The sequence below is a fragment of the Hibiscus syriacus genome, unplaced genomic scaffold (assembly GCF_006381635.1).
Source record: "Hibiscus syriacus cultivar Baekdansim isolate YM2019G1 unplaced genomic scaffold, ASM638163v2 tig00110017_pilon, whole genome shotgun sequence".
NCBI classification, from domain to species: Eukaryota; Viridiplantae; Streptophyta; class Magnoliopsida; order Malvales; family Malvaceae; genus Hibiscus; species Hibiscus syriacus.
In genome coordinates this window covers 203,837-348,015 of record NW_024062565.1, presented here as the reverse complement: position 1 = coordinate 348,015, position 144,179 = coordinate 203,837, and the positions used below count along the sequence as shown (strand labels likewise).

At 35.5% G+C, this 144,179-nt stretch overlaps 12 protein-coding genes, 1 non-coding gene and 7 pseudogenes across 18 annotated transcripts in view; 9 read left to right on the top strand and 11 right to left on the bottom strand.

Moving 5' to 3' along the window:
- LOC120212839 overlaps positions 1–7,056 on the bottom strand; it is an 8,836-nt gene extending 1,780 nt beyond the window's left edge. Inside the window, exons 1-7 of one of the 4 annotated variants that reach the window (XM_039211025.1) lie at positions 7,046–7,056; positions 1,698–1,774; positions 1,139–1,243; positions 922–1,038; positions 479–719; positions 223–380; positions 1–142 (exon numbers count right to left, since the gene is read on the bottom strand). The exon at positions 1–142 is cut by the window's left edge and continues 220 nt beyond it. In XM_039211025.1, coding sequence (XP_039066956.1) covers positions 1–142; positions 223–380; positions 479–719; positions 922–1,038; positions 1,139–1,243; positions 1,698–1,757 — 823 coding nt within the window. In that variant the 5' untranslated portion in view covers positions 1,758–1,774; positions 7,046–7,056. The other 3 variants (XM_039211024.1, XM_039211027.1, XM_039211023.1) reach the window with 3 other exon arrangements.
- An 8,343-nt stretch (positions 7,057–15,399) lies between these two features.
- On the bottom strand, positions 15,400–20,086 carry LOC120212837 (annotated as a pseudogene).
- A 5,927-nt stretch (positions 20,087–26,013) lies between these two features.
- On the bottom strand, positions 26,014–30,149 carry LOC120212836 (polyadenylate-binding protein RBP47-like). The gene is made up of 6 exons (XM_039211022.1): positions 29,568–30,149; positions 28,138–28,618; positions 27,092–27,150; positions 26,881–27,011; positions 26,669–26,765; positions 26,014–26,511 (listed from the first exon to the last, which is right to left on the bottom strand). Exons 1-6 carry the CDS (start codon positions 29,937–29,939, stop codon positions 26,350–26,352), a joined length of 1,302 nt encoding a protein of 433 aa, XP_039066953.1. The 5' UTR covers positions 29,940–30,149; the 3' UTR covers positions 26,014–26,349.
- Positions 30,150–32,635: 2,486 nt separating this feature from the next.
- LOC120212943 lies at positions 32,636–34,417 on the bottom strand (annotated as a pseudogene).
- A 2,310-nt stretch (positions 34,418–36,727) lies between these two features.
- LOC120212838 lies at positions 36,728–38,498 on the bottom strand (annotated as a pseudogene).
- A 4,162-nt stretch (positions 38,499–42,660) lies between these two features.
- LOC120212942 lies at positions 42,661–45,326 on the top strand. The gene is made up of 7 exons (XM_039211120.1): positions 42,661–43,087; positions 43,229–44,123; positions 44,172–44,268; positions 44,367–44,888; positions 44,937–45,011; positions 45,136–45,139; positions 45,244–45,326. The coding sequence occupies exons 1-7, from the start codon at positions 42,661–42,663 to the stop codon at positions 45,324–45,326; spliced, it is 2,103 nt and encodes a 700-aa protein (XP_039067051.1).
- Positions 45,327–53,823: 8,497 nt separating this feature from the next.
- On the top strand, positions 53,824–56,379 carry LOC120212835 (annotated as a pseudogene).
- Positions 56,380–56,844: 465 nt separating this feature from the next.
- On the bottom strand, positions 56,845–57,965 carry LOC120212834 (probable carboxylesterase 2). The gene has a single exon (XM_039211021.1). The coding sequence runs from the start codon at positions 57,858–57,860 to the stop codon at positions 56,889–56,891; it is 972 nt and encodes a 323-aa protein (XP_039066952.1). The 5' UTR covers positions 57,861–57,965; the 3' UTR covers positions 56,845–56,888.
- A 3,912-nt stretch (positions 57,966–61,877) lies between these two features.
- LOC120212941 lies at positions 61,878–63,707 on the top strand (annotated as a pseudogene).
- Positions 63,708–63,818: 111 nt separating this feature from the next.
- On the top strand, positions 63,819–65,350 carry LOC120212940 (BRI1 kinase inhibitor 1-like). Its single transcript, XM_039211119.1, has 2 exons — positions 63,819–63,869; positions 64,351–65,350. Exons 1-2 carry the CDS (start codon positions 63,819–63,821, stop codon positions 65,203–65,205), a joined length of 906 nt encoding a protein of 301 aa, XP_039067050.1. The 3' UTR covers positions 65,206–65,350.
- A 2,047-nt stretch (positions 65,351–67,397) lies between these two features.
- On the top strand, positions 67,398–75,472 carry LOC120212833 (phosphatidate phosphatase PAH2-like). Of its 2 annotated transcripts, none has more exons than XM_039211018.1 (11): positions 67,398–69,059; positions 69,275–70,073; positions 70,291–70,871; positions 71,007–71,080; positions 71,936–72,020; positions 72,209–72,295; positions 72,461–72,533; positions 73,280–73,323; positions 73,707–73,835; positions 73,928–74,482; positions 75,125–75,472. In XM_039211018.1, the coding sequence occupies exons 1-10, from the start codon at positions 67,755–67,757 to the stop codon at positions 74,132–74,134; spliced, it is 3,384 nt and encodes a 1,127-aa protein (XP_039066949.1). In that variant the 5' UTR covers positions 67,398–67,754; the 3' UTR covers positions 74,135–74,482; positions 75,125–75,472. The 2 variants fall into 2 exon arrangements, with proteins under 2 accessions (XP_039066949.1, XP_039066950.1); XM_039211019.1 differs by having other exon boundaries at positions 74,749–75,472.
- A 653-nt stretch (positions 75,473–76,125) lies between these two features.
- Positions 76,126–79,104, top strand: LOC120212832 (annotated as a pseudogene).
- Positions 77,176–77,248, bottom strand: TRNAR-CCU. Its single transcript has one exon. It is a non-coding gene; the product is annotated as a tRNA-Arg (tRNA).
- Positions 79,105–81,470: 2,366 nt separating the features above from the next.
- On the top strand, positions 81,471–85,967 carry LOC120212831 (protein WEAK CHLOROPLAST MOVEMENT UNDER BLUE LIGHT 1-like). Its single transcript, XM_039211017.1, has 3 exons — positions 81,471–81,764; positions 82,942–83,762; positions 83,920–85,967. Exons 2-3 carry the CDS (start codon positions 82,962–82,964, stop codon positions 85,783–85,785), a joined length of 2,667 nt encoding a protein of 888 aa, XP_039066948.1. The 5' UTR covers positions 81,471–81,764; positions 82,942–82,961; the 3' UTR covers positions 85,786–85,967.
- Positions 85,968–86,770: 803 nt separating this feature from the next.
- On the bottom strand, positions 86,771–89,619 carry LOC120212830 (protein CYPRO4-like). The gene is made up of 2 exons (XM_039211016.1): positions 87,803–89,619; positions 86,771–87,335 (listed from the first exon to the last, which is right to left on the bottom strand). The coding sequence occupies exons 1-2, from the start codon at positions 89,435–89,437 to the stop codon at positions 87,054–87,056; spliced, it is 1,917 nt and encodes a 638-aa protein (XP_039066947.1). The 5' UTR covers positions 89,438–89,619; the 3' UTR covers positions 86,771–87,053.
- A 733-nt stretch (positions 89,620–90,352) lies between these two features.
- Positions 90,353–95,742, bottom strand: LOC120212939 (annotated as a pseudogene).
- A 17,351-nt stretch (positions 95,743–113,093) lies between these two features.
- On the bottom strand, positions 113,094–114,863 carry LOC120212791 (non-specific lipid-transfer protein-like 1). The gene is made up of 4 exons (XM_039210977.1): positions 114,628–114,863; positions 114,470–114,530; positions 113,596–113,698; positions 113,094–113,479 (listed from the first exon to the last, which is right to left on the bottom strand). Exons 1-4 carry the CDS (start codon positions 114,751–114,753, stop codon positions 113,398–113,400), a joined length of 372 nt encoding a protein of 123 aa, XP_039066908.1. The 5' UTR covers positions 114,754–114,863; the 3' UTR covers positions 113,094–113,397.
- Positions 114,864–115,952: 1,089 nt separating this feature from the next.
- LOC120212829 (thioredoxin-like 4, chloroplastic) lies at positions 115,953–117,340 on the top strand. The gene is made up of 3 exons (XM_039211015.1): positions 115,953–116,577; positions 116,722–116,775; positions 117,068–117,340. Exons 1-3 carry the CDS (start codon positions 116,101–116,103, stop codon positions 117,185–117,187), a joined length of 651 nt encoding a protein of 216 aa, XP_039066946.1. The 5' UTR covers positions 115,953–116,100; the 3' UTR covers positions 117,188–117,340.
- Positions 117,341–133,893: 16,553 nt separating this feature from the next.
- Positions 133,894–137,479, top strand: LOC120212828. 2 transcript variants are annotated; one of them, XM_039211014.1, is made up of 7 exons: positions 133,894–134,096; positions 134,309–134,432; positions 134,602–134,691; positions 134,776–135,441; positions 135,991–136,354; positions 136,588–136,669; positions 136,816–137,479. In XM_039211014.1, the coding sequence occupies exons 1-7, from the start codon at positions 133,902–133,904 to the stop codon at positions 137,017–137,019; spliced, it is 1,725 nt and encodes a 574-aa protein (XP_039066945.1). In that variant the 5' UTR covers positions 133,894–133,901; the 3' UTR covers positions 137,020–137,479. The 2 variants fall into 2 exon arrangements, with proteins under 2 accessions (XP_039066945.1, XP_039066943.1); XM_039211012.1 differs by having other exon boundaries at positions 135,985–136,354.
- Positions 137,480–141,173: 3,694 nt separating this feature from the next.
- Positions 141,174–142,023, bottom strand: LOC120212808 (transcription factor HEC2-like). The gene has a single exon (XM_039210988.1). The coding sequence runs from the start codon at positions 141,903–141,905 to the stop codon at positions 141,174–141,176; it is 732 nt and encodes a 243-aa protein (XP_039066919.1). The 5' UTR covers positions 141,906–142,023.
- Between the last annotated feature and the right edge of the window lie 2,156 nt (positions 142,024–144,179).

Sequence of the window (144,179 nt, the reverse complement as noted above, 5' to 3'; positions counted from 1 at the left end):
TCATTCTTAAGAATATGGTGGACAAGCATTTCACAAGTTCCTCAGAAACTTTACTCGCGCCATTGTTTGCCAGTGGCCTTTCATCTGAAGTGCTAAGATTTCGCACTTCTGCACTATCCTGGTCTCTCACTCTACATTCTAGCTGAACATGTAAAACAAGTCAATACTCATTTAACTGCAAATAAGTCTATTATAACTGATGGAAACGGCATTGGTTCATGCCTGCAATTTTTTAGGATCAAAACGTTTCTCTGCAGGTTTTGAATCAATCAAAGGTCTCTTCACAGGTGTTCTCACTAATTGGCTTTTACCCACCAAGGATCCCTTATTGCTCTTTGTGGAATTAGTACAGGATAGGTTCTCCTTTCCTCTTCCATCATCTAAAAAAATAAAAAGTTTTGCATCCCTATTTCACTTCAAATAAATGTTTCAAATGTTAATGGCATGACAAGAGTGTTTAAAATACCAAAAACCTTGCCTGAAAGAGATCGCATATGACTCGCCATGGTTGTATTTCTAGTTAAAGTTCTTGGTTGCGGACGTTTAGGACTATTATCCAGGCAAGGCACACTTAAATCAACTGAACTCTCCATGTTCCCTTTTGACGAAGATGTATAGACAGCTTCATGATACAAGTCTTGTCTATAGTGAACGACTTGTTCTTCAAGCCGGACAATCTCCTCCTCCAGCACTGCCACTTCTGCTAAAAGCTCCAATGTCTGCAAAAGCAGAACCCGACATTAAAATTCCTGTTTGACAATATCCAAATGCACAATTCGTTCACTTCCTCTGCTTCTAAAGTTCTTTAACCACAATGGACATGACCCCAACACCAATACCGAATCCATAATCTTTAAAAAGAGACCAAAAAAAAAAAAACAAACAAAACCCAAGGTGTCAATGAGATGATGAGTTACTAACAGGAGGAGGGAGATATGGAGGAAGACGAGGTAAAGCTCCCAAAGGTCGGTTAAAAGCTCTCTCCAGAGCTTTGTGAATGTTCTCTTCCTGTCTAAGCTTCTTCTTAAGTTTATCAACCTGAAGAAAACATTGGAGTTCCAATACAATCAATAACTACAGTAAATCGTTGTAAGAAATCCAAAAAACTTGAAGAAACTCTGGTAAAACAAGGTCATACATCTTGCTGTAAGGCCTTTTTTCTTTCTTTGCTGGAGTCTCGTGGGTTCTTCATTGCCTTTGTTGCAACAATAGGTGGCTTGCTCCCCTGCATTTCAGCCTTCTCCTTCAAAATGAAAAAAAAAGTTGCAAACAGTTAGCGTTATCAAGCATATAAGCTTAATAAAAGGTTGGAAGAATCAAAGAACAAGGGATAAATTTTGGAACCACGTAGTTGCTCAATAGCGATTGAAGCCAACCCACAATTGTCTGGAAAAATTCCAGGGAATCTCAAATCCAATGGAATAATACAGAAGCCTTCTTTCATTAAAGATTTAAACTTTTAAAACCCGCATTGGATTCCAATCAAGGAAGCTTGCTTTTCAAAAACTATCCAGGGGATTAGAGGCTCTTTCTTGAAATTGAAGATAATTAAGGAATGATCACATTCCTTTATACATACTACAGTCCAAAGTCCAAACCGTCTTTCAAAACAAATTAATATTAAAATAATCAGTAATCCAGGGACCCCAGTTCTCGGCCATTGATTAAAGTTGTTAAATACTGTGATCAGTAATTACTTTTTCATGCTTCCCAGGAACTTTCTTAGCTTGAACAGACGTCCCTACTCTGGTATTCATCTAGTCCAACACCAAATCTGCAAAAACTCATTTCAGAAACTTCAACAAATATCATATAAACAACAATAACAATCAGTAAGCAGATTTAAATCTTCACCCAGAAAACAAAAAGTAGAGTAATCAATCAGATTCAGACCTTTCAACAACATAAAAGAAGAAGTAAGAAGTTCAACTTTCCATAACAAAAAAGACAAACTTGAATGCCTCCGTCCAAACAAGTAAAGACTAAATGACAAGGCTTTCATATATTTTAAAACGAAGCAGACACCCGAACAAGAGTTCTAACGAGAGCCCGTGGGGGGGGGGGGGGGCAGAATAACTACGTTTGCAGCAGTGTCTTGGCTTGGCTTGGCTGGAATATAAATTTAAAGCAAAGGAAGAGTATTATAAGTAGTGGCAGGTGATGTGGAAAAAGATGAGAAAGATGGAGGTTATTTGCAAAAGGCAAAAAAGATAGAGCTGTGCATAAACTCCACGCACGAACACTCCATTGCTCGTGTGTGTCATCATGAATCAACGTGCATCTTCTCTCTTTTTTCCCCCACTTCACTAAATTACTAATACATTCTTCAATCCCCTTTTAACCTGTAAAACCATGTTCACACAGTTTTTATAGATTACAGAAACTGCATGATCTTCTTCTCTCTGTTTTGGGTCATTTGCCTTATTGGGGTTGACCCTATCCCTTTCTTTAAAGAGAAGAAATCACGAAACAAAAGGGGAAAACAAGCTGAAATTGGAATTTGATTTTCTGGGTTAGGAAAAGCAGAAAAAGCGGGGAATTTTAATATTAATTTGGAAGTAAATATTTGTTGTTTCCTTGTATTAATAATCTGCAAAGCAATGGAGTGGTTTTTGTAGGCAAAAGCTGCACACGTCGCATGCATGACAACTAAACTTCTGGAACATGAATTGGCTCTACTTAATTAATATACATATGATATGTTACACTTCACTTTCCCATTCTTATTGCTTTTATCTAATCTGCTGAACCTCACTTTTAATTTTAAATTATTTTGGAATAATAATATTTTCTGGCTTTTTATTGATTAATATTACATTTCTATTCACCAATATTAGATAATATTTTAATGAACGTAATTGTAAAAATATTATTTATTTTATTATTTTAAAAGATTTAATTTAAATTTATGTACATATAAATTACATTATTCGAACCTGAATTATTATAAAGATAATTAATTCTTTTAATCACAAGGATTATTCTAAGAGTTTATTTTTGTTTAATTGATTGTAAAAATATCTAAGGCTATAATCATTAAAAACTTTGATGTGGAGTCGACTGATATCAAACACATAAAATTTAGAAGAAAAAAAATTATTTAGTGTAATATTATTATTTTCTTCCAAAATTTTGTTTCTGAAAACTATAATCCTAATTCCCACCACCTTCTGTTAGGTATCTATTTATTTAGTACGAATCAAGCGACATTCGTAGTAAAAGAATTATTGTTATTCCTTGAGAATTTGGACTTGAACATCATAAATATTAGAAGTGTAAAGTCCAACATTAAAGGGTCGATAGTTATCTTTAAATAAATATTATCTTGAACTTATCTAGATTAATAAAAGAATATTTATTTATATCTTTCCTTAAATATGATGAAGGATAAAATATACCGCTTAAATGTTTAATTACTTTATTGCGGTCGTTGGTGTTTAAACTTGTGACCTTTAGGAACAACAACGATTCTTTTAACTACTGAGATTAACCAAAATGAAAAGAAAAACAAACGACATTTTGTAAATTGAGGATTTTCAAGAATAAAAAATAATAATTTAATGAGGCACATATAATTCTTCTTAAGTATGTTTTTCCTTCTTAATCATATCATCCTTAAAAAACAAGAAGAAGAAAATTCTCTCCTATTTGTGTCTTCAAATCTTGTTTCGGTTCGACACAACTCTCTACAAAGGGTTTGCCTCATCTGTATTTTTTGCTTCAACAATTATTTTAGTATTTTTTTTAAATAAATAGTATTCATAAAAAATATATATCTTATTTTGGTTTTTAAAATTTAAAAACATATTAATTAATTTTTTACTAATAAAATTTATTGTTAATCTTTATTATAATGATATAATAATTAGCATACTGACGTAATTATTAATAATATTAATATGATGTTCATAGTAAACAATATTATGACTAAAGAATTTAATACTTTTATTTAATTTTGAAGTACAAATTTAAAATTAAGAAACTTTTTTTAATACTTTATACTTTAGGAAATTATTGCCTAATAAACTCCACCCAATTTTCAATGACAATTTTACTTAAAAATCACCTAAAAATTAAATAACATCGATTTGGCACCGTTTATCGAATATGTACCAAAATAACACTTTTTCTGACAGATTGATGGGGAGACACGTTGTGTGAAACGCGTCTTATTGAGGTGGAGGAAAGACGCGTTGCAGGGGGCGCACTTTCCTTGGATTTATGTTGATATAGTGCCACAGTAGAAGGCACGTTTTAAGGGACGAGCCTTTGAAAGCACATCACATGTCACACGCTTTTTAGATAGTGGTTTAGGAGTCCCCCCGTGATTTAGAGTTTTTTTATGTTAGAATGGTTTAAGGTTTTTAGATAGTGGTTTAGGGTTTTTATTTGCTTGAGTGGTTTAGGGTTTTTATTTGCTTGAGTGGTTTAGGGTTTTATTGTTTAAATGGTTTATGGTTTAGTGTAAATTAAAATCTTAATCACAAGAAAGCTTAAACCGAAAATAATGAATCATAAACATTAAATGGAAAAATAGAAAAATCCACATCTTATAAAAGAAAAGAAAATAACATAAATTGAAAGTACAAAAAAATAAAATTACATAAATTGAAATATTAGAAAATACAATTACATAAGTAATGGTCACCGGTTAAGTGATGTTAAAAGAGATTGATTTTTTCATATTGTGACCTATGTTTCTACAATGAACACATCTTTTGCTTTCTTTTGATGTTTCTCGAATATTCATATCACAAATGAATTCGAGTGGATTTTGGACAACCTGACTCCTTTAATAACAACAGATCTGATATAATTGTAAGCTAAGTCTGAATCTCATTTGGGTATTTTTCATTATCTACGAGGGGAAACTCAAATTCATATGCCTCGAATACGAGATCAACATAACTTTTATAGTCCAAATGAGAATGTGATTAAGCTGTTATGACATGGAAGTATGAATACTTTAGAGCTTGAAAAAACCCAAAATTACAACACCTTTCTTGTAGATTAACTCTGAAAGAGTTAGATTCAATCCCTTGAAGAGATCATGGTATTTCTGTGACATGAAATAATTCACGGGTGAGAGAAAAATTTGTTATCAACATTTCATTTGATGTTGCAACTTTTTTCTGTAGATCTGCTACTAATCTTGGGTGATAAACATGGTCGTTTTGCATCCAAGTAAGAGCTTGTCCCCCCGATCTTGGCAAAAAGCTGACCCAAACGAAAGTAAGTCATTTTAACCAAAGCAGTTACAGGTAAATGACTCGCCTCCTTTAAGGTTGAATTGATAACCTCAGTCAAGTTATGGTTGTCATATGACCATATCGATATCCACCATCGTATGTATTTATCCACATTTCTTTTTTGATGACTCTGATGTAATTTTATCCATGCTCATTTTTTACTTACAACTCTTGAAGCATAAACTTAAACCTTTGAGGTAAGAGTTCATAACCTAAGTCATATGTACTAAGTAGTGTAAATAGAAATAAATAAAATGAAAATAATTGAGAAATGAAATTGAAAAAAGTAACATACTCATCCATATAAGTAATTGGTGATTATTATTCTTCTTATATTTTTCGTACTAGTTTGCAACAATATGTCAGATACAATAACGATGTTGGATATGTGGCAGTTTCCACATTGGACCAAAAGTGTTCATTGTTGCTTTGATCCCAGCTCCTCGATCTAAAATGATGTAAATGTGTTCCCTCATGACAATATGTAACCGTAAATTTTTTAGGAAAAAAGTACAAGCATGTTTATCTTCTCCTTTAACAAAGGCAAAATCAATGGGAAGGATGTTGCGATTACCATCTTGGACAACTGCTAATAATAAAATTTGTTTGTATTTTCCATACAAAAATGTACTATCAATTTGGACCACCGGTTTGCAGTATTTCACCGTATTAATGCACTTTGAGTAAGTCCAAAAAACACGTTAGAATTGGCATTGATCTCGAAGCACTCGATCTTTCTCATATGCATGTTTAGTTTCAAACTCAACAATAGTCCAAAGATTCAATCTTTGCATTACTTTAAACCAACTGGGTAGCTCATTGTAAGATGAATCACACTCGTCGTGTAATTTTATAATGACATTCTATTTTGCATTTTATGTTTTTCTGTAGGAGACAGTATACCCATATTGAGATTGTATAGCAGAAATGAGCACTACAATAGCTATGTGAGAGCTTGATTTGACCATGAGCTTGATGAATTGACAAATAATGTTGGAGTCCCAACTCAATGTGTCGACTACTTCAAAATCAGTGAGGTGATGCAACCACATACAATGAACTTGATTGCGAGATTTGTTGGGCATCAATATCCCTCTTATGATTCGTAATATGTATGTTCGAATAAATGTTTTTGCCCCATCATCATAATATTTTTCGTTCAACTCTTGAAAATTGGATTTCAGCCATGATAACGATATTTGGCCACCATTGAAGTCAGTCGGGAAGCTCCATGATACTTCATTCATAAAGAATGCCAATCACTATCTGTCATGCCATAAATAATAGTTCCATCTATTAGAATACCCAAATGCATTGAAAAATCCTCCATGGTAATGGTACACTCTCTACATGGAAGATGAAATGAGTGTGTCTCTAGTTTCCGCCTCTCGATTAGTGTAGAAATAAGGGTGAGTTCAAGTTTACAGCCTCCCATAATTTTGGCTATGTAACCGAATCTAGTCTTAGATAAATACATCAAGATACAGAACATTGTGTTCATCTTAGTGTTAAGAATAAACACTTCTAATATACGATTATTTCTCTAATTAATAAATATTATACGAATTAAAATTTAAAATAATACTAAACAATTTAAATTAATAAGATATTCAGAAAAAATAACACAATTTAATATTGTTACCCTATCAAAAAAATGACTTGAGATATGATTTGCACCCAATCGTAGCATCCAACTTTTTATTTTATAACTACAAAAAAGAAAAAATAAATAGTAATTACAAATAATTAATAAAAATGTTTAATAAATATAATAAAAAATAAAATAAAATTTATACCTTCAAAATATTTTGAAAGCACCTACTTAAAAAATTAAAAAAAAAAGATGAGCGAAAGATTTTTGGTGTGTGATGTGTTTGAAGAAGAGAAAGGGTTTATATAGGTAGAGGGGGAGGGGTTTAGGCGGGAATCATGAATAGGAGTAAAGGGTGGGAGAGATGTGGGAGAGGTGGGAGGGACGGAAGGCACACCCCTTACAATAAGTTTTCCCATGTGACGTGAAAATTCCGTAAAGGCATGCCTCCTAAAACACGCATTCCCACGTGGTGCTAAATTAGGCGAAAAACGCGTCCCTACAATGTGTCTTATTATCAACTCAGGAAGACCCGTTTCACACAACACGCCTCCCCCTATTTTGTCAAAAAGGATGTTAATTTGATACATATTTGAGTAAGGATGTTCAAAATATAAAATTACCATTTTCAATTTGAAGTGAGGTAGTAGTGTGGTATAAAGATGGTTATTTTACCCATACATCTGCTTGTTACTACGCTTATTATACGCTACAAATGTTAGGGACGAAACTACTCGCATATGTCACTTAAAATAAGTTGACATCTATTCACAACATATACATATTCTATAAGCATAATTGTTTGAATATAGATCGATTAAAATAGATAAAACGTTATTTTTTATTACTAAGATTTATTTAATGAATTTTGTTTTGCTCTCTAAATATTTATTATGTATTCGAATATATTGTATAAAAATTTGATGTGCATACATCATATTGAAATTCATATTCATATTAACACTGACGAATACCATAAACTCGAAATCAGAGGACCTTGTCCCCCCACTGAAACATCTGCCTTATTGCCTTTATATTCAAGTCATGTCACATTTTGTACACATTGTATTGTGTACCCTGTCACTAAAGCTGTCATCTTCCTTTTCTTTAATCAACATCCCTTTTTCTTTTACTGACTCTAACTTCATTCTAATATGTTTTCCTCAGCTAAAAACCATCGCTTAGTCCAATAAAAACAACAATCATCGCTCTAACAAGCCCTGGATATAAAAGAAGAAGTACATTTGTGAATGGTAATGAACCATAATCTTCAATGCACATTGATCACCTATTATCTATGGAAGCTGTGAGATCATCAGTTCATGTTCATCCATGGGTTTCTGCAGTTTTAAGTGAGGGAAGTGAGGCCAAAATAGCAAAACGGACAAGCCATGGATTTTATGCAGTGGTACAAAGATCCTGATAAAAGGGGGAAAAGCAGTTACATGCTAAAAGCTAATCTCTTTAATAAGTGGCATGAATCAAAACCCACTTTGGCTTGGAGCTCCGAGTCAGCTCACCATGATTACTTTTGCCACTGTCCCAGCTTTGGTTTTCAGTAATTTCATCATCTGAAGTTGTAATCACCAATCACGAATCTGCATTAGAGAATCATGGGGCTTAAGTGCTTAATGATGATAATTTGATGTTAAAAGAAAGTGATTCATTGTGCAATCAGAAGTGAGGAACGAGCTGGTATGATTTTCACTCTGATTAAAAAAAACAACAATACTCACTTATGTCCCATTAGGCCCTCACATAAAATTGGGAAAGTTAGCTAAATCCAGCTGGCCTATCTGATCACTATCTTTCCTTTAATGGTTGTCTTCTGATCAAAGGACAAGAAATCTTTGGCTTAAAAAATCCATGCCTAGCTACAAGCGCATTATGTGTTAACATGGATGCAAAGGCTTTTACACTTGGATCCAGTCTTTTCGATCTCAAAGGGAAGGTGAGACTCTTTTCTCCATTAATGGTGGTCCTAGGAGAAAGAAAGAAAAGATAACAAAATAAAGGAGAAAGTTTCACCATAGATGAAATCAAAGAAGAAACTGAGATGAACCCTTTATCATTTCATAAAATATTGGTTAGCATCTGCATTTTCCAAATTCTTTGAGGGTATCTTGGATGATATTGCTTAATATTGAAACATTGGATGTAAGCTTCCCATTGAATACAAAAGAGACAAGCACTTTCTAGGATGTTTTGTTTTGGAGTTCATTGATGTTTGCATTTAGAAAACAAATGATCAAGTTGTAATTGCATCATCAACTAAGGCAAAGATTGGAGGTTCAAAAGCTAAAGCTAAGTCTTTCCCTTTGCAAAAACTTTTTAGTTTTGGAGGCTTGTGACGAAGCCTCTCTTTCAGCGGCAGATGATGTAGGAATGCTTGTAGCTTTGATTGATGAGAATGGGCACACTAAATCCATCAACTGTTTTTCTAGCCTTTCTTTAGAAAAAAAGATAACATCCCCATATGCTTACTGATTTCCAACCTACACTCTAGGGTTTGTTTGTTTCATGAAAAACATATTCTAGAAAATAAATTTCATAAAATAAATTAATTTTTTTTTTTGAAAATCATTTTACGATGTTTGGATGATGTTGTGTAACTCATTTTCCATTATTGGTAGATTTTTTAAAAAATTCTTTATTATAAACACCAAATACAATGAATAATATTATTTATTAATATAATAATAATATTTTTAATATTAGAATAATTTATTTAATATTATTTATGTCAATATTATTATTAAAATATTATACATGCGATTTTATAAATAAAAATATTACGATTATTATATTTTATTAAAATAAAATTATTAAAATTATATTAACTATTTATTAAAATGAGAATAATATATTATTAATTATATTTATTATTTATTAAAATAATAATATTATTAAAATATTAAAACAAGAATATTATATTATATTTTAAAGAGTATATATTAAATATTCAACAATTCAATAATATTTTTTTATAAAATTTAAAAATAATATTTATTTTATTAATAATTTATTATATATTATTAAAATAAAAATATTATATTATATATTATAATAATATAATTATAACAATAAAATATTATATTATATTATTAAAATTACCAATAAATATAATTTAATAATTAATATTTTTATTAAAATGATATTAAAATAATATATTAATATTAAATATATAAAATAATAATTTTTGAGTATTTATTCTTTAAATTGAAAAGTTCATAAAATGACTTACGAAAAATCAAATGATAAGTCATTTTCCAAAAAATGTAAAGGAAATTTAGTTAACCAGAAAAATAAATTACATTAATCATGTGTTTTCGTTAATCAAATACTAAAAATGAGAAAAATATTTTTAAAAAAATAATTACAATGAAACAAATAGACCATTAGTTTGCATAATCATGAATGTACAAGGGCTTTACGATTGGGTTTTGCCTATTTAGAGTTGTGATGAAACGTGGCCCATTTAGAGTTAAAGGCTACATATGGAATTATAAATTAGCTGACTCTATTTTCATATGTAATGGGGGTAAAGGGAGGTAGGATAGTAAGATGCCCCAACGTCAGGTTGAGAACAGTTTCCGTGAAATACCTCCGTTATGAATTGTCCTCAGTGAGACTCGATATAACGATTACAAGACGATTACAAGGTTAAAATCCTTACGCTAATTAAACCTTATCTTCTTAGAAACTCTCTAACTGAAATAGGTTTCCGTATTACAGGTGCACCAATCAATCTAAAAAGAGTTGTAGTTCTAGTTTGAAACGAGTTGTTTCTGTAATACGATGCAGGATGATTTTGGGTTCACAAATTTTGTGATTATCACTCAAGTTGCCGCTGGAAAATTATACGCCCTGCGAGTCTATCATAGTCTCTGCTCCATCATGCAATTCTTCGGTTCCTATTCTCTTGTATCTCAGAGTTCCACCGTCTTCAGTTCCTGTTCTCCTTGCATACCTTGACACAGTGTTCCCAATAATTAATGGAAACCGAATCTGGGGTGGCTCCACAGCACGTGTTAGTCAGCAGCTGAAAACCAACCTTTCATGCATGAATCCGATATGATACCCACTAACGGAAACCAGAATCAAAATTAAGCGCTTTCTTTCTAATCATGTTTAATTAAGTAATTGATGTGATTACATACAGGGATGGTGCCTGTACCTGTAACATGCTTCACATATATCCCATAAACAATTTAGAAAAGTTTAATGACCATGGCAAAAGTAGACATGTCAAGAAAAATGGGATATAGTTCTACAGCAATACATTGCACTCCTCGGTTTCAGGAAATATTGAACAAAATAATTCTAGGGACCAATTATGCAATTAGCATTTACCCGGGGGGTCGTGATAGGTGTTGAAAAACGCGTTCATCCGCTGCTCAAATTGCAGCCATTCTATGAGGTTAAGTAGTAGAATACAGGAGGATAGAAGGATATCTCCAGATCCAAAAGTGGATTATAATTCATCCCTAACTGGCAGTATCAAAGTCGGCCCCTATAGACTGCCACTTGCCAACAGAATAGAAAATAGACTCTTTCAAATATAAAATCATTGTTTTCCATATATGCGTATATACTTAAGTACCACTAGAAGTTGGCATAAGCTCTTCAGTTACATTATCAGTGATGAAGGTTACTGTAATGTGGTTGCTGCTGCTATTGCCTCACTGCTTACCTGGTTACCCCATTTCATCATGCATGGGAAACCAGATTGAGAATCTCAACAGGTTGATTGCTTCTCGCAGATCCTGGAACACCCCTCGGCCTGAGTTGTGTGCTTGGCTAGATGATCTAGGAAATATTGACCACTCTCCGGTGTATGTGGGATCTCAAAAAGGATTGATGCAAGCCGACAAGATCGACAAAATGCCAGGTCAGCCTGAAGTGGTGGATTTTAATCAGTATGCGGGCTATGTAGCAGTAGATCCGGTGGCTGATCGAGCATTGTTCTATTATTTTGTGGAATCACCGGTGAATTCTCTGAATAAGCCTCTCCTTTTATGGCTAAATGGAGGTTATTTAATTGATCAATTTCATCTAAACCATCGATTCTACATCCACAGATATAGTTTGCATGGTTATAGAAAATATCATATTAAATCGTACCTGAATATGTCATTGAATCTCTTGTTTACTGTATCACATGGTGCTCATATTTTCATACACACAAATCAATCCATGACTGATTATTTCAGGATAGTAGTCATGTCTTCCATTAGTACGAAACAACAATGATCCCATCCGACTATTTTCAAACCCACTAGCGAAACCTACTAATAATTGTCGTTATCCTTGACAACTGTCGTTTCGATGTCAAAATAATTTTCTTCTTCTCGGATAATAAATAAAGAAAAATTCGTAGCGTAAAGAAGTAGGGTCGAATCCACGGGAACTTAAAAAATTCTTAATTTATGTTTGATTGGTCTATGTCAGGCGTGAAAGATAGTAAAATAGGGGGGTTTGGTAGAATGAGATTTAAGTAGTAATAAAAACGATTAAATAAATAAAAGCAATTAAAGTAAAAAAATAAGAGAATAAAGGTTGTGAATAAATACGGTAAAAATAGCCTTAAGCCTTGCTTTGACTCAATTTCCTTTAGATCGTCGAATAAGATTTTCTCTTCGAGATTCACGTCGGTTACTTTGTCTACGAGGGCTATCCTCGTAACTCTATCTTGTATACCGAATACCCAAGGCAATCTTTGATTTTGGCTTCGGGAATTGATTCTATCAACATCTATTGTCGTAGATCAATTACTGTTTAAGTTCGTGGCGACCGACTCGGATTGTTGCTTCTATAACCGTCAATTCCAATCTCAAATCCCTCTTGGCGAAGCTATCTCGCCAAGTGTGTTCCCAGGAAGTCGAATTGCTTTCTATAAGCCGAATTTTCCTCCCACACGTTTAATCGCAACAACCTCTTGACCAAAGTCAATATTTGATTTTGAAAACTGTTTTGATTTTGAAAAAGAATAAACACAGAGATTGAGAGAGATTTCTGAAGATATTAGGGATATGTTTCAATTCTCCCGTTGGAATTGAGTCATCGCGACAGCTCTAGGCTTATGAAAAGTTTAGCTAAACATAACAAAAGTCATACTTAGCATATTAAAAACAAGTTTGAAAATAAAGAAAAATAAAAGAACTTGAAAAGGAAAAAAAGAAAACTTTTATAAAAACTAGAGAGAAAAGAAGAATGTATTCCGAATGATGAGTTTAGGCTTACCTCAAGTGGGTATTTATAGCCTCTCAAAACCTAAAGGATAAGCAAAGAAAATAATTAAATAATACAAAAAATAATTGTTTTTAAATTTAAATTCAAACTTAAACTAGTCTCATAATGCAACTCTACTCGTCAATCTTCCAGAAGGCGTGCGGATGAAGTCTTCTAGAAACCGTCGCTGACTGGACCTTTTAGAAACTGTCACGTCAGACCGCGTCGTGCCCAGAGTCGTACCCATGTCTCCAGCCATGACCAAATAATAAAAAAATACAGAATTCGCTCGTTTTATCACTAATTCTGGAAAGGAAGGACTTGCACGAAAATAGTCATAACACAACCATATCAACAGCAATAACTCCACAAAATCAAATAAATAACAAACAAAGATTAACGATTCTAAACACTCAACCATCCTCAAGCTTAATCATGAAAAAATACCACTAACACACATAATTAAGTGGGCTCCCACCACTATTTGATTATATATCCTTATCAAGTTCTTGGATGGTCTGTTGGTATTTGTACCCAGACGGCTTCATTGAATAAATACTTATCTAACTGTCAAAAACTTAAAAATAATAATAATAATTCAAAGAGTGGCACGTGCTTCATTCTTCAGCAGAAACTCGGTAAGACTTGCCCTTGGACTGTGAGTTTAGAAAAGAATCTGTACATCTATCTATGGAATTGGTCAAATTTGGAACAGCAAAAATGTAGATGATCTGTTGATAATATTCTTTCCAGCTGAAGCCTAAACCTTTTTTTAGTTTATACTTTACAAAATAAAGAAAATATATCCGATATAAATTAATCACTCAATAAATCAAATACATAATAATTATGAAAGATACTCTTAAAATATTAGTCCGGGACAACTTAAATACACATTCGTGTTTAACACAGTTACAAGTGGATATAAGTATCATCATCAATCTGCTGGCCAGGCAAAATCTAATTTATAGCATTATAGAGTTCAGACATTAATTAAGGAAACGGTTGAATTGCTGTACAGGTCCAGGATGGTCGTCTTTCGGATATGGAGCCATGCAAGAGCTTGAGCCTTTCAGAGTAAATAGTGATGGGAAAACGCTATACAGAAATGAATATGCGTGGAACAATGGTACATGAAATCTCTTTTTAGGTTTGATATCGTTACAATCTCAAATTCTCCTAGATATTTTACCGAAACATCCTCCAAAATTTGCAGTTGCAAACGTGTTAATAATATTTTCTGATAAGATGCATATGCTTTTAAAAAAAATTAAATCCTGCTGCTGGCAGTGGCGACACGGATGGCCGAGTTCCAGTGACATCCTCTAGGTATGCCATCAAGACCCTACAGCTTCCAGTAGAGACTGGTTGGCGGCCATGGTACTTTGAGAGTGAGGTAATAGCAACTTCTCCTGCCATTCGATTAGTCCAAAGCCAAAACCTTATAATTTTATGCATATTCCATGTCTGATGGTGGCAGGGTGGAGGATATGTCGTTGGCTACAAGGGTGTGATTTTCACCACAGTTCGGGGAGCTGGGCACATGGTTCCAAGCTACCAACCAGAAAGAGCACTTACCATGATCACATCTTTCCTGCAGTGGAAACTGCCACCGTCTTAAAAGAACCCTCAAGGTATGTACTTTAGCATAGGAATCATCTTATTCTGAAATTCCAGAAATTTATTGCAAAGCTGACAAGATTTCTCTAAATAATTTGATGTAAGAGAAGGCATATTGATAAAATGGACTCTAAAGAAATGTATGGAAGTATTGTTATGTTTGTATCACATGATGAGTGTCAAAGCCTCTCTATTGCCACTTGATAAATTTGAAGGAATTCGTCCCTCACAAGCCCAAACTCAGTATTGATCTTATCAGGACATCAAATTTGCAATAAGCGAAGGTTTGACGATTAAAATATTTCAGTATAAACATGGACGTTGCAATTTTAGACAAGGTTTTTAGGTTAAAGAGATTTTTTTTTATTATCACAAAAGAAAGTACAAAAAATGCCATGCAGCATAAAAGGCACGGCACAACGTCTGATAATGTAAATTGAATAGCCTCCGACTGACATTGAAAAGCCGAGCTGCAGCCTCCAAATGGATATCGACCTTCAAAATGCTAAATTTCTACAAGTTCCAACCCTTTAACTTGGTAAACCTGATGGCCTGTGCTTCACAGAACTAAAAATACTTGCAGTTCTCTATCTGCTTCACTCTGCGTCGAAGCTTCCACAGGGACCTAATAGAACAACTCATTTATTCTATGACAAAGTACGAGATTACTTCCAGGAACAACTAGAGAAAAGAGGCAAAAATGGATACCTTAATATATTTTGATCCTAAAAACTGTCATGAGCTCTTAAGGCTTCAAGGATGCTACCAACCCAGCTGGTAATCCACGTAAATCCAAGAATCCGTTTCTTTAATTTATTCAGAACCAAAACGCTTCCAATTTGATAAGTAATAATGATTAAAAAGGTTCATTAAACAGAGAAAAAAGTGAACATAATAGAAGAAACTGGAAAGATCGTTTTTGCCAAGTCAAGGAGGCTCAGCTCAAAGAGAATTTTGCTCAATACTAAAAAGAATACATGTTTTTCTGGCAGAGTCAAGGCTATTGAAGCAAAAAAAAAACTGGCTCCTTCAACGTAATTGGAATTCAAACTCAACCTACTGTCACCTAAGGCTACCCATACAAATTAGCTGCAGTAAACACTAATACTGAAACATCATGAAGAAAATTTTGACAGAGAGGGGGAGGGGGGTTACCTATCAAGTCCAGGCTGCATTGGGAAATACACATTTCTCAATCCTAATCTTTTTCCAGCAGAAGCAGTTGTCTCCCCAATACAGGCAACAGCATTGCTCCAAGAATCAGGTTCTGAAATAAGATTGACCCAGGCTCTGCAGCAATAGAGGTGCACAAACTAAGTTTACAGTAAACAAGTATTGTCCTGACAAAGGACGGCAAACCAGGCAGCCGGAGTAGGCACAAGTCATCCATATTAAAGGGTGTCAATCCAGCTATCATGATAGTTCCAATTATATGAAGCAACAAGTCTATGGGATGGATAATGCACTCTATAACAGATTAACAAATGTAAAAACATTTCAAGACAGTCTACAGGTGCTGGGAAAAGGATCAACTCCATACCGAAGTGCAGAAGGTGAAGCAACAGAAACAACTGGGGCAGACAGGGCCTTCTCCAAGACAACTTGGTCAACATGATCAACAGGTACCTGAAAGGAATGAGTGAACATCAAGAACTAATAGAGCATGGTCAACTGGAAGTCGTAAACTGTCCTCGATTACAAGCTACTATCTTGAATCAGGAAAAAATCTTGCATCCCCAAGAAGCAAGGATAACAAACTTATCATATTCTTTTTGTTTTTAGTTAATAATTTATCTGCACGCCACATTCCCTAACACCATCATGGGATGTATTTCTGATATAATTAATTCTTCTAAATATCTCAAGCACCCGTGGAGTTACCCAGTCCTTATAAAATGAATTTTTGGATTACGCTGATGTGTTGATCTCAACATTACAATGAATGGTTACTTTGCAGGCATTATTAAGTTTCTATGTAAGCTAAATGAACAAAGTAATTCAACTTCAGATGAGGCAGATAAGGAGAAAAAATGTAAAACATATGGACAGGAAACTGAAACTAAAAAGTACCAATACAAAGATACTCACAGTTGTGTATGTATTTAGCCTAACAACCTGAAATCCACGATGAGACAAGCCTTCTTCTGCAATAGATATCCAAAACCAGGGCTCAGGATACGTTCTCACTAATTAAACTCAAGCAAGATACTGAATACAGTAAACGTAAGAAAAAGTTCAACAAGGGGAAAAAGCAAAATAATAGTTTCATGTAATTAATACCCAAAAAGTAGGGAAGAACAAATGCAGAAAGAAAAACTGGACTTTTGAGGTTGCTAAATGTTTATCGTAAAGGATGCCACCACAACTTGATGTGCATTAATTAATAAATAATAGATTTCTTTGTTACGTGGGGGTTGTGGCTTTAAACCAATTCAACCTAGGGGAACTTTTTCAAACTTAGAACTCTTTGTTTTCCCTCCAGCCTCGAGGTAATGTTTCATTATCCCTTTTCCTTTTTAGTTTTAGAAATGGTTTAACAGATTAAACTTGAGGCTCTCATTTTCAATGAAAAGCATGACTACTCATTATGACATGCCCTAATCACAAGTGATTCTTACATCTATAAAATCAAATCAACTGCATCTAATTAATTTGCTTATATGTTCATGTTATTTTCTAGAAATCCTCTATTAAGATGTTAATGCATTAGAGAGAGAGAAGGTATTCCCAAAGAACAAATCAAAAAAGTTCTCAAAATCAGCAAGGGCCAAAATAAGCCCCAAAAAGATAAAGAAAATGAAATCAGAAAACTACAACAATTATCATACCAATCTCATTGCTAGCCTTAACTGAAGCCGGATATAAGACAGTGCACCTATTATTGCCATCCTTTGGAAGCTCAGAAGCCAAAACTTTGCCTGTTGCTGATGAGTGGAATTTTAAAAGATGATAGAGTGCAATTAGCATCATGATTTCAATTGTACAATACATGTCAGTCACACAAAAGAAGGGGTAGATAATGTTCTTGCAGCACCAACAAGCTAATGTAGGAGAAATATCTCACAGAGTGAGGAGCAACTATAGACATTAAGATCTACTCTAAACTAAAAATGATATAAACTCGTAACTGCATTGAAACAAATAGAACAAAAACAATCATGTCATGTTTTTTATTTATTAGTTAGAAGAATCCATGCAAAGTAACCGTAACACTATTTTTCCTCGAAATACATTCATTAACATATAAAAAGGCCCAGGAGCAAACACTAACAAAGATGAAAAATAGAGTTATGTGGAGAAATATCAGTACCTTTTGATGGTACAAACGCAACATCAAGAGATTGCTTCAGATTCTTAAAAATACTTGCTGTACCAGCTCCAACGACTCCTATCCTAACACTTGGGGTTCCCGCTGCCCTAAAGAAACAAATTAAACCCATGCATCCAAGTTACAGGCACAGTTAAGTAAATGCAAATCAGAAGAAAAAAAATGCAATTACAGCCATAAAAAAATATCCTTTACACACACCCACAAATTTTTAACTTTAAGGCATTGCTAATAAAAGTATGAATTACAAGGCTAAGATAACTAGTACACATTAGAAAGAAGGAAGAGTAATACAGAAGAAACTTGAGAGACATAAAGCAAACACATGATTCTTCATTTAAGCACTAAGATTCCTTATGCCCATCAAGAAATGCACATAAAAGTAGATAGTTTCTTGCTTGCAAGCTCTAACCCTTACTACCATGCCTCAACAAAGACCGAACCAGCTTCAGGTGAAGTTATGACAATCCAGTCAAAGGTAGTTTCTGCTGCCACATTAAAAGAATATGTATTATAAAACAATACAATAAGAAATGACTTGGACCAACTTTTCTTAGGAGCATTGATTATAATTATATTATTCTTGGCGATAAACATATAACCATTCCCAAGATATTCCACCATTTGACAAGTGAAGAAGTAGTACAATCAAGCTGAGAAATCTCAAATATCATGGTCTTTGTTTATGGGCCAACAAGCTTGACAAGCAACAGCTTAGCAGACAATGAATTTAAACTTGTTTATTATATCTAGCAAGTAGAAAAGGAGATCATCATCCTAACTGACTAGACTTAAATTTCCAGAAAGAGAATGTCGAATGTAAATTCACTGAAAATCCATCCATTGTACTAACTAGGCACAACTATCAATATTAAGCATGAAGTTCTCAAACTAACCATTTAAAACAGAAGCAAGACTATCCAAGTCAGGTCCTTGTGTATGCTGAATAAGGGGAAGCTCCAAGCAATTGATCCCATGTTCAGCCTGTAATATAGTTAAATCGTATGTTGAATACATATATAATAAATGTTGAGCTGAATATATAGCAGCATGTCCATTCAGTGTTTATTGTCCTTAAGACAGATAGCTACATCCTTTATGCCTAATAAACATGTTTAAGGACTATTATATGCAACAGCTGTCAGTGGGGCCCAAGAATCAGCAGTACAATTCAACATCAGGAGACAGAACAGTCAATAATCAATGTTAAAAGGGAACGGACGAGGCGCCATAAAACATAAATTGGAGTAAGAAATTTCATTAATAATGGTCAAGTAAAATCAACTAGACATTAAAAAAATGAAATCTAAGCCAAAATAAAAATTATATCCTAAAGTTTTTCAAAATTCATTCATTTCAAACGAACCCCGAACCTAAATATATCTTGTCACCAACGATTTTAAAGTTAACTGTCTTTTTAATACAGCTAGACCCAACGAAATACTAACGGCATGTGCTCTAGATTCTTTAATCTTTATTTGTTTTAAGCCTTCTTTTTCTTTGGTACGATCAAGACTCGAAGTTCAAGAAGTAAATTAAAAGGAAAAGAAAATATATAAGGAAAAAACGTTAAAAAAAGACTTAGGCGCAATCAATTAAAATGACCTAGATGTTGCTTTAGTTTCAGCATTTAATCAAACAGATGATAAACGATCCTAAATTCAAAATGCAGTGAACGATTGATGATATATGGTAAAAGTTAAACTTTTTTTCTTTCTTTCAAGTTCCAAATAAGAAATGAGAAAAACTCTAATGAGCTTAATAAAATAATCAGAAGCATTAAATAGGGGGGAAATCAAAGAAGAAAGTGCTAGTATAAACCAGAGCGTCAACGAGCTTGGCGTTTTTGCCTCGTTCTCTAGTGACGACAACTTTCGGATTTGAAGGAGCGTGCTGAATCACTGGAGAAGTAGACGTAGACGAAGTCGAAGAAGCACCGATTCTGATACGAGAGAAAGAGATTCGCCTGTGAAGTTGCAGAGAAGCAGAAGAAGGCGGACATGGCGGGGGGAGACGTGAGAGTGAGGAAGGAGAAAACGACGCCATGGAATGGACTAAAGGGGCCAGTCGTTGCCGAGATAACAGCCTACTAAAACCCCCTAATTATTTTCACGTATTTAAATAATACCGTCGTTGATGAGATTTGGTTCGTCGCTTCACCACTGGGCTACGAGAGTGGCAACGTCGCTGAACCTCCCATCATCATTTGTTGTAATGTTGGTGTGATTATCGACGCTCGTCTCATGGATATGTTTGCCAGACGGAACAACATATAATTCAGCGTCTTTGAAACCCAAATTATTTTTATTAGTTATTTATTTTATTAATAATGCTTCGGCTCAAAATTTTATTTGTATTTATTTATTTAAAATTTTTTATATTACTAATCTATATGTGTTTACTTTTAAAAATATTTTTAGAAAGATCCACCATTAATAATTATAATTAAGATTTTATTTGTACCTTATGCAATATCAATGTAAAATATAGTAATGTAATTTGCACCATATAAATATGATAAACAGAATAAATAAATATACTTATATGGATTCAAATCGGATTAGAGATTTATATTAAAAATAGTTTAATTTGTTTATATTATACAGATTTGAACATGAATCAATTTTTAAATTAAAATTATTTATTTTGATTTTTATTCATTTTACATAATATTTGTAGTATAAAAATAAAATTGCATTTTAATCGTTTTAAATTTTCAAATATTTTATTTTTAAAAAATATTTTCAAAAAGTTTAACCAACTATACCTTTTTTAATATTTTCTATTTTTTTAAAAAAAATAAATGACATTTATTTGTTAAAACCAACTAAAGCCTTAATGTCTCATTTTCTCCTTTAAAAACCTGTCTTTATGTTGAAATAAATAACCAAGAAAGTATTCTAACATCCAAACAGAAAACAAAGAAAAGGAATGAAACTTATTTATTCATGTGGAAAATAACTTACAAACTTTCAAGAACCAATAGTCTTGTCCGTCTAACTCAGTTGGTAGAGCACAAGGGTCTTAACCTTGTAGTTGTGAGATTGAATCTCACTGAAGGCAGTTCATAACGGAGATTTTTCACGAAAGCTACTCTCAACCTGACGTTGGGGGCAGTCTACTACCATATCATCCCCTTATCCCATTATATATGGGAATAGGGTCAACTATATAATTTCAGGAACCAATACACGCACGTGCAGTCTATTGGTAGATGCTTTGACCTTTGGGGGACTACAAATAAGGTTTCCTTCACATTTTTCATACCTTTCTTCATTTTCCATTTTTATTTTCTTCTTTCCTCCACCGACTACGGAGGTTTGAATCCGCTAGGGCGTGCAGTGACCATTTCGGGTTCAAGCTTTCTACAGTGTTGTTAAGTTTGAATTATTTTGATTTTGTTTGGTTTCGAACATAAGATGTTCGATGAAATGCTTATTTTATGATTTTTTTTCTTGAAACGATATTTTTATGCGATGAAACTTCATTTGATATTTTTAAAAATAGAAATATCTTTATGTATGTTAATATTAGTTATTTTTAGAAATGGAAATCATTAATATTGGATGCTACTTATATGCAACATCATTATTCACGAAAGTGTGTTTAAGCATATAGAGATGTATCTACTGATCTGTCATTGCTTTGTTAACTATTTGACCAATGAAATTAGTGAAAATTGATTTTTATTGGTTAAGTGTTTATTTAATCTTTGAAGGGGGATTAATGTGTTAATCATTTCATGTTGTATAACCGTATTATCTCAACATAATCATACTGTCAACTGCAAAATGACAACATCATTTACTGGACTAGTGGTCTATTTGCTCTCATGTTTGCTACTGCTATAAACCTTTGCTATAAACCTATCATTATTTCATTCCAAAATTATCTTTTGTAAAGAATCAACAATTCTAAGTTGTAATTCTTTGCTCTATATGAGTTCGACATTTGAAACTCTTGTAGTTTTCAATTTATTACTTGATATACGAATACATGCACTTCTGTTCAATGCTGTAACAATTTCGTACCATCATCAGGCAGAAAGTAATGAAATCCCTTGTGCTGCGAGCTATATCCCAAGAAGGTGCAAGCTTGGGAATGAAACATCAATTTATGTTTCTGAAACGGTCGAAGGTGGGGAAAACATCTACAATCGAATATCCTCATCAACTTGTTATCTGGTTTCTTGTCAAAGAGTTTCTCAAACGAAGTCAGATCACCGAGCACCCTCTTTAGTAACCTATTTATAAGATACACAATGATGGTTACATCATAAGACCAAAATCGTAAAGGACGAGATGCTTGAGCTAACAATACCAATGCTAACTCAATCAAATGTCTATGCTTGTGTTCCATCACCCCATTTTGCTAAGAGGTGTGTAGACATGTTACACGATGTACACTCCAACCTTAATCAACTCCGTCGACAATGACATGACTCACCTCCCCAATCGCTTTGCATAGCTTTGATCAACATCCCAAACTACATCTTAACCATTTGTTGAAACAAATGAACTGCAACAATTGCTTGTGATTTATCTTTAAGCAAATACAACCATGTATGCCTGGTAGATGCATCGATAAAGGACACGTAATAAAAAAAATATGTTTGAGGACACGTCCGAGGGACCCCATAAATCGGTGAACACGAGTTTAAACAAAGTATCAGAAATAGTTTGAGAATTTTGAAATTGTAATTTGTGACCCTTTCTCATGCAACAAGCATTTCATATATTATTCATATTTGTTGAAATGCCATAGCTCATAGGGACTAAGCAAAGCTATATCTGCATTTACTTCTTCTTTGTTGGAGTCACGTTGCATGTCAAAAATTTAAAGACCGTCCGTCTGATTGCCACAAACCAGCACATCACTCGTGTCCTTATCACTAACTAAGTAATCCTCGGCATAAAACTCAACAACGACCTGATTATCCCTAACAAGCTTAGAAATTGATAACAAATTCTTTGTTATTTTAGGCACATGCAAAAGATCATCCAAGAACAACGCTTGGGAAGAAGAAGATGCAACTATCGATTTGCCTATCATATTAACTCCTAATGACTATTCGTTACCAACAACCAAATTACATGAGCCATTAAACTCAACCAGATGCAAGATGTGCGTGGCACCGGAGTTCACCTCCCAGCGTTCTCTCGAGGCAGAAGCAACGTGTGCATGTGGTAGAGAGCTGGTTGAATCATCACTACTATTGGTAGTACAACATGGGCACCTTGTATCATTATAGGCCATATGATGAGCAGTTCCAGACTGTTTCTTAGACTGAGAACGATCAGCACTTATACTCACGCCAGGGAAGTCTTGATCAAGCCGGTACCAACACCGGTTGATAGAATGACCATTCTTTCCACATAGGTGACACTAAACCATGCACGACCTCCATGACCTCTTCCACTGGTTCTACCACACGATTTTGATGAGTGTCGGTGATGCTTATACTCATTTGAAGTGCGAGAATCAGAGGTGACCTTACCTTGTACGAGGTTTGCACTGATCGACAATCCCTCAAACTGGGATTCGAACCCAGCAATTTGCGTTTCAGCGTCCACTAGAATAGAACAAATCTTGTCAAAGGAGAGAGATTCACCTGAGGCGGTTATAACAGTCATGAACGGTTGATAGTCCCTCGACAACCCTTTCAAGACGCTAACAACATGTTCAACTTGAGCCACCGAATTGCCGCAAGACGCCTGATAATCGCACACCTCTTTAATATGAGTGAGATAAACCCGCATATTGTCATCGCCCTTCTTCAATGACTGTAGCTTGTAATGTAAATTCATCACCGCTGTGGTCGACCTGTTAGCAAAGAAACGAAGAACTGTCGACCAAACATCGGTAGTTATTCAGCACCCACAAACTGAGCCAGTAAGGAGGCACTGATAGTCAATAACAACCAAGACGCAAGGGTTCTATCTTGGGCAACGAAATCCTCATGCTTCATTTGGAACCAATTCACCATTTTCATTTACAACAGTTTCCGAAGGTGCTTGCTTCGTCCTAGTCAGCAATCGCTCAAGACGGTTACTACGAACTGCGAACAACACTTGTTGTTTTCACAAGAGAAAATTTGACTCGTCGAGCACGACGTTAACCTTCTTATTCGTGAACATTTTCAACGATCTTGGAGAAAGACTTACTTGGCACAGCTTGAAGAAGACCCAAACAGGCCGTCAAGGCTTAGCAACAACCAACCCACACAGCTCGAGAACCTTCAGCCAATAATACCATGTTGAAATAACGAAGAAAGTATTCTAACAGAAAACAAAGAAAGGAATGAAATTTCTTTATTCACGTGGAAAATAACTTGCCAACTTTCAAGAATCAATACACACTCAATGACCTCATGCAGTTGACAATTAACCATGCCAACTAGTCTAACAGCCTAACTGCACAATTAACCACTTAATTTTTCTCATACAAAACTGAACATTACACGTGATTACTAACAACTATATTCAACACTTTAGATATGAAATTTGTGAATCATTTGTGAATTTCATTATTTCAATTCTGATTACAAAACTCATTTTAAAATGTAATTTTTTTAAGTATATAGTCTAAAGAAACTCACATTACATACTTTTTTAAATTTGTTTTTAATATTATTATTTCTATATTTGTAATTATTTTATAAAATTTTAATATTGAAAATTCCTTTCAAAAATATTGATCCAAACAATATAATTGCAATTGCTAGTATTTTGAATTGATGAATTTATAAGATCAGTATTCTTAAATCTCTAAAACTTTAATTTCCCCCCCCCCCTCTAAACGCACATATTATAAATAAACCCCCCTTGTTTGTTTGTTTTCCTTGTTATAATTATAATAAAAAATATGAAACATATTTTAGAAAAAACAAAATTATTTAGAAACGCTTTTTCTTAATATATTAGCTTTACGTTTCTGTTAACCAATCCTCTTTTGTTTTAGTTATATTTCAGATATAGAAAGGAAACTACATTTTGTTAACCCTTGTTGTTTCAATAATTATTTTAAAAGTTAATATTTTTTTTCATGAATCAAATTATCTCGGTGGTTAAAGGAACAATAATTTTTCTTAGAGGTATTGGGTTCGAGCACTAATAATTGCATACAAGTTATTGAATGTTCATTGTCAAATGATTTTATGGCATGTTTCCGTTTGATTGGTCGTTTTCCTTATATGATCATTGTATAATTTTATATGACTAATTTTTATGTTAATAGTTCCAAAAAAAATATTTTAATCATTTGTTTAGTTTATGAAGTTTATTATAATTTTAAATATTTTCTCAATTTAATAAAACTAACTAGCCACCCTATCTGCATAAAGAAAATTACATTAAGAAAAAGGATGTTCAATTATATGTTCCATCATGTAATGATGACCACAAGGTAATCATTTCCCATACAGTTGTAATTTAAGAAATATTACATAATTTTTATATTACTCGATAGTTGAACATAAATCAAATGTAGAGACTATGCTGAACTATGAACGTTCAATTAGAAGTGTAATTTAAGTTCTGCACCTTTATTTAGTTAACGCAGCTATTCCAAATCTTTTCACTACACTGTTAACCAGCATTTCAAATCGCAGTCGCCTTTTTAGTCATTTCGGGTTTATCGTGATTATGGCCGTTGTGGGCGTTATTACGACTGTCGCAGGCGCCATTACGACTGCCTTTTTAGTCATTTCGGGTTTATCGTGATTGTGACCATTGTGGGCGCTATTACGACTGTCGCAGGCGCCATTACGACTGCCACAAGCGCTATTGGGCGCCATTGCGAGTATAGCGAGTAACTTGAACGGTGGTAACACCGCTATTTTGCAGATGCTATCACATTTTCAGACCGTAATTTGAAACCTTGATGTTAACTTAGCGTTTGAAAAACAGAAAGATTGTCTTCACCAAACAGTCAAGATTAAATGGTAGAATAAAGATTTTCAGTCTGCAAGATATGGCAACAGTCTATAAGAAAACTGAAACGCAATCCAAGTTCAACAACACAGTCATATTTATTAAACTCAGGCTAACCTTACAGTCGGACTGATCGACCGGTAGCCATAGTTGGCATTTATTCATGAAGCACGCCACAGCCAAGTTGTATACCAAGTTTCCCTTTTTAAGTCGTAGAAAATCAAACAAATAATGAATCCAAACCCTAAAATATCCTACTTAAGGGGTCAAAATTCAGTTCCACTCCACGTCTGAACGGATTTATATAAGAATTCTACACAACCAAGAGACCTACGCCTCTCTAGCGTGAGTTGTCTGCTTAACAGAGCTACTTCTCTTTCTGCTGTTGCTATTGCTATTTCAGTTCACTTGCTGCTGGTAACTGCCATAGAATGGATACGCCCCATATGCTTCTGCATAAATGCCCGGGTTGTGAGGTGATAGCAAAGCATATCCATAACCATCATACGCAGCTCCTCCATAGTAAGCTCCGCCCCACTGGTTACCATAATCCGCTTTAAACTGCATTATCCCAGAATAATAATAAGATCAAATAGAGGTGATTTACTCAAAGTAATAGATAACAGGATGTCTTAAGATCGTCCATTTCTGCAAATCATGTAGTGGCAGCTTTCTTAATGCTGCAATAAACAATGACTGTAGATAAAAAAACAGATACCTGCTTATTTGCTGGATTGTGGCCCCAAGAGAGTCGCACTGTTTGCTTCCCAATTATAGTCCCATTCAACTTCTGCAATGCCTCCTCAGCATTGTTCCTGTTTAGACTCCAGGTGTTAATAAAAGGTAGTGACTCAATAGTATCCAACTTACACCTCTAACATAGCACAAACGGTAAATTAATGGCAAAGCTAATATAACTACAAATTGTACCTGCTGGCAAATTGTACAAACCCACATCCTTTTCCAACAGGTATTTTAACAGAGACTATTTCACCATACTGGGAGAAAGGTTGCCTGAGATCTTCCTCAGTCACATTAGGGTCAAGCCCTCCAACAAATATCTAAAATAAGTTTCGATTAGTCAAGGGGCACAAATGATCATAACCCTAAGAACTAAAGCTGAAAGAAATTAAGAACTCACGGTTGTATTTGAAGAATCTCCATCAGATTGGGTTGAAGCACCATTTGACGCATAGCCACCTTCCAAGAAGGCATGAACAAAAGGAAGCAAATATGAAGTGAAATCCTAAAAGCTTTAAAACATAACAAGAAGAAATAGATGGGACAAGATTGAACAACAGCAAACTCCAAATTAATTGTGTAAGGATGTAGTTATAATACTAGGTAAATAAGCATCTGCATTTTTGCAACGTTCTCAACACTGACATTCCTGTACAATGCCAACTACACAATAACCACATTTACAGACGCCAATTTAAAGATTTACTCCAAAAAGAAAAAGTGAGCAAGAAGGTCACAGTTCCAATTAACTTAATCGCAACCACAATCCTTTGGTGGTTTCTATTTGACAAAATAATGTAGATAAAATAAACGTTATACACTTCTTCAAATCAGCAGTATATAGTAACAGTTTCATCATAATACTAGTTCTTACCACAAGCAATAGATGAACCTCAGTATCTTCTAATAATTCCTATGTTAATTTGTTGCTGACAAGAAATTGGAAATCACCCATTTTGAAACAATTTACATGTTGTATGGAAAAAGGACAGTGATTATAAACAGAAAACTTTAAAAAGCCCCCTCAAAAGAAGCTAAACTTAGTAGCTCGACAGAAAGGGGAAAATGGAATTTGTCCCCAAACAGAAAACTAGCATTTCATTTCCCAACCAACCTACTATTTCACACCAACACATTCTAATAACCAGAAAAGAGGAAGTCAAACAACAAGAAGAGAACCAGAACTGACATTGTAAACTGTCTGAGAAGGAATCAGATTTCCTCATAGCAAAAACTAAGTCAATGCAGGTGGGCAAGATTGAACTTAACTTTTGCATCAAGAATTGCAGAGGATCCTCAAAGAGGGGGAAAATCATTCAGAAGCATATACAAGTGACAAAACAAAAGGGTGGCACATGTAAGCACTTTAGCAATAAATTTTAATCTTTAAACAAAGTTTTAATAAATTAAAATACCAATGCCGGTATAAATTAAGTAATCAAATACCTTGTGAAGAATACTGTTGCTGATACCCAGAGGATTTCCTAGGAGTTGCAGCACCAATACGCATAGGCCTGCTTGAACAATATACACCATTCATTTCAGTCATGGCATTAGACCTCTCTGTATCATCCCCAAACCTCACAAAGCCATAACCTTTAGATCGACCAGTATTAGCATCGATAACGACTTTTGCTACTTTGACAGAAGGATATTTACTAACAAAAGTTTCATGCAATAGTCTATCAGTAACATCTGCAGCTAAATCTCCTACAAAAATGGAAAGATCAGGACCATTCTCAGAGCGCTTGTCTCCTGTGCTAAAAGTTGCCCAGTTCAGACGGAAAGGTTGATCCATATTAGGCATCAAAATGACACTATAGTTTTGGAGAACTTTCTCTGCTGTAGCATGAGAAAAAAATTCCACAAATCCATATCCTTCTGATAGACCAGTCTGCTTATTGCGGATGACCTTGATGGATGAAATCTGCTCAAATAAATTCCAACTGTCAATTTAAGTTTGGCAAACAACTCAGGCCTTAAAAACAAAATCCAATATTTCTTTAACTTTGTTTTCATACAAGTTTCTCTGCCTTCTTGGTTTGAACTTAAGCAGTCTCGCTATCACAATGTGCTAACCTCACATTTAAGGCAAATGTAACAAATTTCTTGCATAAATGATACATCTAATTTAGGTCAAACAATCGGAAAAGATCATTTAAATTTATCTTCAATTTAACCTCAGCCTTCATAAAATTCCAAACCATTAAAAATAATGACTTCTCCAAATAGCCTTTTGACATTCCAGGCTATATGTTCATACTTCAAAACCAAATTCCAAACTTATTCCAGGCTCTACTCAAATATGCTCCTTACCTTTTCATTACTCTTTTAAAATGCCTTAAATAGCCAAATAAGGCATTGATCTCATCCTCTCATCCAATTTACTAGTTCATGCACATCTCATTCGTGGTATTTGATTAGCAATCAAGTATAAAACCAAATAGCTACATGTGCCAACCACAAAACAGGCAGTGAATGCCTTAATCATAGAGAAAATCCTATCTTTTCCTAACTAAGACATGACGTACTCGTTAAGATTGCCATTTAAAGAAATATTTTCCATCCGACAGTGATTTTATTAATTATCAATGGAGATGCATTTAATTTGAAAATATATCCATTAAACAGTACTATACAAGTGTCCCAATAGTACTCCTACGTGTATAAGCATGGATTAAAGAAGACAACCGATCATTAATAAATAATTCAAACTGATTAAATCAATATCAGATAGCGTCGTGACTGCAGAAACCACGACAATGACAATATACAGTGCAATAACCGATGTCATTGAAAAGAAAATGAAACAAAGAAGAGTTCAGTATGAATAATATCAAATTAAAATAAATATATTTAAGAGAGATTTTGTTTACCTCGCCGGAAGAAGCAAAACAAGTATGAAGGTAGTTTTCGTCCATCCAATGATGCAAATCACCAACCCAAATGGTTTTGTTCTCTCCGCCACCGTTGGATCCTTGCTGCTGCTGCTGCGCCTGTTGCGCGTTTCCATGGTGGTGCTGGAACTGATGGTTACGAGGGTGATATGGCATGTAGTGCTGAGGTGGAGGTGGCGGCGAAACGAAATGGGGCGGTTGCATCATCTGATGCTGCATTACCATAGCTGTCGCCGGATACTGCATCGCCAACCACTGCGGATGTGATTGTGGCGGTTGTTGTTGGCGTTGGTTGTGTTCTTGCGAAGGTTGCGCCGGCGCTTGCGAATCGGAACCACTATTTTGCTGCATCCTTATCTCTTTATTACTATCTCCTCTTTTTGAAACAGGAAAATGATTGAATAAATAAGATTCCAATGCTTATTTAAATTGAATCTGGGTTTTTTCTAAATATTTTCAGGGAAACAAAGAGAATAGAAGAGAAAGAGGAAGTACGGCTAGGGTCTAACCAGAGGATTTAACGAAGGGTTATTGGAAACAGGAAACGCGGTTGTAGTTTTAATTGTTGGACGGGACACGTTATACTTTGATGGGTCGATCACAACCGTTTATATTGACCAAACGAGGTAGAATTTCTATGTGACTCGATTTAGAGTCTACTCTCCTGTTAGACTTCGGATGATAATGAGTTAACTATATCATGCGTCCAAAATTTATGATTATCATTTCAAATTAGTCCCGAAACTTATAATTATTCTAATTTCATACCTAAACCATGACTATCGTAATAAATTAGTCCTCAAAGCTTTAAAATTTTCATTTTCATCCTCAAACTATGACATTCATTCTAAGTTGGTCCCCAAACTTTAAATATTTCAATTTCATCTCAAACTATACCTATATACTAATCACATCTTTTGTTAATAAAATCATTAGGCCAAGTTATATTATTATCATTAGCAATATTTTTAGTATTTAACTTTTATAATAAATAAATGGGGCAGGATCCGATTACATGATGTGAACTCTTTTAGTTTTACACAGATTTAGGACCGTTAGATGAGTGAAAATAGATGACACATATTAATAATAGAATATGTGAAGATATTCACTTGGAAAAAAAACAATGATTCAATTTAAGTCATCTATTTTCACTCATCCAGTGGTCCTAAATCTGTGTAAAACTAAAAAGTTTTATATTATGTAAGTAGATCTTAACCCTAAATAAATGTGTATATATATAGGACATGATCCAATTAAATTGTATAAACTCTTTTAGTTTTACGTCTTTTTAGAAAAATAAGAATTCACTGAAAAAGATAAATAATTAATCTCAGCTTTTGATTTCATTCGATCTAATAATCTTAAAAATTGTGTAAAACTATTAGTAGAAGTTATTCCCCATATATTTCCTTTGAATGTGTGTCTTTACTTTTTTAAACTTTTTTATAAATGAAAATAATTATGAAAAAGTAAAGAACTTATTAAACTGATATTAATTGTTATATATTTTTTTATTAATTTTTATAATTTATTTCATACAAATAAAATAATTATCATCTGCTAGATCTGATAAAATAGACCCGGATTTAAAAGTTTATTTCTGTCCATTCAAAATTAAATTATTTTAAAGTGAAAAATTTTGAACTAGTCATAATTTAAAAATTCTAAAAAGCATATAATAAAAAAAATTAAAATTTAACAAAATTAAAATTAAAAGAATCTGAAATGAAAAATCCTAAGACGATAACAATATTTTAAAATTTGATTAATAAAAAAAATGGTTATCCCTTGTTCTTATATGTAATGGAATAAGGGGAGGTAAGATAGTAGGTTGCCTCCAACACCAGGTTAAGAGCAGCTTCCGTATAAGATATTCAAATTATTAAATGCCCTCCGTGAAACTCGATCCCACGACCTCAAGATTAAGAACCTTGTATTCTACCAACTGAGCTGGATAATACAACAACAACAACAATACACAATTCCCATATGCAATGGGGTAATAGGAAGGTAGGGAAGTAGGCTGCCCCCAACGCCAGGTTGAGAAAAGCTTCCGTGGAAGACCTCCGACGGTCAGAAAATTAAAAATATAGATAAAATGCAATGCATGTATAAATAAATACATAAATACATAATTGAACAGTATTCATATGCAGTCATTAATATCATTAATATCATATGTGCGTCTGTAATGGGCAATAATCCCTACAAATAAATTCATGCGAAAAAATCTCTGCATATAGACAAAAACGTAAGACCCAACTAAACTTAAAAATGAAAGAGAATGATCCATATAAATCAAAATTAGAGACGAGATGGAAATGTCACGTGGCAGCCTATAAATATATCCAGCAAGGCAAGGCATTTACTGTTCAGCTCGGCTTTTCTTCTCCAATCCCTTTATTTTTTCAGTTCAGTTAATCCATGGCAAAAAAATAACATCATTTTCGCACTTGCCTTTCTCTTTGCTTTGTTAATATTAGCTCATGGAATCAGATTTAAGGATGGAGTTGGGATTTCCAACTTTTACTCGGGAAAACAGGGACCCTGGTGAGTAGGCATGATAAGATGAAATATAGCCATGGAGCGGATCGTGATCCTCTTGCTGCCGCTTCCAAATCCGATACCAACGATTTCCGTCCCACAAGCCCCGGCCACAGTCCGAGCATCGGTCATTCAACCCCACCTAATGGCCATAGTTAGCAAGCTAGATTGCTCGATTCTAGATCACATGTATCGTGTATGTTATATAATTATTGTTTATCTACTGCTAACTGGCATTGTGGGTTTCTCTTTATGAATATTGTTCCTCTGGTTTTCTGCTTCCGGACCGTTGATTACTTGTATTATGTGGAATATTTCATAACTAGGTTCAAGTCCTTTGTCCTCCTTACCTACAACACTCACATGTAAGTAATTACCAAAAATAAAAACCCAATTCTTTTTCTTTTCGAAAACATTTTTTATGAACAAATGATGGTAAAGAAAGTATTTAAAATGATTTATTATCTTTATTGTGTTGATAAAATGAGTGTGTATTTGACCTATTCTATATGGCTTATCTCCAAGTTGCAAAGAGATCCAAGTGGTGATCTCATGTCACGAAGCCGCTTCTCCTTGGATAACACCTGAGCAAATCTGCAAGTAAAAAAAATCAAATTAGCATCATATATATAATTTACTCCATCTATTATGAATGGTATATTATTAACATAAGATCGAACTCAAAGAATATGATATAATACCTGACAAGCATCTCCTCATTTGTACCCCGATTAATGGGCTCAAATTTACCAGTCTCCAAATTCACCCTGGAAACTGGTTTTTTCAGCAGATTTTCCCCAACTTTTACAAGCTCCTCCAAGTTTTCTTTTGTAGCAATGTCCACACTCCACAGATGCCACTGTTCCACAAAGTGTATCATCCTGCAGTCATTTGATGCTTTAGGTTAAGCATAAATCTCACTTAACCTCATTTCCAAAAATTAAAAAAATGGATCTCTCTCTCTCTCTCTATAAATGCATACCTGAATACGGAGACAACTTTTTTCGGATTTAAGTCTTGGAAAACAGTAGCATTGCGAAAGTCGACCATGTCACTGCTGGCTTGCATGAAAACATCAATCAGCGGAGTGGAATGTTCACAAGTAAGCCATCCCAAGAGACCCATTTTGCTGCCGTTTGAGCAGGGTACTTCTCTTCACATTTCTGGGAACCGGTACCCAAGGACAAAACCAGGAATCGGGTATAGTCGTCCGGCTTTATAGGGAAGAAATTTGGATTCCCACGAGTTATTTCTTTGGTTACTTCATTGATGGCTACCAAGGTCTGCGAGTATTAATGGATTAATTTAAAAATATATGATCAAAGTTTATGTCACCACCAATTAATTGATAAAAACATATAGATATATATACGTACGAGATTATTAGCGGCAACTCCACCATCAATAAGATGGAATTCGTGAGCTTTGCCAGTGGAATCCTTGGTTTCAAACTGATGGGCAGGAAGATAAGTTGGCGCAGCAAACGTTCCAATGCATATATCGGAAAGCAAAGCATTTTTGCAAGGGTTGTTCTTTACCTACAATACGATATAAAAATGCAATCCAGGTAAATAATCTTACATCAAAAAGTTGGCAAAGGAGACTATATTAAAATTTGTAATAAGAGGGTATTGGTGAGTATATGAACCTCATAGGAGGAGAAGATTTTTGGTCGGAGCTGTTTGATGTCAAACGTCGGGATCACAACATTTGTCAATGTTTGATGCAATCTGGTTTCACCCAACTTTTCTCTCACGATGTTGTGAAGATATTCACCATCATATTTCGGACCAGTTAGAGATTTGAGCAAATTTGCAGCCTGGGCAAATGGGGTGCTGTTATGTAACAAAAGGATATATAATGTCAGACTGCCACCGTATTCTTAATATATATGGACGTCTATTTTTATCCACAACTATCAGCTTACCTATCTTGGGGAAAGATTTTTTGTCAGTGTTGGAGATAGAAATCGTTGATGTCTTTGGCTGCAAAAAGAGGGCGATTCTCGTTGTTGGGATCTGGGGTTGTTAACATGGCAGTGACGAGGCCACCGGTACTAGTCCCTGTAACCACACCAAAATAATCCCGCCAGTCTCTTCCTCACCATCCAGCTTCTGAAGCTCCGACTCTAAAAAGGCAAGAATAGTTCCGGTTATAAGCCCCCTAATTCCAACTCCATCGATACTGAGAACAGTGATCAAGTTCCCATAGGTGGGAGCTTGAAGGGGTGATTTGGGGCTCGCAACATCAAAATTGTCTTGTGGGAGACTTCCCATTACGCTGAGTGACTGAGAATGGTTGGGGGTTTGAGGGTCTTTGATTTAGCAGTTGACCTCCGTAAGATCAGTAAGATGCCTTAATTTGTTGGTTTGTTTGATGCTTTGGAGGAGTGCATGTCATGGGTATTTATAGACTTCCAGTTAGATCTCTCATATGTGACATTGAAGCATTCAACCTGGAAAGCAAAACCCAGTGTGTAACGATCGACTTTCTTGGATACATCTGCGAAGCTTGGTCGACTGAAACCCCAAATCTATGTTGTTTGCGACATGCATCGTAAAACTACAACTTTAAGAAAATCTAACTGTCGTAGATTAGATTTCTTCTCAAAATGGAAATGCTTTGCCCTATATTTGAAACTTCAACACGTGAAACGTGACCATATAGTATAGGACTAAATATCCAGTGGTTCAGACTCCAGATTGGAAAGTCTTTCATTAAATTATCAACAGGTGTACCACTGTCCATTTGTTATTAGCTTTGCGGTTCAAAGAACCAGTAAACGAATTAAATTACTGAGGAATTTCACTGAGTGAGGAAGTCGTCCACGTTGACTATACTTTTCAAAGGCGACCATTCTACTTCACTGGCCAATGATCAGTTCTGCCAAAGTAAATCATGGTATTCTTGAACAATATTTTGAAGTATTTACAAGGAAAATTATTTGGTTCAGTGAAATTGAAGAAAAAAGCTTCAAGAATTGTAACGTGTTTTTAGATGATTTTGAAAAATTAAAATCAAATGTAAATAGACACATGTCATTCATTTAAATGGTGATTACATGATATTGGATAATACTATTAATATTAGTAGTAAGAGTAAATTACATGTTTAGTCTCCAACTATTATTATTGTTCCATTTTTGTTACCAAACTATTTTTTTCAAAAGTATATGTCTAACGTTATGTTTTGGGTTCATTTTGGTCATCAACCATTGGGAAATTAACATAATTATGGACGTTACATTTTTAATTATTTTTCAACGATGACATTACATTATCTTATGGTGACACATCAACATTACCATTGATTTGTGACCAAAAATGAAACCAACACTAAATGTTAAGTATGATTTTGTAAATAAAATATTTGGGTGACCAAAATGAAATAAAAGTGATAATTGAGTATTGAACGTGTAATTTACCTTGATATTAATAATAATAAGGCTTATAGAAAAAATAAGTTCTCAAACTAAGCATTCGTTTTTGCTTTAAGTACCTAAATTATTTTTTGGACAAACTAAGCCCTTAAACTATATTATATTTAATCATTTTAAGTCCTATTATTTTTTAGTTAGAAAATATTTTTCGACCAATAAGATGTTAACACGTGATATAAAATTAGGTACTTGTTTTGAACAAAAAAATAGTTTAGGTGTTTAAAGCAAAAAGTGTCATAGTTTAGGGACTTATTTTGATAAAAATAATAATTTAAGTACTTAAAGTGATTACTTATGATTACATATAATAGTTTAAGAACTTAGTTTGACCAAAATATAATTTAAATACTTAAAGCAAAATGATGGTATAGTTTGAGTATTTTTTTTAGTTTAAGCCGAATAATAATAATAATAATAATAATTCGTATTGTATTTATGATTGCATAAAGAAGGCAAAAACTCTTACACCAATTTATAAAATGCGCATTTTTCATTTTCCTTTATCGAAAGCTTTCCATTAGGTGATCTGATGCAGGGGATTCGAGACAGATGATGCTGAGCTGTCAGATTGCATTTTGATGGCTCTGAGATACCATGAATTGGCAGATCAGCGCAAAGGCGGAAATTGATTGTGACATGTTCCTCATTGGGGTCGTTTTGAGTATGTTTCAGTCTTTTGGCCATAACTTTGGCTACAGGTGTCAGAATCGCACATAAGACCCCAATCTGGAAAGCTCTTTTCGATGCGCACGCTCTCTATATGAGCTACGCTACATGTGGCCTTTTTTTCAACCTCAAATTCTGCCGTTTTCCCCTCCGAATCACTAGATTTAGATATTTTTTACTATTTATGGTAATATTTCAATTACAAATTAGGAAGTCAATTTAAATCCGATTTAAGCCGGATTTTTTTGGAGATTGCTTATTTAATTTTTGAATTTCAATTTAGAGTGATTTTCGAAATTTTGCTATTTTTGGCAAAATTCGAATAAAGACGATTTTTGGCTATAACAGTCCGGCTTGTGGACTGATTTTGGCATTATTTGATTTGATAATATTTTATTGAACCCTAGAGACTTTTTTCCTCTGGATTTTTTTGGGCGAATTTTCTCTTGTGAATCATCTGTTGGAGCACTTGCAGGATAATCACTATTCTGTCTGGCGTCATGATCTCTCGTCGCGCAGCCGCTTCTCCTTGGAAAGAACTTGTGCTACTCTGTAGAATTATTTAAAGCCAACATATATATATGTCGATGATTGCACGTTAATTAAGATTAAAACAATTCCGACTAACAGACAGTCAAAATGTTGCATACCTGATGAGAGCATCTTCATTTGTTAACTCACCAGTCGGTTCAAATTGGCCATTCTCCAAATTCACGGTGGAAACAGGCTTTTTAAGCAATTCTTCTCCGGCTTTTACAAGATTCTCCAGGTTTTTCCTTGGTGGCAATATCCATAGATAACATTTGCTGCGAGAGTGTATCGTCCTGCATGATTTTGGGCTCTGACTTTGAATCATATACATACATATGTTGTTTTGTTTAGTGATAATTTTATTATGCAAACCTGAATTCGAAGATAACTCTTTTCAGATTGAAGTGCTTGGAAAACAGTGGCAATGTGAAAGTCGATCATGTCGCTGCTTGCATCTGTGAAAATATCCACCAATGGAGTAGAGTGCTCGCCGGTCAACCATCCCAAAACACCCCATTTAGCTGCTACTCTAGCGTCGTACTTGTCTTCGTATTTTGGTGAACCAGTTACCAAAGATACAACCAGGAACCGGGTGTAATCAGTGGGCTTTATAGGGAAACAATCAGTATTTCCACGAAGGATTTCTTTGGTCACTTCGTTTATGGCAACCAATGTCTGAAAGAGTAACGAGATTCAGATTTTCACCAGAATAGTTCTGATAACCCTAAATCCCCATCATATCAATGTGCACTTACCGGGTTATTAGCAGCAACTCCTCCATCAATAAGATGGAATTCTTTTGTTTTACCAGTGGAATCTTGAGTTTGAAAATGATGGGCGGGAAGGTAAGTTGGAGCTGCAGAAGTTCCAATGCAAATATCCGATAATAGAGCATCTGTGGAAGGATCCATCTTTACCTACGTGATGGAAATTTCATAAATTCCAAAGAGTTCAAAACGGCATTAGACCAAAAAAAATAAATCATTTTTCATGTATTCTTGCACCTCATAGCTGGAGAAAATTCTAGGCTGGAGTCGCTTGATGTCAAAAGTTGGGATCACAACATTTGTTAGGGTCTGGTGCCATCTAGTTTCTCCCAGCTTTTCCCTCAAAATACCATGCAGATATTTACCGTCATATTTTGGTCCCATTAGAGATTTTACCATACTTGAAGCTGGTTCAAAGTGACAACTGAACGGAAAATCATCTTTATAACTGATTGAGAAATGATTTATATTCATATTTAACTTATTCTAGCTTGTTACTCTGACATTACCACGTATCTTGTGGAAATATTTTAGGACAGTGTTCAAGGTAGAAATCCTTGATATCTTTGGCAGCAAAAAGAGGGCGGTTCCCTTCTTTGGGGTTTGGGGTAGTCAGCATGGCGGTCACGAGGCCACCCGTACTAGTCCCGGAAATGACGTCAAAATAATCAGCCAATCTCGCTTGCTCACCATCCAGCTTCTGTGTATATATATACCCCAAAACCTCAATTCATTCATGAAAACAAAGCAAAACATATATAAAATATCAAAATTTGAAGCTACCTGAAGCTGAAATTCTAAAAAGGCAAGTATAGTTCCGGGAATAAGCCCTCTGATGCCCCCGCCATCAATGCTAAGAACGGTAATCAAATTCCCATATGTGGGAGGTTGAAGGGGTGATCTTGGACTATCCGTGCAGAGATTGTAATGAGGAATAATATGTGTCGGAATTCCTTCCATCGAGGAAGATACTGACTTGCACACGTTTCTTTTAGGGTAAAGCAAAGGGACCTGATATTTATTTAGGGCATTGTCAGGGGTTTGAAACTTTCAACTGCATTACTCTCTGCAGCCTCAAGTCAATTACTTGTTCCAACCTCCATTCGTGATGGTGTTTCCCTTGTGAATTCATCTAATGGTAATTAGAAATTCTAACACTACTATAATCTCAGGCCAATAGGCTTCAACAGAATAAAGGAGACTTGTAGGTAACTAGGCATGCACAATCTAGTAGATTCAATTACTTCAACAATCATATGAGCAAACTTGTGAAACTAATGATGAATAAATTAGCTCACATTTGGTGAAGACAGACGGGATCAAGTCTTCAATGCTGATTAATCTTCATACGTACGTCAATCAACATAAATTTGCCAATAATTAGCGGCCACCAAATTGTTTGTCTTAAACAAGTAATTAGTGACCTCTAACTTAACTATAAATATGGCTAATTTTAGTGGCCAAAAAATATCTATTATTATTTTATTTTCTAGTATGTGTATAAACATATGACAAAGTCTAAGAGTGGATAAACATAAAAATAAAAAGATAAATAATGTAGTCGAATAATCTTTTCAACGACTTATATAAAATTCAGTTTAAATTAATTAATTTGAACTCACAAATACTTGTGCTTCACTGAGAGCTTACTTCATCATAGCAAACTTAAATTTTTTTTTTGGGTACAATAAAGTTTAGGTCAAGAGTGACTCTCACAGTCCAGGTCAGTGCATACCTAAAATCCAATAAGATTTATATAGGAATTTATAAATTGTCCATCAAAAGTGTCAATGGTATTATTTGAACTTAACCTTACAAATTCAAGTTCTTTAATCCCAACTATTTATATCAACACTAGTTTGGCATAGCAAAATTAATTAACAATAAACAATTCCAGTTCTACACCAAATTAAGCTGCAACAAATATATATATATATATATATATCTTAACTGTACGTGAAAACGATGCCTCGTTTTTAATTGTTTTTTCCACCTACGATAAGAGTCATAACTTAATGTAATGGTTTGGTTATTTGGTTTTGCAACCGATCTTATTATTTTGGCACCAAAACCTTTTTCCGGTAGGTATTTAATTACTTGTCAACGATCTTCGTCAATTTATATTATCATTTAAAATATAATATACTCCTCATTATCAGAGATGAACTCGAGATTTTATGTTAATGTGATTTTTTAAAATTTTTGAAGAAATAAACTTAAAAATTCTAGGAAGACGCGAAAATAGATTGTCAACAAAAAAAATACAAAGAAAAATCTAAAATATATGATAATTTTAAAATTTTAAAAGATGATTGTTTCCACCCGTCTCTCTCAATTCATTCATATTTATTATTGTAGACAAAATTAGATAACAAAACAAAAGTATGACAGTTAGATATATATAATAATTATAAAAGATCGAAATCTAATTGTTAACTTAAAATTTAAAAACTCAGATTAGAATTTAATTTGTTTAGTTTTAAATTTTATAAATATCTAGAAAGTATTTAAACAAAAATAATAAAAATATAAGAAACAACTGAACCAAATTTTTTAAAAAAAGAGACGAAGCTTAATTTACATAGTTTTAACACTTTTATAAAGATTAAGATGTAGTTTAACTTAAAGATTGGACGACCCGTCCCACATTAATTGTGGATTCTTCCTTGCTCATTATGACTTGGGAAATAAATTTAAGATAAAATAATAATATGAATATAATATAATATAAAATTATATTTGGAAGGCGCACGTTAACGGTTTTCTCTGGGTGTACGTTAGCAGGGCTAACGAAAACTGAGTTTTCCGGTGCGTTCTTGACGGTTTTCACTAGATTTCCGATCGTTTTCTTCTCGTTTTGTTGTTTCTTTGGTTCTTAGCTTAGGATGGATTCTGGTTTGATGGATTGGCGGAAGCTCTTCGGGAGCACTGCTGAGCTGACCTTGGAGTTTTCCCCCCAAATTGTTCGAGAAGGGTCTCCGGTTCCTTCGGTTCATCCGCCTTCGGAGGTTCTTGAGGCGGGTATCTCGGAGTGGAAATTGTCTTTGGTTGGACAATTTCTTGGGCTAGGTCCTCCGTTAGCCTCTGTGAAGCGTATTGTGGAAATTTTATGGAAGGCGGGTCTCACGGGTTCGGGTGTGCAGGTCAGTTTTGCAGGTAGGAATTTGTTTGTTTTTTCGTTCTGCTCTGAATTTGCTCGTGACTGGGTTTTAGATAATGGGCCATGGCATATTCAGAATAAGTCTTTGATTTTGAGGAGATGGGAACCTAGTATGAAGCATTTAGAGTTTGATCTCTCTCGTATCCCCGTATGGGTTCAGCTTTACAACGTTCCCTTGGAGCTTTACTCACGTACTGGATTAAGCTATATTGCCAATGCGTTGGGTGTGACTTTGTCTATGGACTCGGTGACTACTTCCAGGACTAGATTGGAATATGCAAAGGTTTGCATTGAAATTGGAGTGAGAGATTCCATCCCAAAATTTGTAGATGTTGTGTTACAGGATGGACTTGCTGTCTCGATTAGGGTTGTGGTTCCCTGGGTTCCTCCTTGCTGTCAGAGATGTAATGTTTTTGGGCATAGTGAGAAGGTTTGTCCTGATGTGCACATGCCCCAACCTGCTGTGATTCAGGTATGGAGGAAGAAAGGGGATGTAAATTGTCCTGTTCCTGCTCCTGTTGATAGTGCAAAGGTCTTGCAGGTAGATAATGAACTTTCTGGAAAAAGGTTGGAGAATTGTGGGGAGGACAATTGTTCTCAAATTCCTATTGTTGGTGGAATTGAGGCTTTGCAGGAGCTTTGTCAACCTGCTGGAGAAGGACTGGATAATTGGGTGAATTCTCAGGTTGATGAGTTGGTTGTGGACCTGGTCAATGAAGCAAATGTTGTCAATAAGGGGTTTGCTCAGCATGCAGTTGATTTTCCTCCTTTGCAAGCTTCTTCTCAGAAAAAGAAGGTCAAGAATAAAGCTAAAAAGCAATTTGCTAGCTCTTATAATTGTTTTGAGGTTTTGATGGCAGCTGCTGGTTTAGAAGGAGGTAGGAAGCCTCGTGCGGCTTCCATGGGTGTTACTGCGCTCCTAAATGAAATGAAGCATAAAAAGAAAGATCTTGTTGATAAGTCAGTGGGTTCTGTTGTTGGAACAGTAGCTGAAACTGTTGGGGGGAGGCCAACCATGCTTAATGATTATATGTTTTTGGAATATTAGGGGCTTTAATAACCCCCTAAAGCAAAAACAAGTTTTTGCTAGAATGCCCAAGCTCAAAGTAGAAATTATCTGCCTTATGGAAACCCGTGTGAGGTCTGTTAATGTGTGCAAGTTGGTTGAGTGTTATTCTTCAGACTGGAATTGTTTTACAAATCATGAGTACTCTGAAAATGGTAGGCTGTGGATTTTCTGGAGAAAAGCTCTTACCTTATCAGTCTTGAAAGTCTTTGACCAATCTTTGTCTTTTGTTGGTGAGATTGGTGGCCATAGATGTGTCCTAACTGCAGTATATGGAAGCAACAGTGGTTCTGATAGGCTTCACCTCTGGAGGCAGTTGGAAGAGGTGGAAAGTTTAGTTGGGGAGGCTTCATGGCTTATAGGAGGTGACTTCAACATTTTCATCAATGCTGAAGAAAGCTCTGACTTTGAGAGCCTTGGGCCTTATGTCACTGCTAAAATAGAAGCTTGTAGGAGCTGTATGTCATCCTTGGGGCTTTTTGACCATCCTTATGTGGGTCCTCTCTATACATGGTCAAATAAGCAAGCAGGGAGTTTTTTGGCTCGTAAATTGGATCGAGCTCTTATTAATGCTCGGTGGCTTGAAGATTTCCCAAATTCTTTTGTTGAGTTTTTAGCTCAGAGGGTCTCTGATCATTGTCCTACTATGATTTCTTTTTTCAAGGATAACCAGGCTGACAGGCCCAAACCTTTTAAGTGTTTCAATTGCTGGGCTAATCATGGAGATTTTAAGAGTGTTGTTAAAGAGTCTTGGCAGCTAGACGTGTCTGGCTTCCCTATGTTCTGCCTTTTTGCTAAGCTTAAAAGGCTTAAGTTGAGACTTAGGCAGTTTAACAGGAGCCAATTTTGATGACATTTCAAGTAGGGTAAAGGCCAAAAGAGCCCAGCTTGAGCAGATGCAACTTGCTAATCTTTCCCAAGCTGGTTGTCACTTAGATGATGAGAAGATTCTCTTTAATGGGCTTCAGGAGCTTGAAGTGGATGAAGCCTCTTTTTATAAGCAAAAAGCTAAAGTCCATTGGTTGAAAGAGGGAGACAGAAATACAAAATTTTTTCACTCTACTGTAGTGAGGAAAAGAAAGAGTAACATTGTTAGATTGCTCTACGCTGAAGATGGTTCTCGGTTGGACTCATTTGATGCTATGTCTGTTGAGATGTTGAGATTTTACACTGAACTGCTTGGTTTTGAGGATGTTGGTGTTCAAAGCTACGGTGTTGATCTCCTAAAGAGTCTGTTGGGATATGAGCTTCCTTGTGATGCTGCTGCTTTATTGGTCAAGGAGGTCTCTAATAAAGAAATTAAAGCTTCTCTGTTCAGGCAAGGTAATGAAAAAAGCCCTGGTCCAGATGGATATACATCATATTTTTTTAAGACGGCTTGGGATATTATCCATGAAGATTTTCTGGCTGCTATTAGAGATTTTATTCAGACATGAACTCTACTTCCTGCCTTCAATGCTACAGCAATTGCCTTGGTGCCTAAGACTCTAAATGATGGTATAGCTAAAGACTTTCGTCCTATATCCTGTTGCTTGGTTGTTTATAAAACTATCACTGGAATCATTGTTGCTCGGTTAGCTTGCTACTTCCCTGGTATGATTTTGCCAAACCAGTCAGCTTTTATTAAAGGGCGTAGTATTGTTGATAATACGCTCTTGGCTCAAGAGATTGTTAGGGGCTACTCCCGCAGTTCCCTTTCCCCAAGGTGCACTCTAAAAATTGATTTAAGGAAGGAATTTGATTCTGTGTCTTGGGACTTCTTGATGAATGTTCTTGCTTCCTTAGGGCTCCCAGGAAGGTTTAGAGATTGGATCACTGCATGTGTCACTGGTGCTAGATATTCTGTAGCATTTAATGGTAGTTTAGTGGGTTTCTTTAAAGGGAAGAGGGGAATTAGGCAGGGTGATCCTCTGTCCCCTTATCTCTTTGTTCTTATTATGAATGTGTTGTCCCATTTGTTAAACGTTGCTGCCAAGGAAGGGTTAACTCGGTTTCATCCTAAATGTAAGCGTGTTCCTCTCACTCATCTCAGCTTTGCTGACGATTTATTAATTTTTTGCCATGTTGCTGAGGATTCTATTTTGGGTGTTGTTGGTGTTCTGGAGGTCTTTTATAAGATGTCTGGGCTACAGTTAAATGCTGGGAAATCTGAGCTGTTTTCTTGTGATGTGCATGAGGATGTTTTAAGAAGAGTGCAGGTTACTACTGGTTTTAAATTGGGTACACTTCCTGTTAGGTACCTTGGTGTGGCATTAGTTACCAGAAAGCTTACTGCTAAGGACTGTCTTCCTTTGGTTGATAAGATCAGAAGTAAGCTGGCTTTGTGGTCTAAGCTGAAGCTAAGTTATGGTGGCAGACTGTAGCTCATTCAATCTGTTTTATTCAGTATTTCCAATTACTGGTGTAGGCAAATGATTTTGCCTAGTAAAGTCATTAGGCAGGTTGAGCAACTCTGTATGCGGTTCTTCTGGAAGGGGGATGATGTTCCTGCCAAGGGGGCTAGAGTCAGCTGGAAGCAAATGTGTTGGTTGAAGCCTGAAGGTGGCTTGGGTCTAAAAAGTCTGGGCTGCTGGAATAAAGTTTGTTGTTTTTTACTGATTAGAAATATCCTTGCAAATACTGGGTGGACTGGGTTAATGAATATGCCCTGAAGGGGGCCACTTTCTGGGAGGCTGGTTACAAACCTCAACTCAGCTGGACCTTGAGGAAGTTGCTTAAGCTACAAATAGAGGCTGCTGGTTTGTTTGGCAATGTAGTTGACTGGAATTTGGTTAAAAACTATTGGGTGTGGGAGAAGTTGAGAGACAAGAAGGAGAAGGTTAGTTGGGAACACTTGATATGGTTCCCTCTCCATATCCCTAGAATGTCTATTGTAGCTTGGATGGTTTTTTTGAACCGTCTGCCTACTAAGGATAGGCTTATTCATATGGGGATTGAGCTAGATGGGCGTTGTGAGCTCTGTAGTGACGGGGTTGAGAGAAGGGATCATTTGTTTAATGATTGCACCTTTGTTGTTGGACTCTGGAGTAAAATTCTGCAGACTTGCAGAATTCACTATAGGGGGTTGTGCTGGAATGATACTTTGTCCTGGGCTGCTACCAACTTTAAGGGAAAATCCTTGCTAGTCTGCATTTTAAAGCTAGCTTGGATTAGTCTTCTGTATTTTGTCTAGGAAGAACGCAATCTCAGGCACTTTAGAGGCTGTTCTCGGGTGCTTGATGAGGTCTTTGATGCTATAAAACGGACAGTTAGTGTTAAGTTGCATGGTTGTAGCATCAACAAAGCTGATAGGGTTAATTCATAGCTTTGCCTCGACTGGTGCATTGACTAGCTTGTTGTTTGCTTCTGTTTCGTTGGTCTCTCGTCTGCAGGCACGTGAGATGCTCCTAAAGCGGTGGCTACTTACGGGTTGCTCCTTAATTTTGCTTGCAGTTAATTGTTGCTTTTTTTTTAGTGTTTCTTTGAGTTGTTTTACCTAGGCAATTGTGGGGAGTGTTGTTTATTTGCTGTTGGTGGGCTGTTTCCTACTGTTGTATCTGTTATTTGCTCTTTCTTTGGGTAATAAAAATCAAATTATCAAAAAAAAATTATATTAAAACATATATAAAAGATATATAAAAATGATGTAACTTTATATATTTCAAATAAAAAATATGAACACTTCTAAAATATATGTATTCATTTATAATTTAAGAGGGGATTTTATTTTTTGTTTTTGTTTTTTTTGGTTACAAAGGTTGGCTACATCAGTAGCAAAGGTTCCTTCTTCTCCACTTATCCATATCTAGATGCAGAAGTCGGTGAATATTAGCTGGCGGGTCGGCAAAGTCGATTCTTTCAGTCGATGCTCTGCATCCAAGGTGAGTTATCGCATTTGCAGAACTATTAGCATCCCAGATAATGTGCTTGGTCTTTACAGTCCAATGCCGGTGGAGAAGATACCGAACTCTCCGCATTAAGGTGGGTTCAAACGAAGAGGCCGGCGATGACAGTATACAAGTCGCTTCTTTATTATCCGTTTCCACCTCGATCCTCCTAAAGCCTCTATCCCAGGCAACTGTAAGACCATCAGCCAGGGACCAGATTTCGGCATGAAGGAGAACAACGCCCCAAACTTAATAGGAACAAGATCCATGATCTTATACATAAACTGACATATTTTAGACCAGAGAGTATTGGTATTCATAAGGAACGTATAGCCCAACTTTATCAAGAAGGCTTCATTCTGATGGTTGAGGGGACGGATACCAAGACCCCCATGGTTGTTGGCATGACAACAATCATCCCATTTAACAAGAGTTGGTTTGTTAGATTCATTGGTTCCCCCCAAATGAATCTACGAGCAAGCATTTCAACTTGTTCGTAAACACTCTTAGAGATAACCACCGTTTGCATGAAATAATTCAGAATAGACAAAAGGACGGACTTGGCTAGTGTCACCCGACCAGCTAGGGATAAAGACCAGGTTGTCCAATTGCTAAGCTTACCTCGGACCTTTTTGATGATAAACTGGAAGATGTTTTTGGTGACTCTGCTATGGAAAAGGGGCATGCCCAGATACTTCCCAAGGTTAGGCAAACGTTGAAACCCTAAGGTGACACAAATATTCGCGGCTTTAGCCTCATTAACATTCGAAGAAAAAAAGATGATGGTCTTACTAGAGTTCACCTTATGGCCAGATAAACGACTGAATTGGTCTAGGGTAGCGCGCACAAGGTTTGCTTGATTAGTAATGGCCTGAAAAAGGATTAAGAGGTCATCTACAAAAAATAGATGGGATAGAAGAAAGAATCATGAGCTCCCACAGGCCAAGAGTCAGAGCGTAGTGAATGCTATGGCCTAATCTTTCCATGCAAAGTACAAACAAATAGGGAGAGAGCGAACACCCTTGGCAAATACCCCGGGTATGCTTAAACTCTTCTGAAAGAGAGTCATTCCAGAGGATTTGCAGGTTGAAAGAGGAGACAGAGTTTATTATAATGTTGTGAATGCGGGTAGGGCAGCCCCGATCCATTAAAGAGTATGAGAGGAAGTCCCAAGCCACCCAATCACAGGCCTTCTCCAAATCTACCATAATGGCCATCTATTGAGTTTTTCTTTTTTTGGTCATCACAGAATGAACCACTTCTTGGGTGATGAGAATGTTGTCTGTGATGCTTTGATCTACTATAAAATTGGCTTGATTTGGGGTAATGACCTTCAAGAATATGGGTTTGAAATGATTCACGATGATTTTCATAACCAATTTATAGAGAATCGTGCAAAGACTAATGGGGCAAAAGTCCGTGAAAGACTTGAGGACTTGGTCTTGGGGATTAGAACAAGAAGGGCTTTGTTGATGTCCGGTTTGATAGGATTGCCATCAAAGATGCCTTTGACCCAATCACAGACAGAGGGACCAAAAGTGTTCCATTGATTCTAAAAGAACAAGGTGTTCATACCATCAGGTCTCGGGGCTTTGAGTGGATTTATGTCGAAAAGCACCTGACGGATTTCCTCACTAGTGACAATAGCGTCAAGACGGCTAATGACCGAGTCAGAGAGGTAGGGGAAGGCTTGCCTAATCGAGAAAGTATCGGGTCTGTAGTCGTGCATATATTCGGAGAAAACTTTAGGAAATTTAATACCACCACTCCCTTGGCAGTTCCAAACAAAAAGATTGAGGTCCATGGTGCGAGGAAAATAAGGAATATCAACAACGTTGACTGACAATGGTTGCATCTGCATTAGTGTTCTCACTTTGATTGACGAAATCTTGCTCTTGGATCAAGCTCGCCACGGCTTCCATAGCTCCTTTTACCATCATTCGATTGTTGTTTCGAGTCTTGTATTTTAAGCCCTTATTACGAATCACGTAAGGGGTAGCACAGTTTCTTGGGATATTATTCTTCCTCCGGCTCTCTTGATTATTAGGACCGATAGAGGAGTGGGTTTGGGGACCATCCTTAAAGCTTATAACCGTATGAGAGTTAGGATTAAGAGATGAAGAGATCTTTTGACCATTAGCCCCAGTCGAGTTATCGAAATCGGGTTAGTCTTCGAGGTAAACTGTTCCCCATTTAAGCCGATCGTGTTAACTGAGTTGGAGTACGGTAAATGAGAAGGTGTAGTAAGACTAGGAATGGGAGCAGATATGTTTTTCGTGCTTGGATCAGGAACAAATTTAAAGGTCACGTTTTGTGTGGGGGCACGCTGGGCAGACTCGTTCACCTTGGACATGTTTTGCGTGGTTTCATGATGCATGTGAGTGGTCGTAAGATTCATAGAAGTAGCCAATGACACGCTGACAGCTTCCCCATTCCCACGCTGCTTGTTACGTGGAAGGGAGGGACCCATGTGTTGGATGCTGGTAGTGGAGCAAAACAAAATAGGATTAGGGGGAATAAAAATAGTGTTGAGCCCCGCAAAATCAACTTCGTTGATTTGTAATCCCACGTGAAGACCGTTACCATTAAAATGGGGCAAGCCTTGGATCGTGGAAATCAATTGCTCTGAATTAAGAGTTGACGATAAATTAGGCGTAGGATTTGAGGCCGCTCCCGATTTGGAAACAACTTTTTAGTGAGGATTCGCATTAATTTCTTTACCAATTCCATCCCAGATATAGGGGGGCTTTCCCTTTTTTTGTTGAATTCCCGGTAATTGAGGAGTGCCTGGGTTTGATCGGAGTGGGTGCCTTCGTACCAGCCTGACTTTTCGTATTTCCAGTTATTGTTCTTCTGCGGTGTCTTTCGACAACCATTCATGGCCCATAAGGGCCATTTTCCAACTGATCGGGATTATCATTAGAGGGATTGAGGATGTTTTTTGGCATATTAGAGTCATGATTTTTAGGCGAAGGTAAGAGTGTCTCTATGGGTATAGCCTCATTCTGACCGATTATCGGGGGGGAATTAAAGAAAGTGCATGCGTCTTTTAAATGACTGAACCTACCATAGGAGAAGTAAACCAAAGGAAGGTTTCCGTACTCCAAACCTTGAATTTTATCACCAACCATAACCTTTTGAAATCAGGGGTTGTGTAAGATCAATATAAACAGTAACCCTCGCAAACCAACGTCGGTTATATGTATCTTTCCGGAAGTCGACTTTCGCGACCCTGCCAATAAGCATACCAATTCTAAAAATAATTTTACTGTTGAACATAAATTCAGGAAAACCTGGAAGGTGGATCCATGCCATAAAAGTGGTGGGATACGAATGAGAAGTATTGAAATTTCGCGACCAAGGCTGCACGGTAAGGTATTGGACGTAAATGATCCAAGGTCCTTCCGCCAACACTTTCTCGTAGTCGGTATCGATTTGGAACCTAGTGAGGAAATAGTCGTTCTCCAAATCCATAAGTGTGAATGGTTTCCAAAGAGCGTGTGTAATATCCCAAATTTTTGTTAGTGACCAAAAAATAAATTTTGAAAACTTAACAATTAAAGTAAAAAGTTGGAAAAGTTTAGGGACCAAAAAAGTAATTTTTAAAATTTAGGTATTTTGACCCGTAAATGAATAGTTAAATCTCAAGAATGACATTTCTTGGGAATCATAATCTTAATTAGAAATTATGTTAAAAGCTATAAAATAATAAAGTCCGAAAGAAAATCGGATAATCATATCGAACCGAAATTTTATGAAAATTTGAATGATAATAGATAAAGGTTGAAAATATTATTTACAAAGTTTAGAATAGTGAAATTTAATGTGCATCATTAGAATTGTAGTCGATTTTACATATTTATCTGAAATTGGAAAATCTAGTAACAAAATTACAGTTTTTGAAAATTTGCAAGGACAAAGGTGAAAAGTAGATTTTTATTTGTTCATCTTTGACTTTAGAATATTAAAATGGAATATATTCTAATGGCAAGTTGAAATTATCATATTTTATTAAGGGTAAAATGATAATTTCACATTAATAGAATTTTAAATTCATTTATATTAGATTAAACCAAATGCATTATGTTTTAATTGAAGAAAAAAATAGAAAATTTTATTAAGGGTAAACGTGAACCGTCATGGATGTTAAGGTAAGAATTTTCAAGTTCATTTTTAAGCTTATTTGATTGATTTTTGGATTAAGCTATTAGATAGAGAATTAATCCCCTTGAAATTCTCTATCATTTGATATAAATATTACATGGAGATCATGTTTATATGATGAGTTTTGAAATTAGGATTTATGTAGGATTTGATGAAAGATTTTTATGTTTTTAATTTTGGAGATTAATTCTAAAGCTAGTATGATGATTAAAACTACTTGAAATTTAGTGAAATCCCATTTGGCCATGATCTAAGGTTTTGAAAAAATTGTGATTTGGTTAAATTATGTTATGGTTTTGATTGTAGAAGCCTTGAAATGTTGTTTAGAGTTGGAATCCATGCTTGAATCAAGTGAAAATCAAGAACCCTAACCAGTATGATATTCGACCCTATGAATTAATTGGGGAAATTGTGAAAATTTTTCCTAGGCTTAGAAATGATGTTTGAAAGGTTCTACAAGCTTTAGAAAGTTAATTGGGCCATTTTGTAATTTTATGAAAGTTAGGGGACCTATTTAGTAATTATGGAAAATTATGTGGTTTATGTGAAAATGTTAGAAATATGATGTACTAGGCTGGAATTGAAAGTTAGAATATTGAATTTGATGTTAGAATGTGAAATTTCACTACTTTGGAAAGTTGGCAAAGTTTGAGTACTAAATGGAAAATATTGAGAAAGTTAGTGACTTAAGTGGTAATAGTGGATTTATTGAGGTATTGGGCTGAAAATTAGATGCTGGAAATTTAATTAAATTGTTTGAAACTTGAATTGAAGCAAAAAGGCAAAGGACTATTTGGAATAAAATGGAAAGTTGATATGAATTCTAAAAGAATTCATAAATGGTAGTCAAAATGGAAAGTTGAAGAATGTTATGTGAATTTGGATAAAAAGGGATTTATAGGTCAATTTGAAGTATTAAGGTCAACATTGATGATGTGATATGAAATTCGTATAGAATGAGCATCGAAATGTTTTAGGAATTTATTTTCTATTGTGTGTCTATGTTAGTAAGATTCTAACATATGGTTTGAAATGTATATGTTTTGTAAATGGTATTCTTTTAGATTATGATTTAAATCAAGATCAAACAATTTTAAAGCTAAAGAGAAGTTTAAGGACATAATTTGAAGTGCTAGTAAGGTTTACAAGCTAAGACACCAGGTGAGTGCAAATTTAATTTGTATTTATGTTATCAAGAAAACATTGGCTTACGATGAGTCAGTGACGGAGTTGCTATGGTTAGAAGTGACTTCAAATGTTGTTGTGACTTTGTTATTTATGTATATATGTGCATTTGGTAAGCTAATAGAATTAGTAAACAAGTTGAAAATGCAAATTGGTGAAATCTGCCTAGATTTGTGATCAGAATAGTAAGTTTAGAAAATCACCAAAAATTATATAGAAATTATTAGTGGATGATTTTTGTACCAATGGAGTTTTATATGAGACTAGTTTTGTCTAAAATAAACGGCTATTGATTTCAATGAGTATACAAAAATATATGAATTTTTTAATCGAGGATAGGTAAGAAAACAGGACAGCATATTCTGCTCAAAACAACTTCTATAAGTTAACTTTGAAAATTCACTATAAATTGTACAAATTGAAGTAGAATAATTTCCTTTTATGGTTACATTCATATTCAAGTCTAGTTTCCATTGGTATAAGTGGAATAATTTTTAAGTGTGTATATTAATAAAAATAATATTTCTTTGAAGGTAGTGCAAAATGTCAGAATATGAAATTGTGATAAATTTCATGATAGAAGTGAATCGAAAACAAAGAATCAAGCTTAAAGCTTAGTGAGACTTATATCTTGACTTTTATATGAAGTATTGATGTCGTTGTAGTTTATTTATTTAATTATTATGATCGATGATGACTTACGATAAGTCAATCTCATTTTATTTTCAAGTATGATTTATAACTTTTAATTATGGATGATTTCTATAATATTTTCAATAAGTTTATGAGTGATTTAGGGTATGAACTGCTAAAGTACGATTTTTTATGATGATTAATTTTTAAGGTTTATGATTTTCAAACATTGATTAATTAATGATTTTCGTGATACATTTGACATGTCATTAAGTTGAGTACTTTTCAGTTAAATTATAGTACATTCGTGTACATTATGTTCTGCGCCGTTAGTGCTCATGTTATGAAGTGCATTATATGTTTTAGTTAAGATTGACACTGTGATGTGCCCTGTGCGCACGTTATGTTCTACTCACGTACCTTGTGCTCTTATAAATATGCATTGGGCTATGAAAGTAAATATGAAAGTTAAGAAAAGTATTTGAAAGGAAAGAATATGAAGTGAAAATGAAAGTTTTGAATTATAAACGAATGAAAAAGAAATATGAAATAGTTGTTATATTTGATGTTGATTTACGTGATTTTGATAAAATCATGAGTTGGTGGTTTTCAAATTTTCTGAAGAGGAAATTGATTTATATAGTTCGGTTTGAAAGTTTCAATGTTTTTTTTTATTAAATTACATTTCTTTTTATGTCATAAAATATTTTATTTCATTTTATATTTTAACTTACTTTAGTTGTATAATTATCTCACTAAGTTTTACTTAGCGCGTGATGATGAAAAAGTACATGAAGTGAGGAGTTTTCTAAGCATATTTTGGAAATCAAACCTACTGACAGTACCAGTAAAACATCATATCTTTGACTTATTAGTATCATGTACATTATATACGGTGGATTGCTTTATCGAATTTATTTTAAAATGGCATGTAATAGTAATTTAGGACTATTTTAATTTTGACTATTTTAGTTATAATCGTATTTATGAATGAATAGTATAAATGTTAAGTTTTAAGTGGTTTTTAAATCAACTAATATTTAGGCATTTTTATATAGTTATGAAACAACACTGAATTGTTTAATTGTTGCGTAAAATTAAATTTGTTTGAATGATAAATTATTATTTTATGAATATATACGCTTAATAAAACATGTTTAAATTTGATAAAGAAATGTTTTACGATGAAACAAAATTTTTAAGTAATTAAGTTTAAGAAATGTTATGAGATTTTAATATAACATATTTAACTCATAATTGTAAACATATACGAGTTATGGATGTTATATCGAACGCTTTATTCGTGATGGCGTGAAGGCCGATATTACGATCCAAGAGTTTCAAAACCACCGTCTTCGCCATGCTAGCCTCCATTAATTTATAGGCTCGTTCTGAAAATTGTATAGAGTGCATACCATTCCGTGTGCCAATAATGAGATTCTCCTCCAACAGATGAACTCTTCCTCCACTGTTTCTTACCCATCGACTATCTTTCCATCTCGGTTAGCGTTTCCGGTGAGAATTGAGGCGTAGGAAGTATGAGGAGTCTTTGCCGGTGTATCGATCTCCATTGCTGGATCTTCATTATTGCCCGGATCAGGCGGTCTGGTTTGCATTCCCATGGTGTCAGTGGCAGACTCAGAAAAGTCATTGGGATCGAAATTTGAGAGAGAGTCCAAGATAAAACTTTTTGAGGGGATTTTATTTCTAAAGTAAACTCAAATCAATAGTTTTATTTATATTTTTAATTTTATATATTCTTTTATCGAACACATTTAATTGTACTTATTTCGTCTATTAATTAATATTGACCATTCTAATATTAACATGATATTTCATGTGTGAATGATAATGTGAAAAAGAAAGTGAATTGATTTATTTAGTCTAATTTAAGGTTATAATTGATTTTTAACTAAATTGAAGGTATAATTATTTTTGATTGAAAGTTTAATTACTTATTTAATCTGATCCCTCTAATATCACCTCCATCAATGCCGAGGATGGTGATGATTTCAGAGGAGGTGGGAAGTTGCTCTTCCATAACTTGAGGAAGAGGATTGTATTGTTAAGCCGAAGCTTATTTTAGCCAGTTTCATTGGATCATAGGATATTTTCAATGGAAGCCCATGTTTTTTTATTTTGGGCCATTTAAGTTCTCCATTTATACAAGACTAAACCGAAATTATGAGTTCGGTATAAATACGTATATCAAGCCTTTACAGGGACGAGGATTTCGTCTGTCTTGCCGCCAAAGAAAAGTTTTCCAAAAACTCCGATCAGACCATGTCAGGCATGGTCCGCATGGAGAGATTGCAGAGGATGTACGCCGGTGCTGGAGGAGCTTTGGGTCATCCGCCACCAGATTCCCCAACCCTCGATTCTTCAGAGTTGGTCTATATCTCCTCTCTCGCCCTTCTCAAAATGCTCAAGCACGGTATTCTTCTTTCTAATCTTCTCAGCCTCTGCTTGTATGGAGTTCTAAGCTAAATAGGGTTTCGTCTTTTTCTTAAAAGTATGCTGTTTTTTCCTGCAGTTTTTGTTTTTTATTAAGTAAAAAATAATTTTCCGATTCACGTGCTTGTCTATGAGAACCGTGAGCTCTTTCGATTTCTTGTTTAGGGTTAAAAATTTTAGCCTTTGCAGGGGATTGTTGTAATTATGTTTCTTTATTTGGTTGATTTGAACATATTATAGGGAGAGCCGGAGTCCCCATGGAAGTTATGGGTTTGATGTTGGGAGAGTTTGTTGATGAGTACACTGTCCGTGTCGTGGATGTCTTTGCAATGCCACAGAGCGGTACTGGTGTTAGTGTCGAAGCCGTGGATCATGTTTTTCAAACAAATATGCTTGACATGCTCAAACAGACAGGAAGGCGTTGTCTATACTCTTGTCTCTAGTTTCGTTGATGCTAACTTATACTAGTTGTTGGGAATAGCTCAAAATTTGAGGAGATGGTATTTATTTGACAAGATTAGATGGTATTGTACTCCATGATCACATGCTATTATTTCTCTAGATTGGTTGCTGACATTTTTACTTCTTGTTACAGGCCAGAGATGGTGGTGGGGTGTACCATTCACATCCAGGATTTGGCTGTTGGCTTTCTGGTGTGGACATAAACACACAGCAGGTTGTGATTAACATTTTCTCATTCTGCTGCATCATACAAATGCTAGTCAACTTCTGTGTTACTGTTGCTTAGAAGAATTTACTGTTTTTCAAATGTCTCGTTAGTGTTAATACTTTACTTCTATATTTAAATTCCTTTACTTTTCAGTCCTATTTTTATTTTGGTTTCAGAGGAGGGGGGTGTTCAAGGGTAAAGGATTGCTTGTCAACTCTGTCCTTAAATCATTTTGGGCACTGCACTGTATTTATTGTTATTCATTGCTTTGTAACCCCTACCTTTCCCAGAAAAAATGCATATATGCCATTATCGTTGATGCTTATTAGTAATCATGACAGAGACTTGGTGTCTGCCTAGTATCATTCTTTGTACAATGTGTCAAAAATATGTGAGTATATGACAGCTTATAAGTATCATAATTGCTCGAAACATAAGTTTAGGTCGCTGAATATTTTTCTGGTACGTATACAAGGTCTGAAAAGTTTTGATGTGAGCTTTCTTTTTGCCTATCACATACCATTTGCTGTATGTTTCACACGTTGACCTTTTCTAGTAAAGACCATTTCAATGGGTTATTTATAGATATACATTTCCTTAACTATTTTGATCAATGAAAGGTGGTCTAGCTGTTGCTAACATCTGCCGCTGCTATCACAGTTTTGAAGCTTTGAATCAAAGGGCTGTTGCAGTGGTGGTGGATCCAATTCAGAGTGTTAAAGGGAAGGTGGTGATTGATGCATTTCGTTTGATCAACCCACAAACCATGATGCTTGGCCAAGAACCGCGTCAAACAACATCTAATCTGGGGCATCTTAATAAGGCATCTATCCAAGTGAGTGCAAACGGATGCTGTATGAGTTTTTCCTAATAGCTTCTTGGACATGGGAACTGATCTCATCGTATTATCTTTCATTGCCAGGCATTGATCCATGGTCTAAATAGACACTATTATTCTATAGCCATTAACTACAGAAAGAATGAACTTGAGGAAAAGATGCTATTGAATCTTCATAAGAAGTGGACTGATGGACTGGCACTTAGGCGTTTTGATACCCATTCGAAAACCAATGAACAGACTGTTCAGGTGAGTGAATGTTTTATGCAGACTTTATGGTGTTGAACCATTGGTTTTGTATCGACTTTATGTTGACCCTCATTGATATGAATTACTTGAAGACCATTACTTGAAGTTGCGTTTAGAATGTTTGCTCAAAAAGTTCAAATGCAACTCCTAACGAATGACTAATTGCCGGTTATAATGAAAAATGGTCTTACAGAAGGCAAAGTAATGATGGTGGTTAGTTTTGACTTATGCAGGAAATGTCGAATTTAGCTATGAAATACAACAGGGCAGTGCAAGAGGAAGATGAATTACCCCCTGAGAAGCTGGCAATCGTGAATGTTGGGCGACAAGATGCCAAGAAGCACTTAGAGGAACATGTCTCAAACTTGATTTCCTCGAACATAGTTCAAACTTTGGGAACTATGCTTGACACAGTCGTGTTCTAGATTCTTAGCAACAGTATTATCTTTTCAAGTTCTGTAATTGCATCTCTATATTGATATCATATACCGTCGGTCAAGTGCACTGTTTATGTATTTTTCTGAAAATTTAAAGCGACTATCTACCTGTCATTAAATATTTTTTTTATGATTTTATCCCTCTTTTGTCCCTCCCTCCCTTTGTGTACGTGGAAGAGAGTGGATATCGTTTCAGCTAGTTGGACTTGCATTTTAGCAATTGTTTGAGGTTCTCCGTTTGCATTTTAGCATGTTCAATTGATCATGCTCATATTCAGTGTTTTGACTTGAGGTCTCATCATTCCCTCGAATATTTGGTTGAGAAGTTTTTGCTCAGAATGGCGTTGAAATGAACTGTCATAAAAGAAATATGCAATCTTAAAGAGTGCCTGGTTCCCACGTAGCATGTCATCATGATTGGTTGATGATCCTTCACGCCTAATAAATGAAATTCGGAAACTCTTTTGTAAAAGTAAAAACAAAAGTATAATCATGCCATGGCCCATATAGCAGGAAATGATCAAACGACGCATGCAGAAGTGCATCAATCCAAGACTAATGAAAAGGAAATGCAAACATTCTTTTAACTTAGTTTACTACCAAACAAACAAATATAGGTTTGACATTTTCATTCAACAGGATCTTTCCCGTGGTTAATGAAAGAGGCTAAGCGTTTGATCAAGCTCTTGGCCTTGTCACATTCAGGATTAAAGATATGGAAGACGTGATCCTCACCTTGTGTCTCCATAATCTCTGCCTTGCCCTTCCATCCAGATTTCACCAGCTCATCATGATATAGCATCCCTCTATCCTTCAGTGTATCCTTCTCTGCAACAATAACAAGGATCCTATCACATGCCAAGCCTCCAAGATCAGGGGATCCATCCACAAACGGATTAATAAGCGGATCATCACACCCTTTGTCAGAGGGACAAACGTACAACCACCACTTATCCACTAAATCTTTCCTCAACCGGTCACTCAGCTCTGATCCAATTGGGTTGGTTCCCCAAAAGTAAGGATGGATCATTCCAATACCAACAATCTTCAACTTGTGACCCAAATTCGACTCCTTGATCCGTAAAGCCAAGTGATGTGCAATGTTCGCACCAGCACTATCACCAGCCAAAAACACGTTTTCGAACTTGGCATAGTCCTTGATCCAAGCCTCCTGGTTGCCTTCTTCGTCCTTATGAGAAGCCACCCACTCAAGTGCAGACCATGAATCTTCATATGCAGTAGGAAGAGGATGCTCCGGGACTAACCTGTACCCAACCGAAACAGCAACGACGTTAGCCTCAGCAACGAGCTTGTTGAGGCTGTTGTGATAGTTTGGAAAAGCGGGTGATGCAACGCAAAAGGCTCCACCATGAAAATAAATTACAAGGGGTAGCTTTTGATGTTCAGTAGCCAAGTTGGGCCGGAAAATCCTAGCCGAGACACTGGTTTCGGGTACGATGACGATGTCTTTTGATAAAACGTTGGTTTCAGGATCAAGTCCTGGGGGAACTACTTCAACTCCGGCGACTCTCTCCAGGGTTCCATCTTTGTATACTTTAAGGTAGGGAAACAAATCGAGAGCAACTTCTTTGGAATCCATGTCTTTTGTGAGATTAAGAAAGGTAAACTGTAAAGACAAGGGTAAAGCAACTAAGGCAGACAAGGGAAAGACGGAAGAAAAATGCTTAAAATGAAACAGGGGCGATTTGCACCAGCTACAGATATCTGCCCTTTTTAACAAGACTTATGATACCCTTGTCTTAAAGAGAGATTACGGAAGTTCCACATCATTGATTGTATACACCGTTATTATATAAAATCCATCAACAACCACCAAGATTTTAATTGCCTTTGACTTCAAGTTTTTCTATCTGGACATTCAAGATTCAATTGTCTACTTTCATCTGTCACAGGATTTTGTTACTTTTACCCATTAAACGAATCATGTGTCATTGTTTTCACCATTAGTTTTTGCAACTTTCAACCAAGCCACCCCACATATATGGCATGTAATATATCGGTCACAGTATTCAGAAGTTAGATATGTCGCGTGTATATATATATATAATCATATCACAAACATGTTTACAGATAACAATATAACATAACTCGTTAAATATATCGAATAGGTCAAGGGGACACACCTATAAAAGAAAAATGCATATCGGTCAGGCCTTACGTTTCCCACTTTAGTAGTACTAGGTCATGCGGAATGGGAACCTAAAACAATACTAGTCTATGAACACATAATACATAATTCTAAACGGTAAAATACTATAAAGTCACTAAATAATACTTATGCGTATCTCGAGACGAACGGGCATAATCGAATTGAGCTGAGCGAGAACGGTCAGGGTCAACTGGTGAATGATGCTGAGAAGCGTGATCACCTTCGGAAATCAATATCAAAAAGTGAGTCCAAAATTCCGCAATTTACTTAATTCAATCTTGACTTTAAGCAATAAACGATGCAAAACAGGGCTTTCATGTCATAATTTGGTCAAAACGGACTATGGAAATGAACTCAAGACATTGAAAAATATAAAAATATATGATTTCATAAAAAGTCAATGATCAAAATTTAATGGTTAATGGTCAAAAGGAAACGGTCAACGGGTAGGGTTAACGACCCATTCAGTTCGGTCCAAGGGGTGATCGGTTTAGCTGGTCCAAACTGTCGGACGAATCCTATGTGCGCACGGCTACGCATGGAAGCGCATGGGGGACTTTACGATGGCCGAAAAAATACCAAAATTTATAGAAAAATAATTCCAACTAAGGGGAATCATTTACCGGGCCAGTTTGCGAAAAAGATCGATAGAGATGGGGTTTTTAGTGAATTCTGAATATTCAAAACTTCACCGATTGCAAACGGAAATGGTGAACAGAAATCCAAGGACACCGAATGAACGAGGTCGACGAGACGAATGCAATGATACTAAAGGTCTCGAACACCTCCTCTCGATTAGCAATGAATCGAAGAAAAACAAAAAATGTTTTGTTGAGAGAAAATAAATAGAGAACATACTAAAGTGCCTATTTATTTTTTTTTCAAAATACCAAATGGTAACCGTGAATGCAAGTTTTGGGTATTCAAACCCCAATATTTATGGGTTAATTACAACCCAAAGCCCCATATTTTTAAAGAGTTCCCAAATAGACTAATAAACTTACCAACACTTCAATTTAACCCAATTTTTGGTGTGTTACAGCTTTGCTTCACTTTTGTTGTGTATTTTTAAAATAAATTAGCTTATATTATATGTAATAAGTAAATAATTATATGATATTTAAACTACGTTAAAGTTAATTAAACTTCAATACTTAATAAATTATGAATGTTTGCGCTCCTAATTAAATTAAAAAGTTGCTTGGGGTTAACATACTTGATTTGTAGGAACAAAGTTTGCTTCTTTCAACTATTGTGAAAGTTGCTTGTGGATGAGGAATCGTTGTGAGTTGCAAGGGTTAAAGCGTATATTATTAACAGTGTTGATGTGTAGGGTTAAAGCGGTAGTGATTGTACATCGAAGAACTTTTAGGGTCCATGCATCAATTATTTTAAGCTACAAAATCAAGAATTTTTATTTTTCTCAAGGAATGAAGTTGGTGACAACATTTTGAATTTCAGGTTATTATTTGATTAGAACCTTAATAGTTTTTTTCTATTTCGTACTTAAACTATTAATAATTTCATATTTATAAGTAATTATCTGTTTAAATATACTTATATTTGGAACTTTGTATACATTATAATGATAATAATATCAATTAAATTAAAATTCAATCATAACGACATAAAATTAAAATAAACATCATCATAATTATTTACTCATGTTTTAAAAAATAATATTTAACACATTAACAATGTATAATTATATATATTAAGTGAATTAGATATTAATAAATTTATTATAAAATTATTTTAATAGTACATGAAATTGTATATTATCTATAAATCAAATAATAATTATTATTTTATATTGAGTGATAGATAACGAAATAAATGAGTGTCGGGCCGCCTCCAATAGGCGTCGAAAGTCAACTTCTTTATAAATGACCTCTTAAATTAACCTTTCGGTCTCATGAGGGAAGATTTTTTTTTTTTTAAATCTTAGTATTTATATATATTTTTATTACATGTCATTCTTATGTTAATCAATATTATTTGTAGGTCAGTAAATTAGATTTTAATTTTAAATTTTATTCCCACATATCATATGGGCCTCTCAGAAGTTTTATCTATCAAAAGTATTGATTATGTGCAATGGTTGATTGGAAGTCTATGCTTTTATGAAATATAGACTAGTAGTAGATTCTCATAGATGGAGACACGACGACAACAACAACAAAACCCAATCCTTTGTTGGAGAAAAATACTATAAAGTGGTTTGATCCAAAACTTACGTTGGAATATAATGACTTTCAGCAGAGGCGTCTTGAAAATTTTCGAGACCTTGAGCGAAAATAAAAAATGAGCCTTAATAGAAGTAAATTATATTCCAATACTCTAAACAATTAATTTAATATCGTAGGAAAATGATTAAACTTTTTCGAATATTAATTTCATTGTTTTGTTAAGAAAACACCTTAAATACGACTAAGAGAATAAAAAATCGAATGTGGGTATGAATTATGGTATTGTGTTTGATTCTTAATAATAAATTAAGAAATAAAGAATAACATATTATGTTATCGTTAGATTGAGATTGGAGAAATTAAATAAATATATTTGGTAAAATGAAAAATAACATTTGTAAAAAAGACAAATATAATTAGATTTAATTCAAAACTAAATGAATTAACTAGAGAGATGGAGAAATGGATGAGAAATTGAGGATTTTATGAAATTGGAAAAAAATTAGAGGCCTTAATCATAAAAGTATATATCGATATTGAAAAAAATAGGGGTCTCAATTATAAAGATATAATTGAGATTAAAAAAACTTAGGGACCTCAATTAGAAAGGTAGAGTGTGATTGAAAAAACTTAAGGGCTTTAATTATAAAGTTAAAAAAGAGGGATTAAAAAATTATAAGCTTCAATTATAAAGGTAGAATTTGAGATTGAAAAAAAAAATTAGAGACCTCAGTTGTAAAGGAAGAAAAGGTAGAAATTGAGATTTAAAAAACCTAATTGCCTCGATTATAAAGTTAAAAAGAGGAATTAAAAATTTAGGGGCCTTAATTATAAAAGTAAAAAAATGATTGAAAAAATAGAGATTTCAATAATAAAGATAAAAAGTGAGATTGAATAATATTAGTACCTCAATTATAAAGATAAAAAAAAAGATTTAAAAATTAAGGATCTAATTATAAAAATAAAAAAATGAGATCTTAATTATAAAGATAAAAAATAATATTTAAAAAAGTGAGAACTTAATTATAAAAATAATATATACAGTAATTGATATGTACTTTTGTAGTCTCTGTACATTCGTACATATTCATGTAATTTTTCATATTGATTTAAATTTGCAATAGAACAAATTATTTTATTTAAATTTTAATATTTTTATAAATTTGTGTCGGATTATTTTCTTATTTGTGTCATGTTTGTTTAGTTATTAGTTAAAATATGTTTTCAAAAAAATAGCTGTCATTTTTTTTTCATATATATGGGGTAAGGAGAGGTAAGATACTAAGCTACCCTCAATACCAAGTTGAGAGTAGTTTTCGTAAGAAACTTTCGAATTATGAAATGTTTTCCGTGGAACTCAATCCCACGACCTCAAAGTTAAAAACCTTGTGCTCTACCAACTGAGCTGGATGATCATTTCTTTTAAAATATGTTTACAAGGATTTTGCAAATCTTTTTACTATTTTAAATTTAAGAATTGATAAAGTGCAAGAATTTTATTTTTATGATTATAGAATCGAGTCTCAAAATAAATAATTCATAATTTTAACTGTCGGAAATATTACATGAGTTATTCTTCTGACGTTGGGTAACCTGCTATGATTATATCCTACGTGCCCTGCCCCATATGGAATAGGTCAGCTAAATTTTTTTTAAAGTACGAAGATACTCGTAACTGGCGGATCGGCATATCTAGGAGGAAGACTGTGCCACGCTTTGCTGAACCGCGGCTACAACATCAGAGCCTTGGTCCGGCGCACCAGTGACCTCTCTGGACTTCCTTCATCTTCACCCGCCAATGAACTTGCATACGGCGACGTCACAGACTACCCATCCCTTTTAGATGCCTGCTCCGGCTGCGACGTCATCTTCCACGCCGCTGCACTCGTCGAACCCTGGCTTCCAGATCCTTCCAGATTCGTCTCTGTATGCCAAATCAAATTGCATTTGCCCACTTAATAATTCCTTCTTTTTACATATGTACTGAAATGCTGCCATCAAATTGTTCGATGAAAGGTCAACGTTGGGGGTCTGAAGAACCTGCTGCAAGCAGCTAAGGAGACAAATACAATTAAGAGAATCATATACACGTCGTCCTTCTTCGCTATTGGTCCTACAGATGGATATATCGCCGATGAGAATCAGGTAAAGAAATAAACAGTTAATCACCCAGATTATTCAACGAGGAAAATAAATTTTGTTTCTGATTTTCTAAACTCTAATTGACAGACTCATCCAGAAATTCTTCTGCACGGAGTATGAGAAATCAAAGGCCACCGCGGACAAGATTGCTTTGCAATCTATAGCTGAGGGGATGCCAATTATTCCAGTATATCCCGGTGTAATTTATGGTCCTGGCAAGCTTACCGCCGGCAATGTTGTTGCTCAATTAGTAAGATTTTTTTCTTCTTCAAATTTTGTATTTTTTATAACTTGCGGTAGTTCTATTAATTGATGACATTGAATGGTACATTATTCAGATAATTGAACTATTTAATTGGCGATTACCTGGTTACATAGGCCGTGGAAATGATGGGTTTTCTTTCAGTCATGTGGATGATGTAGTGGAGGGTCATATTGCAGCCATGGAAAAGGGTCGACCTGGGGAAAGATATTTACTTACAGGAGAAAATGCATCATTCAGGCATGTTTTCGATGTAGCTGCCATTATCACTGGAACTGCTACGCCTAAATTCAACATCCCTTTAGGATTGATTGAAGTTTATGGATGGATTTCTGTTCTTTTTGCCCGAATTACAGGAAAGCTTCCTCTCATTAGTCCCCCGGTATGATCTCCTCAATGGCTTCCGTCCATTAATATATTAGAACATTTAAACCCGTTGGAATTTGTTATGATGTTCCCTACAAACATCATAATGTTTTGTCTCGGCTCTTCATTTTCATAGCTTTGCTTAACCATTTGATAAAGAACTCTGTTTTCTATGTCGTGCAGACTGTGCATGTTTTAAGGCATCAATGGGCATATACTTGCAACAAGGCCAAGATGGAGTTGGATTACAGACCTAGAAGCTTGAAAGATGGACCAGAAGAAATGCTCCCCTGGTTGAAGAGCCTGTGAGTGATATAAATACTAAACTTGATCTCACTCACTGGGTCAGTGAGAAGTATTCAATTAAATGAGGAGTGGAAACCGTGTTGTTAGTCTTGTAGAACTTTCTGTTTGAAGCATTAGCTGGTAATGGCGGTTATTGGACATTGGTTCACTTCTTTCTTGATGCTTGTTGTAAATGTATGATGTCTAAGCTTATGGATTTGTCAAATAAAGTCGATGGTTCAATCTCTTGTTATTGGTAAGTTTTTGCTGGTTTGTCTATCAATATAATCAATGGATTGTTTCCTCTATATTGCATATGTATCAGTTGTTGGATTTGACAAGGACCCCCCAACCCTTTCTATGCTTAATCTCCAAAATATTTCAATCTCACCCCATCTTCAAAGTGCCACCGCCACCACCCTTTCTATCTTATTGAATAATGCATAAAAGTAACCAAAATATGTACCATTTACAAACACACACACACACTCTCTCTCCATATTCCCCATCCCCTCTCCCTCTCTCAGCAGGGGAAAAAAATCATTTTATTTCAGATACTGAATCAGATATTGTGGAGTTAGCTTAACTACAATCATGGATGGTTATCAGCAACAAAAAAACTAGGAAGGAAGTTGCAGAAATAAAACAAGAAGGGGCAGCAGCACCAACATATTAGCAATCCCCAGCTTCACCTCCTTCAGCATCTTCATTCCCTTCTCATGAATTCTCCTTCACAGTCGTATCTCTCCATTCTTCCTCCAACACTATCCCGGGTAAAACCAAAACCCCGCCTTCAATGGCTATCGATTTGTCACCAGCAGATGACATTTTCTTTCATGGTCATTTGCTCCCTCTCCACCTCCTTTCTCACCTCCAGGTGTCTCCACGTTGCTCTACGAATTCATTGGATGGATGCAACGTTCCTGTTAGAGATTTATTTGATGAATCCAAACCTGATAAACTCAGCAGCACCAATTATAAAAGCAAAAGCGACAGCAATATCAGAAGCAGAAACAAGAACCATGGGAATGCCAAAGTTGGTAACTTTCATCAAAGCCACGACGTTGAAGCCAAAGGAAGGCCCAAGTCCAAGTCTTTCTCCTTACCCCGTATAACAAGGTGGCACCACCACAAAGGGCGTGGCGTCAGGGAAACAGAAGAAAAAGAGAAGCACAAGACAAAGATGAGATTCGACTTGAGACATGTTTTGAAGAGGTACGTGAGGCTGGTTCGGCCGTTGTTGCTCTTCAGAGGAAGGAGATTGAACCGCCATCCCCATAGGCAATCTCACTCATTTTCAGGCCATTTCAGTTCGAGAAGCAAAGACAAAGAGTTGAGAGCAAGGAGAGATTGCTGTTCAGCGCCGGCTTCGATGAGGATATCGCCTACGAACAGTGGTCTTCTTGTTGCAACCACGGGCTACTCTTCTTCAACCAGTTACAGCACCATGGAAGAGTTGCAGGCTGCAATTCAAGCTGCGATTGCCCATTGCAAGAATTCCATTAAAGGGGAAGACAAATTTAACTGCTAGGCCCAGTTTCGATTTTGTTCTTTTCATATTTATTAACTTCAATAGGTTATTTTACCTTCTTTTCCTTTTTACTGCATATATATAATTATATTTTCCTGTGTATAAAATGGTACATTTTATAAAGGAGTATGCAATTAGTTTGAAGATAAAAGTGATGATTGCTTTGATAAATTTCAACATCTTAAACTGAAGACTGATCCTTTCTTTGCCTTACACGATTAGTTGGTTGCATTAAATTAATAATTAAATTTCAGAATGTCAAATATGAGAAGGCATTTATGATGTATTTTTGAATATTCTTAATATTGGTTAGTAGAGCATTTAATAATTCATACTCCCTGGCCCCTGATGAATTCTAACTGTGTGATTATTGGTATCCTCTGCTTGTTCCTACTGAAATGCTAAATCATGGTTAACCTCTTCATTTTCAGTAAAAAGAGCAACGCATCATCATCAAGCCTGCCCTTTTTTTCTCAACTGTTCATTTTGCTTGAAAAAAGTTTCTTTATTTAGAATTTTCCCATGAATCAAGCCCCCTCAGAAAAAGGAAAAGTTTGAATCTACTGTAAGTAGGAGGGAGTAAAGCTGAATAGAAGAGCACAGACCATGGGGGGTCTCAAAAAGAGCTTTGGGATACTCATGATGACTTGACAGCTTGAGAAATTTGTGTAAAAGCATCAAGCACACAACTAATTGCATCTGCTTTCAAGTTGAACAATGTACTTGGGAGTAATATCAAAGACATGATCCATTTGAGTGACACTGATTAAAGATTCAAAACCCAAGACCATAATAATGAGGATGATGATAGGTTGTAATGATGGCAGCGATTTTCATAGTTTCCCTGCCTTCTTTTTCTCTTTTCCAGGGCCATTTTTAAGTTTAAATTTGTGTCCACCAGGTGATAAATTTCCCATCATCACGACAAAGTTACAGAGTCTACAAAGGCAGAAGATCTTCCAGCCTCATACTACTTTTTGAAGTCTGCGTGCATGAGTTTATATACACAAGCTTGCATCGCTGAAGCAAGTTCAAACTAATATTTTATTGGCCGAGTTTTTAGATATGGAATGATTATATCAGAAACCATGGAATTGACCCATCTGGGAATTCCCTTTTCTAAAACAGCATGAACAATAAAGAAGCCCCACAAAAAGGTGATGCCTGCAGCTGCAGGGCTCAAGGAAGAAAAAACCGTGATTAGAATTTTAAGGCACATCCAGCATTGAAAATAATGTGCATTTTTCTGTTCTGCAGGGCACGAACAGTGAACATAAAACATTGAGAAAATAGTAGCAGAGATGCAGAATTCATTGAACGCGAAAGATGAGAACAAATAAGAGCAAAGGACCACCTGATTGAGTGGTATACTTTCCCCGTCAAATTATAAGGTAAGGGAAAGAGCCATTGAGAGATTGTTGTGGACTGGTCATATGATGTGTCCGTTTCATTGGACCAACAGGAAAATTTCATACCTTGGAAAATCTTGTAAAATCAAATGTTAGACATGATTTTAATTTGACTGAAAAATCATTATTCTTGATATTTTCCTTCTTTCTACAAAAACCCAATCCGGATTAGTCGAATTCCTCGTCATCCACCTACGCGCATATATCTTCTTCTTCAAGATGAGACATTTCAATTTTTTATCCATCATTAATACGAATCTTAGTGGTGTTAAGATTTAGCTCAATTGATTTGTACATACAGTCCCTTTTGTATAACATAAATATCAATGTTACTTGGGATTTTGTTATGAGCATCCATGGTAAAATTGCTTTGATAATGGGGTGCAGAAGATTATTTATGTAAGGCGAGGAAAAAATTATTTGTTCAACAGGGTGTTTATTATATTACTTTGTAAAAATTGTTAGGATTATACAATGATTTCTGAAAAACATTTGGATGATACAATAAACATTTGTTAAGATTATTTAATTTTAAATTTACTATCAAATTTTTAAAATATATTTTATATTTATTTTAAAAATTATGTTCATTTATTTAATATTCATAAACAATTAAAAATTATTATTTTTTAAATGACGCAGCATCTTCTGGATACGAATATGCTTTTGATTCATGTCAACTACCGTTCTCGTTTTGGCGGTTTGGGTTTTTCCTTTTCTTTTGTAGGTTTGGTTGCTCACGTCTCTTTTTTACTTGCGTTTAGTTTACAGCTGAGGAACACACAGAAGAACACGAGAGACAGCGACTGTTTCTTTTTTCTGTTGTATATGTAGACACGAACACATATTTATCTTGTTTGGTTTGACTATTTATTTTATTGTTTGTTTCTTTAATTTCGAGTTCCTTTGCATTGAACAATTCCCAGATTGATACTTTTTGTCTATGTTTGGCTTTCTTCATCTACAACGACGAGGTTTTCTCTTTTGATTGATTGGAGTTCTTTAATTGTGTATTGAAATTTGAGACTCTTTTATATGGGATTTTTGGAAAATTAAAAGCTTTACACTTTTTCAGCAGATTATGCTTGAAATTTCAAGTGTTTGAGATCTGGGCGGTCTTAGAAATTCAAAGAAAAGAGTATGTACGCGGTGGGCAGGCTAGGTAGCTATATCTCCCGCGGTGTGTATTCCGTCTCTGGTCCATTTCATCCTTTTGGCGGCGCAGTGGATATAATTGTAGTGGAGCAACCCGATGGGAGCTTCAAATCATCGCCTTGGTATGTTCGGTTCGGTAAATTTCAAGGGGTTTTAAAAACAAGGGAGAAGGAAAAGTCGGTAAGCATCTCTGTAAATGGCATCGAGGCGAATTTCAACATGTTTCTTGATCATAAGGGTGAAGCATATTTTCTCAGGGAGATAGATGTTGAAGAAAGGGAACCTGATGCTGTATCATTTCCTTTGTCTTCTGGGGATGAGACAGATGAACCGCCGTCTGGTAATAGAAAGCCAATGAAGTCCAAGAGTTGCAATTATGATGTTGATGAGTCTAATTCAGTGGCTCAAGTTGATATGAGTAATGGGAAACTTGTGGCTAGGACCAGTTCGCGGCGGCCAGGAATATTTGGGTTTGTTTCTGGACAGAGGTCAATAAAGGAGGATAGTTACCAGGAGGGTGCTGGTGTTACTGGTGTAATGAGATCAGATTCATTGGAGCGTGCTGAGCTTGCTGCTGAGCTGCTGGAGGTGAAGTGGTCTACCAATCTTGCTTCCAATAGATCAAAGAATGATGCTTGGCGTTTTTCTTCTACAAACGATGCATTAGACAATAAAGGTTCTGGAATGGGGATGCAGAATGATGAAGAAAACCTGTTTCAGACTTATGTACGTGATAAGGAGGAAAACAGTGTTGATTGCCAGACATTACAAGACAAAACTGATTACTGCAACAAGCAAAAGGTCAGCTGTTCTTCTGGCTTTGAGAAACTAGAGTGTTCTGTTGAGGAAGCTAACGGACAAGTGTCTTGTGTAAGCGCCGAGCAACAAATTGTTGAAACCTCCTCGTTAGGTGAAGGTTTTGGGGAAGACAAAAGCAAACTAATAGCCAATATATCAGTAGTTATGGATGATAATAGTATCAGGAATTTGGATCATGATGAGAATGCGACTGGTGTTGTCTCAGGGTCAGGGATGAGTGGTCCTGATACACAAAGTGAATATAAGTTTGAATCATGTATTGACAAGCAGTTTGATGAACTGGCTGGTAATGAGAATGTTTCAGACAGTCTTCAGGCTTTTGTTAACGGCAAAATGTCAGAGAGCTCAGAAATGACATTGGATGGTTCCAGTGAGCAAACTCTTGAAACACTGTGCCTTTCTGACATAGGAAATGGTAAAGCACTTGTTCATGCTGAAACACTGCTTACAACAACTGAGCCAGTGCCAGAGGTGAGCTCTCATAAAAAATGTTCTGTCTAGTTGCAGAGACATTTTAAACAAATTATTATTTTTAAGGATATTAATAATGCATTACTCTTTTAAAGACAACAAAACTGCTCTCCACTACTATAGAAATGATATTGAAACTAAGTTTTTCTTCAAATAGAATTCTTGTGATACTTCATAAATCTTGCTGTACTGATGTACTAGGTGGTTTTCATCAGGTTACAGTTCCCAATTCAGCTGAAGATATGGAGTTAGGTTCTACAGGGACATTAACCATGTCAGAATCTTACTTGGTTGGTGCTGACCCTGTAATTGGTTTGGAAGAATTTAAGTCATGTAGCATTCACATTAATGCCCCCATTAGTGATTTAGGTGATCATGTTGAAAATGGGAAAAATATCAGGGATGTTGTTGATCCTTCTGTGGAGTCTGTTGATGATTCTGAGAACTTTTATGGTGATAGTGACCCAAAGAGAAGTGTTCCATCATCAGAGAGTTCAGAGGATGAGCAATTCCTTTTCACTGACCTTGATGCATTCAAACTCCACAAAACAAATTGTGTAAATAAAGATCTTCCCTCCATTTGTACTGAAAATGAAGAAGTAAATGGTTTATGTAATGTGAATAAGGAGTCTTGTTTAAATCCCGACAAATTTGTTCAGGAGAATCCATCAACCAATCTGGAAATCTCTTTTGAAAAAACAAGGATAGTCTCTAATCCCATTAGTATTTCTAGAAATCATAGTGTAGCTGGTGAGAAGAATGAGTGGCAGGTGGAATCACTTCCTAATATATGGTCTCCTCTTGCCTTGTTTGATGTAAACAATCATCATCCTCTAAGCCGTTCTCTAGATTCAAATTCTGAAACCATGAAGTGGGCATCAATCAAGAAAGATGACTCAAGCTGTATAAGGTCAGTTGCGGATAAAGAACAGCCACTAGCACATGAAAAGTCTAGTTGTGAGGAGAGTGAGACTTCAGGGAAGTTGAAAAATACTCTTTACAATCCTGCTGTCGGTAAGAGAACTTGGTTATCTTTTTATCTTCTTTTTCCTTTCATTATAAATAAGAGAACTTGGTTATTGTGATGTGATGGATAAATCCATGGATTGTGCTAAAGTACAATCGACTTACTATTTTTTATGATTTTATTAAATGTAGAAAAATATTCCCTCTTTCTGGTGCTTTTTAAGCTGTAAACTGTAGAAAGTGACATGAATTGTGCTTTGCGCAGAGATGTCTCTTTGCAAACACTTTCTACACGAAGGGATGGGCGCTGAAGCTGCCTGTCAAGCATTTGATGCTGAAAAACTGGATAGCAAGAAATTTATTTCTTTAAGTCCCGCTATTGTGAAGAATGATAGGCTTGTTGTTCGAATTGGTGATTACTACTTTCCATGGGATGCAGCAGCCCCTATTCTTTTAGGGATGGTTACTTTTGGAAGTGAAAAAGTATTTGAACCCAAAGGGATGATACCTGTTGACAAAGCGGAAAAATCCATCGAAGGGGATCCATCAAAAGCCATAGCCTCTCGTAGTGGAAGCTGGAGGCTTTGGCCCTTTTCTATGAGAAGATCAAGATCCAGGAAGGCTGTGCTGCTGGCTCCAGCTGACACCAGAGGTTCGGATGTTGAGAATGCCGTAGATGGTAGTGCTGCTAGTGGCAATTATATAAATATGCTTAAACCCAAACAGGTGAAGAAGGTGATCAGGGCAATCACTCCAACATCTGAACAACTGGCATCATTGAATTTAAAGGAAGGAAGGAATCATATAACCTTCACATTTTCAACCAATATGCTTGGGAAGCAGCAGGTTTTTTCTTTTTGTCTAAATCCTTACTTGAAGTTAAATGTTCATTCTGAAATATTATTTACTCTTTTGTTGTTAAGGTCATTTCTGATTTTTCGGTTGTAGTCTGGATGTGACTCAAAATCATGTACCAAACAGGTTGATGCCAGAATACATTTGTGGAAATGGAACACTCGTATTGTAATCTCAGATGTTGATGGGACAATTACAAGGTAAGGATGTTTCTGAGTTTTGCTGATTCGGAGCACCTTGTTATGCCACTTTATGGTTTAGATTGAGTACAGGTTAAATTTCAAGTGTATCTCATTAAGTTGATAATTAATCGCCAGTTTTAGATGACAGCCACATCTCACCAATGATATTCACCACAAGCTTCATGTTATAATGGGCATAACACCAAGTTGGGAATTAATTTTACTGGCTTTGTGAGGTGTTGCTCGGCCTTGGTACCTAAGCTTGTTTGCAGTTGATTTAGGTTGGCAATCTCTGTCCCAATTGAGTCATTCCATCGATGGGCTGCATGATAAACACGCTTACGCTATAGAAAGAAGAAAACAATCTGTTTATTAGGGTGAAATAGAGAAAAACAATTTGATAAAACAATATTCAGATTTCTGATTTCGATGGCCTAAGAAATTACCCATGGTTTATACTTCCAGCTGTCCAAATGTTTTTATTTCAGTCACCGGAAATGTACTTGCTAGGAGTTTGAGCTTTGATTGCTGGCATTTTTTCCCCTTAGTTCTATGTTTCATTCAATGTTTTTTTTCATCACAGTATGCAGCTTTAGCATTAACCATTGGATAACCCTATGTTTTTTCTTCAAATCTTCTCTTGAGCTCAAAATTAACGTTTTTCCTTTTCTCAAAGTGAATTGTTTTTGTTTTCATGGCTCTTGGCCCACAAGATATTGGAGACAGCTAAAATCACATAACCCTGATTGTTCCGTGTATTTTTGCTGTAGATTTCTGTTATAATCTGGTTCTTTCTTAATTTCTTAATTGCTGCTGACTGAGGTTTCCTTTCCAGTCATTTCCGGCTCCCCTAATTCTATTTTATCAATACAGATCAGATGTTCTAGGTCAGTTCATGCCTTTGGTTGGGGTAGATTGGTCGCAGAGTGGTGTTGCACATTTATTTTCAGCTATTAAGGTTGGGTAATCTTACATGTTAAATTTTCAGCTCATGATACTTTATTCCTTCTCGTGTTTACAACCAGAAAAAACCTCTGGTTTGTAAACCAATGTATAAAGAAAAAGCGTTCTAGATTTGACAGAGACTCAGAATATGAATAACACTATTAATATCTCCGATACATAAATTCTTCTTCTGTGTTGCAGGAAAATGGGTACCAGTTGCTTTTTCTTAGTGCCCGTGCGATATCCCAGGCATATATCACTAGAAAATTTTTAGTCAACCTTAAGCAGGTGAACTATGCTAGTTTAATGCTTTTCTTATATTGAACAGTAAAATGATAGTCAATAAGTTAAAACAAATTCATGTTTTTATTTGTTGTTTTTGTTCGGATAGCATACTACCATTGCTCAAGAAAATGTGGAACTGTTTACTGAACATTTTATTAATGCCTGTAGGATGGTAAGGTTTTACCAGATGGGCCAATTGTTATTTCCCCTGATGGGCTTTTTCCATCCCTATATAGAGAAGGTAATTGTTTACATTTCCGGGACTTAACTAAACTGTTTTCTGGGGTTGATTTCATGTGTGAGATATGTGACTGCTAGGCTTGCTTTTCTTATTCGACATATACCATTTTAATGTCTATTATTGTTTGGGTTTTGTTGCATGCGTTATGCCTTCATAGTCCAATTAGGACATCAATTATTTTAATACATTAAATTAAAAATTTGTGTGGCATGCGACTCTATGAGCTTCTAAATTGCCAATTCTCTGTAGGATAAGGCAAATGCCTCCTTTTATATTAACTTGTATGAAATCCATGAGACATGGTGCATTATCGTGAAGCATTAAATCCCATTATGTTAAACCCCTAAGGATTTTTCTTCAATAACTAAGATGAGTAATCATAGCTGTACCTTTAAAATTGATGCATGAGACATGCAATTACAATTTACAACCCAAAATCAAAGTTTTAGTTGTATTGACACTTTGAACTGATATAAATATGAAAGCTTGTTCTATTTTATTTTGTTTCTGTTTTCTCTTATGTGCCTTCTGATTAGGAAATTAAAAACTTCCTATGCTTGATCACTTTGAAAATTAAATTGAAGGTTAAGATGTTATTGTTTCTGGTTTGGAGAATGTGCTTTTAAGCCATCAACCATATTAGAGTTTTCTGTATATATTTCTTCTTATCTGTTTCTTTGTCTCTTACCCCAAAAGGTATCTCTAATCCACATTATTAATTCTTAAATATCCTATATATTTCTCAGTCATTAGAAGAGCTCCCCATGAGTTCAAGATCGCTTGCTTAGAGGTTAGTTCTCTGTGCTAACATATTTGCTTCTAATATGTTGAATTTATCTGATATATTATTTTTACTGTTAAATTAGTTTCTGTTACTTCTAGCATTTCAAGTTTTTATATACATCCAAATGGTTTATAAATCAAATCAGTAGGATTGGTTGCATGCAAGTCTCAGAGCAATTTACATTGTTTAGAGGGATGTCCTACTTTATTGAATTTCTCAACATAATTAGATTTGAATCATCGAGTTATGTAACAAATTTATATAATTACAACTCTTGAACTTCATTCCTTATGATTTAAATTGGTCTTAATATTATGCATGTGAATTTTTTTTCTTAAAATTCATTATAACTTAAAATCTCAGTTTCTTTTCAATCTTTCGACTTATAGGATATCAAAGCATTGTTTCCACCTGATTGCAATCCATTCTATGCTGGTTTTGGGAATAGAGATACTGATGAAATCAGCTATCTTAGGGTTGGAATCCCAAAAGGGAAAATCTTCATTATCAATCCAAAGGTAATCTAAGGATTTCATGCTTAAAGAATGGTTACCAAATGCTTCCAATGTTACTGCACCAAACTTCTCTTCTAACGGTTTCATGTTTGCAGGGTGAGGTAGCTATGAACCACTGTGTTGACAAATCTTATAGTTCCCTTCATGATCTTGTTCATGCCATGTTTCCGCCCATGGCCTCCGCGGAGCAGGTTTTGTTACCTTTTCTTTTTCCATTGATAACCCACAACATGGAGTTTGTTTCCCAATCAGAGCCTTTTGTGGATATGTCTGTTGGTAAACATGGTTGTGATGGTGACTAGGCTGAGTTTTCGTACACTTATTTTTGTGAAGAGAAACCCGATTGTTCCCTGCTTTCTTTTAGATTTTCCATCCTTCACTTAGGTGACATCTATCATGCCAGAGTAGCATCTTACTGAGAATATATTGTCTAAACTCTCAATCTTTTAGTTTAATTTAATTCATTTTAGGGTGTTTCATTTTATTTATTTTGTTCTGCATCTTAATTTACTTCTATTAGTTGCAGGAGGATTTTAATTCGTGGAATTTCTGGAAACTGCCACCTCCTTTGATTGATATATGAAGATGTCTTGAGCATTCGGATACCAAGATAGATGTACAATGTCTGCCATCTTTTTGGTGCTGTACAGGTAAATTTTGATGTTAGTTTCAAATATTTGTTAAAAACTCGAGATGGATCGCTGGGTAGTCATCTGAAATGAATCGTGTTAATTAGCATTCTAGTATCTACTTGGAACTTGAGTAGCAGAACTTGAGTACCAGTTTATTAGACATATAGTAGTTGAGGCAGAGACCTTGCATCTCCTTGCCTGCGCTTTCCAAGATCCATCTAGCTAGCACCGTTGAAGTTTCAAGTGTATCTATTTTTCTGACTTTCTAACGTGAGATTGCGCAGGAAACTACAGGTTTATGTGTGACCCACGGCCATTGGCTAGAACTTCCACCATGTCTTTAAAAGGCAGAACTGGCCGACTCTCGTTGTCCGAAGTGATTTAACTTGCATACATAGAAAGGGTTGATTCATCTCAGTTTTATTTGGGTTCAGAATTATTTGATGTATAATTCTGTATAGCGAATCCATGTGATTGAGGTGGACAAATTGTTAAAAAGTGTTAACTTTTGTTAAAAATTTTCAAGGGGAGAAGAGGCAGACTCATATTAGAATCTAATTTGATTTAAAAAAAAATATAGAATCTGCAATCTTTTATCTTATGTTCGGGAGCGGATAGAAAGAATGGTTTTTTGGATTACTAACTCGTTCGAATCAACAGATGGATGAACATATCATACAAGAAGAAAGGAGCAAAGGGATGTGGACTCAAATCAAACACTTCACAGAAACAAAATCCTAACATTCAAGTGTTGCTCTGCAAACTACGCAAGGTTTTTGATCTCGCTGTCATCGATAAAGCCGTTGCCATTGGCATCCACAGATTGAACTCCCTGCTTGCTCTTCCTGTTAGCAAACCATCCTCCCGAGACTCTTATGGCATTGGCAAGCTCGTCTTTGCTCATCCTTCCATCGTTATCTTCATCAAATCCCTTTAAACATGTAGTGAATTCATTAACAGTCATCACTCGCTTACCGTCAATGGATTAGTTACGAGTTTTAATCGCCATTTCCGATAATCAAAATATTCTTGTCTGCTCCTCTCCTGACACAATTGCTTCTCAGTTTACAAGTGCTTGAAGGCTTCTCATATTTATACACCCGTGTGGTGCTTTAAGTCTTTGCAAGTAAATAAAACATGGAAATTAATCGGGTTAGCATAATTAAAACATGCAGACGCGTAATCAAGGCTTTAAGAAGCATAAAGGAATAGTCTTTTGTCTGCATGATTTTGGAAAGCACACGTTTGGTTTACGTGGAAATTTGAAGAAAAAATCAGATAACTTTTATTAAAAATAAATAAATATAAACTTTAAAAAAAATTACCAAATTCGAAGATAACTTATATATTAGGCCTTATGGAAAAAGAATTGGTGTACAAGTTTGTAGTTCAGTGTAATGGGGAAGGATATGTTGGGAAGATAGGGGAATTGCCACCAACAGCATTGGATTGGGACTGAGATAGAAGTAAACTCTAAGCTTCGTTAATAAGGGAACGACAGATGGAGGTTTTTAAATGGCCCGACTTCTTTTGTGTTTTACTCTAAAAATTACGTATTTTAATTTATTGAACTATAAAAGAAGCTGTTATAAAAATTAACTATAACAAGTATACATACATCTATATATATATATATATATTGAGGTTGCATTGAGGTAGGACACCTTAGCTTAAGGATGGGTGAGTTGGGGTTTGGCCTTCAAAAGATCATAAAAGCAGCCCCCTCAAAGGCATTGGTTATCAGAATCAACCTGGCTTTTCTTGCTTTATTTCTGCTTATCTATGCATCTCTTCTCTTTCGCCTGTCTTCTTCACTCTATTTCCAGAATGCAGCATCGGTTGTCAGATGCTCTTTACGTGAGTGCCATCACAAGGTAAGGTGAGCTTACTCAAATTCAATATTTGCTTTCCATGTTTGATTTTGTTTTATCATTTTATCTTCTGATGTCTGATGGGCATGCGGTTGTTGTAGGTGGAGAAAGGGGTGAAGATGAAGGCGGTCCTGGAATAAACTGAAGCCGTTAAACCGGAGATCAAGAGAAGCTTGACAATGTTAGAGGTGCCGAGTTTCGTTGATGAGATTGGAGGAGGTATTAAGATTGGGATGTTGAACTTCGAGGATGTGGATTATAGTGAATGGGAAAAACATGGAGAGACAGTCCCGATCCATTCGAGCGAGTCTCGGAGCTTTTCGAATGGCCGGACTTGTTTCCCGAATGGATTGATGAAGAGGAAGAGATCGACGGGCCAATGTGCCCTGAGTTGCCGATGCCGGACTTCAGCCAATACGATGACATGCACTTGATAGTGGCGAGACTGCCCTGCAAGTATCCTGTAGACGGTTGGGGCAGGGACGTGTTCAGGCTGCAGGTTCACCTGATAGCGGCAAATCTGGCGGTTAAAAAGGGGAAAAGAGATTGGAATATGAGGACCAGGGTGGTGTTCCTGAGTAAGTGCAGGCCGATGTTGGAGGTGTTTCGATGCAATGATTTGGTGAAACAGGAAGGTGAGTGGTGGTACTACGAACCCCTAATAGCAAGATTAGAACAAAAGGTTTCTTTGCCAATTGGTTCCTGCAATCTGGCCCTGCCATTATGGGGACGAGGTATGCGTATCATTTTAATTCCTACTTTCATTGCATTACTCAAGGAATGGAAAACATTTAACGTTAGTTAAGAAACGAAGCAAAGATGGGGTAAAATATAAACATACGCGCCAGATAGGGGTCGAACCTATGACTTTCTGCTTAGGAAACAGACGCTCTATCCACTGAGCTACAGGCGCTTAATGAAGGCATGGTTATTTCACATTTTTTTATCCAAACTAACAAGTTACTAATCAACAACTCTGAAAATTTCTTCATCACTTAACTGAGCTTTCTGAAAGTAGCTGAAGATCAAAATTAGGTAAATGTAAAGGAAATAATGAAAGAAAAAATAGTGATAAAGATGAGGAAATATTATAAAAGAGTAGCTAGCTTTATTGATGTTAAATGATGACCAACCTCCAAGTAAATTGATTTTGCTTGCTGACAAAGTCTAAGATGTAGTTGTTATGCTTTTGTTGTCTTTGGCTCCACTGCTTCAGCCACAAATAAATCATATGTTCTACTAATTTTTTCATTAGTTATGACCTAAGAATCGATTTAGTCAACTAAAAAGTCGATGGGGGCCTCTCCCAACTTTCGCATTTAATTCCCACTGTTGATGTCAACTCTCATATCTCATCATTCAATTTCCTTCACATGCATTTACTCTTTAGTTCAACGTTCCACATCAAAACTCAGTCAGAATTCAATATGTCATCATATTTTTTCTTTGTTTGCAAGCAATGTTACTCACCTTTACTTGCAGCAATAATTTTTATCAGCACTAATTAGTCCAGTTTGGTGATTGTTAAGCACCCAAAAGTGATTGAAATTCCATTAATGCTTAATAACAGGAAGAAAATGAATTAAACATTTCAGGAAACGATGAAGTGTTTGATGTCTCTGAAATCCAACAGGCAACAAGTGCCCCCAAGCGTGAAGCCTATGCCACGGTCCTCCATTCTTCCGAATCATACGTTTGCGGAGCCATAACACTAGCTCAAAGTCTCCCAAAATCCGGCACCAACCGCGACCTCGTCCTTCTCCTAGACCGGTCCATCACCGAGCCGAAGTGTGAAGCCCTCAAGGCGGCCGGGTGGCAACTCCGCTTCATCAAGAGAATCCGAAACCCTCGAGCCGAAAAAGACTCCTACAACGAATACAACTACAGCAAGTTCCTGTTGTGGCAGATGACGGATTACGACAAGGTCATATTCATTGATGCAGACATCCTTGTCTTGAAAAACCTTGATCTCCTTTTCCATTTCCCTCAAATGACTGCCACGGGAAACGACATATGGATTTTCAATTCGGGTATTATGGTGATCGAGCCATCAAATTGCACGTTCAAACTTTTAATGAACAAACGTAAGGAAATATTCTCATACAACGGAGGGGACCAAGGTTTTCTAAATGAAGTGTTCGTTTGGTGGCATCGTTTACCGAGGAGAGTGAACTTTCTCAATAACTTTTGGGCCAACAGCACCGTTGAAACTGGTCTAAAGAGCCAGCTTTTCTCAGTCGAGCCACCCAAAGTTTACTCGATCCATTACTTGGGAATTGGGATTGAAGCCTTGGCATTGTTACAGGGATTATGACTGCAACTGGGACATTGGGGATCAACGTGTTTACGCCAGCGATGTGGCACAACTAAGATGGTGGAAGTTCCATGACGCCATGGATGCCAAGTTGCAGCAGCAATGAGGGTTGACGAAGCAAAGAAAGAATGACTTGGACTGGGATAGAAAAATGGCTGCAAAGGAAGGATTCCAAGATGAGCATTGGAAGATAAATATTACAGATCCAAGGCAATATAATTTGATGGATTAGAATTTGTTATTCTTACTTTTTTTTCTTTTCTCATCATCAATCTTTTTGTTTACTTCATTTTGTAGAAACACCTTCTTGAGCTGTTTTCCCAGATAATTTATGCCTTCATTGCTACACGGGATATCATTTGTATGATCACACATTGATTAAACATTACTCTCTACAATATTCGCAGCACATAATTTACTTGATGCTTCTTATTCCCCAGCAAATTTGCATTTGCCTTAATTATATGCATAAATATTTAAATTACACGTCAATTTTCATTCGAAGTACAACGTAATATATAGACTATAATTCTGTGTAATTATATACATTAATTTTTTATTGAATTTAATTTTTATAAATTATTAAAGTTTGTGGGGCTGGAATTAGGATTTTCAAAAAAAAAATCATAAAAGATGCTTAATCTGGACCGTTAGATTATATTTTGATCTGATGGGCTTAGTATGAATTACATGTTGGATCTGTTCTAGAATTGATCCCAATGTACCTACAAAAATAAAGAATAATAATTACTATATAATAAATATAATCTAATATAATATATGGTATACAATAATACTATGTAATATATAATATACGTATGACACATAAGAAATATTATCATAGTGTATAACATAATTATAATTTATAATATATATAATATATATAAATAATACTACGTAATAGTAATAATAATAAATAATAATGTTAAATAATAAATAATAAGAAATGTTAATATAATAATATAATATACTAATACTATATAATATAATATAAATATATATTAAATCTAGATAAAAATATGTGTCTACAACTGTTCCTCTTTGTCCATTATCTTGTAACGAGAATAAGACAAAAACGAAAAGGACACAAATTTTCGTTCAAAATCTTATCAAAATGTCTTAAATCTTAGAGCTACAAATTCTTCTCATAGGAACTTCTCACTCCCTTGCAAAAGTTGATATGCATTTCTTTCTTCTATCGATCTCAAAAGAATAGGTAAGCTCTTTGCATTATGAATTTGCTATTGAAAGTGTCGGTCCACCTCCTTCTGTGATAGATTTGAACAAAATTTGGAACAAGTTATTCTCATTATGAACTTTTCTCTCTCCGTGAATGATTTTTTCTCATTATGAACTCCTCACTGAAAATGTTGATTCACTTCCTTCTGTAGTAGATTTTGAATAAAAGGTCGAGTAAATTTTTCTCATTATGAGTTTCTCATTAAAGTAATTCTGTGTAATTATAAATTATTTAATTTGTGCCTAATAATTATTTATATTAATGTATATTATAAATAATATTAATATCAAAGAGAGACGAAAGATCATGTTAATTGTTGATAAAATAATGTTATGATATTTTATATATTAATTTTGTATCTTACTTTTAAAATTCATTTAAGTTAAGACTTTCATTGAAACTTGAATTATATAAATTAATTTTAAGTTAAATTTCACTTAAACGGTACAACTAAGGATGACAAACGGGTGGGTCGGGTGTAGATATCCCTTTTCCATCCCCATACCCATCTAATATTTTCAAATTCACCACCTTCCTACCACTCATGATGGGTAAAAATTTTTAAATTCACACTCGCTCACGCGGGTACATTCTCAAATCCATCCCCACACCCACTACCCAACTGGAGACGTACTCGGCTATACCCGCCTTACAACAACCTTAAGTTATACATAAGCAACAAACATAAAACAAACGCGTCCATTAAGAAACATAATAAAATAAATCAAAGTTATCTGAGTTTAGTGTTAACATAGATCTTAAAGTACATAAAATACATAATTAAAGCCTAGAAACATAAATGACAAACACATAATATTTTTGTTATTTGGCACACATAAATGACAAACTCTAAAATTATACCTAAATTTATAATGATCCAAAATTTAATGAGTATTTAGTGGGTGGACTAATGTGGGGCAGGAGGATGCGAGGGAGTAAGGTCTCAAACCCACTACCCGCGACGAGTACCATTTTCTAAATCCACATCTACCCACACTAAAATTATACCTATCTCCACCCTAATCAAAACAAATATAGTACAAAATCTATAAAATTGTATCTGCTTGCCATCCCCTGGTACAACACTTACATAAAATAAAAATAATTAAATGTGAGAAAACTGATATTAAAAAGATTAGAAAAATAAAGGCCACATGAAGCGCAAGATTTCAAGGTAGGGCCCATCTTCCCTTTTCTTCTTTCTTTCTTTCTATCTTTTTTTTAATGTTTTTTACTGCCACTTACAGCAAAGAAGTTTCTTTAGGACACATCGACCGACGCAATCATCTCCAAACTCTCACGTAAATCTCGGTCGTTCCCACTTACCCAAACCCCCAAACAGGGGAAAAAGCCCTTTTAAGCTAATACCATAATCTCGATCCGTTTTATTCCGATCCAACGGTCTTAGTTATATCTCCAACGTTAGACTTTAAGGGGTTTTCCGTCATTCTCTCTCTCTCCGTTGTCATATCTTCGTCACCGTTCCTTTTCCGTTTGAATTGAGTTGAGTTGAGTTGAGTTGAGCTGAGCTGAGTTGTGGTCCAAATTTTACGGTCATCTCTTTTCGAAAAATAAAATATCACCTCATTTATGACAAAATTTAAAACAAAAATATACAGTTCAACTAAAATTGAAACAAAATATATCCCTGAAGAGTGAAGAGAGCAAGTAAACTGCTATCTAGTGTACATGAAGAGGCGACGATAGATTGGCTGGCACGTGGCCTTCCCTCGGCCTTTTTCCCCTAAGCTTAGCTGTGAAATTTCCTCATTCATTTCTATTAATTAATGATTTGTTTCCCTTTAATTTTCAGAATTCATTAATTATCATCGCACTTTTCTACTCCCGTTAGTCTTTTGTTCCTGGGAAATCCGGGTAAGTTCCTTTCCTTTCCTTTTTAGGATGAAATTTATTGATTAGCTTTCCATTAATCTCTGTCAAATCGATGCTTTAATTATGAATTAAGCAGCTGATCTTTTATTTTTGTAACTTTTGCGGCGGAAATGAAGCTCTGAGTATTTTGAAATTGCTGGTGTTTGAATTGGTTGGATTTATCATCACGTCGTTGACATAAGTTTTCAAGCTTATCATCACGTCGTTGACATAAGTTTTCAAGCTTACTTTCTTGATTTATTTTCCATTCTTTTTGCTAGCGGAACTTCTTAATTGATATATTAACTTCTTTAGCCTGCCGCGAGCTTTCCTTTTTTTTTTTTTTTTTTTGCTGAAATTTTAGCAATTAGATTCAATATTAAAGATTTTATAGACAAAAATCGGTCTCCTTGTCTCAAAGTATTGTTATGGTTATCTTTCTATGGTTAAGAAGCAATATATATTTTTTGAAAACACTAGTAAAGATCTTCAATCATGATTAACTTAAGTAGTTTATTTTCTCATAAAAAAGAAATCGGATTGAAATATGCTTCTAATCTATGAATTGGACCGGCTTTGATGTATCTAGTTTAAGTTTATTTGCAGATTACATTGCTAGTCTGTATCATGACCGTCTAATTGTGGGTCTAAACTTAGCGTCCATGATTAATAGGGTTCTGTATTAGAGGTATATAGAGATTTGATATGAAAATTGGAACGGGGCTTTTGCATGAATTTAAATTTGATGAGATGTTCAACATCTGCTGCATTAACGTCCCTTGATATTGGTGGTTCATTCCTCGGTGTGATTAGCTGTTGTTGATATGTTTGCTGATCGAGTCTTAAATTAAACATCTGTGCCTGATAAGAGATTGGATATCTATACTGTACATGAGCTAGCTTAAACATAGAGGGAAAAAAGTTTGAGAGGACAAACTGTTCCTGTTTTCCAGGCTCCAACTGATTTCTTTGGTCAAAACTTGTCAACTTAAATTGAGGATCTATGAGAAATGTAGTTGCAGACATTGATCTGTTTTGCTGAAATTTATTCTATATGTTGAACAAATAATTGCTGATTTTCATGTCAGCTGTTATGTCTGGAATTAGATGGATTAGGCAGTAGTTTCTTGTGAATTTATTTTTCCTGTGTCTTGAATGGTTTCTGGTTACTTGATTTCAGACAGCTTGTCATTTTCAAATATGGAGAATGTAAATGCAGAAGAGATGTCAGAATCTGCTTCATTGCCTGTAGATATGGACCATAATTCTGGTGAAGGTCAAACAATTTCGATTAGTAATGGGAGAAAACAACCTGAAAGTCATTTGCCAATAATGGAAAGTTCTGAATCAGACTCTTTAAAAAATGCTTCTGATGACCAAATTAGAGGACAAGAAGACTGTAGAAAAGATGGTGCAGGTTCAACTTCATCAGTTAAAATAGATCAAACTGAGACAGATCATCAAGGTAGACAGATGGAAAATTCTAGGACTGGGAGAATGCAGGACAGTTCTGATGAGCAGCCATCTCAAAATACTGGTTCCCCTGGTGTTGCACATATCGAGGACATAGCTGTTCCTCCTGCTTCCAATCTAAAAGTTGGAGATTCTGAAAATGACCATGCCACACCTGCCGGAGCTTCTCTTGGATTTATGCACGGTGTTTCTGATAGACAGCAATCTCAGGAAGCCAATTCTATTGTCAGTTCTGTTAATAATGAGAGTAGCGTTCTTTCATCCTCGACCAAAGTCAATGACTCTAAGGCAGGAGATCCTAGAAATGAGGATCATGTAGCCAAACTGAATGATCTTACTCAACCTCATCAAAAGATTATCAGTTCTACTGCCGAATCCCCAAAATCTATTAGCCCTACACACAAAAAGCAAGTTGATTTAAATAAAGGACTCATTGATACAGCAGCGCCTTTCGAATCTGTTAAAGAAGCTGTTTCCATGTTTGGGGGAATTGTTGATTGGAAAGCTCATAGAATGCAAACTTTGGAGGTAGTATAGTAACTATAGTTTTGTCATGTATTGGGAACATCATTCATCTTGAAATTCTGTTGTCTTTATCAACTATTAATGATCACCATAATTTTTTCTTTTCTGTCTATACTTTGTTCATCTCCACTAAAACTTAAAATTTATTTTTGTGCTATAGAGACGCAAGCTTGTGGAGCAAGAGTTTGTGAAAGTCCAGGAGGAAATGCCTGAATATAAGAAACGATCAGAAGACGCTGAAGAGGGAAAAATGAAAGTATTAAAGGAGCTCGACAGCACAAAGAGACTAATAGAAGAGCTCAAGCTAAACCTGGAGAGAGCACAAACTGAAGAGAATCAGGCAAAACAAGACTCTGAACTTGCTAAGCTCAGGGTGGAGGAGATGGAACAAGGGATTGCTGATGAGGCTAGTGTTGCGGCAAAGGCACAGCTTGAGGTTGCTAAAGCCAGGCATGCAGCTGCAGTTTCGGAACTTAAAACTGTTAAAGAAGAGTTAGAAGCATCAAAAAAGGAATATGCTTCTTTGATGAATGAGAAAGATATCGCTGTTAAGAAAGCTGAAGAGGCTGTTTCTGCTTCAAAAGAGGTTGAGAAGACGGTGGAAGAATTGACTATTGAATTGATTGCCACAAAGGAGTCCTTAGAGTCTGCACATGCTGCCCATTTGGAGGCAGAAGAGAGAAGGATTGGAGCAGCCATGGCCAGAGACCAAGATACGCACCATTGGGAGAAGGAACTGAAACAGGTTGAAGAGGAGCTCCAGAAACTCAATCAGCAAATTCATTCAGCAAAGGATCTGAAATCAAAGCTAGACTCCGCTTCAGCACTGCTACTTGATCTGAAAGCTGAATTAGCTGCTTATATGGAATCTAAACTTGAGGAAACTGGTGGACACCGCAATAACGATTCACAGGAATCAGAGAAAAGAACTCACACTGATGTACAAGCTGTCATTGCTTCATTGAAGAAGGAACTTGAAGACGTGAAGGTCGATATAGGAAAAGCAATTGTAGAAGTTGATTGTTTGAAGGTGGCTGCTATTTCATTAAAATCAGAGCTTGACAAGGAAAAGTCTGCGCTTGCCAACATTAAGCAGAGAGAAGGCATGGCTTTGATTGCTGTTGCTTCTCTGGAAGCTGAGCTGGACAAGACTCGGTCAGAAATAGCAGTAGTCCAGATGAAGGAAAAAGAGGCCAGAGAAGAAATGGTGGAGCTGCCCAAACAACTGCAGCAGGCAGCACAAGTGGCTGATGAGGCCAAGTCACTTGCTGAAATGGCTTGTGAAGAGCTGCGCAAAGCAAAGGAAGAAGCAGCGCAAGCAAAGGCTGGAGCAAGTACCATGCAGAGCCGATTACTTGCAGCTCAAAAGGAGATAGAGGCTGCCAAGGCTTCAGAGAAGTTAGCATTAGCTGCAATCAAAGCGTTGCAAGAGAGTGAATCAGCTAAAAGCACCAATGATGTTGATTCACTAGCTGGTGTAACGCTTTCCTTAGAGGAGTACTATGAACTCAGTAAATTAGCAAACGAGGCAGAGGAACAGGCCAACATGAGGGTGGCATCTGCCATTTCGCAAATTGAGATAGCTAAGCAGTCTGAGTCAAGAAGCTTGGAAAAGCTAGAAGAAGTAACTCGAGAGATGGCCGAAAGAAAGGAAGCACTAAAAATTGCAATGGAGAAGGCTGAGAAGGCCAAGGAAGGGAAGTTAGGTATTGAGCAGGAGTTGAGAAGGTGGAGGGCTGAACATGAGCAGCGGCGAAAGGATACTGAATTGAGTCATGGAGAAAAAGCTCCAAGGGCAAGTACTGAGGGAAAGAAAGAAATGAAGAACTTCGAACCTGTACAGGCTGCTCCTCTCAACACTGTAGCAAGCCCAAAGGCATATGATCATGGGCATAACACAGAAACTGAATCATCCCCAGAACCGAAGGTTGTAAAGAAAAGGAAAAAGTCTTTGTTCCTCAAGGTTTTAATGTTTTTGTCCAGGAAGAAGTTAAGTTCATCCAAGTCCCACATAAGTCATCAATGAAGTGTTGTGTGATCTTTTGTTGTGATTTTACCTCCCTTTTTCCTTGTTTATCAGTGTCCATAAATATTTTATAAGATTTGACAGATTTTTACTCGTTTGAGTGTAAATTCTAGTGAGTTATTTGATGTATGATAAAGTTGAGAACATATTTTGCATACTGGAAGAAGTTGAATGGTTAAGGGACCTGGATTCTGGAGTAAGACATAAAGATGGTTCTTATATGCTTTGAGAAGCTTGGACGTCAACTCTTGTAAAACTGATGTTTCTTTTGATGACGGGATTTGGTTTGTTATTCGCATTATCTTTATTTAAGTGTTGAGGGATCTATTGAATCCCTATTTCTCGGTTAGAACCTCTAACAATAGGAAGGTTATATGTATTCTTAGGATATTTGTTTGTCGTTTTAGTTTCAATCTCGACCAAAAACAAGGCCCCGTGAGTTAGTTAACTGAGGAGCATAATCCTGCGATCATGTCTAGCTTGCTGCGGCTTACCTCATGTTCTGAGCCTCAGTTGTACGGTTCACCTCAGTTGATTTGGACCGACCATGGTGAACTAAACCCAGCAGCTCGATATACAAGTCACAATAAGTTAAACAAGATCTATGTACAGTATTTTCCTCATTCGAGGCACGCGCGAAACCCTTCTTAAAATCAAGAGATAAAATATTGAAACTAAAATGACGCACAAATGCTCAAGAACACAATACATTTTCAATTATTAGAAGAGAAACCCCTAAACAATAAGGAATTTCTATTACTTCAAAAACTAAATCTGAATCAGATCAATAAAGAAATTAAATAATTGATTTATCTAGAGTTTTTGTTCAGAGATCAATTCTTTTACAATGCCAACTAAGAGATTTGATATCAATATTTTTTGCTATTTCACTTGAAAGTGCCCCCATATGTATGTCCAAACATTATATGCTTCAATCAGAACAGACCATTCAAAATAGAAAGCAGATCGATTCAATCACATTAAAGCATAACAAAGTCTTCCTAGCTGCCAATAGCTTTTGAGTTAGAAAGCAGTGGCTGCCTTTTATTTAGAACTAAAACACGGCGATGAGTAAAAATAAAAATACTAGGATCACATATAAGAAGCTTAAACCAAACAAGGGTTTGCAGAAAAACTTTCAAAGACACCTAATCTAATAAGGAAAAATAAAGTTGAGAAGCTCTGTAAATTGCAGCAGTGACTTGCCCAGCAATGTTTGGAAAATGATCAAATAGAGTAAAGCGAAACAGTTGTATCTGAGAATGTCATCATCGCTTGCTGGATATGCTGAACGAGCTGACTTTCAAGGAAGTGGCAATAACCAGTGGAGCTTCGGGAGAATCAGTGACGGCAAACTTGTCATGCATGAAACGACTATCAACAATTGAGTCATCCTTAATGACTATCTTATAACAGTAGCAACTCTTGAGACCCTCTTGATTATGGTAGCATTCATGAGATCCATTCTTCACTTGTTGGAAGTTCCATATTACACTAAACTTGCCTACTGTTGCAACTAGATGGCGTTCCTGCTTCCCATTCTCTGTGACCTATGAAATGCAGTTACACACATGGTCAAAGCATTTTATTCATGGATCTAAGAATATCACAGAAATAGCAGTTTCTGAATCTTAAAAAAGGGCAAGTCTTAATCTCAGTCAGTCATCTATTAAACAACAACGGAGTCTTTCCATTCTCTTTCTTCACTCATCTTATTTCAGCCAATCATATCAGTTTTCGGATCCTAAACCTAGAAAATGCTAGTCTTCATGATTATGCAACCAATGCATCGATAAATAATGCAACGTAAAGGAACCATATTTTCTTGGCAACAAAATATAAAATCAAGGGATGTAAAATATTTCCACTAGTAAAAAGCAACATTCCTGCCTACTAAGTTCTTCATTCCAAATTAAATGGTTGGTCATATCTACAAGGAGAACATTAATATGAAGTTCATCAGCTAAAAGCACATGCTAGAGAATTGAATCTAAGTGAGAGGTAATGTATACTTTACCCATGAAAATTGAGCATTACGGAACTTGTTATTAACCCCAGCTAAATGTGAATCCAGAGGAGTGAGCTTTAACAACCTTGGGGCAGCAATCCTATTCCCCATACGCCCACTAAAACCTGTCTTTGTCTTGCCATCCTTGTCAGTGAAAAGGGTGCAAATAAGAATCAAATAGGTATCAGTTGTGCCCAATATCCACTTTCCATCAAAGGTAACATCAACATGAGTGATAGGCGACCCAAGGCCTGGAAACGCTGTCTTTGCCTGTCTCATAGAATTGGTTGAGTACAAACGGATCTTCCCATCAAGAGACCCAACAACAATAGAGCCATCACCAGTGGTTGCAAAGCACTGGAAGTTAGTCCCTCTTGAAAACTGATGCCCTTGAGCCCAGTTCAAAACAGGGGTGCTAGTAGCCAGATTCTGAACTATCCCATTCCGGTCTCGCATATCCCACCTGCAGAGCCTATTATCATCCAATCCTAAGAATGTGGCTCCTGATGGGTCCAACTGAGCTCCCTTACTATCATTTATAATATCTCTCATTGTAATATCAGTTCCATCTTTCCCGAACTTCCACTCCGTGACTATCTTCCCAGTCTCGATATCCAGCTGATGAAGCCCAGTTGTGTGAGGCTTCCCTTCAGTCGTTGGACTCATGAGCAGCATATTCGTCTCAGCTTTCATAAGAAGAGCTCTCTTCGGTGTTGAATGCACCAGCTTTGAAGCACTCTTCTGATTCCCATGGTCAAAATTTACGTAAACACCTTTACCGTGAATCCCGTGAGCAAAATTCTTAACAACTTGAATACCTGAATCACCCACCAAAAAACTATTATCCAATGCCCCCAGAGCCAAGCTTTGAATCCCTCCGTTTGCCGCCTCCTCAATCTCCTCCCTGAGATTCTGATTTGCCCTCACTGGTTGAGGGCTGTTGAACGAAACATCCTCAGCATCTTCCCAAATAGAATCATCAGCTGCTTCAGGCTTGGCCCATCCAATAAAATCTTTTCCGTAAACCTTAACTTTGTTAGCATCATTTGACTCGATCCCATAAGTATTCTCAAACAAACAGTCATTAAACTTGCTAATGAAGTTCCTATACTCTTCATCGCTAAAAAACTTCATAGCCCAAACCCCCTTGGTAACGAAATCAACCCTACGTTGATCTCCAAAACTCTTAAGCTGCATTTCCACCCCGACCTTCACTTTAATTTTGTTAGCAACCTTCAGAACCCACCAAGCTTCCCTGTTTTCCTCTTCGTTTTCACTCTCTTCATCATCTTCCTCTCCATCCTGACAGTTGATTTTCGATGTCTTGATGAAAGAGAAAGAGGTGAGCTTCTCGGAAGTGACCCATTTGGCTTTAGGGGTGTTACCGCCGATGTGGAGGTACAACTTAACGGCGTTTGTAAGAGATGGATTTTGGGGGTTGGCCGATCCGTATTTGAGCTTGAGGGCTTTGAGCTTAGTCTCCACTTCGTCGATAGAGGACGGCGTTTTGGGTCTTCGATCTGAAGATCTTTCCGGGGTCTCGTCTTTGGAATCTTGGTACTCTTCTTCTTCTCCGTTTTCTTCTTCATACTCCTCCTCGTCTGAGTCTGAAATCAGATCGTCGCGACTGTGGGCTCCTCCCATTGCTATTGAAAGAGAACTGAACTGTGAATTTAGAAAATGGCTCTCTTTTTGGGGGGGATCGAAGCGGAAGGGGAAATGGTATATGCAAAGAGCGCCAAGTTTCGAAATTTGAAATTGGGAGAATGCCGGTTTTTACTTTTTAGGTCTTTCGGCTTTTCCACATTTATTAGGGTTTGGAGTTTTGAAAATGAGTTACTCGGCGGGGTATTTTACGGTTGACCGTTAGTTGCGGTGGCGGATCTCTTAATCTGAATTTATATTTATAGGTTTAATTTAATTTTACCAATATCGCTTTATTGATCGTATAGATTTGATATTTTTTAATATTTAAATACTATTATATATATATATATATATATATATATATATATATATATATATATATATATATATATGATCATAGATATTTATTTTACTAACAATATTCATACAAACAGAAATCTAACCCGTAATAGCCTTTTACGGTGCGTTTGGTTCACGAAATATAAGATTACCAATGAGAATGTAAGATTACCAGGGAATAATATTATTGGGAATGTTATATTTTGTGTTTGGTTGGTTTAGCGGGAATGTAAGATTACCGTGTTTGGTTAAAATTTTAATTATAGATTTTTTTTTGTAAATCTAAAATAGTTTAAGGATAAATTTGTAATTTAACCTTCGTATAATTTTTATTATTCAATGACAAAAGAATGATATTTTTGAAAAAAAAAAATTAAGGGCATTTTGGTCCAAAACGCCAGTAATCCAACAATACCTAAGGAAATGGAGGTAATGACATTCCCGGTAATATACCCCAAAAAATGTACTATTAGTAATCTTACATTACCGGAAATGAGATTCCCGGATAACCAAACGGGGGAATGTGGATTCCTTTTAGTACATGAAATTCAACCTGGAAATGTGTGGACTGTCTCATTTGTTTACCCACACGGCATAGTCATTCCCTGAGGTAGCAAGCTGATAGTTGGAAGGTACAAGGTTACCCGAGGTCCATCTTTGGGCCAATTTTGCTAATGATTTTGTCATCAATTGCATCCACATGAAGATCAGAATAAGAGGCTAAAATATTCACTTTGCTTGTTTCACTGATTCCATTGTTCTTCCTTATTGCTGACAGTTTAGTAATCTCGTCCTTTAATCCCCAATCAACTAAGTGACCATAGAACTGCACATCACAAACTCAACCATTCATTAGGATGCTTGACAGCACAAGTATAGTAAGTTGTACAAAGGGGGCAGAGAATGAAGAAAGGATTACAGATGAGAGAAATTATGATGGATGACTTTATCGGATATAAGCATAGCCCTGCATGACTTTATCGGATGGGAAAGGCCAAAGCCTCTGAGTGGAGCCTGTGTCATGATTATCAATGAAAGTCACTGCATTTTGAGGCAAAATTCCAATCATTCCAGGAAACTTCCCATTTGAATTCTTCAACCTCCATAACTCCTCTTGCATTGCAGCATTTAGAACCCCTTTCGTGGTGAAATCAATGTTGAAATTATTAAAATAGTTTTTAAGTTTGGTAACCAACTTTAAAAAAAATGGTTTTCAAAGTTTGGTAAATGTTTCTTTGAAAATGGTTTTCAAAGTTTGGTAAATATTTCTTTGAAAAATGTTTTTCAAAGTTTGGTAAAGTTTGGTAGATTTTTGTTGAAAATAGGAATGGTAAATTCACTTTAATCATTGCACTGTAGGGTATTTTTAAAGATTAGTCCCTAAGTTTCAACTATAAATACCTTAGCTCATTTAGCTTCAAAACCATCCCAAAAATCATTTTTTTCTCCCAATACTAGAGAGTTTTCTTGTGAGTAGTGAGTGTTTTGTAAACACCAGCAAATTTTCTCTCTTAGCAAAAGATCTACAGCAGTCCGGAGACGTAAGCACAATTGGCTGAACTCCATTATCAATTTCGGGTATTATTTTTCCGCTTTTATTTCGCATTCTCACTAATCTGGTTATAGGAAAATTACTCGTACTCGGTTTATTTCCTAACAACTGGCATCAGAGCTTTTGGTTGTGAATTTTGTCAATTTTTTGCGAGGTTACTATTTATTATTATTCACGTGAATAGTAAAAAAATTGTCGGCGATACGAGTTTATCGACGGAGGTGTTCTAATACACGGTGGTTCGCAAGAATTGTCAGAAACGATCCAAACGAAACCAGATTCGAGTGGGAGCGATGGCTACAGACGAAGGGAATGTGAAAATTGAAAAGTTCGATGGTGCATACTTTGGCTTTTGAAAGATGCAGATCGAAGATTTTTTGTACCAGAAAAATCTATATCAATCTCTCTCAGGAAAGCAACCAGAGGGCATGAAGAATGAAGACTGGGCTCTTTTCGACAGACAAGCCCTCGGAGTTATCCGACTGACGTTATCCCGCATTGTTGCTTTCAACATAGCAAAGGAAAAAACCACAGTAGGTCTTATGGCGGCTCTCTCCAATATGTATGAGAAGTCATCAGCCTCAAACAAAGTGCACTTGATGAGGCGATTATTCAATTTGCGGATGACGGAAGGGGCATCGATGGCACAACACCTAAATGAACTCAACACAATCACAACCCAGTTGAGTTCAGTGGAAATTGAATTCGATGATGAAGTTCGAGCTTTAATTCTCTTATCATCTCTACCAGACAGTTGGAATGCTACTGTTACAGCAGTTAGCAGCTCGTCGGGAAATAGTAAATTGAAATTCGACGATGTTCGGGATCTGGTACTGAGCGAAGAAATTCGACGGAGAGAATCGGGTGAAGCATTAACCTCCTCAGCCTTGTACACGGAGTCCAGAGGGAGAACTTCAGGAAGAAATTCAAATCGTGGCAGATCCAAATCCAGAACGGGAAAATCAAGAACGGGAAAGAAAGATTTTACATGTTATAACTGCGGCAAGAAGGGTCACTTTAAAAGAGATTGCCGAGCACCGAAGAAAAATATCGGTGCACAGAAATCTGCCAACGTGATAGAGGAGACAGGTGATGCCATGATTCTAAGCGTCAACAGTCCGATTGAATCATGGATTTTGGATTCAGGGGCATCTTTTCACTCTACCCCATGCCAAGAAATCATGGAGAACTATGTCAGTGGTGATTTTGGGAAGGTTCATCTAGCTGATGATGAAACCTTGAAGATCGTCGGAAAAGGAGACATCCGACTAAAGTTGCCAAACCAGACTACCTGGAAGCTGACAGGAGTGAGACATATTCCTGGCCTCAAAAGAAATTTGATTTCTGTAGGACAACTTGATGGAGAAAGATATATCACAACTTTTTCAGGCTGTGAATGGAAGATCACCAAAGGAGCACTCGTCATTGCTCGTGGTAAGAAGACTGGTACTCTCTATGTAACCTCAAATTTAGAGAATATCATTGCTGCAGCAAATGCTGATGGAAAATCAAACTTATGGCACCAAAGGCTTGGCCATATGAGCGAGAAAGGGATGAAGATACTTTTGTCAAAAGGAAAGCTACCGGATCTAAAGAATGTAGATGTCGGACTATGCGAGGATTGTATCTTTGGCAAACAAAAGAAAGTCAGCTTTGCAAAGATTGGTAAGACACCCAAGGCTGAAAAGTTAGAGTTGGTTCATACTGATGTATGGGGACCATCTCCAGTTCCATTTCTTGCAGGCTCATTATATTATGTCACCTTCATCGATGATTCTACAAGGAAGGTGTGTGTTTATTTGCTGAAGAAGAAATCAGAAGTCTTTGATACCTTCAGAAAATGGAAGGCCATGGTGGAAAATGAAACTAGTCTGAAAGTCAAGCGGTTGAGGTCTGATAATGGTGGAAAATGAAACTAGTCTTAGATTGGTAAGATCATTGTTGCTACATCAAGATGTTCGACAATAGCTTCATTATTTTATTGTTGTACGTTGATGACATGCTCGTTGCAGGATCAGACATGCAAGAGATTATAAACTTGAAGCAAAAATTGTCGAAGCAGTTTGCTATGAAGGATTTGGGTGCTGCAAAGCATATTCTTGGGATGAGGATCAAGAGAGACACAAAGTCGGGGACTTTAATATTATCACAGGCTGAGTACATCAACAAAGTACTCTCCAGGTTCAACGTGCAAGATGCTAAACCAGTAAGTACACCTTTAGGTGTTCATTTCAGACTCTCCAAATAACAATCACCAAAGACGGAGGAAGAATGTGCACAAATGGTGAAGGTGTCGTATGCCTCAACAATTGAAAGTCTGATGTATGCCATGGTTTGTACCAGACCAGATATTGCTCAAGCAGTGGGAGTTGTTAGCAGGTACATTAATAATCCGGGCAAGGTACACTGGGAAGCAGTCAAATGGATCCTCAGATATCTGTGGGGTACCACAAACAAAGCACTTTGTTTCAAAGGTGGAGATACGATACTGACAGGCTATATAGATGCTGACTTAGCCGAAAATGTTGACATCAGAAGGAGCACTACATGGTATGTCTATACTCTAGGAGGAACCGTTGTGAGTTGGGTTTCTCAACTATAGAAGATAGTTGCTCTCTCCACAACTGAAGCAGAATATATCGTTGTTACGGAAGCCAGCAAGGAGATGGTTTGGCTCCAAAGATTCTTGGAAGAGTTAGGCAAGAAACAAGAAAACAATGTCTTGTATTGCGACAGTCAAAGTGCTATACATCTAGCAAAGAATCTGTATTTTCATTCCTGGACAAAGCACATACAATTGCGATATCATTTTATCCGGTCTCTTCTGGAAGATGGGATTTTGAAACTTGAAAAGATCAGTGGAGCTCAAAATCCGGCAGACATGTTGACAAAGACGGTGACTACAGACAAACTGAAGTTGTGTTCAACTTCAGTTGGCATGCTAGAGTAACAAGACTAGAAAAGCTATTGCATTGATCGAGGTGTGAAGACAGATTAAAATCAGTCTTCAAGTGGGAGATTGTTGAAAGTATTAAAATGTTTTCAAGTTTGGTAACCAACTTTGAAAAAATGGTTTTCAAAGTTTGGTAAATGTTTATTTGAAAATGGTTTTCAAAGTTTGGTAAATGTTTCTTTGAAAAATGTTTTTCAAAGTTTGGTAGATGTTTGTTGAAAATAGGAATGGGTAAATTCACTTTAGTCATTGCACTGTATGGTAGTTTCAAAGATTAGTCTCTAAGTTTCAACTATAAATACCCTAGCTCATTTAGCTTCAAAACCATCCCAAAAATCATTTCTTTCTCCCAATACTAGAGAGTTTTCTTGTGAGTAGTGAGTGTTTTGTAAACACCTGTAAATTTTCTCTCTTAGTAAAAGATCTACAGCAGTCTGGAGACGTAAGCACAATTGGCTGAACTCCGTTATCAATTTCGGGTATTATTTTTCCGCTTTTATTTCGCATTCTCACTAATCTGGTTATAGGGAAATTACTCGTACTAGGTTTATTTCCTAACAATCAAATGCTTTGACAACCCCACCAGCAGCTTCAACCCAGTCATTTAATGCTCCGCGATGTGCATCTTGACTTAATAGTTTCAACTCAGCTGTTCTATTGTTTATCACTATGTCAGCTAAACATTTGGTTCCCTTTTGATGGAATGCTTGAATTAGTTTCAACTCAGCCTGAGATCCATGCTTTGATGCATCCAGATCATATAGCCTTCCTGGAAGATATCCTGGATTTCAGAAACATGGAAAAATATTTGTTACTTGCTTCCTTAATACCCATTGAAAGTAATAAAAAAAAAGTAGGGAGGTGAGAAACTGGAGAGAGCAAACTAAACAAACAGAGATGATTCATCAACTGATATTTCTTTTTCATGGTAATTTAGGTAAACTGTAAAATGTCTTTCATAACGATAGTACTAATAGAATCGTAACCGGCATCGGTCCATCAGAACAAGCAATGCCTTAATACACTTGAAATACCTTGGGGTCCAACTGACTGGGAAGGTGGAGGAAGCCAAACATGTGTAACTCCGGCATTGGCAATATCAGGGATGAAGTTCTTGAGAGAGTTATACCATCCTCCAGCCTTGTTACATGACTCCCAGTTGAACCCCTGCATATCATCAAAGTTATCAGCAACAATTAGTTGAGAGTTCCGCATAATATTTGCACATGCATGTATCATGTGAACTGTTTCAGTGTAGTATAATAGTGGGCTGTACCGATATCTGCTGTATGAACTCAGTAATAAAATTGCCTTAGCAGATATGTGTTTGTACAAGGGGGAAAAGCGAGATGAATAATTGAGTGCAAGCTTTACCTGAAATAGCAAGTTTGAAGATGACAGAGCTGGAAAGATATAGAGGAAAAGAGAAAGAAAACAAAGCCAACTTAGACAAGTCATCCAGGTTCCTTTAGGCTTGAGACGAGCTTGGTGAATGGGGTGATATGTTGCGGGCTTTATATAGGCATCAATGCCTGTTTCGAGATTCACCATAAACATACGGGTTCATACATTGTGAACAATGAAACCAAGAAACTCGAATAAAAAAATCTCTGGAAACATATCTGTTTCTTATCTTCTTCAATCTGGATTCACAAATAAGTCATCCTTATTAATAATTGCCACGGACATTCTTATCCTCTTATTTGATTCAGGAAATAACAGCCAAAGATGTTGAACTTTGCTGAGAATAGTCAGGGGGAAGTGTTTACACTAAAACACTTGAAGATACTCATTTTTTCATTTAAATATTATTATTATTATTATTATTATTATTATTATTATTATAATTATTATTATTATAATTATAATTACTAATTTTATTATTTATTACTAATATTATTATTAATTATTATTACAAACGGGCCAAATCCGGCCCAACCCAAAAGCCCAAATATATAACCCTAAACCCATTTAGGGTTTGTATCTAGCTCCCAGCCGCCGCTTCCAGAAGGCTCAAGCTGCCTCTCCAGCTTCCAGACGCTGCTGCCGACGCCTCCACTGCCAGATGGTCCAACCAGTCGCTGCCGACGCTGCTTTTGCCACGCCACCTCACCGCCGTAAATTCCAGAACACCAGATGGCAGCCCAAATCGAGCTCCATGGTGAGTCACCAGCATAGCTATGGTGACTCACCTAGACATCCCTCTCAGGACCGGTCCAAACAGAACCTCGTGGTGGCTATAAAAGCCACCATACCTGCGAAAGAACAGACAGCCACGGAGAGACACGGCAGAGAACGACAACAAAAAAAAAGAAAAAAGAAAAAAATAATAACAACCCTCAGCAGCAAACAAAACAGAAAGAAAGAAAAGAGAAAGAACTTACCGAGGAAACCACAAGGTAACCGGAGACGCTACGTACCGAGGAAACATTCGAAATACCCAAAGGTATTTCTCTAGATCTGCTCCGATCCAGAGCTTTTTAGGGCAAACCAAGGCCAGATTCGGCCTTGGGAGGTTCGGGTCTTTATTTTAGGTCTTTAGGAAAAATCCGGCCACCGCGTGTGGTAGCCGGCGGTGGAGACCAACACCGGAGTACGGTGTCCGGCGACGGCCGGAAACTCTCTCGGTTAGAGAGAGGCGAGAGAGTTTTATAAACTCTCTCGGTTAGAGAGAGACGAAGAACAGAGAATGAGGGATGCTGGCCCTACGGGCCAGCCATTTGATCATATATACCCCTCCCAAACGACGCCGTTTTGGGCAGGGGTATATCTGTAATTTCGCACACGGGTCAAACCTCTCGCATAGTCATCCTAGATTTGTAAATTTCTATTTTTGTCACTAAAATCAATTCTTATATGTTTTAATTAAGTCTCGTAATTTTATTTTATTTCATTTTAGTCATAGCCTGTATGTTTAAATATTTAGGATAAATAATATATTCAGTCCCTTAATTTTAATAAATAATATTTTAATACTGAGTTTATATTTTTAATTTATTTTAATCTGATATTCGAATTTTAAATAAGTTTATTTTAGTCACTAAATAAATAAAATAAAGAAATAGCATGTTTAATCCCTAATATTTTGATTAATTATGAATTAGATTTTTTAATTTTACTTTTACTATATTTTAGTCACTAATTCTAAATGTTTTCATCTATTTATTATTTTTAAATATATCATTTAATTGTATTTTTATTGTTTATTTGTCTATATATTTAAATACTTTTATTATTATATAGTTATAAATATATATAATAATTATTTATATATATTTAATAAATTATTTTGATATTTTTTTTTAAAATATCGAAGAAAAGGACAGTCTCAATACAACTGGATGTCCTATTCTGGTATTTTAAATTAAACAATAGTATTTAAATTAATATTTATCAATATCAAAGGAAAGAGCTATCTTAAGTTCTTTTCTGATGTTTTTAAATAAATAAATATTATTTATATAATTTTGAAATAATAGGATTATAAATTAAATATATTTTTGAATTTTTAAAATTTTAATACTAGAGACAATTTATAATTAAAAAGTACCAATTTTGGGCGTTGTAGGGGTGCTAATCCTTCCCTAAACGTAACCGACCACGAATCCCTTTTTATTATTAAAAAGAACGAATTTTTGGTTATAAACGCAGATCAGCTCATTTTTTAATTGGTGTTTTCTTAAAACTCTTTTAAAAGATAATTTTTAGGTATTCGACCTACCTAACCCAAAAGGACGATGGCGACTCCCAAATTATTTTCAAAACCATTTATTCACATCAATTTCCCCGCTAAATAAATATTTCGTGCCCGGACGAAAAACGGTTACGACAGCTTGGCGACTCCGCTGGGGACCGGTCAATCTTTTAAAATCAATTATAAATTGTCTCTATTAATTATAAATTAAAAATTCATATATTTAATTTTTAATTCTTTCTTTTCAAAATTTTTATATATACTTATTATTTTCATAGTATTTATATATTTTCTTATTAATATTTCATTTTATTTGCAAATATTTTATTTCATTATTTATTTTTTCTGTTAGAGGTTTGAACATTTCTCCTCACACACAACACTTGCATTGCATAACATAAAGCTCTATAATTGAGTTTGTCCCTTTTAAGTGGGAGTGAAAGCGACGTCTTCGTGAGAATTTATTCTCCGTGTCAGACCTAGCAAGTAACTTTCGGGGTTCATATGCTCTATGTCTTCGTGAGAATTTATTCTCCGTATCAGGTATAGAGAAATGTATCCCCTCGAATTGAACTCGATCCGCTTAAGTCTATAATGGACTAGGATTGAGGGTTGACAGCCCAAGGGGGCATCAACAAGGACAGTTCGAGTACCTTTATTCTTAGATCTGAAACCTTGCATATAATAAACCCTAGCACTTCACCTGATCTAAGACAATATTGAACCTCTGTCCGTAAGTGTACACAAAGGATAAATAAGTTCTAGCTTTTAATTTATTCATTATTTTTTCTTTTTTCTGAATAAATGCCTGCGAACTAGAAATCATACAGTTAGGTTAATTTTTCCAAACAAAGCATGGAACTAGAAAGCATGAGGTTAGGATTTATACTTTGATAAATATGATCTTTTCTTTCCATTAATTGGTACTAACCAATTTTTTTTTCACTTATCATTTTTTTCATACATATTGTTTGCTTTAAACTTGTTTATATTTTATTTCTTTTGTTTGCATTACATGATCATGGCATAACCAAAAGGTGTTTACTGGAAAGACTGTTCATCATATTGGAAAGAAATCGTAAATAGACAAAAAGTTTTATGATCAAACAAAATATGATGCGGCCAAAGAAAGACATCCTGAGGAAACTCCGAGGATAGAAGCAAGAAAAGCACACAGAGATCCTGTTATATTAATACCAAAAGTATTACACAAAGATCCTACCAGATTGATACCAAAAGCAGTCTATGGTAAGAGCATCAATCAGGGCATTCAGATTAGTGGAGGTTTTTATGAAGCTCAAGCATGTTATTTGAAGGACTTGAACGACCAAAACAAGAAATTGAGCACAGAAATGAAAACTATGCATGAAGATTTTCAGAAAATCAGTCAAGCTTTTCAAAATACTGGCCTGGGAAGTACCCCACAAGAGTGGATCACAGGGGTCACCAAGCTGAAAAAGAACTGCAACATATATGAAGATCTTGTTCAAGAACTTCTTGGACAGAAAGGATCTCTTACAAGGGAAAATGAGCAACTCCGAGAAATAACACAGAAGATGAAAGAGAATGTCATGGAAGAAGTTGCAGTCCAGACAAATAATATGGTTCTTAAATGATAAATTTAGCTGACTTTACAAGGAGATGAAGCAGACTGAAGACTCAACTTTTGAGCATAAATGGAAACTAACTGGGCTTTGGAGAAGTTAGAAGTGAAAGATATCACTATATGTAAAGTTTTGTTTGATGTACCGAAACTTTTGTGTTCAATGAAATCTGTTCTAAGATAATCACTCTTGAGTAAACACCTTTTCATACATGCATTTGCATTTTGCATCTTTGCATTTTTCATTGTGCATTTATACTTTTATATTTGTTTTTGTACTATACAATTTGCATTTTTATTGTTACATTCACATATTTACATTTGAATTTGCATTTGCATTTTACGTTTGTATTTACATTTTCATTTTTACATAATTACATTTGGTTTTAAACTATTTTACATACATTTAAACATGAAAACATGAGAGTAATTCGTGGAGAATTCCATGATAGAATTTCTGAAATCAAAGTGGAACTAACTTGGTCTTCCTAAACAAGGATAAGAACCATGAATGAGATTTTAGCAAGGGTTGGTAGAATTGAGAAACTACAAGAGCAACTTATCAAGACTCAACAAGAGATGATTGATCAAGTAAAAAATCCCATAATGATTCAAAAGAGCAAATGACAAAACTGATGGACCTGATAAATGTTGTACTCCATGGAGAGAAACCCTTAAAGGATCCCACTGTGAAGGCTATGAATAAGGTTTTGAATGATAATGATGAGTTCGATGTGATAGTGTCTGATGATCAAGAACCTATTAAAGAGCATGGTAATTCAATACAGATTCAAGATTTGGTCTCAAGGGGCAATCTAAGGAGTCTGGTGAACACTACCCCAGTTATAGCTGAAATGAGCATTCAGAACCCCCTCGATAACATGAGAGCATTCATTCGTTCAGAACGATCAAAGAAAGTGATAGCCTCGCGAGCGAGAAAAACTCTAAAGGTGTTTCAAGAATCTATCTCAGACCTGTACCCTCATTTTGTTAAAGCTCAATACATTACACCAAGATTGGTGAAGGTGTCACCAAGGCCTTATGCTCATTGCTATGATCAAAATAGCTTCTGTAATTTTCACTTGGGAGTATCTGGACATTCAACAGGGAATTATTGGTCACTGTTAAAGGAAATAGAGACGTTCGTCGATAAGGGAGTCTTGACACAAGAAATGATCAAGAAATGGGGAGCAAATAAGGATAAAATCCTGGGCCAAGTACATACCCAACAATAGAGGAGTGATGAGTCATGATAAATAAATAAGTAGAAGTGTTATCTACCACTATAGTACTTTTCTATTTTCAGCATCTTGTTTGAACTTGTTTTTTTGTTTCTTTCTCCGCCTTTTGTGCAAAAAAATAAATTGTGTTGCTTTTATGGTTATGAACAAAGAATCAAGTTTTAATCTTGAGATTATTGAGTATCAAGTAGATTAAATATTCTTTTAAATTTGCAAGAGTTATAGATCTATTGGCAAGTGATAAAATTATATCTTCCATATCCCATCCAACACCAATTACTCGACCTTTACCAAAACCAAATCCTGACACTACATTTATCTGAGACTCTGAAGAAATGTCTCTACCTGTTTTTGAGACACAAACTCTAGATGTTTACCTTCTCGGGTAGAGTCGATTGATTGATGATACTACCTTCCACCATATACATTACTTTATAAGTCACACATTTGTCCTTCCAAATACAAAACCATCATAAACCAAAAGACCTCAAAAGAACCAAACTTTCAACTATTCGTGAATTTTACTGCAAGAAGAGACGAGATGAGGCATCATGGACCAACTCATTGATGATAATTTCGAGTGATTAGGGCATACTCAAAGAAGAAGGGGAAAGTGATTGATTGAAATAAATATATCATGCATTAATTACATTTTTTCATGTAAATAAAGTTAATCTTGAATATTCATCCCCCTGTGGACACCTCTTTTTACAAAGGTTTCTGTGTATGAGATGATGAACGGCATTGTTTCATTTATCCTTTAATATATATATATATATATATATATATATATATATATATATCCTTTGTTGTCCCCATTTGAGCCTGAATAATTTTTCTTCTAATTCAATCCTAACCAAGGATCACCCTCTACATTGGGGGGCAAGGTAAAGGATATTGGCTCACAAGAATAAAGATTGTCAATACAGTTTTATTACGAAGACAAGTTTCCATGAAGTCATGAAAGTTTTGAACTACAAAGTATGTCAAATACAGAGTGCTTGAAGATCAATCCAATCAAGAATAATGGAAAACCTTCAAAATACAAAAGGAAAAGGAGGTGCTCAAAGCAATTGAAGTATTATACTCATCCAGCAAAGAAAGAAGAAAAAAAAAAGAAAAAAAAAGAAGGAAAATTGAATCAAGATGGGTGATTTATTGAGCCTCAAGTTACAAAGTTGATCAAGTACAAACAAGAAGAGCAAGAAATGCTGAAGATATGAGAAATTGGAAATGAATTCAAAATTTGGCAGTCTTGAGGGATCCAATTGATGGAAAAATCCCCAACAAAGCAGATCCAAGTTAAGCAAGGCAAGATTGATGGCATCAGAATGAATTGATCCTTGGTTTGATTACCCTTAAACACTTATTTGGGCCTTTTTATCCCTTTCTTTCGTAACCATAAGCCATGGCCTACGTTACGTACCTGAAAAGTCCATTTTAATCATACATGGATTTCTAAGTAAAAGATGATATCTTTAGAATTCATTCCGTCTTCCAAGATTGATTTTTATTTGCAAAAATTAGTTTTTAAAATCTTTAATGCATGATATGAAAAATGATAAAGGTGGGTTCAAGATATAAATTTTTAAATAACATCTTGAAACCAAAGGAGGATTCGAGTTGAAAACCTGAAAAGGCGGCTCGAATATTGAATGGTGCAACAACGACATAAGAGACGATCTTAAGCTCTTAATAAAGCACCACACATCTCAAAAACGTTCCTGAGATTCTGGAAACGAGAAGCATCTCTACAAGATGAGCATAACAACCATTTCTTTAAGTTAGTGGAAGCCCGAAGCGACATACTGAACCAACTTGAAAGAACCTACTTTACCAAAATCAACCTACACCTCAAATCAGTCAATAATTTTGACACTTGCCATAGGACTATGATTTTTGAATGATTTAAAAGTGTAGTTGATTTATTTGATATTCATAAAACTCCTTGTTTATGATTCGATTATATTGTGAACCTGAAAAGGGTAATACTTTGCAAAATTCTTTCATTCTTCAATAAAGAAAGGAGAAAAAACATTTTCAAACAGTACAGTCTCAAATGAGGAAGGTCCTTAAAGCAATTGTTGCTTATTCTACCTCTGTTGTAGAAAAAGAATGAACGAAGCCAGAATAATGAAGCACTTCACATTTTTGAAGGCAAGTGGTCCAAGAAGCCAGAAAGTCTGGAGAATTGAACTTGTGACACTCTCCTATGACATTATCAGCAGCTCATCAAGAAAGATCGTTTATCTCATACTGAGGGCAATAAGGATCACCAGACAGATTATTTTCTCCAACCATCAATTCATGTTCTCTAGAAGATTACATTATAGAACCATGAGCAAGTCACTACCTGCACTCTGGTTATACCGTGATGCTGGCTCAAGTCTTGATACATCATTGCTACTTCTTCTATGCCGATCACTTTCTTTGTCAAGATGATACCCATTATGTCCTTCAGAAGATTGCTGAATTTGAATTTGAGGACTTAGGGCACAGAATAAGATATTGGAACAGATTCTACACTTGTATGCTGTACAGGATTCCAAAAGTTGAGATAACCAGTTTTACCATCAACTAAACCTTTCCATAGTTAAGGAAGAGTGAGATATGGCAGTGTGTATTTTGGAGCAGCAGAAGAGACAGCTGTCGTAGCAGTCATTACAAGAAAATGCGCCAACAAAAATCTTCTAGTTAATCATGATGATGTTTATGCTTCCGGTAAGATTGTTACACGGGATGCTACCGACAACAAGGTCGAATCCGCCAAATCTATTCATCAATTGCTCCAACCGATCACCATTCAGTTCTTGCACATCTGTTTTCAAAGATATACTAAGACAGTAGAAGGCGATCTTTGCAGCACTGATTCCAGCAAAAAGAAACAAGACATTGATATCACTGGGAAACATGTCTCTAAACAGATCCTTATGTATGGTTTTTAAGGAAACCTAGAAGTATTTCCACCTCATCAGGTTCAAGTGGAGTAACTTTATCCCTTCCAACCCCTACTAGATTCCATTTTCAGCACTCATCAAGAACATACTTCTGGACACTCGAAGGAAGGCCATCATTTCTTTGTCAATGGAAAAGCATCAGCACATGGAGGAAGCAAAATAAGAGAAAATCTGTTCTTAATTGGCAGAATTATGAATATAGCCCTTTTCAGTGTAGTAGCATGGAAATACTTCGAATCTACAAATTCTGGCTCTACATCAAATAAGTATTGTGATATCCTAGTCCAAACATTAACTGAAAGATGAATTTGTTAATAGCATCTTCTGAAAGTGTTCTTTGAGTTATCTGACCTGGTTTAGCAGAACCAATCATTGAATTGGGAAGATGAATGTGCTCATAGCATCTTCTGGAAGTGTTCTTTGAGTTATCTGATCTGGTTGGACAGAACCAATCATTGAATTTAGAAGATGAATTTGTTAATAGCATCTTCTGGAAGTGTTCTTTGAGTTATCTGATCTGGTTGGACAGAATCAATCATTGAATTTGGAAGATGAATTTGCTAATAGCATCTTCTGGAAGTGTTCTTTGAGTTATCTGATCTGGTTTGGCAAAACCAATCATTGAATTTAGAAGATGAATTTGCTCATAGCATCTTCTGGAAGTATTCTTTGAGTTATTTGATCTGGTTTGGTAGGAACTACAGAACCGATCATTGGAATCGAAATATGAACTGCATGATCATCTTCATTAAGAAGCTTCTTTTCAAGCTTCCTCTGCTTCTTCCTTTTTCCACAAATCATAACCCAAGTTTTGCCTTTGCTTGTAATTGGGATCATTGCATAATGGTTTCCTATCTTCTACCATAAGAAGTGCATCAGTAACCCTAGACATTTGATCAGCACATATAAAATCTGTCAATTCTGCAATTGATGAATCTGAACCACATCTCTCCATGGTTATTGAAGCTTCAGCCTTTGAGAATCCCATTTTTGTCAAGTATAACAGTTTACTCTCCTCATCAGAATCAGAACTCATGATTTCCTCGATATCAGAAGAACTATCAATATCTGTGAAATCATCCTGAAAGATCGCTTCATAATCAGATGAATTATTATCAGAATCAACATGTTGCATGGGTATGGATTTTTATGAGCCTGTACCACTGTATATGTAGTCTTACTATTGCATCAGATTACTGTTCGCATAAATTGGTTTCTCTCCCCACAGAAAAGTATATTTCAGAGATGGCTTTCACTGAAAGATGATAAGCCACTGTGTCAGCCTGGAACGGATTACCAAACTATTTTCACTGCTCTGTCTGACTAAATCCCTCCAAATACAGAAAAGGGTCACCTCATTCAGAAGATACATATCTCAGACGTTTCTGTCAGAATGATTGAATACTTCTTAAGTTTGTGACAACATGAAGAAATTTCAGTTACTTGATAACACTACTGTTTAGTGACACCAGAATGAGAGTATTCAAGATAAATAGATTTGGGACACGAATAAAGCTACAAGTACCTACAACAAATCAATGTCAAAATTGGACCTCGTGGGGATCATGACATTCCAGTCAAACAGAGATTGAGAGTGAATCAGATAAATCTAGAGGGACATCTTGAGGGCCCATTTCAACCAGAAATAGAATATTGGGGCATTTTGAAGGCTCACAGCAATATGAATATTTGGGCATTCTTGTAGGCTCATCTTAACAAGAAGCAATATTGGGACATTTTAGAGCTTACTTCAGACAGATCCATGTGGTGTATTTTGAAGACTCATATTAACAAGAAGCAAATATTGGGGCATGCTGAAAACCCTTTTCAAACAGAATCAGAAATGTTGAAATATTCTGAATATTTATCAGCAAAATGCTGGGGTATGCTGAAAACCCATTTCAATCAGAATCAGAACTGTTGATGCATTTTGAACACTTGTATTAGCCAATGTGGGGCATGCTGAAGGCCTATATCATCCTGTGTCAAGATCATTGACTTGAAAAAATATTTCCAATGAGACAGAAAGGTGTGAAGAATGAAAATGGTAAAACAGTGACAGTCGAACTGACTATACATAATTGCTTCGTTCATCAGGCAGTTACATTATGATCATGTTGTTGAACAAATGTTACTCAGCAAGTATGTTTTCAAAAACCTAATATTCTTAACCGTATGACAGTGTGTTCTTTGATAAACTACATTACGGTTGCATAAATAAAGATGATCCTCAGGCAGACTACTCGATCCAGGTTTCAGTTCCTTAAGATTTCAGCATTGAATTTGGCCTTCTGTGTGTCGGTGATAATTGAAAATATTTCTTTGAGATTCCTAGCAAATAGTTTCAACTATACTATTGAGATTATGAAGCTGTTTTTCACATCAGTTTTTGCTTCCTTGATGACATTGAAAAGGGAGACTCGACTCTCACTTATATTACTGTTATTCCCGTTGTTATTGGGATCATCATTGCTAGCCAGGGTGAACTGGGTTTTCATCTATTTTGGTTTTATCATGGGTGTTTCATCCCCAGCGAAGAAAACGTGATCTGTATCACACTTTGCCTCTGCCCGAGATGATATCAAGATCAGTTGGTGTCTCTTCTTCAATTTAGCACTAGCATATCTTGTGGATTTGACTAATTTTTTGGTCATACCAACATCACACTTGAATCCCCATGGAGTTTTGTTTTCAAATGGTCTTGTGACATTATACAAAAGTTTTAAACACTATGCAAAGAAGTTTCTTGACCGGCAATCCAAGCAGAAGCCACATGAGATGATGAATGTGTTGTCAAATGTTTTATGAACCAGTGATTATGGTGTTGAACCAGTGTTGCAATCATATGGTTTCCATTTATTGACCCAAGATGAATTTTGTCTTCTTCAACTTCAAGATTAAAAGTGAAATATAATGAAGACTTCTTTCCACAGAAGGAGAGATGAAAATTTTGACAACAAGAAACTAGTGGAGCCAACTAAGGTTGAACGACAAGTTGTTGCTAAGCATCTCGACATGATATGGTCCAAGTTGCCTTATTCGAAATCTGATTATATGTGGAGACATGAAAGGAATTGGAATAAATCTTCCTTGTGATATGTTTCAAGAGTCAAATTAGAACAGGCTCTACTCTCCTAATTAATCCCTGCTGAGTCAGGCATATCTACATCTACACTCTTCAAAGATGATAGATTCTCTTTTCAAAGATGACAGATTCTCTTTTCAAAGATGAAAACTTTATGGGATTTCTACACAAGTCCAAACAAATAAAGTTGGTTTTATCCAAGACAAGATGGGGCATCAAAGTCATAGCTCTGACTATAGCAAGAGTTCCACAAGTGAAACAATTCTTCTGATACTTTCATGAAGCAAAGAAGACATAAAGATACAAGTTGATCAGATGGTTCTTCAGAAATGCAAGCTTGATAGCATAAGTTGCTACACTGATATCCAGAGGTGACCCTGGCAATAAATGATGAAGTGGAGGAAAATAGAGTTCACCATTTTGAAGTAAAATGAAAAATTGCATCAACATTCATGCATCATATTTAGACATTTGCAAAATAGGAGCATTTTCATTCATTTTATCCATGTTAAAATTTGACAGGAATTTCAAAGATTTTAGCAAAGATATAAATTCATCATTTGATGGATCATCATTACCAGTTAGAGTTCATAATGAGAATAACTCATTTGAAGAAGAAGAACTTGTTCAACGTTTTACTTAAATTCATCACCCGGTGGATCAGCAGTGTCAGTTAGAGTTCATAATGAGAAGAACTCATCTGAAGAGGAAGAAGAAATTCATAATGAGAAGAATATGTTCAACCTTTTCCCTGAATTCATTACTTGATGAATTATTTTTTCCAGAGGAAGTTCATAATGAGAAGAACTTATCTGAAGAGGAAGAAGAAATTCATAATGAGAAGAATATGTTCAACCTTTTCCCTGAATTCATTACTTGATGAATTATTTTTTCCAGAGGAAGTTCATAATGAGAAGAACTTATCTGAAGAGGAAGAAGAAGTTCATAATGAGAAGAACTTGTTTAACCTTTTGCTCGAATTCATCACTTGATGGATTAACATTTCCAGAGAAAGTTCATAATGAGAAGAACTTATCTGAAGAGGAAGAAGAAGTTCATAATGAGAAGAACTTGTTTAACCTTTTGCTTGAATTCATCACTTGATGGATTATCATTGCCAGAGAAGGTTCATAATGAGAAGAACTCATCTGAAGAAGGAAGAAGAAATTCATAATGAGAAGAATTTGTTCAACCTTTTGCTCAAATCCATCATTCGATGGATCAGCATTTCCAGAGAAAGTTCATAATGAGAAGAACTCATCTGAAGAAGGAAGAAGAAGTTCATAATGAGAAGAACTTGTTTCAACTTTTTGCTTAAATTCATCATTTGATGGATCAGCTTTTCCAGAAAAAGTTCATAATGAGAAGAACTTATCTGAAGAGGAAGAAGAAGTTCATAATGAGAAGAACTTGTTTAACCTTTTGCTCGAATTCATCACTTGATGGATTAACATTTCCAGAGAAAGTTCATAATGAGAAGAACTCATCTGAAGAAGGAAGAAGAAATTCATAATGAGAAGAATTTGTTCAAACTTTTGTTTGAATTCATCACTTGATGGATTATCATTGCCAGAGAAGGTTCATAATGAGAAGAACTCATCTGAAGAAGGAAGAAGAAATTCATAATGAGAAGAATTTGTTCAACCTTTTGCTCAAATCCATCATTCGATGGATCAGCATTTCCAGAGAAAGTTCATAATGAGAAGAACTCATCTGAAGAAGGAAGAAGAAGTTCATAATGAGAAGAACTTGTTCAATTTTTTGCTTAAATTCATCATTTGATGGATCAGCTTTTCCAGAGAAAGTTCATAATGAGAAGAAGGAAGAAGAAGTTCATAATGAGAAGAATTTGTTCAACCTTTTGCTTGAATTCATCATTTGATGGATCAACATTGCCAGGTAGAGTTCATAATGAGAAGAACTCTTCATCTGAAGAAGAAAGAAGAAGTTCATAATAAGAAGAACTTGTTCAACTTTTTGCATAATTCTATCACAGAAAGGAGATAGATTAGCATCAGCCTTTCTAGAAAAAGTTCATAATGAGAAGAATTTGTTCAACCTTTTGCTTGAATTCATCATTTGATGGATCAACATTGCCAGGTAGAGTTCATAATGAGAAGAACTCATCAAGAGCTTATTCAACCTTTTGAATGACTCTATCACAGAAAAAAGGAGGTCATCATCATCCCCAGCAGAAAGTTCATAATGAGAGGAACTCATCTGGAGAGAGAGAAGAATTTATTCAATATCTCCATTATGATCCAAGTTAAGTCAAATGAAAAACTTATTATCTTTTCGTCTTTGCTCTATTCTTGTTAACACAAGAATGAGCAAAGAGGGGCAGCTGAAGATACTCATTTTTTCATTTAAATATTATTATTATTATTATTATTATTATTATTATTATAATTATTATTATTATAATTATAATTACTAATTTTATTATTTATTACTAATATTATTATTAATTATTATTACAAACGGGCCAAATCCGGCCCAACCCAAAAGCCCAAAATATAACCCTAAACCCATTTAGGGTTTGTATCTAGCTCCCAGCCGCCGCTTCCAGAAGGCTCAAGCTGCCTCTCCAGCTTCCAGACGCTGCTGCCGACGCCTCCACTGCCAGATGGTCCAACCAGTCGCTGCCGACGCTGCTTTTGCCACGCCACCTCACCGCCGTAAATTCCAGAACACCAGATGGCAGCCCAAATCGAGCTCCATGGTGAGTCACCAGCATAGCTATGGTGACTCACCTAGACATCCCTCTCAGGACCGGTCCAAACAGAACCTCGTGGTGGCTATAAAAGCCACCATACCTGCGAAAGAACAGACAGCCACGGAGAGACACGGCAGAGAACGACAACAAAAAAAAGAAAAAAGAAAAAAATAATAACAACCCTCAGCAGCAAACAAAACAGAAAGAAAGAAAAGAGAAAGAACTTACCGAGGAAACCACAAGGTAACCGGAGACGCTACGTACCGAGGAAACATTCGAAATACCCAAAGGTATTTCTCTAGATCTGCTCCGATCCAGAGCTTTTTAGGGCAAACCAAGGCCAGATTCGGCCTTGGGAGGTTCGGGTCTTTATTTTAGGTCTTTAGGAAAAATCCGGCCACCGCGTGTGGTAGCCGGCGGTGGAGACCAACACCGGAGTACGGTGTCCGGCGACGGCCGGAAACTCTCTCGGTTAGAGAGAGGCGAGAGAGTTTTATAAACTCTCTCGGTTAGAGAGAGACGAAGAAGAGAGAATGAGGGATGCTGGCCCTACGGGCCAGCCATTTGATCATATATACCCCTCCCAAACGACGCCGTTTTGGGCAGGGGTATATCTGTAATTTCGCACACGGGTCAAACCTCTCGCATAGTCATCCTAGATTTGTAAATTTCTATTTTTGTCACTAAAATCAATTCTTATATGTTTTAATTAAGTCTCGTAATTTTATTTTATTTCATTTTAGTCCTAGCCTGTATGTTTAAATATTTAGGATAAATAATATATTCAGTCCCTTAATTTTAATAAATAATATTTTAATACTGAGTTTATATTTTTAATTTATTTTAATCTGATATTCGAATTTTAAATAAGTTTATTTTAGTCACTAAATAAATAAAATAAAGAAATAGCATGTTTAATCCCTAATATTTTGATTAATTATGAATTAGATTTTTAATTTTACTTTTACTATATTTTAGTCACTAATTCTAAATGTTTTCATCTATTTTATTATTTTTAAATATATCATTTTAATTGTATTTTTATTGTTTTATTTGTCTATATATTTAAATACTTTTATTATTATATAGTTATAAATATATATAATAATTATTTATATATATTTAATAAATTATTTTGATATTTTTTTTTTAAAATATCGAAGAAAAGGACAGTCTCAATACAACTGGATGTCCTATTCTGGTATTTTAAATTAAACAATAGTATTTAAATTAATATTTATCAATATCAAAGGAAAGAGCTATCTTAAGTTCTTTTCTGATGTTTTTAAATAAATAAATATTATTTATATAATTTTGAAATAATAGGATTATAAATTAAATATATTTTTGAATTTTTAAAATTTTAATACTAGAGACAATTTATAATTAAAAAGTACCAATTTTGGGCGTTGTAGGGGTGCTAATCCTTCCCTAAACGTAGCCGACCACGAATCCCTTTTTATTATTAAAAAGAACGAATTTTTGGTTATAAACGCAGATCAGCTCATTTTTTAATTGGTGTTTTCTTAAAACTCTTTTAAAAGATAATTTTTAGGTATTCGACCTACCTAACCCAAAAGGACGATGGCGACTCCCAAATTATTTTCAAAACCATTTATTCACATCAATTTCCCCGCTAAATAAATATTTCGTGCCCGGACGAAAAACGGTTACGACAACACTTATTTGGCAGATACTGGTGTAGAAGCGCATGCATTATGGTGCGTGGGACAATGACTTGATCTGCCATCGGGAACTAAATCAGTTGAATCCAAAAACAGACACTTCTTACATTCTTGGTTTCACACAACACTCCAAAGGGGAATGCCCAATCAGGCAAGCCCCTTCGAGTCAGATTTCTGGTGTGGGACACTCATACTTTACATGGGAATAATCTCTATTCTCACACGAAATTCTCATCGTCTACTTCACGTAAAAATTATTTCTCTTGGCTACGCACAAATCACGTTGTAACTTGCAAGTTGTAAAAACTGCAAAAATACATCTTTTTATGACAAGAAAATACCATATGAAATCCTTTTTGGCGCACATATAGACCAGCAAATAACATCCAGGGATACCATGAGAAGGTTCTGAGTTTGAGGACCGATGGAAAGAAATAATCATTAGGACCATATACGAAGAAATTGCGGCCAACCTTCATTCACACGAGAAAAGAAAGCAATATACGTAATGTATGCTTTTCTTTTTTTAGTACAAGGAGATTCCAACTCTAGGATATGAGGATTGAGGAGGGGAAAACTATTATTGAGAGTTCATAATATTGTTTGCATTTCCACTTAAATCAATATATGTATTTAAATATATTTTCAATAGGCTTAAAGGTGTTTCCACTATTTTGGAAAATATTATTATACTATATTTAAACATATTTTAAGTGGAATCATCCTAAAACTCGAAAAAAATATATTTCCACTTGAACATTTTCTAAAATATAGTATAATAGTAAGGGTAAACTACACTAGATACCACTGTACTTGGGGTATTGTATCATTTATACCATTGAACTTTAAATTTTACCAATTATAACACTGAACTTTGATTTTTGTTTCAATTATACCACTGTGTCGTTAAATCGTTAACAATTGGATTAAAACGTCGTTTTGGTAAGGTGACTATATCGACAGCCGGCAACCACGTCATCGTGCCGTTAACGATTTAATGGTTCAGTGGTATAATTCAAATGAAAATCAAAGTTCAGTGTTGTAATTGACATAATTGAAAGTTAATGGTATAAACAATACAACGTATAAAGTTCGATGGTATTTGATGTAATTTACCCTAAATAGTAACGATGAGGATGAATTATAATTTAATCAAATGCTACAGTTTGGCTAAATAAAGATCCTATTCCTATAGCTTTTATCTCAACTGAATGAATTCCTTCAATGAATGCTATCATTATGCATCTAGAGCATAGATTACTTGGTGTAACCATTTTAATTTAGGAAGGAAAAATAAGCAACGGTGAAGAAGAGAGAAAAGGTGGTGAAACATTGGCATTTTTATAGAAATGAATTATTTTGTTAAAAAGTAGGTGGGATTTCGCTTCACTTTTAAACAAGAGCAAAACAAATGCCACAAAAACGTGGTAATCAAAAAACCAGAAATATTAAATGGTGCTTGTGGCCTTCAAGGACTTAAATTTGGCAGGCTTCAAACCTATCTGAACCTTCTTGATACATGGTTGGACCCCAACCGGGCCACAAATGCAACATCTCACGTAAACGGACGCAAATGCAACATCTCAAGTAGACGGACGCAAATGCATCCTCTCTCGTGGACGGACGTAGAATTTTATGATAGGAGGCCAAACCTCTGAAATTTTAAGAGGATACGAATTTATAAAATTTTAAGGGTACGAAAATAGATTTTCAATAAAAAACACATTGAAAAATCTAAAATATATAATAATTTTAAATTTTCAACGGAAAATCCGTAAGACTCAAATAAGCATCAAAATTTGCCAACAGAATCAATGGGAACAGCACATAAGCATGAAAAACAAAAGCAGCATATGATCACATATAGTGGCCTGAGAAAAATGGTAACAGTGGATCCAACAAAGCATATAGATTTACTTGGAAAAAAAAGGGAACATATTGAAGTCGTTCGATAGTCCGAATCCTTATGATTATATTCCTTGCTATCTAGTAATCTAGTATATAAGGCGGTGATCAAGTGAAGTCTACTATGAAAGGAAACAGTTGAGAGAACAGCAGATGGCTTCATTTTATAATATTCAGACTCTGGCAAGTGGACAGAGAACAAATACATAACATATTAGCATCTCTGCTCACATCTTTGCAGGCTTTGGGAAAATGTCAGGAGTGAATTTCTGAGCTGCACTCAAGCTCCCTTTAATCTTCATTGCACCCCTGCATCATGATTGTATTAATTAAGGAAATCCTCGACATTGGAAACCCGCCATCCTCAAAGATAAAAGAAATCAATAATATTAGAGGGCAAAGATAAAGAAATAAGAGTATTGTACCTCATAAAAGCCATCTGGGGATTCATCTTTCCGGTGGCGACCTTTATGAAATCATCGTCCTTGAAGGAAAAAATAGCATCAGGCTTTCCCCCTTCATATTTACCTACATTTTCAGAGAGAGAGAGAGGATAATGAACATCTTTATACTGAAAAAATGTAGCATTTTACAAATGAAACAGGAAGGCCGACTTGATTGTATATATCTATGAATGGATATAATCATACTTGAATCTCCAAGAGCAGGTCACCAAGATAAACACCGACCATATACAAATAGAACAGTCATGCCACCAATCTCAAATTGCCAAAAACATACTGAAACAGAGAAAATTTTATCTTTAACATAAGATAATAGCGCAAATGTTAAAGAGAGTTAGGTAACCCTTCCACCCTTCGAAAAACTAGTAATGGTAAACAGTTCAAGCTGAGAAAAAAAATTATGGACCTTTACTACCATGTCAATAAATAAATAAGTAAAATGGTGAAGCTATGGAACTAATGAAATGGGTCCGCCTCCTCTCCATTGTCACATAGAGGGAGAGGTTAATAACCAAATACAGACGATGGAAAAAGGCAGAGAAAGAGCCTAGGCTACAGATCTTATATTATAGTTAGCAAAGAGAAATGGACTAGAGGGAAGATACCTGCAAGTAAGCATTTCAATTCCAATAAATGAGTAACAAAACTTCTCCAGATTGTAAAATGCAAAAGATACAAACTTCAAACTCTATTCCTTCATAACAATTTCGATAGCTATATTTTTATCAGGGGGCAGAGCAATATAAAGTCATAAACAAACCCTTCAAATACAAAACGAAAGCAAACTGAAAATGAAAAGAATAAAATTGAATTACTAAACATATGATAGGCTAACCTTTGGTAACTTCTCCTTTCTTGAGATCAACAACGTAAGAAACCTCATCAATCCCGATTTTCTACCAGTCATAAACAAAACCCAGAAATTAGATCAAGCCATTAAATCAAATTGAAATTTATTGGGGGGAAAGAGGTAAAAATGCATAAAGGATGGACCTTGGGGGCAATATTGATTTGGTAAACGAGGCCGATCTTCTTGGTGAGCTCTTTACCAGCATCACTAGCCAAGTGACCCTTCATCATCTCAAACAGATTATCAGATTTCAACTCAGTATTCGCCATTGTTACACCAAAGTAAGAGAAATCAAAGAAAAAGAAGAAACTGGAAATTGGTTTTGGCTTACGGTTGAATAAATTATTTTTCTTAACGACACTGTTTTCCAGGCGATATGATCAAAACTGACACGTTGTTTCCAATAAAAAATCATTTTTTGTGTGGGTTGGTTCACAGTTGCTTGCTTTTTCAGTTTTCCTATGGAAGGTGGCTTCTGGGCCTTCAGGCTTTGGGTTTTGATATTTTATGATCAATGGGCTAACCCAAAATTATTTTCTCATTCGAGACCTCATTTTACTTATTATTTAGTACTAATTAGTAGATGATTTAGGTGTGCACTAAGACCAAGCATAATAATGTGATTCTATCAATGGTCTCAATCATATTAATTAAGTAGAAAAGAGGAAACGACGGTTCCAATTTAATTGGAGAACCGGAAACTGTATACATGTTAATTCGGTTTGATTTTGTAAGAATAATTACATTTGGGATTGGATTTGGGACAAAATGATGTCCCACTAAGACAAATAATAAGGGACAACAATGGTTAGATTACAAAGGGATATTTGGATAGAGTCTGGAACTTGAAAAGCGGATATGGTGTTGGCGTGTCCGTTTCTCATTCGAAGTTTCTTCACTTCTCTTATGTCTCCACTCACGATTCTCAACTGCCCCCAGGTAAGCTGCTGTTCTCTAATATATTTCCTTGTAATATGATCAACAGTCTCCTTTGCAAAAACTTCCAGTTTTATTACCCAGTTTCTTAATTTAGCTTGCTGTTCTTGTCGAAACATGTTTCCCCGTTGTTTATGTTTCAAGCAAATCTGTGAGGACTCGAGAGTATCCTATGAACAATATAAAATGATAAATATTTTACCGGATTAGTTTTAGGATGCTTTTGCTTAGCAGAAAGAAAACAGAAGGAAGATAAGAAAATTGGGATTGGGTGTAAATGGAGCATGGATATTGCTTCTTTTAGTTCAAGATTGTAGAGTTTCGTAGAAAGACATGTAAACCTTCTACTTTTGTTTATCATTCAGTTTTTGAGTAACTGTAAGCATGAATCCATGGTGGGTTATTTCTTTAGAAAAAGAACACAACTTTTAATCTTGGAGAAATTCTGACGGTTTATTTGTTTGTGTTCATATATATAGATTTATAGAATTGTTTCTTCTTCTTCTTCTTCTTCTTCTTTTGGGTTCAACAGGTTTATAGTGAACTACTGTTGGCAGTCTGAGTGATAACCATTGAAGGGACAAGGGAAATTTGAAAGATAATCTGAAGCTCATCCTACATATTCATACATTTTGTGTGGTTTCATTTATATTTTTTGGTGGAGATTGCTCCAGGCAGTGATGCTAAAGCAGAACATTCTCTCCTGTAATGCTTCTTCCTTTTTCAGAAAAAATATGTATGGACAACTCAATTATAGAATTGCTTGTACCCTCCCCATCTTACATGATCATCCAAATCATGTAATTTTTTGCCATTTGAGAGACAAAATGCAATCTGTAACCTTAAGTGCGAGCTTGGACTCTTTGGAAATTAGCCCCACATTACAACGGAGATGCATAAAAGGTGCGGCTGATGAAAATCAAGGGGAATTATCTGAGGAAGACGACGATATCTGCCCTGTGGACTGTGTTAGAGAATTCAAAACTGATGAAGAGTTCTTAAAAATTCTTGAAAAGGCCAAAGACACCAATTGTTTAGTTGTAGTTGATTTTTATCGTACTTCTTGCGGAAGCTGTAAGTACATAGAGCAAGGTTTCTCGAAATTATGCAAGGGTGCGGGTGATGAAGACGCTGACGTGATCTTCTTGAAACATAATGTGAGTATCTTTTATATGGCCCGAACTTTGAACAGATTATGTTGATGCATCTATCCCATTTTCTAACTCAGGGCTGCTGTTTAAGAATTAAGAGCAGGAACGATGAAACATGAGCTCTTATTTGTTATATATTTTCTTCTGCAGGTAGTTGATGAGTATGATGAGCAGTCTGAAGTTGCTGAAAGACTTAGAATCAGGGTAACATTTAATCCCATTCCATCAAATACTGACTCATTTATTTGTTAAGATGAATCAAGTTTGTTATGGGGAATTGAGCATCATGACAATTTGTTCGCAGAGATGATCTAATAATAGCTGAAACCCAGTAAAAAAAATCTTCATTTGTGGAGAAAACAATTTTGATCTGTTGGGAAGGTCTATTTTATATCAATTAAAAAAATCAGGGTGGGATTTGTGGATGCATCCTAATGCACAAAGATGACTGCCATGTGTCAGTGTATACTAATAAGATGAATCTGAATTATTGCAGGCAGTGCCTCTTTTCCACTTCTATAAAAATGGAGTTCTCTTGGAAGCATTTCCAACCAGAGACAAGGAGAGAATTGTTGAAGCCATTAAGAAATATACGTCGACAAATGAAGATGCCTAAGCAAAGGTGGCCAGTCTTTTCAAACTTTGCTTTTGCAGAAAAATAATCAGTAAGATACTTGGAATAGATTGGACTACATCCGTAGAACATATTACTACTGTAATCATTATTTACAGGATTTACTTGGAAAGTGAAACTGATTTCATCTTGTCCCCATTGTTTCGCCCTATATGATCGATGGCTTTGCCTGTTGAGTTATATGCTTTGAATATATCTGCTGAAGAATAAGAAGCTTTTTAGATATGGCATATCCAGAATTAGATGACCAGGAATGTGACACGATTCAAATATAAATCATATATTCCCTGGCCACTTACCAGGCCAGTGCATGATGATTAGGCTCAATGTCTGTCTTGAATAAAGATTTTCCAATGGCAACGATTGAAAAGTGTGGTTAAACAGGCAAGCGGTAGAATTAAAAGACAAAAAAGAAACAATTTACGACCTTGATTGACTAAGCAGGGTTATGGTATTGAATTCACTACATCAGTAAAATATGCTTAAAAAGATCATGGCCAGCCAGAGTAGGTGTTGTCTGGTAATGATTAAAATGAAAATCGAATAAAAGCTATCAAGCTCTGGTATCCACATCTAATTAGTAGGGTCCAGAAGGGAAGACACTACAAACTGTGATCTGCAAGCTTGGGTGTCCTTCACAGGATGCTCACCTACCGGAGACATCATCTATTCCAACTTAGCCTATGGTTGTTTGAAATGTGTCTCCTTTGCGGCCCATGACAGAGAGCTCCAATAGGTGTGCTCATGATTTACGGAAAACGGCAAGCTATGATGTTTACTCCTTTCTGAAAATGATTTGCAGATAAATGTGAAACTTGGAATACTATTTGTTTGCTAATGGCAGCCTTTCGATTACCCTAAATATCAATTCCGGTACTACAACTAAAAGAGAAAATAGCAAAGAAGGGCTTTGAATGACAATGAGAATGAACTCAAAACTGAGATGGATGGGAAAACAACTTGCTATTCCAAGAAAACTGGAAACTGCCAGTAAATTTTTTTTTACTGTAGGGGAGAATTGCATTACTGCTGTTATTATAATCCACACCCATCATCCATGCCTGCCTTTTTTATGTTGTAGATTCCTTCCAAAATCTCGTGGGAAGTCCTTGCACAGGAACTGGAAATGGGCCATACTGAATCCCACTTTCGGATCCTACCACTTCCCATCTGCAAGCCCCAACAAAAATATTACTGTCAGCAGTTATTCTACATAATCCACCCGATCCGACCCAAAAAATATACACCCTCTACCCGACCTGACTTTTAGAGATAAAATCCGAACCCGACCTCACCCGAACCAAAATAATAATAAAAATATTATTTTTATTCAATAAAAACAGTGATTTAATTAAAAAAATAATATATAAAGGAGTATTATTATAATTATTCATAAATATATAAGATAAAATTATATTTTTTCGGATTGGGCCAAATACTTTTCACCATAAACTCGAATTCAACCCGACCCGAACATCATATTTAAAAAATCCGACCGACCCGACCCGAACCAATTTTTTTTTATAAAAAAAATCGACCCATTCAGGTCGGGTCGGATTCGAATCCATGCCCATCCCTATCAATGTGTCATAAAATTTTATTAAATGTCCATCATTTAACCTTTTTATTCTTCTTTAAAAGGAATCTGTATTTGTCAAAAACAACTCTAGATTAATATATATAAGTAGATTATACAAAATCAGTGTACGATGGAGACCATATGTAGAGCATTTTTCCTCTAATATATATTTTATTCCGAAAATTCAAATTGAATTACAACATAAGCTCATTTTTATGGATTTTTTTAAAATATTCGACAGTGTTAGAAAACCATTATTCAAGCGATCAAACATGTTTTTCACTTCTTAAAGAATGAATTCTTAATTTATAGATGAAAAAATTATATAATATTGATATATATTTAAAAAATCCAATTCTACCATAAATTTATTGTTTTCTCATTCGAATTATAAAAAAAATCGTTTTTCTCCTCCCCATAATTTGTCTTGCACGAAAAGAATAATTCATAATAAAATCAAGCATCTTGTTTATCAAAAAAAATATTCTCATACAACGTGACAACCCCGTAATTTCTTCAACGTAATTACACGGAAAAGCCCTCATTACCCTCTTGGTTGAACCTATATTATCATACGTCCAAGGGCTTTACAGTCATTTTGAGACGGTCAAAATCCCAGGTCTAAGGCTATTATTACCCGTAACATCAAAGGCATCACAATCACCAATATAAAAGGGTTTTAAAAAGGCCTTCGTCTTCGAACCCGCCATATATGACAACAGAAAACAAAAATTAGTGAAAATTAAGGTCGTAAATGATACGAGATAGATCGTGAGTTATTCGAGATTAACTCGATCAAGGTTCGATAAATACTCGGATCGAATGGACTCGACTCGAGCTCGACTCGAGTTCTTAACGAGTTGATACGAGCTACTCGATATTTAACTCGAAAAGCTCGTGAGCAACTCAAAAATATAATATATTAAGATTTTATTTAAAAAAATAAATTATTAATAATATTAATATTTATGTATTGATTTTTTAAAAAAAAAAACAAAGTAAGATTTTGTTGGGGAAAACGGGTTATTTCTCACACGAACGTAGTTTTAAAATTGACTTAAAATGTCATGATTAAAACCACCAAAGGTTGCACAGAAGATAAACCTGTCAAACTATTGAATATTGAAACACAATGGAAAAGAACCGAATAAAAACAATAAATGAGAGAACACACCAAATTTACGAGGTTCGACGAGAATATCGTCTATTCCTCGGGCACCACACCGGATGATAACTTCACTATACCGCCAATATTACAACAAATGGAATTCTTTAGAATTCTCAAAGTGGGAGAATCAAGAATACAAGAGGGGGAAAGAACTTGTTTTGGGATGATTTCTAATAGAAATACTTAGGCCTATTTATAGTTGAGTTTTAAGAACAATATGTTCAAAGTTTGGCCACCTACCAAAGAATTTTCCAATGTATACAAGTTAGCCACTAAATATGAAATTCACATGTTCAAAGTTTGGCCGCCAACCAAGATGAAATTTCCAATAAGTTAGTCACCAACCAAGATGAAATTTCCAACTTATCAACTTAATTTCTAGACAAATCTAACAAATCTCCACCTTGGCTTGAAATTACCAAGCCTACTCAACTTCTTCAACTCCCCAAATTTGTAGTGCTTCTAATTGCGCTCACAAGCGCCACACACTCGAATGTGTTCATACTTTCAGGATGTTAATCAAGTTCAAACAATGATTGAACTTGATTACTGTTACCACCTTGGTCATCATATCTGCAGGATTTTCTGATGTCGCAATTTTTTGAAGTAGAATCTTTCATTCTTTAAAGATCTCCCGCACAAAGTGATACCTCACATCGATATGCTTAGTCCTTGAATGGTAGACTTGATTTTTTGCTAAGTGAATAGCGCTCTGACTGTCACAATAGAGACTAATGTGACTTTGAACAACTCCCAAGTCTTCCATCAACCCGTTAAGCCAAATTGCTTCCTTTACAGCCTTTGAAACTGCCATGTATTTTGCCTCTGTAGTAGACAAGGTCATCGTAGATTGCAATGTAGACTTCCAACTTACTGGGGCTTTAGTAAGAGTAAACAAATACCCAGTAGTTGATCGACGCTTATCCAAATCACCAGCATAATCGGAATCAGCATATCCAACCACACACTGACCAATTGCTTCATCCTGTTCAAAAACTAAACCAACATCCACGATTTGTTGGAGATACCGTAGAATCCATTTCACAGCTTGCCAATATCCTTCTCCAGGATCATGCATGTACCTGCTCACAACTCCAACTGCTTGTGAAATGTCAGGATGCGTACACACCATTGCATACATCAAGCTCCCAACTGCATTAGTATATGAAACTTTTGCCATATACACTCATTCTTCATTAGTTTTAGGAGATATTTGAGAACAAAGTTTCAAATGAGAAGCCAATGGGATACTTACATGTTTGGTATTTTCATTCATGCCAAAACATTGTAATACATTTCTCAGATACTGCTTTTGTGTTAAAAAAAAGCTTCCCTCTCTGTCTATCTCTGCTTATCTCCATACCAAGAATCTTCTTGGCCTCACCTAGATCTTTCATCTCAAACTCTTGATTCAACTGAGCCTTTAATTTGTCTATCTCCTTTTGACTCTTCGAAGCGATCAACATATTGTCAACGTACAAGAGAAGATAAATGAAAGATCCATCTTTGAGCTTTTGCAAATACACACAATGGTCATATTTGCTTCTAGTATACTTTTGCCTCCTCATAAAGCTATCAAATCGCTTGTACTACTGCCTCGGAGATTGCTTCAATCCATATAGCGATTTGTTCAGCTTACAAACCCATTTCTCACAACCACCATCTTTGTATCCTTCTGGCTGAGTCATATAGATCTCCTCTTCTAAATCACCGTGCAAGAAAGCCGTCTTCACATCAAGTTGAGCTAGCTCCAAATTCAACTGTGCTACCAAGGCCAACAATATTCTAATGGAGGACTGCTTCACAACAGGGGAAAATACTTCATTGTAGTCGATTCCCTCCTTTTGAGCGTAGCCTTTAGCTACCAACCGTGCCTTGTAGCGAACATCTTTCTTGTTATGAGATCCATCTTTCTTTACAAATACCCACTTGCATCCAATGGCTCTTTTACCTTTCGGTAATTGTGCCAGTTTCCAAGTGTTGTTCTTTTGGAGAGATTGCATTTCTTCATCCATGACACTTTTCCACTTATCACTTTCTAAGCTTTGTATTGCTTCTTGGTAAGTGATAGAGATATCATCATCAACAACTGGAAGAGCATAGGCCACCATATCAACAAATCGAGCAGGTCTACGAATTTCTCTCCTTGGCCTTGTAACTGCAAGTGGTTCTGGTGTCTCTAATGGCTCTTGGGTTTGAACCTCTTCATCTTCTGATTCTTCTATTGGAGTTGAAGAATCAGCTGCATCAACTTCTGGGATCATCGTCTGCTGAAACTCCACCTGTTTTGGAGTATGCTTCACCTGCTGCGGAGTACTACTTGTCTGGACAGCTTCACTTGTTACCTTCTTTACTAGGGCAGATTCATCAAAGGTAACATCTCTACTACAAATTATCTTCTTGGTGTCTAAACACCAAAGGTGGAATCCCTTTCACTCCATGGGTGATTCCCATAAAGAGAGTCTTCTTTGCTCTCAGATCAAGCTTAGATTCCTTCACATGATAATAAGCAATGGATCCAAATACATGTAAGGAATCATAATCAGTAGCAGGTTTTCCAAACCATACATCCAATGTTGTTTTTCCTCTTGTCGTTGATGACGGCAGATGATTGATGAGATGGCCAGCATATGTTACAGCCTTAGCCCAAAATGCCTTGCCTAACCCAGCATTAGACAACATATATCGAACTTTCTCCAATAGTGTTCGATTCATACGCTCTGCCACCCCATTCTGTTGTGGTGTATGTCTAACAGTGAAGTGTCGAACAATACCATACTCATGGCAAACGTCAAAGAATGTGTCACTTTTATATTCCCCTCCATTGTCCGTCCTAAGACGTTTAATCTTTCTACCAGTCTGGTTCTCGATCATATTTTTCCATTTCAAGAAAATTTGAAGCACTTCATCTTTAGACTTCATCGGATACACCCAAACTCTTCTGGAAAAATCATCTACAAAAGTTACAAAATAATGGTTTCCTCCTAAAGACGATGTATTTGAAGGACCCCATACATCTGAGTGAATATAATCTATAATACCTTTTGTATTATGTATAGTGGTGCCAAACTTCACTCTCTTTTGCTTTCCCAGAGCACAATGCTCGCAAAAGTTCAATTTTCAAGCCTTTGCACCTTTCAACAATCCTTTCTTTGCCAGAATTTGCAAGGATTTCTCTCCAGCATTGTAACACCCCCAACCCGTATCCGACCCGGATACGAGTCCGAAGTGTCACATTGACTTTTCAAACATTTATTCGTATAAAATAGTGAGTAATTTAAAAACTTTGATAACATTTAACTTATTCAAAACGTTTACAAAATATATATCAGAGTTCATACAATTTATATCTTTAGACTACATGCCAACTACACTTTATATACAGTACATATATTTTCTGATCTGACATTTGGTAAGGAGAACTGACCTGTCTTGCTCCGTATTACTCTTTACTCTTCTCGGAACCTACGTGTGAAACAATCACACGCTAAGTCGAAGACTTAGTGAGGCATAAAGAAAACACATCTAATGGAATTCATACTCACTAATCATGCATGACTGTTTTATGCTATCAAATTATACAACTCATTTACATATACATCAACATATATTCGTGCATATTATGTAACATATACCATTACCCCTATCACAGATATATCATATCATGCACACATTATATCACAAATCATATACATATATCACATACATTGTTCTCATATCACCAATATCCATACCTGTAAGCATATTACTTTAACATTCATGAATTTGTATTAATGAGTTTATTGGCTCATGATATCATATTGAGAACCTAAGGTATCTGAGTATTGTGAGGTTGTGCACTATGCTGTCACCACAGCTCGTATAAATGCACCGAAGTGCCGCGTAGAATTACACCGTAGTGCCATATAATGATGTCCATAAGGACCACATAGAATTCCTTAAGAATCATCTACATATGCTAGGGATCATATATGTGTCTCACCAGACTTCACACATGTTCCAAAGAATATATATATATATATCCCGAAGGACCGCGTAGAATATTGTCCCGAAGGACCGCGTAGACCCTCTACTCTTGGCATGCCAACTATACCCCTAGCTCTCAAGACACATAACATGGGCATTTTCTTTTATACTTATCATTTCACATAACACATAGTTCAATTACTCATAGAACATTTTCATATGAGTCATATTTACATGTCACATAGCTTATATACTTTCTCACGTAGTTATATAGATCCATATCATATAACATATATCACAAAGTGCACATAATCACACATATCATATCATATAGCTTAGATCATTTCTCAGATATTCATATAAACATACATATCATATCTTGTTCACATATGATCATATATGCTTCATTTAACACATAGAACACTTTCTCCTAGCTTATATCAATTTTCAGAGTTCTTTCATATTACCTGATGACATATATAATATAGATATATACATATTATCTACCTTATGCTCTATTTCTTTGTATTCCCATAGATTATAAATTATGTTGTATTTCTAAACATATATCATTTAATAGTATTTTTATTTAGGTACTAATTTAATCTCTTTACTTAATTCAATTTCATATATTCATTATAATCTTTTCATATAGCTCCATTATACTAATTCTCATAATAAATCATACCACTAGGTACTTGTCCAACTCATGTTTCCATTATGAAATATACTGTTACCCATGTTTACCTAGTTCATATCACTTCTTATAAACTCACTTTCCTCATATTTTCCTATTATTACATATTTTATCTCATAACCATGTATCCACATAGTCTTATATTTCATTATCATATTACATATACTTGTTCTCCTATGACCCTTAATAAACATATATTTCTATTTCCCTACATCTCTCGACTTATCTTCTATATTCATATAATTTCATAACTTATTTTATATCATTTTCCCTTTTTATTCACATAAACCATCTATTTATTTAGTTCAATTTCTCATGACTTCCACAATACTCTTTAATAAAACTTTGTAGCTCTTCACTATAATACATAAACCATAGTTTCCTTTAATTTATCAATCTTCCCTATATTACTTATGTATCCTTATTTATGCCTTCGAATTCATACTATTCTCTTAGAGTCTCCTAACGTTTCTCGTATAATCACTTATATCATATCATATAACTTATACTTGATTATCTTATTCTCTCATGTTCATTTCATTTCTTATGACTCTATCATATAACTTGTCTCATGTTCTTCCATTATTACATATTAAAGTCTTAAATACATCATATAGAATATACAAAACATATCATTATCTTTAGTCATGCATACATACAATCAATGTAATACAGATAATCACATATAATTATAACCACACATAATCATGTCCATGACTTCATGCATATTACTCTAGGAAATATACTCATCGCAAGTCTTATTTCCATTAAACACTACATATCACTAGTATGCACTCACCTGGCCTCACTAGTCAATTTCAATCTCTTATCTTTCCCTTGATCGATCTTACTTGCCAAATGTTCCGGAATTGCTTTACGCGCAGAATCTACATAAATGTACATTTTGAGGCAATCATTAGATACCTACACCTTGTAATTGGATACTAGCAACTTAAACGAACTTATTAAACTAATATTCACATTTTTCCTTTAGGGGGAATCGGTTCCCTACTAAGGGGGTATCGATTCCCTCATGACATTCTAGAAATTTTTGTTCGTTTGAAGGGGTATCGGTTCCCCTTGAATGGGTACCGATTCCCCTTGCCCAGAAATCATATTTTTTAACTCGAAAATTACTTCATTTCCTCTCAAACACTTCATATATCATCCCCTTTTCATTCTTAACTCTAGTACACATACTTAAACCAATCTATATTCATTTATTTCATCTTAAACCTCAAAATCCTATCTTCATATGAGATTCAAGAATCATACCAAATTTTCAATGTGTTCTAATTCCAATTCTAACACTTCATACTTCTTAATTAGATTGATGACAAGTCAAATTCATCCTTAGAATTTCAAAAACCTTTCTATATCAAAAGTTCATTTCTAATCTTCTAATAGAAATTCCTTTCTAATTCTCTCTTCTTGATGTTTTAAGTTTATACAAGCTTTCCTTAAGCTTATATAACCCCCAAAGATTCAAAACCAACTTATAAATTCCAGAAATTAACAGTTAAAAATCAAACTTACCTTTAAGCTGGAGCTACGAGAAGAAGAAGAGAGTAAGAAGAAAGCTTCCAGAAATCTCCCAAAACCCACGTGTACAACTCTTATTTAAAGGAAACACAAAATATCCTTTAAGCTGAAAAGACTAAATTGCCCCTTTAATTATCCATATATGCTATTTAATCCATCATCAAAATTCTTTACTTAAATCCCAAAACTTTTAACTTATTTCAAAATTGAGCACAAAGTTTCCAAAATTTACATTTTAGTCACTGACCCGGCTTTTGGGATGTTACAAATCTCCCCTCCTTATAAGAAAATTCGCCCTCGAATTTTCACTGAACATCTTAGTAAGAACATATCTTCTAATGTTCTTATGTTGCTTCCCTGACTTATTCTTTCTTGTCATCATCAGAAACTTACTTTTCAATCCTTAAGTTTTCCAACTATCTTTTTCGTTTATACATTCCTCTTCTGTTGCTTATCATATAAACAATAACCAGTAATACCAATCCATTGTTGTCTTTTATCTCATTCGACTATGCATTTTTCCTTTGACCTTTCTAAAATTCCATATAATGTCACTCATCACGTTGACAGTACATCCATCTCATCACTCTATATCATAAATCCATCTATTTCTTCATAACTCTCTAATTACCTTATAACCATACAAAACTTGTATTTCGTCATCATTTGACCAAAACACAACTTTAAATCTTCTTCAATGTGATTAAACATATACTTTAAGGAGTCAAACAATATTTTCACATCACCTTGCACACTTGTCTTATTTCTATATCAAAATTGTCCTCTGTACTTCCATATTTATCGTATCTGATTCTTTTAAATCAATCCCTTTCATTTCTTTATTCCTTATTCCTTATACATAAATCATATATTTCCTTTCATGTTCACATACTCTTGTCTTATCACTTATACTCATCTTTATGTACCAATCTTCATTGCATCCTCATTACTCTAATAACCCATTTCTTATACATAACTTCATTCTTTATCATTTCTTATACTTGTATTTTCCTTCCTGAAGGTTCCATGTGAATACTTATCTCAGTGTCTACATCATAGCTATCTGCTTAGAACATACAACTATATTCAAATTCACATCATAATCAATTAACTCCACTTTATCTTTCCTCAAATCTTATAACTCTAGCACCTTTACTCTGACAGCTAGATAATAACTTTTGTTCAATCTAGGGCACAAGCCCTATTATACCAATCATATACATCCTTTCCAATCTAAATTATATCAACATTCTCTTACTCAACTTATCAATTTCACCTCTATTCTCATACATCCTGAAATTTCTTTTACTCAAACTCAACATTCTGACTTCCTGTGTCCTATAATCTGATCATCGATATACATATTCTCAAACTCTTCTTATCAATCCTCAGCTTTACTTAAATATACAAATTCTTACTTCTTTTTCCTTTACTATACCACATTACTATGATCCAAATATGCAATTATATCCAGATCCATTGCAGATTTGGTTATCATATCCTGACAATATCTTATAATCTTATAATTCCAGTACATTTTTATCACATACTCTAGTTAGCCAATGCTAACTCTTTCCATCTTAACTGCAAACCCTTATCATAAACATACTCTTGTTTATGCGCAATACTATCACTTCGTTTCAAACTCATAAGCTCTGACTTTATACATCTTATACACTTGTCACTGATGCACTTATCCTTGAGTTCTTCTATACGTACTCATCACGTCCTTAGATCTTTTTAACCTTCTTATGGTGACACCTGTTCACCATATTCTATCTTATCCCCATAATAACAAAACTACTCTATATCATGTTTCCGATTCCAAACGATGAAAACTTTCTATCATTATTCAGATATGATTTCAGCTTTCTGAAATCAACTTTTGATCTTACTAGGCATTTCCTGAGGTGTCCGCTCTTCATCCTGCCTGGCCAGGGCAGGTGAATAGCTATCACAATCAGGAATATCACCTTTCACTTACTTCGAAATTATCACGATTGGATTTCTACTGTATTAAACTATTCTTATTCTATTAGCAAGACAACATATTCCTTACACTATCAGATCAAAAAATTTTCAATCTATGTTGGCATGTACACCTTTTTTGACACTTTGGACTTCGGTTTATGCCGAGAATCGGCTAAACCTTAGCTCTGATACCATTAAATGTAACACCCCCAACCCGTATCCGACCCGGATACGAGTCCGAAGTGTCACATTGACTTTTCAAACATTTATTCGTATAAAATAGTGAGTAATTTAAAAACTTTGATAACATTTAACTTATTCAAAACGTTTACAAAATATATATCAGAGTTCATACAATTTATATCTTTAGACTACATGTCAACTACACTCTATATACAGTACATATATTTTCTGATCTGACATTTGGTAAGGAGAACTGACCTGTCTTGCTCCGCATTACTCTTTACTCTTCTCGGAACCTACGTGTGAAACAATCACACGCTAAGTCGAAGACTTAGTGAGGCATAAAGAAAACACATCTAATGGAATTTATACTCACTAATCATGCATGACTGTTTTATGCTATCAAATTATACAACTCATTTACATATACATCAACATATATTCATGCATATTATGTAACAGATACCATTACCCCTATCACAGATATATCATATCATGCACACATCATATCACAAATCATATACATATATCACATACATTGTTCTCATATCACCAATATCCATACCTGTAAGCATATTACTTTAACATTCATGAATTTGTATTAATGAGTTTATTGGCCCATGATATCATATTGAGAACCTAAGGTATCTGAGTATTGTGAGGTTGTGCACTATGCTGTCACCACAGCTCATATAAATGCACCGAAGTGCCGCGTAGAATTGCACCGTAGTGCCATATAATGATGTCCATAAGGACCACATAGAATTACTTAAGAATCATATACATATGCTAGGGATCATATATGTGTCTCACCAGACTTCACACATGTTCCAAAGAATATATATATATATCCCGAAAGACCGCGTAGAATATTGTCCCGAAGGACCGCGTAGACCCTCTACTCTTGGCATGCCAACTATACCCCTAGCTCTCAAGAAACATAACATGGGCATTTTTCTTTTATACTTATCATTTCACATAACACATAGTTCAATTACTCATAGAACATTTTCATAAGAGTCACATTTACATGTCACATAGCTTATATACTTTCTCACGTAGTTACATAGATCCATATCATATAACATATATCCCAAAGTGCACATAATCACACATATCATATCATATAGCTTAGATCATTTCTCAGATATTCATATAAACATACATATCATATCTTGTTCACATATGATCATATATGCTTCATTTAACACATAGAACACTTTCTCCTAGCTTATATCAATTTTCAGAGTTCTTTCATATTACCTGATGACATATATCATATAGATATATAATAACGGATATCATATTATCTACCTTATGCTCTATTTCTTTGTATTCCCATAGATTATAAATTATGATGTATTTCTAAACATATATCATTTAATAGTATTTTTATTTAGGTACTAATTTAATCTCTTTATTTAATTCAATTTCATATATTCATTATAATTTTTTCATATAGCTCCATTATACTAACTCTCATAATAAATCATACCACTAGGTACTTGTCCAACTCATGTTTCCATTATGCATATACTGTTACCCATGTTTACCTAGTTCATATCACTTCTTATAAACTCACTTTCCTCATATTTTCCTATTATTACATATTTTATCTCATAACCATGTATCCACATAGTCTTATATTTCATTATCATATTACATATACTTGTTCTCCTATGACCCTTAATAAACATATATTTCTATTTCCCTACATCTCTCGACTTATCTTCTATATTCCTATAATTTCATAACTTATTTTATATCATTTTCCCTTTTTATTCACATAAACCATCTATTTATTTAGTTCAATTTCTCATGACTTCCACAATACTCTTTAATAAAACTTTGTAGCTCTTCACTATAATACATAAACCATAGTTTCCTTTAATTTATCAATCTTCCCTATATTACTTATGTATCCTTATTTATGCCTTCGAATTCATACTATTCTCTTAGAGTCTCCTAACGTTTCTCGTATAATCACTTATACCATATCATATAACTTATACTTGATTATCTTATTCTCTCATGTTCATTTCATTTCTTATGACTCTATCATATAACTTGTCTCATGTTCTTCCATTATTACATATTAAAGTCTTACATACATCATATAGAATATACAAAACATATCATTATCTTTAGTCATGCATACATACAATCAATGTAATACAGATAATCACATATAATTATAACCACACATAATCATGTCCATGACTTCATGCATATTACTCTAGGAAATAGACTCATCGCAAGTCTTATTTCCATTAAACACTACATATCACTAGTATGCACTCACCTGGCCTCACTAGTCAATTTCAATCTCTTATCTTTCCCTTGATCGATCTTACTTGCCAAATGTTCCGGAATTGCTTTACGCGCAGAATCTACATAAATGTACATTTTGAGGCAATCATTAGATACCTACACCTTGTAATTGGATACTAGCAACTTAAACGAACTTATTAAACCAATATTCACATTTTTCCTTTAGGGGGAATCGGTTCCCTACTAAGGGGGTATCGATTCCCTCATGACATTCTGGAAATTTTTGTTCGTTTGAAGGGGTATCGGTTCCCCTTGAATGGGTACCGATTCCCCTTGCCCATAAATCATATTTTTAACTCGAAAATTACTTCATTTCCTCTCAAACACTTCATATATCATCCCTTTTTCATTCTTAACTCTAGTACACATACTTAAACCAATCTATATTCATTTATTTCATCTTAAACCTCAAAATCCTATCTTCCATATGAGATTCAAGAATCATACCAAATTTTCAATGTGTTCTAATTCCAATTCTAACACTTCATACTTCTTAATTAGATTGATGACAAGTCAAATTCATCCTTAGAATTTCAAAAACCTTTCTATATCAAAAGTTCATTTCTAATCTTCTAATAGAAATTCCTTTCTAATTCTCTCTTCTTGATGTTTTAAGTTTATACAAGCTTTCCTTAAGCTTATATAACCCCCAAAGATTCAAAACCAACTTATAAATTCCAGAAATTAACAGTTAAAAATCAAACTTACCTTTAAGCTGGAGCTACGAGAAGAAGAAGAGAGTAAGAAGAAGGCTTCCAGAAATCTCCCAAAATCCACGTGTACAACTCTTATTTAAAGGAAACACAAAATATCCTTTAAGATGAAAAGACTAAATTACCCCTTTAATTATCCATCTATGCTATTTAATACATCATCAAAATTCTTTACTTAAATCCCAAAACTTTTAACTTATTTCAAAATTGAGCACAAAGTTTCCAAAATTTACATTTTAGTCACTGACCCGGCTTTTGGGATGTTACAAGCATGTCCAAACCGCATATGCCACAACTGGGTTGCGTCCAAATCATCACCTCCGGAAGCTGCTGCAACTGCTCCAATAATTGTATTACCTTGGTAGTAATACAAATTATTTTTCATGATGCCCTTCATCATCACAAGTGCGCCATATGTGACTTTTAAAACTCCATCTCTCATAGTGACTACTGAGCCTTTGGATTCCAAGGCTCCCAACGAGATGAGATTTTTCTTCAAACTGGGCACGTATCGGACATCCGTCAGAACTCTGGTTGATCCATCTTGATTCTTCAATCGAATTGAACCTATCCCAACAGTTTTACAGGCATTGTCATTGCCCATATAAACAACTCCTGCATTTAGTTCCACTAAATCGGATAACCACTCCCGATTAGGGGACATATGATAGGTGCAACCCGAATCTAATATCCACTCATCGGAATGGAATGTTGATGAAGCAACCAATGATATGTCAGAGCCATGTTCATCATGCTCTGCAACACATGCATCTGGAGCAGTTTTTCCTTTCTTCTTTAGCTTCGGACAATCTTTCTTCCAATGGCATTTCTCATGACAAAAGGCACATTCATCTTTTCTCAGTTTGGACTTCAACTTTGATGTCCCTCTCCACTTTGGCTTTTGACTTTTCGAGCGACCTCTTGCCACCATGGCCTCTGCTGCTTCATACTTGCTCTCCTTCTTGGTTTTCTTCCTGAGTTCATAACTATACAAAGCAACAATTATATCTTTAAGGGTAACATTATCCTTACCATGAAGTAACGTTGTCTCAAGGTGCTCAAATTCATCTGGAAGAGATGACAACAACATCAAAGCCAAATCTTCATCTTTGAAGGTTTCATCCATGCCCAATAAGTCTTCCACTAGCTCATTGAAAGCAGTGATGTGTTCATTCATATTGGTGTCTGGTTGATAATCAAATCTGAACAATCTTTTCTTCATGTGGAGACGATTCTGAGAGCTTTTCTTCAGGAATTTTTCCTCCAAAGCTTTCCACATCTTACTTGCAGAAGTCTCGTTATTGTAGTCATACTTCTGCTCTCTGGAAAGACAAGATCGAATCGTGCTGCACGCCAAACGATTGATTGTTCCTCATTCTTTCTCCTCTATATATTCGGGTTTTTCTTCCTCAATGGTGATGTCTAGACCTTGTTGGAATAAAGCGTCTAACACATCGCCTTGCCACATGCCAAAATGACCGGATCCATCGAACAACTCCACCGAGAAATTTACATTTGACATCACCCTCCTCACCGGTCCAGATGAAGAGCTTGATGTCTCAACTGATCCGTATTTTGGCATTTTAATTCTAACGAACAATATTCAATATCACGAACTGTATCTTTTCAGCAACGAAACCACCAAGATAACCTCAACCGAAGCTCTGATGCCAATTGTTGGGGAAAACGAGTTATTTCCCACACGAACGTAGTTTTAAAATTGACCTAAAATGTCAAAATTAAAACCACCAAAGGTTGCACAACGGATAAACCTGTCAAACTATTGAATATTGAAACATAATGGAAAAGAACCGAATAAAAACAATAAAGGAAAGAACACACCAAATTTACGATGTTCGACGAGAATATCGTCTACTCCTCGGGCACCACATCGGATGCTAACTTCACTATATCGCCAATATTAAAACAAATGGATTTCTTTAGAATTTCCAAAGTGTGAGAATGAAGAATACAAGAGGAAGAGATAACTTGTTTTGAGATGATTTCTAATGGAAATACTTATACCTATTTATAGTTGAGTTTTAAGAACAATATGTTCAAAGTTTGGTCACCTACCAGTGAATTTTTCAATATATACAAGTTAGCCACCAAATATAAAATTCACATGTTCAAAGTTTGGCCACCAACCAAGATGAAATTTCCAATAAGTTGACCACCAATCAAGATGAAATTTTTAACTTGTCAACTTAATTTCTAGACAAATCTAACAGATTTCATGTATTTAAGGTTCATGTTCGAGTTTGAATTTGATGCTTTAATTGAGTTAAGTTTAAGAATTTTTTTTTTCATTTCGAGATGCTTACAAGCTTCAGTTCAGGATTTCGAGTTCGAGTCGAGCTTGAAAATTTTAAGCTTGCAAGTTTTCGAGTCGAGTCGAGCTCTATTTCAAAGTTTTCGAATCGAGTCGAGCTCAGCAATACTCAAACTCGACTCGGCTCGTTTACACCCTAGTGAAAATAATGGAAGAATCACAAAAGAAAATGGCCGGCCAACATTTGTAGAAGAAGAAGTGGATCTTTGGGAATATGGAGGACCTAGGATTTCAAGAACAAAGCTCAGTGAGATCAGGTTACGGAGCCGGAACTGCAAGCCCTGACTCTGTTACATGCACTCTGGAAGCGAATTTCAGCCTCTTCTCTTCGGCTTCCGCTAGTGTTGATCGTTGCTCTTTTGCTTCTGATGCTCATGACCACGATTCTCTCGCTTCCGAAATATCTTTAGTAACTTCTCTATTTTTTGGACTTTTATTATCACTGATTTTCCGTGCGATAAGCATAGCAAGCTGTAACAGTGTACACTGTGATCGATCATTGCTGATAAACTTGCATGTTTTTTCCTTGCCCGATTTAAGTTTTTTTTTCTTTCAGTTTTCTGAAATGGATAAAGAAGTAAATATTTTTTTTCGAAATTGAAATGTGAATGTCTTTTGCAGCATTTGGCAGGAGAAGAAAGTGGAGATCAGAATGAGAGTTCGAGTGGATCAGATCCAGATCCAAACAAAGCTATAATAGTCCATAAGCACATTCGTCTCTCCAGAAAAGGAGAAAAAGTGAAGGGTACTTTCAATGTTTTCTTCACTATTTGCTTCTTTTGAAAAAAGTTAAAACTGGAATTGCATCAAAAAAGAAAACGAATAAGCCCAAAAAAACTCAAATTCACTCACACTCATTGTCATTGTCCGCCCCCTTCCCCTCTTCCCTTTTTCCCTTTCGCGATAATACGCAGTAAAACAGGAAGAAAAAGATGCAGCTCATACAAAGGACGAAACTCAACTCAGAGATTCAGCAAGAAACTCGTTCTCTCTAGCTCTTAAAGGTGGCCTTTAGTTATTTTTTAAAGTTGTGATTGCTTTAGCTTACTATATTTCGAAAAGTAATAATTGTGAATTGTATAAATTAGAGTGTCAGGATAGGAGGACTAGATCTCACGCTTTGCTGAAGAATCCTGATAGGCGAAGACCAGCTTCATTAGATCTCAATAATGTCTCTGGTTTGTATCCACGGTTGGGGGTTGTGAAGAAAACATCTGTTGTGACTCGGAAAATGGGTGCATTTCCTAGTCCTGGGACACCCAATTATCATCATTACTCGAGTGTTGGGATGCAGAAGGGTTGGAGTTCTGAGAGTGTGCCATTACACAACAATGGTGGGAGGCAGGGGAATGCTGCTGGGTTGTTGGCTTTTAACAATGGGAGGACTTTGCCTTCAAAATGGGAAGACGCTGAGAGGTGGATTTGTAGTCCTGTTTCTGGGGAAAATGGTGCAAGGCAATCTATTGTGGCTCCGCAGAGAAGACCAAAATCAAAGAGTGGTCCACTTGGTCCTCCAGGGATTGCTTACTATTCGCTGTACTCTCCTGCGTTGCAAATGTTTGATGGGGAACATATGGGAAATTTCATGGCTGGTTCTCCTTCTTCTGCTGGCGTAATTGCAGCTGATGGTTTGACAACTCATTCTCGTAACCATGATGGAGAATTTACTGCACGGACCGAGCCTTGCATGGCCCGTTCTGTTAGCATGCATGGATGCTCTGAGGTAGCAAACCCACCATTTTTATCTTCTCAAGGTAAATCCCGATCGTTATCTAGCGAAATTTCTGGGTTAGATGTTATTATCAGCTTTGGCGTACATCAATTATCCCCCTATGATGAGTGCCCTTTTAATTTTATGAGATCCAGTATGGAAGTTTCTCTCAATTTTTATTGTCTTGTCATCCAAATTGATAATATCATTAAGACTATATTTGATGCATCATGTATAAATTGGAAATTGTCATTTGGTCATCAATTTAAAGCCCTTGTTAATACATCTTAAATTTGTTTATCATTACTAAGTACACACTTCTTGGTATAGGAACCTGTTTAAATATTACTTAATTTAGAAGTACAGGCTGGTGGACATGAACAAAGTAGGTTTTGATTTCTCTACATTGGCCAAGTTTATGAAACTGATGTATCTTTTTTTTCTTAATATCATAATCCATGAAATATCAATATAAATATTTGCTGAATCTAACCTTGATCTTGATACGTTTTCATCATCATAGTATTTACTATGACTTTTGTACTTCATAAGTCATCTTTCCAATTGTTTTTTTTTTACACCAAAGATGCAGAAGAAAATATTGATGTCATCAAGTATGCAAGCACTGATATTTCTCGAACTGTCTCAAGAAGAGACATGGCTACCCAAATGAGCCCACAGAGTAGTACCTACTCATCTCCCAAAGGAACGCCTTCTTTCTCTACCTCCTCCCTATCAGCTCTGCCTATCACGGAAATGCCGAACATCCATTCCTCTAAATCAGAACTGAGAAATGTGCCGGTAGATGAAAGAGCCACCATGACTAGGTGGTCAAAGAAGCATAGAGCTAGAAAAACAGGGAAGAGCTCAGAAATTGTTGATGATTGGAGAAAGAAAGCTGTTGATACTTGTACATCAACATGGGAAGTGACAGAGGCAGGAAAGAACATTTCCAAGTATGTCTACTTTACTACATTGCCTCTATTTCTTTCCTAAGATTATGGATTTGATAGATCTTGCCTACAAAACTTCATTGAACTTGCCATTTTAAATAAGTACTAACCTAGTTGGGTGTAAAGTTTTTCTGAAACGTTCATGTCATCTTCAGCCTTCAAGTGATTAATATGAGAGGACATTGATTTTTGTTACATCATAATCACATGCCAATTTCTTTCTTCCTCTTTTGCAGGATCAAAAGAGAAGAAGCCAAAATCACTGCCTGGGAAAATCTGCTGAAGGCAAAAGCTGAGGCAGCCATAAGGAAACTAGAGGTTTCTTTTCTCCTGAATACTTCTGCATTAATAACCGAAGTAATATAAATAGATATTAAGTAAATGATTAACCTTGATAGAGAAAAACTAAAATCATCCAGCTTATTTATTTTCTTCGTTATCACTGATATGACGTTGTATTTCAGATGAAGCTAGAAAAAAAGAGATCGTCATCGATGGATAAGATAATGAATAATCTAAGATCAACTCAGAAGAGGGCACAAGAAATGAGAAGTTCGATGCTGACCAACCAGGCCCAACAAGCAAAGACCTCGCATATGGCTTTATCTTTCCGGAGAACCCGCCAGATGGGTTTATTGAGTGGTTGTTTCACCTGCCATGCTTTTTAGTGCCTTAGCAATCTGTTACTAGTTCAATCAAACCAGAAATGCCGGGTATTTTCTACTTGCAAGGGTGATTTGTTTTCGTTTTTTCCTTTTTAAATAATAACAATAAAAACATGGGATTCTGATAAATGGATTGCATGACTGGTTAAGGGATGCTTCTTTTCTCTTACCAGTTTGAAGAACAAGGTTCACCGGAGATGATGAATATTGTACAGGAAGCAAACTATTTCTCCGACACCATTTCGTGTCGCTACAGTTTTGATTGAATGAAGCACTGCTACCTCCATCAGAATTCCCAATCAGTGCAAGACCCAAATTGCCATGTCCTGGGACTTCCATCCACGGTTTCTGACTAATACAATCATATTTGCACGTTTGTATGGAAATCAACCTTTCAAGTATTTATCGTGTATGTCTTATATGACAGTTTGCCATGGAAATGGAGATATCATTTAAGTTTTTACTTTATTATCTCACTAGTAATAGTAGTGATGTGGTGAGATAGATTCATTGGAAGTTTGTGTCTGTTTGGATCTATATGATCTGATTTCTGCATTTAAAAATATATCCTTGTAATTCAGCTCTGCTAATAATGTGCTATGTGAGTGTCCATCATCTTTGCCAATATCTCTCAAGTTCGTGTCTGTGTACTGGGTCTTGAAGCCGAGGATCCCAATTGGGTAGGATTGGCATAATCTTGATGGTGGAATGAACATATAGTTAATTAAACTTGGCTTTCTTGATTTTGGGGCAGAGTAATTTGGAACCCATGTGGCAAATGGGCTTCGAATCTGTTTCGGTTACAAAACTCTGTATCCCCTTTCTACTACCTTCTATCTCAGACTAGCTTTTGCTAGTGGGAAAAAAATTGGATGACACAGTTTACCAAATGACAGTACATGCATCACATAAAAATTCTTAAAAGAGTAATTTCTAGTTATGTATGATGTATCATAATTATCAATATGAAAAATAGACATTAAAACCAAGTTAAATACAATGGATGTATAACATTTGGACCACAGTGTTGTTATTGTCGAGTCGATAAACACCAAGAACAAGGTGTTCCAATGTAGTTGACGCACGTTCTTTTCTGGTATCGGTCCTTGATTTCTCACGGTGTCAAAGCCCATTTGAATAAAATCTCTCCAAGCATTGAAGTTCTGCTTTCACGTTTCCGTAAAATAGAATCGGAACAATATTTTCCATGAATACATCCCTCCCCTCGAAAAAGGACAAACATGAGAAAAGAACACTGTCCCAATAGATTAGGTTTATGTCCTTGTTCCACCGGGTCGGGGGAGGGACCCCTTTCTTTTTCCACTAAAATCTAACCCGACCAACCAACAAACATGTTTTAATGTTTTGTTTTTGTAGCACAATGGTCAATTTTCTCTTTCCGGGTATATTAGACTCGCAACATTCATTTTATATCTCCTTGGGCTCCTGGGTTTGTAACCATAGTCGTTTTATATTTTGTGTCATTTTCAATCAAGGTTATATAGATAGTTATGTTCACGTTTTCATGTTTGGTGTAAGTAATAAGTAGAGATAAAGCCGAGACGGGTCATTTTGCATGAAAGTTTAGTAACAGAGAGTTGGTCATAACGAGAGAGATTGTACTTTTCTTTGTTGGAAGTAGAAAGGGATAAAACAATCTTTACTTAAAAATTTAAAATTATCATATATTTACGATCATAGCTTACCTTTTAAAATTGAGATAAAATAAATTTTATTTGAATTTACGAAAAAGAAAACATTTATCTCAATAGAAAAATAATATCCAATCAAACAAAAATTAGAATTTAAAATTCTCTTAATACAGTTCACTTAATTCATTGAATAATTTTAAGAGTCGAATGTTTAATACAATTAAAATATCTCATTACACGAATTAAATTACCTCAGTAATTAAATAAATATTTGTTGTTTTTAAAAGATTCGAGTTTGAGCATCAATGACTAAAGAAAGGGTAATTGAACATTCATTATCAAATAGATATAATAAAAAATCTCATTCCAGTCGTCGTCCGATAAGATTTTGAGGATATTAAAAGCATGTCTTGAGAAATAGTGTGCAGCGAGGGATGGATGGGTTAGCCATAAACACGAATGGAGCTCCCTTCGCGCCTAAGGACCCGACTCCTGTTAAAATTTATATATTCAATATAATTTTGGTTTAATAGTATTTTAGTTCATGTAAAAATAAATATTTAAATTTAAAAAATAAAAAATTATTAAATATTTAATCAAGTAGGGTTCGAACTAAAGAATGATAAGTTTGTGTTCTCAAATTTTTGGTCTAATTATAATTTAAGTCCTTGCAAGTTTAAATATTAGACAAATTAGAAGTTGTATTTTGAGTTTTGAGTTTTTTTTTTTAAATTAGGGTAAATACAAGGTAATATCTGTACAAAGACTTACAATTATTTGACAATGAACGTTCATACCCCTACATACATACTTGAACTCGGGACCTCAAGAATAACAACGATCCCTTAATCACTAAAATCGCTTAGTTCATACTGAATGTCGAGTTTAAATACTTGGTAGGTCTTTAGATTTTTCTTAAATAATCTAATATTTCAATTCATGCTAATATTTAATTTTGGCTGGCCATAAATGGAGAGGACAAGGGGGCTCCCTTTTGCGCAAACCCACTCGTCCCTCTATGTGCTCATGTTGGACCCTTTGTGGGATATCTCACATGGGTTCTCTGATAACATCTTTGACCATTTTTTTAATTTGGTTTTTGGGTATTTTTCATGTTATCGAATGGAATTCTCTTTTGAGAAACAAGAGATTTTTGAGTGCGTGGAGAATGGGAGAGGGGGTGGTGGTCCAAAATTCTAAATAAATGTTCATTTAAACTCTTAAATATATTCGTGTTTACGAGGGAAGACAAGCCCAATCCAGGACAAAGTTAACATACTTTCTCTTTGATGGCTACTAAGGGCTCACATCGAAAAAATGACGTTTTAGTTCTTTGAACCTTTCCCAGTTTTTTCAACATATCATAATTCACATGAAAAAAGATGTCTACCCTACCATGAAAATGCTTTGTTTTCCCAGTTTTTATTATATAAATAGTCACTTTCCAAGACGTTTATCCTTCAAATATAAATTTATCATTAGAAATTTTTAATGGTTAAAAGTGAAATTAAATTTTATTACTTATCACTCTATATAGTTAGATGAAATATTAGATCTTTAACTAAAATTATGGTTTAAACACGAAAATTGTGAATAGAAAAAAGGCAGCGTAAGAGAGTTACACGCATTTACAATATTCAATTTGAACTAATTTGTTAATAGATTACATTATAAAAATATAAATATAAATTATATAAACAACAGCTGAATATGAAATTTTCTGTAGAGAAAAAGAAAGTAGGTAATGGGAGGATGAAAACTATGACAATAATAACGGCTGCCGTAATTGGATGCAACTATCAAGGACATATTATTCATAGATGATGTTCTGGTGGTTGTTTATATCTGGGATCTATTAGGCCTAAAGCCGAGGGGTATAAGCTGGTATGGTGTCGGCTTATGATAGCTTGGATGACATCTTCTGCAATTGCAAGTATGCTAAACTCAGAGGCAGGTTTTGAGAATTGAAGGAAATCTCCAATATTCATGGAGATCAAAGAGATAGTTAGAGTGAAACTTTATAACCTCCATAGAATTAAAAGCTTTGTATATAAGCAAAAATTAAGGGGGAGGGGGGGTAGAGAGGTGAGTTTGTTCACGTGAACAGTTGCTGAAGGAAAACGACGTCATCGAATTGCCACATTGCTATTCTCCACCGCTTTGTCAGTCTTCACGTGGATTTCCCCATGCATTTCTCTCTCCCAACTTCACCTTCGTTCCCACCCTATTTGCCTCCTTCAATCCACACCTCTCATGCGCTCGTAATAGCTAAAATGAAAACTCTATTCATCTAATACCAACTTCTGATTAATTCTTTCAACGCTTGGCCTGTCTTATACAACAACACGGTATGGAGTCATTTAAATTACTTCTCCATGATTTTTACTCCGTTTTATTTAATCATTATTTTTACACATCCAATTAAGTCTACTATTACAATCTTCTTTTGTTAAGCTACTAGCTTAGCCAAGCATCTCCAGATTGCTGATGGTTTTGAGTAGGCTGTTATGGTTTTCCCATTGGATGAAAACTCCCAACTGGGAACCCTAAACCGGTTGGCCTGCTTGTGCCAGCTCTCTCCAGCGACTGCACCTGAGTCTTCAAAAACTTGACATAGTGAATAGCCTCATCTAACATAGACGCAGTGTCCATTTTGGTTCCTCCGGGGACCAGTCTCTGAAGTATCCTTATCCTCTCGCTTATCCTCTCCCGTCGGTGCCTCGCCGCCACACTCTGAGGGTCCTTTGATATCTTCACGTTCCTCCTCTTAGGTGGCTTGACTGATTCAGGGTCTATATGAATCGGTTGCATAGCTGCTATCCGGAATATCATCTCCCTCATTGCAGCCACTGAGTTCTTATTTTGGTGAGATGTGGAGTGAGCATTTGCACCTGTACCAAACAATGGTTCCACTGCTGGGGTAAACGAGAAACCTGGACCTCCTTCTGGGGTTGGACCATTGAATGAAATTGTGGCTGTGGCTGTGGCTGGCAGGGTTATCAATTGGCCGGGTAAAAAACCGACCTGTGGGTTCCCAACAAAATGCGGCATGCCAGTGATGCTATTACTGCAGGTACTATTGCTAGAGTGATCAGCAAGCTCAGTTTGAGGGAATTCAACGACGTCGTTATAGGCCCCGTAGAGTTGAGGGAACTTTTCCATCTGCATCTGCATCTGCATCATCATCACCATGTCCATCTGATCTTCTGTTGCAGGCTTTAACTGGTCAACTTCCATGGCTATTGTTACAGAGCTGTGCCTGTGTGGAATCTGATAAACAAAGCGATGGAGAAGAGGGGGAGTTTATCTCAATCCGCAGAGAAGGGATGAGAAGAATGCGAAACTACAAGAACGAGAGAAGAAATGTAAAGGAAAAATAAATAATAAAATAGTAATATATCTGGAACAGGGCTTGGGGATAGATGACTATATATATAGGGGTGACAACAGGACGGGGCGGGATGGTTTCGTATTACTCAATCCGTCCCCAATAATTACGGGTACGTTTTTTAAAATCCTCATGTTTTGGGATTTTTTTTATCCTTATGCCCATCCCTTATAAATTCGGGTTTTTGATTAATATTCATCTATCACTTAATGTATATATATAATTTTAATTATTTTCAATCACAACAAATCAATGTATATTAAATGAGAAAAGATCTAAAACTTCAATTTTAGTTCATTTGAGATATAATAGTGGCAATACATAATCTCGCAATCTTATCATATATAATTTTTAATTAAAATATATATTAAGGGTATATAGGTAAATGATTAAAAATATATTTTTAAAATTTTGTAAAATGTCAGGGATTTCTACAGATATTTTTCAGGGATCTCCACGGTTATTTACACGAATACGGTTCGGGAATAGCAATCCCCGTCCCCATCACCATTTGAGCTTCGGGGATAAAACTTCTCCCATCCCCATCCATGTGGGTGAATATTTCGTTTATTCTCCATCCCGTCGGTTCGAATCCTCACTGTTTTTAGTTTTTTCCCACATGATTGTCACCCCTAACTATATAAAGTGGTTGAATATTATATATAAAAATAATTTCTACTATAAAATATATTAATTATATTAAAGAAATTTCACAAAGTTGTTGGGAGGGTTTTTGTTCGTTTTCATTTACTTTGGAACAATATGATTGCATGCTTAGAGGTGGAGATGGAGGATTCTTTTCACGATTGCAACATGAGGCATTATACCTTTCCATATAAGACTATTTCTTGTCATTTTCATGCCAAAATCTGGATATAATCAGTGCATGTTATAATGTGTTGGTTGTGCTATAATGATAAAATCCAACCTCCATTTTGTCGGAACTTGTTTCGAAGTCTACAAATTTGAGATTGAAAGTGAGGATTTTGAAACATTTTCCCATGAAACAAGTACCAGATTCAAACTCAGGGAGTCGAGACAAACCAACCCAGGAAATTTGAGACCACCCTCAACGACGGTGGTTGGTGGTTAGAATGAAAATGACGTGGTGGCCTATGGAGAGAAAATGAAGAATAGAAGGAAAAAAGGTTAAATTACACAATTCTCTACTGAACTTTACTCTCTCTCTTATTTTACTCAACATACTTTCAATATAGGATCCAACGACGTTGTTTCGGCGTATATTTGAGTTTTTCAAAACAACGTCGTTTTAATGCTTGTTCCATGTCATAACACCGTTAATTATTTAACGACAGAGTTAGTAAAATGATTTAGTTTGTAAATTTTAGTAAACAAATTGAAAGTTTATTCTATTTATAATTTATCATATGAATTTGATTTATATTATGTTCTTTTATTGTTGGGCCAGAAAATTTAAAGAGTTAAAAAAACATAGGCCAACAATTACATCTTCTGATCTTCAACCTTGGCTTAGAAGCTATTGAAGTCTTTCTGATAGTCTATGCGGACGGGTTAACTGGAAATACGAACATCTTTTACTGGATAAAAGAAATTCTAAAAATATCAATGCACCTTTAAGGTACGACAAAAATGGGAAAGGCTGTTTTTCTTCAGGTTTGGTGGGGATGCGTACACCTTTCTCTGCACAGACTAAACCGCTTTTTCCCTACCAAGTTGATAACATTTTTTATTCATCAACAACAAAAAATAAGAAAATTCCAAAATCTTCCATCAAACCCAGATTTGAAATCAATGGAAAGGCAATAATGTGGAAATCGCAGACAAGAAAATTTAAGTTTACACCCTCTTTGAATTTAATGTTGCAGGGGCTTCTGGTTGCTTGCAGGCTACGGACTAGTGTGAATTTCTTCTCAAATTTTAACACGGGGGAGAATTTCGATTTGTTTTTATTGTATTTTAGTTTTCAAATTCTGATCTGCCGAACACACAAACACAATGACATATTTATGTAGACATCGACAAGGAGTGATTAACTTTCCAACAAACGACAAAGCCTTGATTTTGCCATTTTTGCAAGAGACAAACACAGTAAATTAATTGCCCTGGTTGCAGGTTAGTTAATTTTCTGTATGGCAAAGGAT

Excerpts from the sequence above, each read along its gene's own strand:
- LOC120212791 (XM_039210977.1), bottom strand. The coding sequence starts at position 114,753 with ATGGCGAATACTGAGTTGAAATCTGATAATCTGTTTGAGATGATGAAG. Across the intron at positions 114,531-114,627 it reads AAATCAATATTGCCCCCAAG|AAAATCGGGATTGATGAGGT; the intron begins GTCCATCCTTTA and ends TATGACTGGTAG. Across the intron at positions 113,699-114,469 it reads GAAAGGAGAAGTTACCAAAG|GTAAATATGAAGGGGGAAAG; the intron begins GTTAGCCTATCA and ends CTGAAAATGTAG.
- LOC120212833 (XM_039211018.1), top strand. The coding sequence starts at position 67,755 with ATGTACGCGGTGGGCAGGCTAGGTAGCTATATCTCCCGCGGTGTGTAT. Across the intron at positions 72,296-72,460 it reads TTTTAGTCAACCTTAAGCAG|GATGGTAAGGTTTTACCAGA; the intron begins GTGAACTATGCT and ends TAATGCCTGTAG. Across the intron at positions 73,324-73,706 it reads TCAAGATCGCTTGCTTAGAG|GATATCAAAGCATTGTTTCC; the intron begins GTTAGTTCTCTG and ends TTCGACTTATAG.
- LOC120212834 (XM_039211021.1), bottom strand. The coding sequence starts at position 57,860 with ATGGATTCCAAAGAAGTTGCTCTCGATTTGTTTCCCTACCTTAAAGTA.
- LOC120212828 (XM_039211012.1), top strand. The coding sequence starts at position 133,902 with ATGGAGGACCTAGGATTTCAAGAACAAAGCTCAGTGAGATCAGGTTAC. Across the intron at positions 134,097-134,308 it reads TCGCTTCCGAAATATCTTTA|CATTTGGCAGGAGAAGAAAG; the intron begins GTAACTTCTCTA and ends TGTCTTTTGCAG. Across the intron at positions 136,670-136,815 it reads CAGCCATAAGGAAACTAGAG|ATGAAGCTAGAAAAAAAGAG; the intron begins GTTTCTTTTCTC and ends GTTGTATTTCAG.
- LOC120212808 (XM_039210988.1), bottom strand. The coding sequence starts at position 141,905 with ATGGAAGTTGACCAGTTAAAGCCTGCAACAGAAGATCAGATGGACATG.
- LOC120212940 (XM_039211119.1), top strand. The coding sequence starts at position 63,819 with ATGGCGGTTATTGGACATTGGTTCACTTCTTTCTTGATGCTTGTTGTA. Across the intron at positions 63,870-64,350 it reads TCTTGATGCTTGTTGTAAAT|CAATCCCCAGCTTCACCTCC; the intron begins GTATGATGTCTA and ends CCAACATATTAG.
- LOC120212829 (XM_039211015.1), top strand. The coding sequence starts at position 116,101 with ATGCTAAAGCAGAACATTCTCTCCTGTAATGCTTCTTCCTTTTTCAGA. Across the intron at positions 116,578-116,721 it reads TGATCTTCTTGAAACATAAT|GTAGTTGATGAGTATGATGA; the intron begins GTGAGTATCTTT and ends TTTCTTCTGCAG. Across the intron at positions 116,776-117,067 it reads CTGAAAGACTTAGAATCAGG|GCAGTGCCTCTTTTCCACTT; the intron begins GTAACATTTAAT and ends GAATTATTGCAG.
- LOC120212836 (XM_039211022.1), bottom strand. The coding sequence starts at position 29,939 with ATGCAGCAAAATAGTGGTTCCGATTCGCAAGCGCCGGCGCAACCTTCG. Across the intron at positions 28,619-29,567 it reads GTTTTGCTTCTTCCGGCGAG|ATTTCATCCATCAAGGTCAT; the intron begins GTAAACAAAATC and ends TTATTTGAGCAG. Across the intron at positions 26,766-26,880 it reads TTTGTACAATTTGCCAGCAG|GAACAATGCTGAGGAGGCAT; the intron begins GTACAATTTGTA and ends GAGTCTAAACAG.
- LOC120212942 (XM_039211120.1), top strand. The coding sequence starts at position 42,661 with ATGCAACTTGCTAATCTTTCCCAAGCTGGTTGTCACTTAGATGATGAG. Across the intron at positions 44,269-44,366 it reads TTCCTGCCAAGGGGGCTAGA|AAATATCCTTGCAAATACTG; the intron begins GTCAGCTGGAAG and ends TTTACTGATTAG. Across the intron at positions 44,889-44,936 it reads TTAAGGGAAAATCCTTGCTA|GAAGAACGCAATCTCAGGCA; the intron begins GTCTGCATTTTA and ends TATTTTGTCTAG.
- LOC120212830 (XM_039211016.1), bottom strand. The coding sequence starts at position 89,437 with ATGGGAGGAGCCCACAGTCGCGACGATCTGATTTCAGACTCAGACGAG. Across the intron at positions 87,336-87,802 it reads GTAATGCTCAATTTTCATGG|GTCACAGAGAATGGGAAGCA; the intron begins GTAAAGTATACA and ends TGCATTTCATAG.
- LOC120212831 (XM_039211017.1), top strand. The coding sequence starts at position 82,962 with ATGGAGAATGTAAATGCAGAAGAGATGTCAGAATCTGCTTCATTGCCT. Across the intron at positions 83,763-83,919 it reads ATAGAATGCAAACTTTGGAG|AGACGCAAGCTTGTGGAGCA; the intron begins GTAGTATAGTAA and ends TTTGTGCTATAG.